Here is a 144,179-nt window from a genome sequence, read left to right as displayed (position 1 = left end):
AAGAACTGGCAGATGTGATTTCAGAACCACTGGCAGTCATCTTTGAGAATTCCTGGAGAACAGGTGAAGTCCCGGCAGACTGGAGGAGGGCAAATGTTGTCCCTATTTTCAAAAAGGGGAAAAGAGAGGACCCAAATAATTACCGCCCAGTCAGTCTGAAATCAATACCAGGGAAGATTCTGGAGCAGATCATTAAGCAAACAGTCTGTGAGCACCTAGAAAGGAATGCTGTGATCACCAATAGTCAGCATGGATTTCTGAAAAATAAGTCATGTCAGACGAACCTGATCTTGTTTTTTGACAGAATTACAAGCCTGGTAGATGAAGGGAACGCAGTGGATGTAGCCTACCTTGATTTCAGCAAGGCATTTGACAAGGTGCCCCATGATATTCTTGTAAAGAAGCTGGTAAAATGCGGTCTTGACTATGCTACCACTCAGTGGATTTGTAACTGGCTGACTGATCGAACCCAAAGGGTGCTCATCAATGGTTCCTCTTCATCCTGGAGAAGAGTGACTAGTGGGGTGCCACAGGGTTCTGTCTTGGGCCCGGTCTTATTCAACATCTTTATCAACGACTTGGATGATGGACTCAAGGGCATCCTGATCAAATTTGCAGATGACACCAAACTGGGAGGGGTGGCTAACACCCCAGAGGACAGGATCACACTTCAAAACGACCTTGACAGATTAGAGAACTGGGCCAAAACAAACAAGATGAATTTTAACAGGGAGAAATGTAAAGTATTGCACTTGGGCAAAAAAAATGAGAGGCACAAATACAAGATGGGTGACACCTGGCTTGAGAGCAGTACATGTGAAAAGGATCTAGGAGTCTTGGTTGACCACAAACTTGACATGAGCCAACAGTGTGACGCAGCAGCTAAAAAAGCCAATGCAATTCTGGGCTGCATCAATAGGAGTATAGCATCTAGATCAAGGGAAGTAATAGTGCCACTGTATTCTGCTCTGGTCAGACCTCACCTGGAGTACTGTGTCCAGTTCTGGGCACCACAGTTCAAGAAGGACACTGACAAACTGGAACGTGTCCAGAGGAGGGCAACCAAAATGGTCAAAGGCCTGGAAACGATGCCTTATGAGGAACGGCTAAGGGAGCTGGGCATGTTTAGCCTGGAGAAGAGGAGGTTAAGGGGTGATATGATAGCCATGTTCAAATATATAAAAGGATGTCACATAGAGGAGGGAGAAAGGTTGTTTTCTGCTGCTCCAGAGAAGCGGACACGGAGCAATGGATCCAAACTACAAGAAAGAAGATTCCACCTAAACATTAGGAAGAACTTCCTGACAGTAAGAGCTGTTCGACAGTGGAATTTGCTGCCAAGGAGTGTGGTGGAGTCTCCTTCTTTGGAGGTCTTTAAGCAGAGGCTTGACAACCATATGTCAGGAGTGCTCTGATGGTGTTTCCTGCTTGGCAGGGGGTTGGACTCGATGGCCCTTGTGGTCTCTTCCAACTCTATGATTCTATGATTCTATGATTCTATATTATGAGCACCCAAGGAAGGTAGCAGACATGTCCCTTATACCAGGATTAATCAAGGATCCTGATGCTGTTTTGGCAGGCCTACTGTACAATCAAAGTGGCCTCTTTGCAGCCCCACCTTCTGAAATGAATGACACCCCCTACCGATACATCCGATACACCAGAACCACAAAAGGCCTATGTTTTTGTTGTCATTCCACTGGAGTATGGAATTTCAAATGGAAGTATTGGCCCCAAGTTAAGTACCACATTGACAAAGGATGGCTGGGAAACTATACCCAATGCACTGATAAATTTTGGCTTTGGGGTTCCTACAATGCCTCCTACCAGGGCAATACTACCTGTTCAGATTTGTACCCATACTTTCCTCAGTATTCGGTTAATTTCACTGGACAAGGATCCATATGTTCTGGCTGGATGATTAAGGATCCTAACCTTTGGTTTCTATATGATGGATTGGCAACAAATTTCCACCCAGGAAATTTCCAGTGTGTGGGCGTGGGCGCGTTCACCTTTCCGGTTACGGTGGAGGTCAATCACCAGGTACCCTACCTTGGAAGCAGACGGAAAAGGGCAGCCCTAGGCGAGCACTGTGAAGATGAAATTTTTCTGTCAAATTCTGTGGGGAGCGTAGGGGGAGGATTTATAGGATTTCTCTCAATGGGTATATACCCAGGAGTAGTTTCTGAGCAAAATCGAGTGGCGCTCTTTGCTCTTACATGCAGGCTGGAGAAAACTATCAATGCTACCACTCGTGTCTTGCGCTCCCTACAGGCAGAGGTTGAGGATTTGAACCAATTGACGATGACCCATAGATTAGTTTTGGACTAATCCTTGCACGCTCGGGCGGTTTTTGCAAAATTGTCCCAAAAGGTCAATGCCAGGTTAAATTCCATGACCTTAACAAGACAATCGAGGATGAACTGCAAAAGCTACAGTCTCTTGTAGGTGACAACATACCCACTCAAAATCCCTGGGAAAAGATGTGGTCGTGGATCCCAGGAGAGGGGTGGGTACATAGCCTTCTGACTGCCTTAGCCATAGGAGGATTTATTTTTCTGTTGCTTCTTTCTGTAATCCCTTGCTGTCTGTCCTTGCTTAGGGGAATGATAGCCCGCAATATTAAGCATCTTACTGACCCCCAGATTCTGGCAATATATCGAGCTCTGCCCCCGGTGCCAGAGGAGCCAGAGGAAGACCAGGAAGACAATGGTTACGAGTGAATGCGTCGGGAACCAGTTCCGGTGCAGGAACAGGTCCCCTTGCAGGAAACAGTGGTTTATTCTGACGTCCAGAGTGGTGTTCAAGCTCAGGAGTCAGATGAATCTTCTCTCTGAGCTTGAAAAGGGGGGAATGAGGTAAGGAAAGAAGGGCTACCCTTATGCTATTCATATAATCAGTTATCAGTAATCAGTATATTCATATATGCTCACATATAATCAGGGCTTACAGTATTTTTATAATCCATTTTGAATCAAAGGAAAGCTTTTGCCTTAGCTAATTGCAAACTGCTTGGAACAGCAATTTAGAACCGACCTTTCCCCTAGAAAACATCCTTGTACCCTGAACAAGGGGAAGACATGAATCAGAGACACTGGTACAAAATCCCCTCAAATACAGGCTAAATTAATCCACAGAACAGGAAGAGCTAAACCACAAAAACTCCAAAACTCCCTGTTCTGTCAGAACTAGGGGAAAGGTTAGACAGCGCATCATTGCAGGCAATGGAAAGCAGAAGTAGAACTCTGCGCTTGACCAGGAGCCGTGAGCATGGCAAGAAGCACGCTAACTGGTTAATTTTCGCTGGCGATTCGTGACTGTCTCATGATTGTCTCATGATCTGTGATTTGCTGTGATTTGCTCAGGTATAAAGACCTCAGGATTTCTGTCTCTTGGGGTCCCAGTTCTTTGGAAGAGATTCCACTGGGTCCTTATTGCTCAGCAATAAAACCTCACCTTCTTTTTCTCCAAAGCTGTGTCTGCCTGATCCTTGTTCACTCTAAGTGGGTACCGACTATACTTTCACATGCTTCAGTAAGGATGAAGGCCCTTGCCAGGAGTTATGTGTGGTGGCCGGGGATCGACGGAGAGATAGAGGCCTGGGTCAAACACTGCTAGGCCTGCCAAGAATCCCGCCCAGATCCCCCAAGGGCCCCAGTCCAGTCCTGGGAGTCCCCCCGAGCACCATGGTCACGCCTGCATGTGGACTTTGCTGGCCCCTTTCAGGGGAAAACATTCTTCATAGTGGTGGACTCCTACACCAAATGGCTGGAAGCCGCACTGGTACCGTCCACTTCCACGTCTGCAGCCATCCGGGTACTACGCAGGCTGTTTGCAACCCACGGGCTCCCTGACACTCTCGTCTCAGACAACGGGACTGCATTTACGTCAGGAGAATTCCAAACCTTCACAGCGCAGAACGCCATCCGCCACATCCGTTCGGCGCCATTCCACCCTGCCACCAATGGCCAAGCAGAACGCATGGTGCGGACCACCAAGGACACCCTTTGCCGCATGACGCAAGGGGATTGGGAGTACCGCCTTGCCACATTCCTTCTAGCACAGCACAGCACCCCTAGCTCAATGACTGGCCGGAGCCCCGCTGAACTACTAATGGGTCGGCGCCTTGCAATCAGATTGGACCGCCTTCACCCCAATAGAGCTCAGGATGAGGTAGTGGTGGGGGAAGGCAGTATTGAGAGAGTCAGAACTTACAGGGTTAAGAAGTTCTGAGTGACGCCTCACATTCTTAGAGGTGTGTTTAGAACACTGGGAGTGGTCAGTATCTCTGAGAGAGAGAGAGAGAGAGACACGCAGTGTGAGTCTAGCCGCACACGAGATGAGTGCGCTGTCACCAGGATTAACGATCTGTTGATCTGTACGAGATTAAAGCTACTTGTAAGATAAGGAAGACACCGAGCGTCTGCCTGATTTATTGCTGCACACAAGGCAACCAAGACTCTTGCTTCTGACGCTGTGCTAATCTCTGCTAACTGGAGCTGAAAGCCCGGAGGGAGCAAAGACACGCGCAGCGGAAACGTGTGGGCTCCAAATGGGGCAAGGAAGCTGCCAGAAAAGTTCACCCAAAGGCAGGAACCCCCGGACCTTCGAGGCCCAGGACCCAGTGTATGCAAAGAATTTTGGGGCAGGCCCAGAATGGGTACCCGCCACAGTCACCAGGGTCACTGGCCCCGTGTCCTACAAGGTGCTAACGGATGGGGGGCAGTGCTGGCGCCGCCACTGTGACCAGATACGGCGACGATTCCTGGGAGAAAACCAGGAGGAGGACAGGTCAGAGGAGTCCCAAGGGAACAGTGGGGCAGTGAGGCCCATAGAGCAGGAGGGGCCAGCAGGAGAGGCAGAATCAGTAAATACAGAGAGGACCCGCGAGGCCGAAAGGACACCGGAACCAGAACCACGACTGAGCGAGCTGGTTGCGCTAGACCAAACGGCCCCATCACAGCCAGCATCCTTGGAACACGAGCCAGAACCTGAACCCCGGACAAGGGAACACCCCAGGCCGCAACGCACACGTAGGCCGCCAGCGTTCCTTGAGGACTATGAATGCGACCTCCCGGGCAGGACTGGAACTTAGAGGGGAGGGGTGTTATGTACTGAGTTGAATAGGATCCAAACTGCAGCAGTCTGATTGGTCCTAGAACAATAGGATTCAGAATGCAGCAGTCTGATTGGTCCTAGAACAATGCAGCAGTATGATTGGTTGGCAGGAACCACCCAATCATGCTCCAGATAGAAATGAATCCACAACCTGATTGGCTTACAGTAGAATTCCGGAATTAGCCAATCATGTGCAGCCCATTGTGTAAATAATGTATATAAAGCAGATACTTTGAGGGGACTTTCATTCATTCCTCCTCACCACTATGAGCTGAATAAAGAGCATGAAATCACTTTGCGACTCTGAGTATATTTCAGGATCACTTCTTTCAAAATGGTCTGGGTAGAGCAGGCACCCATCTCCAAGCGCCTGATTATTAGCACAGAGCCAAAGCCAACTATTATTCCGGATTTCATAGAATCACAGAGCTGGAAGGGACCACGAGGGTCATTTAATCCAACCCGCTGCGATGCAGGAATATTTTGCCCAAGGTGGAACTCGAACCCACAACCCTAAGATTAAGAGTCTTGGACTCTCCCAACTGAGCTATCCCAGGGGATTTAGACACGCATACAAAAACACCCAACATAGACTCTCTCTCTGTGTGTGTTGGGCTTCCTTAGAAGAAGCCCGTAGCCAAGGAAGATACCGGTATTTAGACCGGAAAAGGGTAAAAGGTGGATCCAGCTGATTTTAAACAGATCCTCATGAATTCATATGATTTTTTCATTCAAATTAAATAAAACCACCATGATACTGTAGACCATGTCTTACTCTGTAGGCAGAATCAAAAAAATCATGCATCCACTGTTTCGTGGGGCCACAGGGGTGCAAAAGCATGGTTAAGAAACAAGGATCCTCATGGATCCTCATGATTTTTGCACTAGATCAGCCCAAAGTCACCATCAGATCAAACATCATGGCCATGGGCACAGCATGCACCACAAAAATCACAGATCCACGGTTTCCTGGCAACACCGTGGCCCAAAAACTTGGCTTTGAAGCACGGATCCTCATGGATCCTAACGCTTTTTGCATTGGGCCAACCCAAACTCACCGTCAAATCACACATCATAGCCAGGGGCACAGCCTGCACTACAGAAAACTTGGATCCATGGCTTCCTGGCAACGCCATGGCCCAAAAACGTGGTTCTGAAGCACGGATCCTCATGGATCACCATTCTTTTTGCATTGGGGAACCCCAAATTCACCCTTTATTCAAATATCTTGCACATAACCACAGATCTGACCACAAACATCATGGATCTACTGCTTCGTGGCCCTGGCCAGATGCTACCCTGGATATATTGGCCAATTTTTAGGTCCGTGTACTGGGATGGAGGAAACGGAGTCGGCTGAATTTCTATCCATTGAAGAGGCTGCATCCTAATGTTTTAATGTTGTATTTTAATCTTGTTTTTTAAATTGTATTTTAATCAACTTGTTTTTATTATTGGTTGTTAGCCGCCCTGAGCCCGGTCTTGGCTGGGGAGGGCGGGGTATAAATAATTATTATTATTATTATTATTATTAAAGATGGGGGTCCAATGGCTGGGCCGGAATGATTTTGGTTCAGTTTGCCAGCTCCCAGCTCTTCATGGGGCGCAATAGTCACCTGTAGCCGCCATCAGGTGTGATCCTGGATGCTTCTGTCTCTATGGAGGCATTGGTCACAAATGTAGCCAAACAGGCGTTTTTTAATCTATGTCAGGTTAGGTGATTGGTACCGTATCTGTCCCTTTCCAACCTAGCCATGGTGATCCATGCAGCAGTCACCTGCAGACTAGACTACTTTAACTTGCTCTACGCCTGAGCCGGGGAGGGCAGGGTATAAATGTGTGCGTGTGTGAGAGAGAGAGAAAGAGAGAGAGATGCAGGGCTACCCTTGAGACTGCTCCAGAAACTCCAAATGGTCTAGAATGCAGATGCATGAGTTCTTACTTGGACTTTGTGGAGAGCCCACATTCAGCTGGTTGTTCATCAGCTGGATTGGCTCCAGGTGGAGTATCAAGTCAGGTTCAAGGTTTTGGTGCTAACCTTTAAAGCCCTAAACAGTCTGTGACCTCCCAATACACCCCCCATGAGTGTGACGCTCATCTAACAGCAACCTACTGGTGGTCCCTGGCCCAAAACATATCCGGCTGTCCTCAAGAAGAGCCAGAGCCTTTTTGGTGGAACGCTTTGTCTAATGAAACCAGGGCTCAGTGCAATCTATCTCAGTTCTCTCACTTGTCATGGTGAGTGGGCTTGCACATTCCTATGACCCTTGTGAGTGAAGCCGTCGGGAATCTCGTACTCCCAGCAGGGTCACCCAAGGCGGTAAGGTCAAAGAAAATGAAATATGCTCAGAGTCCTGTAGTGATTTCATGCACTTTATTGCAGCTTGTAAAACAGTGACTGAATTTCCCCCCAAACCTCAGGCGTTTATATACATTGTTTACACAATGAGTCCCGTCTGATTGGCTGATTCTGCTTCCCTCCTGGAGGCTGATTGGTCTTTTCCTGCAAGCCAATCAGTTCTTGCATTCTAGGATCCTACTTGCCTATTGTTCTAGGATCCAAGCTTAGTACATAACAGGGAAGGAGCTAGACAAAGAATGATCCAAGAAGTCCTCAACGGCAGAACAGGCGGATGATAACAAGCGGTGTGTTACAACGGCTGTGAAGGCGGATGAATGCTGCAGCAGATAGGAATCTACCAGTTTGTCGTGACTACCTCATGCCATCGGAACAGAGCCCTACTGCGAAGACTGTGCATTGGTCAGCGTGCACTGATCTTCACACATAAAACAAATTCACGTACAGGCGTCTTCCAAAAACCCAACCCAACCCCCCAACGGCGATCAACAAATGGCTACAGGAGCAGGAATGTGAAATCTGGAAGCCCCTAGTTATGAATCGACACATGGGCGGTGGATACAGATTCAGTCGTTCTGACTCAAGGAACGAGGCAGTTGAGCAGCTCGGCAGCTGTATCCATGACTGAGCAGCCCTTTTTAGGATCCACTCTCCTCACCCCGAAAAGGGGGAGGGGCTGGAAATGGTGCCCTAAACATAGTCTGCCTCCCCTTTTCCCTGACTGGATTACCGGGCCCAGTGGGGTCACCACCCAGGGGTCGTAAAAGACAATTGAACTTTGGAACATGGAATATATGGACTTTGTCAGATAACACAGACAGTGAGCATCCTGAACGCAGAACTGCCATCATTGCAAGAGAGCTGTGACGTTTTAACATCACAATTGCAGCGCTTCAAGACTCTCGAAGAGCAGGCGAGGGACAACTGAAGGAAGAAAAAGGAGGCTACACAGTCTTCTGGAAAGGTCTATCTGAACAAGAACATCAAATACATGGGGTAGGCTTCGCTATAAAAAATGACCTTGTGAAGCTCCTGTCAGAAGTCCCTACTGGCATTAATGAGCGGCTCTCAACCCTTCGAATAAAGCTCACCCAAAACCAACAGGCTACTATTATAAGCGCTTATGCACCAACACTGGATGCCAATGAAGACATTTAAGAAAAATTTTACTCTCAGTTGGATACCGTCCTATCAGAGACGCCTAAGAAAGATAAAATTATCCTCCTGGGTGATTTTAATGCAAGAGTTGGGGGAGATTTCAATCTGTGGCCTAGGACTATTGGGAAAGAAAAAGTTGGCAACAGCAACCAGAACGGAATCTTGCTCTTGACAATATGTGCAGCGCCAACCTTGTTATTACCAACACACTCTTTTGACAGAAAAATAAATTTAAAATTTCATGGAGGCATCCTCGGTCAAACCATCGGCACCTCTTACACTATGTTATTGTCCGTGCTAAAGATCAACGTGATGTGCTCCTTACCAGAACAATGATGAGCGTCGACGACTGCTAGACAGATCACCAACTAATACGCGCCATGATGGCTATCAAGATTATACCTCAACGCAGGCTTCAGGGAAGAAAACCAAGGCGCAAAATGAACACTCAAGCCCTTCAAGATCCCATTAAGCGGGATTGCTTCCAAACGACTCTTAAGGACCATCTGCTTTCAGAATTCCCTGATAACATCACCATATTGTCAGAAGAGCATTGTTTAATGTTTGGACAAGATATAAAGATTTATTTGAAAATAAAACCCCAAGGTGGTTATCACCGATGGAAGCGAAGGCTCAGAAAAAGCTCAATATGGAGGCCAAATGGCGAAAATATTGGGAGATTTTGGAACAAGAAGGTGACAAATTGAAATTGCAGAGTTTTGAGAAACTAAAAGATAAAGTGCGAGACTGGCTTCATTATTTTCAGATAATGGAGGCCTATAATTTGGACAAGAAAATTGGCTTCCAGGTGGAAAAATCCAAACTAGAAGCAGAACTGTTAGAACCCAAAACTAAGATACTATCAAGAATGTATAACTTGCTGTTGAAATGGAATACTCAGGATGAAACGGTGAAATCTGCTATGATTAAATGGGCACAAGATGTTGGACATAACATTATGTTTGCTGACTGGGAACAGTTGTGGACCACAGGTATGAAATTTACGGCATGTAATGCCTTAAGAGAAAATATTATGAAAATGATATATAGGTGGTACATGACCCCAGTCAAGCTTGCAAAAATTTACCATTTGCCCGATAATAAATGTTGGAAATGTAAAGAAAATGAAGGTACATTTTTTCACCTTTGGTGGACGTGCCCTAGGATTAAGGCTTTCTGGGAAATGATTTATAATGAATTGAAAAAGGTATTTAAATATACCTTTGTGAAGAAACCAGAGGCCTTTCTCTTGGGCATGGTCGGCCAATTGGTGTTAAAAAAGGATAGAACTTTCTTTATGTATGCTACAACAGCAGCAAGAATACTCATCGCAAAGTATTGGAAGACGCAAGATTTACCCACTCTGGAAGAATGGCAGACGAAGTTGATTGACTTTATGGGATTGGCAGAAATGACGGGCAGAATCCGAGACCAGGGAGAAGAGTCGGCAGAAGAAGAATGGAAGAAATTCAAGGATTACTTACAAAAACACTGCAATATTAATGAATGTTGAGTGATGTTGGATTGAAATTAAGTGGTTTCTAGCTGTAATGGTACAAAAGAATATGAAAAAATGGTTCTTTTTTCTTTGTATATAAGTAAAAGTTTAAGTTACACTAATTTAAGAAGATGGACAGAAAATAAGGGTTTTTTTAGCTGTAATGCTATGAGATAAGGATTTGCTGGATAAACAATTTGAACTGGAATACAAGAAGGGGAGGCATGAGGAGGTCAGGGAAATATGTTATTGAAAAATAAGTTATGAACTTTATGTGTTTTTATTATTTTTTCTTTTTAATTTTTTTTTCTTTGTTTGTATAAAATGGAAAATTCTAATAAATATCTTATATATATAAAAAAAAAACAGAATTCCCTGATGTGATGGGATGTTGAGCTGCTTGTGCGTAAAGTTCCTAGTCCCTCAGTGTTTGGCTAAGTCCACAAACCACTGTCTGTAACGGAGCTCCATAAGCATGGCTCCGTCAGTCGCTGGCAGAATCCGACAGTGGGCGTTTACGGAATTTCTTCCAGCATAACAGCTCCTTAACGGAAACACGTCTTCTGGACTCTCTATGTGACAATTTCCGGCGAGGAGTGGGTGTCCCTATAGGAGGTCCTGAAACCTCCTCGCTGTTCTCGCTGGAATTGTCTCTGAGCCATTCTTCTGACTCGCTTTCCCTTGGAGCTCTTTCTCGCCCCCTGCTGGTTCCCTCCTCCACTGATAAGTCTCTCTCAACCTCTGGGAGCCCTTGCACCCCCAGTTCTTCCGATGACAGTTCCCTGACATCCACCTGCCCTCCAGGGCCCCCTCCACCCCCTCCCCTCCCTTCCTCTGCTGGAGGCGAGGGAGCAAAACCCCTGAAAGAACTTCCCTCATCTTCCGAAGTCTCGAACATTTTCCTCCACCGGTTGCTGTTTCGGGTTTCTAAGTACTCATCCTCCTCGGAATCTATTCCTTCTTCCCACTCTGACCCCGTGAATCCTTCCAATTCCTCCTCCTCGTCGGTGGTGCCAAAGTACTCCCTCCGGAACCTTGCTACTGACTGAGGTTTCCTGGGGAACCTTTGATGGAACGCTTCGATCAAGACCTTGTCATTGACTTCCTCTGCCGTTACCCAGGTGTTTTCTGACTCCGGTTCCCCTTCCCACGCTACCAAATACTCCACCTGATTACCCTTCCACCTGGAGTCGAGGATTTCCGCCACATGGTTGCTGCTTTCCCTCTTTTCTAAGACTGGTCCCTGTGGGGAAACCCCTTCTTTTCCCCCCCTATACGGTGACAGTAATGACCTGTGGAATACTGGGTGCAGTTTCATGTGGTTCGGTAACCGGAGTCTGAAAGCTACGGGGTTAACCTGTTGAATGACCTCAAATGGTCCCAATCTTTTGGGTCTCAATTTCTTGCAACCCCCCTTGAACGGCAGTCCTTGGGTGGACAGCCACACCTGATCCCCCACCCTTATGGTTTCACCTTCCCTTCTGTTCTTGTCTGCCTGCTTCTTATATTGTTCTTTGGCCCTTTCTAAGTTGAGTTGGAGTTGACGATGGATCGCTTCCATTTCTTCTACAAAAAGTTCTGCGGCTGGGACGCTCCATCTCTCCCCTCCTCCCCCTGGAAATGCCCTGGGGTGGCACCCATAATTAGCCAAAAAGGGGCTCATCGCGGTGGACACATTCTCCGCATTATTGTAGGCAAATTCCGCCAGCGCCAACCTTTCCACCCAATCGTTCTCTCTGTCATTGACATAACACCTCAGATATTGTTGGAGGATACCGTTTGCTCTTTCCGCCTGCCCGTTGGTTTCTGGGTGCCGGGCAGTCGAAAAATTGACCTCCACGTGCAGTAAGCTCATGAGCTTCCTCCAGAACCTGGACGTGAATTGTTTGTCCCGGTCTGAGACCACCCTCAAGGGGGCGCCATGCAGTCTAAAAATATGTTCTACAAACAATTTAGCTGTCTCTTCCGCCGTGACTGCATGTGAGCAAGCTACAAAGTGGCCCATCTTAGTTAACAGGTCTACTACTACCAGTATGGCGGTTTTCCCCTTGGATTTCGGCAGATCAGTCATAAAATCTATCGATACCGCCTCCCATGGCCTCTCTGGTGTGGGCAACGGTTCTAACAACCCTGCCGGCGCCCGCCTTTCTCCCTTGGCTCGCTGGCATTGGTCACACCCTCTTACATACTCCCTTACATCTTCCCTCACCCTGGGCCACCAAAATTCCCTGGTAACCAACCACATGGTTTTGTGTTGCCCAAAATGCCCTGCTGTAGGGCTGTCGTGCATCTGTTTGAGTACTCTCCCTCTCAATTCCCCTTCGGGTATATATAGTGCCCCTTTGTAATACAATGCCCCGTTTCTTTCTTCAAAACCTCCGGAGTTTTCTCCCTCCCTCCTTAGACCTTGGAGCTTATTCTGGGCGTATTCATCATTCTGCGTCTCCTCTACCAGTTCCCTTTGCCCCACCAACGCCGCCCCACACACCCAGCGGTCCTCTGGGATGATATGTCTCTCTTCGGGTGCTCCCTCCCCCTCCAAATACTCTGGTTTGCGTGAGAGAGCGTCCGCCCTGATGTTTTCTGGGCCTGGCACATAGCAAATTTCAAAATAAAATTTGGAGAACTCCTGTGCCCATCTCACTTGCCGTTGGTTGAGCACTCGTGCCGTTCTCCAGTACTCTAAATTCTTGTGGTCCGTGCATACTTGCACCTTGTGTTGTGCACCAATTAGTAAGTGTCTCCATTTCCGGAACGCTTCGTGAATGGCGAGTAGTTCTCGGTCATATACCGTGTAGTTCTTCTCGGATTTGTTTAACTTCCGCGAGAAGAAGGCACACGGTCTCCACTCCGACTTATCCTTCCCCGGCTGAAGAAGCACCGCCCCCACCGCCCGGTCTGATGCGTCAGTTTCCACTCTCATGGGTTTTTGTACATCCACGTGCAGGAGCTGTTCTTCCGAAGCGAAGGCCTTTTTCAATTCTTCGAATGCTTGCTCTGCTTCTGCCGTCCAAACAAATTTCTTCTTGCTGCTGAGACAGTCCGTGATGGGAGCCGTTAAATGGGCAAAGTTCTTGATGAACTTCCGATAAAAGTTCCCAAACCCTAAGAATCTTTGCACATCTTTTTTCGTTTTCGGTGTCTTCCATTCCAGTACCGCCTGGACCTTGCCTGGATCCATGGCTAATCCCTTGTCTGACAAGCGGTACCCCAGGAATTCCACCTCCTTGGTGTGAAACTGACACTTCTCTAATTTCACCCACAGTTGGTTTGCTTGCAGTCGGCTCAACACTTCTCTGACGTCCTTTACATGCTGCTCCTCATTCTCTGAATAGACTAATACGTCATCTAGGAAGGCCACACAATTCTTGTAGAGCAGAGGCGCCAGGACGTGGTTCATGAACGATTGAAAACATGCTGAGCCTGCTTGTAATCCAAAGGGCATAACGAGATATTCGAAAGCCCCTAGGGGGGTGAACATCGTTGTCTTCCATTCATCCCCCTTCCTTATCCGTATCAGGTTGTATGCCCCCCTTAGGTCCAGTTTAGTGAAAATTTTTCCCTTCCTCACCCGAGTCAAAATGTCATCAATCCTGGGCATGGGAAAAGCCACTGGTTCCGACACTGCATTTATGCTCCGGAAGTCCACTACAAGTCTAGGTTTATCCGTGTTTTTTTTGTCCACAAAAAACACTGGGCTGCCCCCCACCGCTCTGGACTCTCTGATGAAACCTCTCTTCAGGTTTTTGTCAATAAACTCCCTCAACTCCTGCATTTCCCTGTCTGACATGGCATACAGCTTGCCCACAGGGAGCTGGGCTCCAGGGACTAGATTGATCTGGCAGTCAAAGGGTCTATGCGGTGGTAGTTTGTCTGCTTCCCTTTCGCTGAAGACATTGCTCAGGTCAGCGTATTGTTTGGGCACCTTTCCTTTGTCCGTTACTTCTGTTCCTGCTAGAAAGGCCTTTGCCCCTTCTGGAGCCTTGCCCTCTTTACAATGTTCTAGGCAATGTGCTGACCCAAAGGAGACCACTCTCTGATGCCAACCCACTAGCGGATCATGCAACGCTAGCCAGCTCATCCCCAAAATAATGGGAGCCCCTCCCAAGGTGGCCACATTGAACACTATTCTTTCGGTGTGCCTGGCTACCCTCATTACCATTGGGACGGTCTGTAAGCTGACTTCTCCTCCCAACAGCTCTCTCCCATCGATCGTGGTCACCTGCAAGGGGTTGCTTAAAGGGATTGTCTGTATCTGGTGTTCTGCTGCAAACTCCTTGCTCATAAAATTACAGGAGCTGCCTGAGTCCAATAGCGCCCTTATCTTTAAGGGATGTCCGTTTGGCAGCTCTAGCAACACCTCTATCACTAGGGCTGGTCTCGGAGGTTCCGGCGTGGGCACTTTTACTGCTCCTTGGCCTGACTGCTGTGCCCTGATGGTGGCAGTCAGGCGCTGGCTTTTACTTGGTCCTGCCCTTCCTCCTCCTTCCCCCCAACAGCTCCTGCCATCCCTTGCCATTCCTTTCTTTGTGGACAGACTCTGGCAAAATGACCTGGCTGCTGGCAGAGATAACATTTCTTGGGGCTCTTCCCCTCCTTCTTCCGCCCTTCACTGGGATTTGAAACTGCCCGCGCGCGCGCTGTTCCAACTTCCATCGGCTCTGCGGGCGGGAAAGTTGGCTCCGGAATCTCTGGAATGCGGAAATCCCTCCAATGCTCCCCTTTCCCTTCCCGCTTCTCCAAGGCTCTAGCCTCCTGGCGTGCTCCAATGGTCAGCGCTGATTTGGTCAGCTGGTCCATAGACTCCGCCCTGGGCGCCCGGGAAAGTTCGTCTTTCACAGCCGAAGAAAGTCCCTCTTCGAAAAGCATTTGAATGGGTTCCGCTGACAGATCCCACCCCAATTTGTGTATCAACATAGTAAACTCAGTCCAGTACTCACGGACAGATCGGCTCCCCTGTTTACAAGCCATCAACTGTCTGCGCACCACTCCCTGTTCAATGTCGCTGGAAAACATCAGGTCCATGGCGCGAAAAAACTTCCGTGCGTCTTTCAAGACTTCATTATGCCCTGCCATCAGGGGTCTAACCCAGTCTCTCGCCCCTCCTTCGAGATGGCTAACCACAAACGCCACTCGCGATTCCTCGTCGGGAAAGTCATCAAACTGCAGATTAAGAGCATACTGCATCTCTGTCCTAAAGGCTTGATAGTTCCTGGGATCCCCCCCAAACTTCTGCACCAATCCTGGCATCTTTCTTGCTTGTGGGGGGGCCTTTGCCTTTTCTGCATCCTGAGCCCTCCTCTCATCGAGCCTCGCCATTTGCAGCGCTAGCTGGACCTCCAACACCCGGTACCTTTCTTCCAGGCTTGGACCGGCTCCAGCTCCTCCTGCATCTCCGGTTCCGGCTGGGTTGCTCATGATGCCTTCTCTGCACAAGCTGCTTTCAGGGACTGTCGGATTGCTGTGATGGGATGTTGAGCTGCTTGTGCGTAAAGTTCCTAGTCCCTCAGTGTTTGGCTAAGTCCACAAACCACTGTCTGTAACGGAGCGCCATAAGCATGGCTCCGTCAGTCGCTGGCAGAATCCGACAGTGGGCGTTTACGGAATTTCTTCCAGCATAACAGCTCCTTAACGGAAACACGTCTTCTGGACTCTCTACGTGACAATTTCCGGCGAGGAGTGGGTGTCCCTATAGGAGGTCCTGAAACCTCCTCGCTGTTCTCGCTGGAATTGTCTCTGAGCCATTCTTCTGACTCGCTTTCCCTTGGAGCTCTTTCTCGCCCCCTGCTGGTTCCCTCCTCCGCTGATAAGTCTCTCTCAACCTCTGGGAGCCCTTGCACCCCCAGTTCTTCCGATGACAGTTCCCTGACACCTGATAACATCGAGGAACACTGGACCAAGCTAAAAACATCCATTATTGCAATCTGTGAAGAAACTATTGGATACCAAACCAAGAAACACCAGGACTGGTTTGATGAGAATGACAGTGAGATTGAACGCATGATTGACAAGAAAAGGAAGGCATTTCAGATCTGCCAAAGAGAAAGAAACTGTGCCACTAAGAAAAAAAACCTATGCCAATGCTAAGAACCAGAGAACTAAAACAAACCTGGTGGATAAAAAAAGCTCAAGAGATCCAGCACTTAGCCGACACTCATGATGCACAGAGTTTCTTTAAAGCCACAAAGACCATCTATGGACCAGTAAATCATGGCATATGCCCCCTACGCTCAGCAGATGGTACCACACTTCTAAAAGATAAAGAAGCTATTGCACTGTGCTGGAAAGGGCACTACCAACATCTCCTTAACCGCAACTCCCCCATAGCTGCTGAGGTCCTCTCACAAATCCCGCAAAAACAAATTAGAGATGAGCTTGCAGTATCTCCACATCTGGGAGAGTTGTGCACAGCTATTAACCAAGTGAAAAACAACAAAACCAGTGGACCTGATGGGATACCTGCTGAAATCTTCAAAGTGGGTGGAATTGAACTTACACAACAACTTCACAAGCTCATCAAAAAAATATGGGAGAGAGAAGCGATCCCAGCAGACTTCAGGGATGCCAAAATTATCAATCTCTTTTTTAAAAGGTGACAGAACTGATTGCGGAAACTATCGAGGCATCTCTCTATTAGCTGTGGCTGGCAAAATTCTTGCAAGGATCTTAGCAAACCGTCTCTTAACATTATCCGAGGTGACCATTCCTGAATCCCAAAATGGTTTTCAGCCTTCTAGGGGGACAGCGGACATGATTTTCACAGCTCAACAACTTCAGGAAAAATGCAGAGAGCAAAACCAACCTTGGTACTCACACCATGCCGCCAGTTCTAGTGGTGCATCCAGCACCTCAGGGGCTCCCCTTGCTTGCTTATGAGAAGAACTGGCTCTGCATTCCATACAAAATGTTGTTGTGCCTGCTGTTTGCTACAGAGACTGAAGATTCCTTCCCCCAGGTTTTGGCCCTGCTCAAGAACCAGTTAAGCACTTCCATGCCCCATTCATTTAAACTGCTGAATAAACTTGGCCCTTCCATGAATCCCATTGAAATCTATAACATTATTCGGTTGTGTCTCAGCATATTTATGGGAAATGTCACTATTACAAAGAGTTTGGAAGAAGAGTTTGGACTTGATATTCCGCCTTTCACTCCCCTTAAGGAGTCTCAAAGCAGCTAACAATCTCCTTCCCCTTCCTTCCCCACAACAGACACCCTGTGAGGAGCTGCATGTGGAGGAGTGGGGAAGCAAACCCAGCTCACCAGATTACGAGTCCACCGCTCTTAACCACTACACCACACTGGCTCAAAGACTAATAGATGACAGCTATACATAACCTTTAGCTTAAAAAATAGCAACAATATCTATCTAATGGAACAGTGCAGTGTACTAGCTAGTGTCATAGAATCATAAAATCATAGCGCTGGAAGAGACCGCAAGGGCCATCTAGTCCAACCCCCTGCCATGCTGGAACAAACAAGCAAAGCACCCCTGACAGATGGCCAGCCAGCCTCCACTTAAAAATCTCCAAAGAAGGAGACTCCACTACTCTCCAAGGTGGCATATTCCACTGTCCAACAGCCCTTACTGACAGAAAGTTCTTCTTAATGTTTAGGTGGAATCTCTTTTCCCATAGTTTGAATCCATTATTCTGCATCCTAGTCTCTAGAACAGCAGAAAACAAGCTTGCTCCCTCTTCAACATGACATCCCTTCAAATATTTAAACATGGCTATCATGTCACTCCTTAATCTTCTCTTCTCTAGATTAAACAAATCCAGCTCCCTAAGTCTCTCCTCACAGGGCTTGGATTCCAGACCTTTTACATTTTGGTCACCCAAATCTGGACATGCTCCAGCTTGACAATATCCTTCTTCAACTGTGGTGCCCAGAACTGGATACAGTATTTCAGGTGTGGTCTGACCAACCAGAATAGCGTGGTAGCATTTCTTCGCTTGATCTAGACACTATTCTCTATTGATCTAGTCGCATTGGCATTCTTAGCTGCCACATCACACTGTTGACTCATGTTCAGCTTGTGGTTGACTAAGACTCCCAGATCCCTTTCACAAGTACTGTTGTCAAGCCAAGTGTCCCCCACCTGTGCATTTCATTTTTTTTACCCAGGTGTAGTACCTTACATTTCTCCCTATTGAACTCCATATTGTTGGTTTTGGCCCAGCTCTCTAAGCTATTCAGGTCATTTTGAATTCTGACCCTGTCCTCTGGGGTATTAGCAACCCCTCCCAGTTTGGTGTCATTTGCAAATTTGATTAGCATGCCTTCTATTCCATCATCCAAATCATTTATAAAAATATTGAATAGCACCAGGCCCAGGACAGAACCTTGTGGAACCCCAATAGTCATTTTTTTCCACCATGAAGATGAACCACTGATGAGCACTCTTTGAGTTCGGCCCATCAACCAATTACAAATCCACCTAACAGTAGCTTTGTCTAGCCCACATTTTACTAGCTTTTTTGCAATAATATCATAGGGGACCTTTTCAAAGGCCTTACTGAAGTCAAAGTAAGCTGGTAAAAGGGAAAGTAAGCTGGTACAATATAATAATAATAATAATAATAATAATAATAATAATAATAATAATTATTATTATTATTATTTATTATTTATACCCCGCACATCTGGCTGGGCCTCCCCAGCCACTCTGGGCGGCTTCCATAGAAACCAAAAATACACTAAAATATCACACGTTAAAAACTTCCCTGAACTTCCCTTAAGATGTCTTCTGAATGTCAGGTAGTTGTTTATCGCTTTGACACTGCTGGAAGGGCGTTCCACAGGGCGGGCGCCACTACCGAGAAGGCCCTCTGCCTGGTTCCCTGTAGCTTTGCTTCTCACAATGAGGGAACCGCCAAAAGGCCCTCGGCGCTGGACCTCAGCGTCCGGGCAGAACGATGGGGGTGGAGACGCTCCTTCAGGTATACTGGACCGAGGTAGTTTAGGGCTTTAAAGGTCAGCATCAACACTTTGAATTGTGCTCGGAAACGTACTGGGAGCCAATGTAGGTCTTTCAAGACCGGTGTTATATGGTCTCGGCGGCTGCCCCCAGTCACCAGTCTAGCTGCCGCATTCTGGATTAGTTGTAGTTTCCGAGTCACCTTCAAAGGTAGCCCCACGGGACCGGATGGACTGACTTCCAGATACTATAGATCCTTGAAGGATTGGATAGTGCAACCTCTGAAGGAAGTCTGCAATGAGATTTTGGAAGGGAAAAAGGCACCAGAATCGTGGAAAGAGGCCTACATTACACTTATACCGAAAACAGAGACTGAAAAGACTCAACTTAAAAACTACCGTCCCATATCCTTATTAAATGTGGATTACAAAATCTTTGCTGACATTTTAGCCAAGAGATTGAAAAGAGTATTGATTGAAGAGATACATAAGGACCAAGCGGGCTTTCTGCCGGGAAGACACATATCTGACAATTTGAGGAATGTAATTGACATTTTGGAAAAGCTAGATGTGGATATAAATACTAAAGCTGTTCTGATATTTGTGGACGCGGAGAAAGCCTTTGACAACATTTCTTGGAGTTTTATGAAGAAGAATCTACAGGGTATGGGGGTAGGCCAAGGTTTTGAAAACGGTATAGGTGCAATATACTCTGAACAAAAGGCCAAATTAATTGTAAATAATGTGGTTACGGAACAATTTAAGATTGAAAAAGGGACACGACAAGGATGCCCAATTTCCCCTTTACTTTTTATATCGGTCCTGGAGGTTTTGCTGAATATGATTAGAAGGGACCGGTTGGTTAAAGGTATACAGGTCGGAGCCAGACAGTATAAACTGAGAGCTTTTGCAGATGATCTAGTTTTGACGTTACAGGAGCCAGAATCTAGTACTAAAAGAGTTTTAGAACTAATTCAAGAATTTGGTCAGGTGGCAGGATTTAAATTGAATAAGACCAAAACTAAGGTTTTAGAGAAAAATATGACATTGTTTGAAAAAGAGAAATTTCAGAATGAAACAGGTCTGTCTGTGGTGAGGAAGGTGAAATATCTGGGGATTAATATGACATCTAAAAATGGGAACTTATTTAAAAATAATTATGAGAAATGCTGGTCAGAAGTGAAAAAAGATCTTGAAACATGGTCAAATTTGAAGCTTTCCTTGATGGGTCGAATAGCAGCTATAAAGATGAATGTATTGCCTAAAATGTTGTTTTTGTTTCAAACATTACAAATTGTGGACAAGATGGAATGTTTTAAGAAGTGGCAGAAAGATATTTCTAAATTTGTCTGGCAGGGCAAGAAGCCTAGGATAAAATATAAGAATTTGACTGACGCAAAAGAAAGGGGTGGCTTCGCCCTGCCAGACTTCAGACTCTATTATGAGTCAGCAGCATTCTGCTGGTTGAAAGACTGGCTGCTTCTTGAAAACACAGACATTTTGGATTTAGAAGGTTTTAACAATGTGTTTGGATGGCATGCATATTTGTGGTATGACAAGGTTAAAGCTCATAAAGCGTTTAGGAATCACATTGTTAGGAGATCTCTGTTTAATGTTTGGACTAGATATAAGGATTTACTGGAAAACAAAACCCCAAGGTGGTTGTCACCAATGGAAGCGAAAGCTCAGAAAAAACTCAATATGGAGGCCAGTTGGCCAAAATATTGGGAAATTTTGGAGCAAGAAGGAGATAGACTGAAATTGCAGAGTTTTGAGAAATTAAAAAACAAAGTCCGAGACTGGTTACATTATTTTCAGATAAGGGAGGCATACAATTTGGACAGGAAAATTGGCTTCCAGGTGGAAAAGTCTAAATTAGAAACAGAAGTGCTAGAACCTAAAACTAAGATTATGTCAAAAATGTATAACTTGCTGCTGAAATGGAATACACAGGATGAAACGGTTAAGTCAGCTATGATTAAATGGGCACAAGATCTTGGACATAACATCATGTTTGCTGATTGGGAACAGTTATGGACCACAGGTATGAAATTCACGGCATGTAATGCCTTAAGAGAGAATATTATGAAAATGATATACAGGTGGTACATAACCCCAGTCAAGCTTGCAAAAATATATCATTTGCCCGATAATAAATGCTGGAAATGTAAGGAAGTGGAAGGTACATTTTTTCACCTATGGTGGACGTGCCCAAAGATCAAGGCCTTTTGGGAAATGATTTATAATGAAATGAAAAAGATATTCAAGTATACTTTCCTGAAAAAACCAGAGGCTTTTCTCTTGGGTATAGTCGGCCATTTGGTGCCAAAGAAGGACAGAATTTTTTTTATGTATGCTACAACGGCAGCAAGAATACTTATTGCAAAGCACTGGAAGACTCAAGATTTACCCACTCTGGAAGAATGGCAGATGAAGTTGATTGACTGTATGGGACTGGCAGAAATGACCGGCAGAATCCGCGACCAGGGAGAGAAGTCAGCAGAAGAAGATTGGAAGAAATTTAAGGAATATCTACAGAAATATTATAAAATTAATGAACTTTGAAAAGATGTTGGTTTGAACTTTGGTGGTCTCCAGCTGTCATGATAAAGACAATGGGGATCATAATTGTTTCTGTTACTAAATTTAAAAAAAAAAAAAAAGTTGAGTGGAAAATAAGGTGATATTTTAAAAGGAATGTTAAGAGATTAGGATTTGCTGAATTAACAAATTGAACTAGAGAACAAGAAGGGGAGGTATGAGGAAGTCAAAGAAACATGTGACTGAAAATTGTTATTGAAACTGAATTGTTTTTAATATTTTTTTTATTCTTTTTCTTTTTGTCTTTATATAAAATTGGAAAATTAATAAATATTCATTTAAAAAAAAAAAACAAAGGTAGCCCCACGTAGAGTGCATTGCAGTAGTCCAAGCGGGAGATAACCAGAGCATGCACCACTCTGGCGAGACAGTCAGCAGGCAGATAGGGTCTCAGCCTACGTACCATATGGAGCTGGTAAACAGCTGCCCTGGACACAGATTTGACCTGTGCCTCCATGGACAGCTGTGAGTCCAAAATGACTCCCAGGCTGCGCACTTTGGATAAATCAAACCCCTGCGTCCAGTCACGCTTCCATTGCGCAGCTCTGTTCAGAAGCTGACCTGGCAGGGGAGCAGAGTCGCAGCGGTCCTGTCCGTGTGAGATGAGGGATAAATCAAGTCCAGAGACAGTTCGGTTCTTATCTCTAGAAGCGTTTATTTACAAGCCATAAATCAGTCTCCTCCATCGGAACTTGGAGGCATTCTCAGCCGTGCTTCCAAAAGCACACACTCGCAGCTTCTGCTGCTCAGCGAGAAGTGAAAGGAAGTCTGGAAGTCGTCACACACTGTGAGTCACTGCTCTGCGACAAGCTCCTCCTTCTACTCCCCCTCCTCCCCCTAGATACAGGACACTTCGGAGTTCTGACCCTGTCAGTTCCAAACTCCACACCCCCTCTTGTCCTGGATCTGGGGACAATAGCCAACAATGCTTTCCCCATACACAGACCCTCACAGAACTCCTCGTGCTTCTGGAAGGTCAATGGTTTTGTGAAACCATCAGCGAGGTTCTTTGTTGAGGGACAGTATTTCAGAGCAACTAGCCCCTCATGAACGCTCTGACATACATTTCGGAAGCGTATGTCCAAATGTTTGGTCCTCGCTTTGAATTGCCCTGTCTCAGCTAATTTAAGGCATGGTTGATTGTCCTCATGCACCACAACGGGCTGACAATCCTCTTCACAGATTTCCTCGACCAAATACACATAGAACTCCAGTTCTCTGCAAACCTCTGATAGCGCACTGAATTCAGCTTCAGTAGATGAAAGCGCTATGAGACTTTGCTTTCGGGACCTCCACCCAATCACTGAGTCCCCAAACTTCACCACTAGGCCTGACACTGATTTGCGGTCCTCAAGGTTAGCCCAATCCGAATCCACCCAGGCAGTCAGCTTGACATCACCCTCAGCTGACATCTTGAGGCAAAAGTCTTTGGTATCTTGCAGGTAACGTAGCACCCGCTTAACACCATTCCAGGCCTGCACACTAGGACTTGAAGCTTCTCTACTGAGCAGATTGACAGCAAACGCTATGTCTGGTCTGCTCCACTGTGACAGATACAACAGACTACCCAGAGCTGACTGAAAGAGTTCAGTGTTTTCGAACACTACGCGTTCTACTTGCTGACACTCCTTCACGTACCCAGTCTCCATGGGTGATCTGGCACCTGCACAATCAGACATCCTGAACTTCTCAAGCAACTGCTCAATCTTACCTTTCTGGCGAAGCAAAAAGCTTCCATCACTTGCTCTTGTGATTTCCACGCCTAGATAGGACTTGACATCTCCAAGTTGCTTCAGCTTGAACCGCTTACCAAGCTCCTTAGCAAACTTCTCCACCTGTTCACTTGTCCTTGTCATCAACAAAATGTCATCGACAAACACCTGTGCCACTTGCTGTTGCAAGCCTGAATCTCTAATGTAAAGACAACTGTCTGCAAGAGATCTCTTAAAACCTAGCTTTTCTAAGGCTTCATGTAGGCACATATTCCAATTCCTGGCAGATTGGCGCAATCCATAGATGGATTTGTGCAACCGCCACACAACGCCTGGCTCACTGACTTCGAATCCTGGAGGAGGACGCATGTACAACTCCTCCTGGAGATCTGAGTTCAGGTAGGCGACATCTACATCAAAATGGTTCACCTTCCAACCTCTCTGTGCTGCTATTGCCAAAAGCATTCTCAAAGTCTCCGCCCTTGAAGTCGGCGAATAGACCTCTGTGAAGTGGACTCCGCGTCTCTGCGTAAATCCACGCGCCACTAACCTCGCTTTGTACTGTGGCTCTCCTGCTTCTGTGGGTTTAAGACGGTAAACCCATCTGCAGCCAACAGCTTGCTGGTTAGCCGGCAGCTGTGTGAGTGAGAACACTCCAAGAGACTCCATTGAATTCATCTCCTTCTGCATCGCCTCATGCCATTTGCTGGCTTCTTCCCGAGGCAGCTTCTGAACATCTTCAAAGGATTCAGGTTCACACCTAGCCACACCAACCCAGACACTTGTGGCTTCATACCTTTCAGGTGGCTTCCCTTTGGTTGATCTTGCTGACCTCCTCAGCGTGAATTCTGGAACTGCGCCTGATTCACCTGGATCAACCCCCCTATCCTCTATGTCAGCATCATCCCCCTCTGACCTGCTGCGCCGTTTAGGGCGAACAGCTGGTTCTGCTGGCGAGGATGATTCACTCCTTGGCTCAGACTTGACAGAGACCTGCGGAGGGGTCCTGGGACTCCCTTTTGGAGAGATACGGAGCCTCTCCCTTGGAGATCCCGGCTCTGGACTCTGTGGCTGTGGACTGTGCTCATCAGCAACAGGTTCAGCCTCACCCTCTTCCTCTTCCTCATCTGATTCTACCAGAACATCCGGATTTCCGTGAAGCCGCTTCCACCCACTCTGCTCGCAAAACTCAGCACTGCCGCTAATAAGCAGCTTGGACTGGTTGCCAGCAGGGTATGCGAAGCGCCACGCCTTTGAACCCGGCTCATAGCCTACAAAGATCATTTTCCTGGATCTTGGCTCACCTTTTCTGCGCATGGCCTTTGGAATCAGAACCCAAGCTGTAGACCCAAACGTGCGCAGAAAATGTACTTTGGGCTTTTTCCGATGCAGCAGAAAATATGGTGTGTCTCCTACACTGGAATTGAACACTCTATTCTGCAGGAAACATGCTGTCCTATAACTCTCAGCCCAAAAGCGCTGTGGCAGACCTGAGTCTGCCAGCATAGCATTCGCTGACTCCTGTAGCGTGCGAAACTTCCTCTCTGCAACCCCATTCTGTTGCGGAGAGTGGGGGGCCGTCAGTCGATGACTGATACCCTTCTGCCTGAAGAACGATTGCAGCGCAGAACCTGTAAACTCCCCCCCACGATCGGACTGAAAGGAAACTACTTTGGTAGAGAACCGTAGCTCTACTGCTGTGATCCAATCCCTGATCAGTGCAGCTGCCTCTGACTTCTGTTTCAGCGCAAACAGCCACGCATGTTTTGTAAAATCATCAACCAAAACCAAAACCCACTTAGAACCAGCTAACGAAGGTGTCGGCATGGGTCCCGACAAATCTGCATGCACAAGTTCAAAGGGTTTACTGGTTTTCCTCTCAGACCTGGGGTATGAGCATGTTGTGACCTTTGATTGCTTACAGGCTTGACAATCTAGGTATTTGTCACATGCTTTGAACCTGCACCCAATGGTGTTGTCTGTGGCCTTCCTCACATACGACCACCCTACGTGCCCAAACCTCCGGTGCCATAAGTGTATGCAATCATGGTGTGGTGGGACATTTGCACACTGCCCTTGGGCATCGTCAATGGACTCTCCACTAGCCCCATTTTCCACCAGCCCCATTTTCCCACCAGCCCCATCTTCAATGGGCATCTCGACCAGAAAGAGCGTGCCTCTTCTCTGGACACTGTGAATCTTCTTCCCATTCCTGTAGAAGGAACACACATTGTTAGAAAACAAAACATCAAACCCAGCAGCCATAAGGGCTGGCACACTTAAAAGAGAGTGAGCAAGCTCTGGTACCACAAAAGCTTCTACCCAATGATCTAAAAAAGAGCAATAAAGAAGCCCAGTTTCAGTCAGTGGTCTTTGAGACCCATCTGCTAAAGTAACATAGCGTCCAGTTTTAACTGTCTTGCAGTTCCTCAACAGCCCTCTAGAGGTCACAAGACAATGCGACGCTCCGGAATCCACAACGAGAGATAAAGAGTGTCTCTGGTTGTTTTCCACAGATGCCATGCCGTTGCTCACGTTCCCATCGGTTGCCATGGCCACAGCCTCTCCCCGGCTAAGGCTCTTGTCTTTTCTCAGAGACGCAAGCGCAGCTGTGAGGTGATAAGACGCCTTGTCTTTGTTTTTCTCCTGGCCTGCTGCTTTCCCACGTCTTTGCTGGGAACCGGCCCTGGGAACCTGCTTTGTTGACATTCCACGCTTCCATTGCGCAGCTCTGTTCAGAAGCTGACCTGGCAGGGGAGCAGAGTCGCAGCGGTCCTGTCCGTGTGAGATGAGGGATAAATCAAGTCCAGAGACAGTTCGGTTCTTATCTCTAGAAGCGTTTATTTACAAGCCATAAATCAGTCTCCTCCATCGGAACTTGGAGGCATTCTCAGCCGTGCTTCCAAAAGCACACACTCGCAGCTTCTGCTGCTCAGCGAGAAGTGAAAGGAAGTCTGGAAGTCGTCACACACTGTGAGTCACTGCTCTGCGACAAGCTCCTCCTTCTACTCCCCCTCCTCCCCCTAGATACAGGACACTTCGGAGTTCTGACCCTGTCAGTTCCAAACTCCTGGTCCTTCAGGGGCACAGTTACCCCATTCAGGACCAGGGAATCCTCGACACCTGCCCGCCTCCTGTCCCCCAAAAACAGTACTTCTGTCTTGTCAGGATTCAACCTCAATCTGTTAGCCGCCATCCATCCTCCAACCGCCTCCAGACACTCACACACGACCTTCACCGCCTTCACTGGTTCTGATTTAAAAGAGAGGTAGAGCTGGGTATCATCCGCATACTGATAAACGCCAAGCCCAAACCTCCTGATGATCTCTCCCAGCGGCTGCATGTAAATGTTGAAAAGCATGGGGGAGAGGACAGAACCCTGAGGCACCCCACAAGTGAGAGCCCAGGGGTCTGAACACTCATCCCCCACCACCACTTTCTGAACACGGCCCAGGAGGAAGGAGCAGAACCACTGTATGACAGTGCCCCCAGCTCCTAGCCCCTCAAGACGGTCCAGAAGGATGTTATGGTCGATGGTATCAAACGCCGCTGAGAGATCCAGCAGAACTAGGAAACAGCTCTCACCTTTGTCCCTAACCCGCCGGAGATCATCAACCAGTGCGACCAAGGCAGTTTCAGTCCCATGATGAGGCCTGAATCCCGGCTGGAAGGGATCCAAATGGTCCGCTTCTTCCAGGCATGCCTGGAGTTGTTCAGCAACCACTTGCTCAGTCACCTTGCCCAAGAATGGAAGATTTGAGACTGGGCGATAGTTGGCCATCGTGGCCGCATCTAAAGATGGTTTTTTAAGAAGCGGTTTAAAAACCGCCTCTTTCAGCGGGTCTGGGAAGGCTGTCGGTTTGCAAGCCCCCTCCATAGAGGCTGGCCCCTCTCACTGTCCTCGGAGCTTGCTTACTGGTAACCTCCTCTGGCTGATATCCAGACAGACCAGGGAGATTTTGATAGGCGACATTTTCCCAAGAGTGGGTAAAATGCACAACCCCTCCCTCCTGCTTCCGCAGGGGAAAGAAAATAAGTCAGAAATCTATTTACATGGTGTTTATTTCTGACATTACAGCACTAGAGAAAAACACGTCCTTTCAATTCAGTTCTTCCAGCAAGTCTGACAAACTTCCTGAACATGCGCACACGGAAGGTTTCAAGTTACACTCTTCACACAGACTTATCCAGCCTGTGAACGTCCTGGGAAATTCTTCTTTCCCACAGATAGGCACATCATGTGATGTCAACAATCTGGCTGTCTGCAGCTTTGATGTTTCCATATACTGACAAAGGCTCCCTCACGGAGGGAAGCATTCACCACCCCACCCACGAAGCCCATCGCTCAGTCCTTCCCGGCTAGCTTTTATAAGCCAGGATGGGCAAGGATCCAGGAGACAGGTGGTTGGTTTCACTCGTCCAAGCAGCCTGTCCACATCCTCGGAGGTAACAGATTGGAATTGATCCCACTCAACTTGACTAGACAAAACTCTAGCACTCTCCCACCCCGGCCCTGCTCCCACGGTGGAGTCTACTTCTTCCCGAATCTGAGCGATTTTATCTGCAAAAAACTTTGCAAAATCATTGCAGGAGAACATGTGGCCCGTACTGGGCCCCGATGTTGCAGGTGGTTCCACTAAATTGTGAACCACCTGAAAAAGTCTCCTGCTGCTGTTTTCTGCAGATGCAATAGAGGCGGTGAAGAAATTCTTCTTCGCCGTCGCTATCACCACTTGGTAGGCTCGACGTTGAGCTCTAACCTGTGTCCAGTCAGATTCGGAATGAGTTATCCGCCACCGGCACTCTAGCCGTCTCAACGATTGTTTCATTGCCCTCAGATCCGTGGAAAACCACAGGGCTGTCCGGGCTCCATGCAATCGGAGAGGGCGCTTCGGAGCCAAACAGTCAATAGCCCTGGTTAACTCCACATTCCAGCGGGCCACCAGGGAATCAGCTGAAAGGCCATCAACATGGGATAAAGCATCCCCTACCACTCTCTGGAAACCATTTGGATCCATTAAGTGGTGGGGGCGGACCATCCGAATTGGTCCCACCTCCCTGCAGAGGGGATGGGTTGCAGAGAAGTCCAGTTGCACCAGGAAGTGATCTAACCATGGCACTTCTTTCGTTTCGCTTTTACTTAGTGTCAGATCACCAACATCCATAGAGGTAAACACCAGGTCCAAGGCATGTCTGCGGCTATGGGTTGGGCCAGACTTATTCAGGGACAGCCCCATGGAGGCCATGCTTTCCACGAAGTCCCGAGCGGCCCCTTGTAAGGTCGTGTCGGCATGGATGTTAAAATCCCCTAGGACGACCAAGCTAGGTGTCTCCAGGAGAACATCCGCCATGACCTGAAGCAGCTCGGGCAGGGAATCCTTGGTGCAGCGGGGAGGTCGGTACACCAAAAGGAATCCTGTACTGCCCCTATTGCCCAACTTCCAGAACATGCACTCGGAAAACTGGGTCTTCCCAATAGGACGCCTGGTGCAAACTAATGACTTCCTAAAAATAACTGCAACCCCCCCTCCCTGCCCACATGACCTGGGTTGCTGTGCGTAAGAGAAACCTGGTGGACAAGCAGCGGCAAGGACAGGCCCATCTGCTTCATCCAACCAAGTCTCTGTTACACATGCCAGGTCAAGTCCTCCATCCATGATCAAGTCATGGATGGCAGTGGTCTTGTGAATCATTGACCTGGCATTGCACAGCAGCACCTTCAGGTCATGTGGGTATCCCTTGCTGATTCTAGTATCCATCCGGTCAGGACCAGACCCAGAGGCAGGAATAGTCCTCAGACAACGACTAAACCTGCCTCCTCTGTAATGACATGGTCTAGTCTTAGCGTAACTCCTCCTGCTACCCGTGATCACTGAGATCGGTTGTCCCAGTGCACCCCCCCCCCCCGTGGAACATGCCCCAGCTGGGGCCCACTCCCCGGCAGCCCTGACCCCTCCCCTTAAGAACGAAATAACACCTTAAACAAACAAACAAACAAAAACAATAAAACAATACAAACACAAAACTGTAAAAATTACAAAAACATCAAAATCAAAAAAATTCCCCAAGCCCAACCAAACATCCATCCCACCCCACCCCCCACATACAAAAAATTCAAAAGAAATTTTAAAAAACATTTTAAAAACACTCTGTGCCCCATCAGCAGTAACAGCAACTGTCCTAGTGAGGCCTGTCAGGCCCCGCCCTGGGCCAGGTGGTAAGTGGCAAGAGCAGGGCCCTCAGGCACTCACACAGGGGAGTCCTCCTGGACAACAGAGCACAGCAGTCATTGTGAGGCTTCAGGCCCCGCCCTGGGCTAGGTGGTAAGTGGCAGGAAGGAGCAGGGCCCTCAGGCACTCACACAGGGGAGTCCTCCTGGGCAGCAGGCAGCAAGCAGCAAGCAGTCCTTGTGAGGCTTCAGGCCCCGCCCCAGGCCAGGTGGTAAGTGGCAAGAGCAGGGCCCTCAGGCACTCACGCAGGGGAGTCCTCCTGGGCAGCAGGCAGCAAGCAGTCCTTGTGAGGCTTCAGGCCCCGCCCCAGGCCAGGTGGTAAGTGGCAGGAAGGAGCAGGGCCCTCAGACACTCACAAGGGAAAGCAGGGGACGTGGGTGGTGCTGTGGGTAAAACCTAAGTGCCTAGGACTTGCTGATCGCATGGTCGGCGGTTCGAATCCCCGCGGCGGGGTGAGCTCCCGTCGTTCGGTCCCAGCTCCTGCCCACCTAGCAGTTCGAAAGCACCCTTAAGTTCAAGTAGATAAATAGGTACCGCTTTATAGTGGGAAGGTAAACGGCGTTTCCATGTGCTGCGCTGGTGCTGGCTCGCCAGAGCAGCTTCGTCATGCTGGCCACGTGACCCAGAAGTGTCTCCGGACAGCGCTGGCCCCCGGCCTCTTAAGTGAGATGGGCGCACAACCCTAGAGTCGGACACGACTGGCCCGTACGGGCAGGGGTACCTTTACCTTTTACCTTTTTACAAGGGAAAGCAGGATTGTAATTACCGTAAAAATTACTGATCACTTTGGATCAGCAGTCTCAACCTAACCCACTATGTGGGGAGAGCCACGTGTTCCTTTGGAAGGCAGGTGGAATACAGTGTGATATACTGACAGCTATTTTAAAAGATGTAACTGTAACTTAAAATCCAGTATCAGAAAAAAAAGAAAAAAAGATGGTCCATGTGTGGATAGTCAAGTCTGCATGATGGGGCCATCTCCAGTGACCATGTGGCCTGATATAAGAGGATTCTAAAATCAGTCCTGAAAGTAGACTGATTGAGAATGACACATGCATAGCTTTTGCTCTTCCGTTAACAGGGTGATCTGAAGCAAATTCTTGCCTCCCTTAGGGCTTAGCAATATTTCCTACAGCATTCTTGTTGAAGGGCATTGGAGAGTTAGGTGAGGGTCACTTTTCTGTTTTTCCATCAAGCCCCCAGACAAGAATGCTACAGCATCAGCCCCAAACACTCAGTCTCATACCAAAAAATACTCAACGGAGTTAGGGCTGAGGGTAGGGGAAGTACAATCATCATCTTTCCAGTCCTCTAGAAGCTGACCCTTTTGGTCATTTTGGTCATGGAGCCAAATATCTGTTCCCAAGTTTAAAGAGTCTAAACAAGTAAAGAACAAGCTTGCCCTTCACATGCAAAAGCCCTGAAATTCAGCCCATTGTAGTGGATGGGAAAGAAACAGATAATCCGAAAGAAATTAGAAAAGGGCTCGTAGATTTCTATAGACACTTATATAAAAGAACTGAGAAAAGTGATATTAGAAAAATAAAAGAATTCCTGAGGAAAAAGGATATGCAAAAAATCCCGACTGATAAAAAAGACAGACTGAACGACCCAATTGAAATAGAGGAGATCAAAGAAGCTATAAAAGAATTGAAAAGTGGGAAGACACCGGGACCGGATGGATTCACTGCAAGATACTATAAAGAAATGAAGCACATCCTTTCTGTGCCGATGAAAGAAGTTATGAATAGTATATTAAAGAAGGGAGAATTACCTGAAACTTGGAAGAAAGCATATATTACATTTATTCCGAAGCAAGATTCTGATTTAATGCAAGTAAAGAATTATCGGCCAATTTCGTTGTTGAATAATGATTATAAATTATTTGCAAGCGTATTAGCGAGCAGGATGAAAAAAATACTGAAAGAAATTATACATAAAGATCAGGCAGGTTTTCTTCCTGGCAGACAGATGAAAGATAACATAAGGAACATAGTTAATATTATTGAATATCTGACAGCCAGGAATGAAAAACAAGCAATGTTAATTTTTGTGGATGCTGAAAAGGCCTTTGATAATATATCTTGGAAATTTATGCTTAAAAATTTGGAATTGATGGATATGGGTCAATCCTTCCTTAATGGTTTAAGAGCTATATATACTGAGCAGAAAGCAAAATTGATTGTAAATAATATAACAACAGACAATATTGTAATTACTAAAGGCACAAGACAAGTATGCCCCCTTTCTCCACTATTATTCATATCGGTACTGGAAGTACTTCTAAGGTTGATAAGGAAGAATGAGCTGATAAAGGGGGTTACAGTCGGTCGGAATGAAAAGCCTCTGCTGATGACTTGGTATTAACAATTGAGGAACCATCAATAAGTATTAAGGAAGTAATAGATGAGATAGAACAGTTCGGTCAAGTGGCAGGTTTTAAATTGAATAAAAGGAAGACTAAGATATTGGTTAAAAATACGGAACAGGAACTGGTTAAAACATTGCAACAACAGATAGGTATAGAAGTGGTTAAAAAAATTAAATATTTTGGAATTTGGTTAACTCCCAAAAATATTGATCTGTTTCAAAATAATTATACACCAATGTGGAATAGTGTGAAAAGAGACTTAGAGGTATGGGGAAGGTTGAAATTGTCATTTTGGGGAAGGATATTAGCATTAAAGATGAACGTGCTACCAAAGATGTTATTTCTGTTTCAGACAATTCCAATAATCAAAGGGGCAGCAATATTTAAAGAGTGGCAGAAGATAATTTCAAGATATATCTGGCAGGGTAAGAAGCCAAGAATACAATATAAGCTATTAACAGACGCTAAAGAAAGAGGAGGCTTCGCCCTGCCAGACTTTAAATTATATTATGAAGCGTTGTGCCTCTGTTGGTTGAAGGAGTGGATGAAATTGGAAAATACAGAACTGTTGGATTTAGAAGGTCATGACAATAGATTTGGTTGGCACGCATATTTATGGTATGACAAGAAAAAGGTCCATAAAGGATTTGGAAACCACATATTTCGAAGATCTCTTATTGAAATCTGGGATAGGTATAAAAACCTATTGGAACCAAAAACACCGCATTGGTTGTCTCCATTAGAAATGATGTGTGTAAAAAAGGTCAATATGAGTGGGAAGTGGATAACATATGGGGAATTAGCAATTAAAGGAGGAGGAAAATGGAAATTGAAACCATACGAAGAAGTGAAAGAGTATGTTAATGATTGGTTACATTATTATCAGGTGAATGAAGTGCTTAAACAAGATATCAAAGAAAATGGTTTCTGTGAATAAGAATCGAGGTTTCAACAAGAAATATTGAATAATGATTTTAAAATTCTGTCAAAAATGTATAAATTACTGCTTGAATGGCACTTGAAAGATGAGGAGGTAAAATCAGTTATGATTCATTGGGCAAAAGACTTAGGATATAATATTCAGTTAAGTGATTGGGTCAAAAGCATTTCTTTTAGGTATTGTTGGAAATGATATAAACAGGAAAGATTGTAAGCTGTTTTTATATGCAGTAACAGCAGCAAGAATATTATTGGCCCAAAAATGGAAGCAAGAACTACCAACATTAGAAGAATGGAGGATGAAATTGATGGACTACGCAGAATTAGACAAGCTAACAGGAAGGATCCGAGACCAGCGGGACCAGAGGTTTACCGAAGACTGGACTAAATTTACTGAGTATCAGAAAAGTATTTGTGATGTTCAGATTACATTTGTAGGACTACAAGAAGTTCTGTGAGGAGTAATTTAAGAAATATTGTAAAAATGGAAAGGGAGAAATGATTTGTTAGAAAAGGTAAAGGCAATATTAAGTTAAGAATTGCAGGAGAAATAATCAAGACGGAAGGCTATCAGAGATGCTGAAGGAAGTCCAAACAAGGACATATGTATAATAATTTGTGTGGTATGTCTTAAAAAATTTTGTATGCTAAAAATTAATTAAAAATATTACAAAAAAAAAAAGAAATTCAGCCCATTGGGCAACTGATCATGGGGCTGGGAGGAGGGAGGTAAGGACTAGCACCTTCTCTGCCCTCCACCTCCAACAGCTACACCTGAAAGTTTCATGATGGTGTTCGATTTGAGAAGCTGAATGTTTATAAAGGCACTTAGCCAATTTCTGCCATGGAAACTCTGAACAGAAACACTCTGCAGTTTCAGTCCCCAAAAGAAACTGCTCTATGGTCTGTGTGTTGGGAAATGGGAACAGATATTGCTCATCACCAACCTTCCCTCCGCCAATCAGTATCACTATGAGGCTGAACTGAACAGCTTGCTCCAGAGTTTTAAGAGATACGTTTCTGTGGTGTAGTGGTTAAGAGCGGTGGACTCTAATCTGGTGAGCTGGGTTCGCTTCCCCGCTCCTCCACATGCAGGCTGCTGGGTGACCTTGGGCCAGTCACACTTCTCTCTGAACTCTCTCAGCCCCACCTACCTCACAAGGTGTCTGTTGTGGGAGTGGAAGGGAAAGGAGATTTTTAGCCACTTTGAGACTCCTTCAAGTAGAGAAAAGCAGGATATAAAAACCAACTCCATGAATAAGAATTCTATGGAAAAGGACCATCCCTGCCATGATGATGAAAACTATATGTTTGGATTTTGCTGTATTATACCAACCTGTGGAATATGACAGTTCGCAGTTTCAAAATCTATTTGGCCACAGTGGATTGACAATCTGGACACACAAAAACCTCTGGAAGATCTTTTGAATCAATGCCTATGCGAAAGCAGTGGTACCAGCCCTTGCAGTCTCCTTCACAGTAAACCATAGTTAGGTCACTACTGGGCCTCCTGCACCCTTCCTTCAAAAAACATAGTGACCAGCAGCCTTCAAACAAGGAAGGTAAAATATCTGAGCAATAGGTTAGTGTATCCTTCCGAGACTTCCGGTCAGCGCCAGCGATTAATGGCGGACTTTCCCCCGAGCTCCGGGGGAAGTCTGCTCTGCGGGTTTGGGTCCTGCTGCCACGGCGAAGCGGGGACCCTTAAAAATCACAGGCGCGGAAGCCTGTGAACAAGGAGACCCGGCGGGCACCTTTTGTGCCCCCCAAAACCGCAAAGGAGCCTTTTTAAAGGCTTCAGAGCAGCAGCGGGTGAGCGGCGCGGTGCTGAGGGTCGTTTACAAAGCCTGCTGAGTGAAGCCGCATCGCCATGATCGGAGAGTGCTGATTTATTCCCAAGAATTTGGACTTAAAAGCAACTATTCGTGAGTAGGATTAACGGATTTAATTTGAAACGAAATTAACAAGAATTTTGGCACTAGCACGGGAAAGGTACAAAAAGGAAGTCTGCCTTCCCGTTGTGTAGACAATCTAAAGCAAAGAGACTGTAAGCTGTAACTTAAGAGTGAATATTTTCTTGGAATTAGCAATCTATCGTTTGGAAGAGTATTTCTCCCCACCGTTTGACAGGAGCGGAGGGGGGTGGAAATTGAACTTTTTATGCCTGTAAGAAAGGAACGAATTTAAAAAGAACATCCGCTGCCTTGATCTCTGGAGTCGGACTGCCTTGACAGGGAAACTGAATGGTGGACTGTCAGCACATTGGGATTGTTTTTAGCAGTAACTTTGTGTAAAGATACAGTGTCTTTGAATGGACTTCTACATAAAATAGCATTGAAGATAAATTGGAAACTGTGGCTAATTGGAGAAAAGGGGTTTTTTAAAGAGACATTGGTTATAAAATTACAAAGTGAAGTTGGAACCTTTCCCCCTAGTGGAGACTTTGTTGCTACAATAACAACTAAGCCACTAGAAGTGAGAGCCAGTGGAAATTTCCTTTCTAAAACAAAAGTACAAGAGTAGGACGTGACCTTGGCTCCGAATGAGAGTGTTATGGATAAAGAAAAGGGGAAATCTGAAGAAAGAAGCTTAAGATCAGGTAGACAATACAAGACTGATATTTCCCACCAGCGGAGAGCTTCAACATCCGGAGGCACGGGTGCAGCTGCTGCCTCTCAAACAAAAGTAAGAGCTATGTCAACAGAAGATGCTCTGGCACAGGCACTTGGCAAAATTAATGTATCTTTGGAATACTTAACGAAGCAGGGAACAGAGACAAGTAAACAAGTTGCGGAAACTAATAAACAAGTGGCTGAGGTCTCAGCAAAAATTGACCTGAACACGAAAAGTATTGAGGAATTGGGAAAGAAGGTAAATTCTAATACAGAGACTATTGTAAGACTTTTGGAGGACTCGGCTACAACTCGAAAGATTGCTGAGGAAGCAAAGGAAATTGCCGTTGCTACCCAGGAGAGGATACCACCGGTCATCAAGAAATTGGAGGATCATGATCTGACTTTGTCTATGATTGAATTGCAAAGAAAAGAGAGAAACTTAAGGATCAGATCAGTTCCGGAAAGTGAGAAAGATAACTTGGCGGACTTCCTGACAAAAGAATTTTTGGACTTTTGGCAACAGGGCCTGGAGAAGGATGAATTCAAGATAGTGAGTGCATTTAGGCTTGGAACAAGACGAAAGGAAGAACAAGGCAAGAGACTGTTTGATAACATTAAGAACAAAAGAAGAAAGGGATAAAATTTTGAATTTGCACTACCAAAAAACCTTGGAGATTGAAAATCCCTATGTGGAGATCTTCAAAGATATCCCGAAGCATATTCTGGATGTAAGAACCTACTACAGAGATCTGGTTGTTTTACTGAAAAAAAACAAGATATTCTTCAGGTGGGAATTCCCACAAGGCCTATCTTTTAAATACAAAGGAAGGAAGACAAGAATAAAAACACTGAGTGATAAAGACAAATTCTTGAGAGACCACGAAGAGGATCTACAGAAGGAGGTGGAATCTGGGCAGGAACTGACGCCATTGGGAAAAGGAACACTGGACATATCAGACATATCAAACTTGTCATTCGGGTTGAAACCACCGACAGAGGAAGAACAACTACTTGGAGCAGCAGGAGTAAGTAAATAGTCTCATCATGGCTCTGCAACTTCTAAGTTGGAATTGTAATGGTTTGAATATGCCTCGAAAGAGGAAAGCTGTTTTTCATATATTGAAGAAAGAACAATTGGACTTGATTTGTTTACAAGAAACACATGTGATGAGGTTACACAGGAAAATATTGGTGAATAAAAGATTGGGACAAGAATTTATTTCATCTGACAAAGTCAAAAAAAGAGGAGTCGTGATATATGCAAAGGAAAAATTGCTACCGAAATTAATTTTTAAAGATGAACAAGGAAGATTCCTGGCAATTGAAATTCAAGTCCAAGGAGAGAAATTTTTGGCTGTAGGAATTTATGCACCGAATGAGGGGAAATCTGAATTCTTCAAGAAGTTGCATGAGACTTTGTTGGACTATCTGGACTATAATTTAATTTTGATGGGAGACATGAATGGAGTAGTATCTACAAATATGGACAAAGCACAAAGACAGGTACTTACTAAGGATGGAAGACTACCAAAAACTTTTTTTGAAATGACTGACAATATGGACCTGATTGACATTTGGAGAACAAAGAACCCTCTTGAAAGAGAGGGAACTTTCTTTTCTGAAGCCAAAATGACATGGACCAGAATCGACCAAATTTGGGTTACTAGAGGAATGGCATCAAAGATAAAGAAAGTGGAAATCTGTCCAAAAACTTGCTCCGACCACAACGCAGTAAGAATGGAGATGAAGCAAATAACAACTGGCTCCTTCAGAAGGAGGATGAATGACACTTTATTTAGAGATGAAGCAGTGTATAAAAAGGCCCAAAAAACATTGAGAGACTATTTTGAAATAAACATGAATACCAATGTTGAAAAAAGAGTAATCTGGGATGCAAGTAAAGCCGTTATGCGAGGATTCCTGATACAACAAAATGCAATAAAAAAGAGAAGCCAAAATGAGAAAAAAGACAAGATTTTGGAGAAGATAAAAGAAGGGGAAAGGAAACTAAGATCAAAACCAAAGTCCAAAGAGATTTTGAGAGAAATCAAATTATACTAAACACAATATATGGAACTGATGAATCAAGAAATAGAATGGAAAATTAAACAAATGAGACAAAAGACATTTGAATCAGCAGACAAATGTGGTAAACTATTGGCTTGGCAAATGAGGAAAAGACAAAAATTAAATACGGTTACAAATTTAGAAGTGGAAGGAAAGAACATATATAAGCCAAATGAGATTAGAAATTGCTTCCAGAGATATTTTAAGCAATTATACACACAAGGGCCGCAGAAAGAGATGGACATAGACAAATTTCTTAAGACTTATGGATTACAAAAAAATTCTTACGAAAGTAAAATAGGTTTGAATCAGAAAATAACTGAACAGGAAATAGAAGGTGCCATTCAAAACATGCAACTGGGCAAGTCCCCGGGACCGGACGGGCTTACTTCCAGATACTATAAAATGTTGAAGGAGTGGCTACTACAACCTATGAAGGAAGTTTGCAATGAAATTTTGGAGGGGAAAAGGGCACCAGAAACGTGGAAAGAAGCTTATATTACACTTATACCGAAGACTGAGACTGAAAAGAATCAACTTAAGAACTACCGCCCTATCTCGTTACTAAATGTGGATTATAAAATCTTTGCTGATATCTTGGCTAAGAGATTGAAAAAAGTTTTGATGGAGGAGATTCATAGGGACCAAGCGGGCTTTCTCCCGAGAAGACATATGTCAGACAATGTAAGGAATATAATTGACATTTTGGAAAAGCTAGAAGTGAACATAAATACTAAAGCAGTTTTGATATTTGTGGACGTGGAGAAAGCCTTTGACAATATTTCTTGGAGTTTTATGAAGAAGAATCTCCAGGGGATGGGGGTAGGCCAAGGACTTGAAAACGGTATAGGTGCAATATACTCAGAGCAGAAAGCAAAGTTAATTGTAAATAATGTGGTTACGGAAGAGTTTAAGATAGAAAAAGGGACACGTCAGGGGTGCCCAATCTCCCCATTACTTTTTATATCAGTCCTGGAGGTTTTGCTGAATATGATCAGAAGGGATCAGTTGGTTAAAGGGATACAGGTCGGAGCTAAACAATACAAATTGAGAGCATTTGCAGATGATTTGGTACTTACGTTACAAGAGCCAGAATCTAGTACCAAAAGGGTTTTAGAACTAATTCAAGATTTTGGCCAAGTTGCAGGATTTAAATTGAACAAATCTAAAACTAAGGTATTGGAGAAAAATTTAACACCTATGGAAAGGGAGAGGTTTCAGAATGAGACAGGTTTAACTGTGGTTAAGAAAGTGAAATATTTGGGGATTAATATGACAGCTAAAAATGTGAATTTATTTAAAGATAATTATGAAAAATGCTGGACAGAGGTAAAAAAAGATTTAGAAATTTGGTCAAAATTGAAGCTTTCCTTGTTGGGTCGAATAGCTGCTATAAAGATGAATGTATTGCCTAGAATGTTATTTTTGTTCCAAACATTGCAAATTGTTGATAAGATGGACTGTTTCAAGAAGTGGCAGAAAAATATTTCTAAATTTGTCTGGCAGGGCAAGAAGCCCAGGATAAAATTTAAGATATTAACTGATGTAAAAGAAAGGGGGGGATTTGCCCTGCCAGATTTTAAACTTTATTATGAATCAGCGGCTTTCTGCTGGTTGAAAGACTGGCTACTTCTGGAGAACACAGATATTTTGGATCTAGAAGGGTTCAATAATACTTTTGGGTGGCATGCATATTTGTGGTACGACAAGGTTAAAGCTCATAAAGCTTTTAAAAACCATATTGTCAGGAAAGCATTGTACAATGTCTGGATTAGGTATAAAGACTTGCTGGAGAACAAAACTCCCAGGTGGTTGTCCCCAATGGAGGCAAAGGCCGTGAAAAAACTTAATATGGAGTCTAAATGGCCGAAATATTGGGAAATTTTGGAACAAGAAGGGGATATAATGAAATTGCAGAGTTATGAGAAATTGAAAGATAAAGTGCGAGACTGGCTCCATTATTATCAAATAATGGAGGTTTTTAAGTTAGACAGGAAAATTGGTTTCCAGGTGGAAAAATCAAAACTGGAGACAGAATTGTTAGAATCCAAAACTAAGAACTTGTCAGAAATGTATAACTTGCTGTTGGAATGGAATACACAGGATGAAATAGTTAAATCAGCTATGATCAAGTGGGCACAAGATATTGGTCATAACATTATGTTTGAGGACTGGGAACGGTTGTGGACCACAGGTATAAAATTTACGGCATGTAATGCCTTAAAAGAAAATATTATGAAAATGATTTATAGGTGGTACATGACTCCAGTCAAGCTCGCAAAAATTTACCACTTGTCTGATAATAAGTGTTGGAAATGTAAAGAGATTGAAGGTACATTCTTTCACCTTTGGTGGACATGCCCAAGGATCAAGGCTTTCTGGGAAATGATCTATAATGAAATGAAAAAGGTATTTAAATATACCTTCCTGAAGAAACCAGAGGCCTTTCTCCTGGGAATGGTCGGCCAATTGGTGTCAAAGAAGGACAGAACATTTTTTATGTATGCTACAACAGCAGCAAGAATACTCATCGCAAAGTATTGGAAGACAGAAGATCTACCCACCGTGGAAGAATGGCAGATGAAGGTTATAGACTATATGGGACTGGCAGAAATGACCGGCAGAATCCGAGACCAGGGAAAAGAGACGGCGGAAGAAGATTGGAAGAAATTTAAGGACTATCTTAAGAAACATTGTAAAATTATTGAATGTTAGAACGATGTTGATTCAGAAATTAAGTGGTTATAAGCTGTAATGATTATGTGATCAAGAAAAGAAAGGTTAAAAATTATACAGAAATTAGGGGAAGGATTTGCTGAATTGAATTAATTAGAGATTGGAATACAGAAAGGGGAGGTATGAGGAGGTCGGGAAAGTAAGTTTTATGAATATAAGGGATTGAAATTATACTTGTTGTTGTATGTGTTTTGTATGCTTTGTATGTATTTTTACTGTCTTTGTTTTTTGTTTTGTTTTTTCTATTTTATATAAACTTTTAAAACTTCAATAAATATTTTATAAAAAAAAAATAGGTTAGTGTATCCTTCCATGCCTCTGGGCATGATCTAGACACAGTAATGTGACTCTCTTTCAAGATTTGTCTCTTCTTGGGAGGTTTTCCCACTGTACTGTATTATTTCTCTTGCAATCCAGGGTCTAATGGCAGCCATAGCCTTTTGTATGAACTGTAATTGTGCAGCAGAAGCAATCAGATGGGCAATGGTACATGTGAAAGGACCGTAGTCACTGGAATTACCTTGCCTGGGTATATCAGCTGGTGCAAAAAATGACCAGTCTGCAAAACTAGGGATATTTTGAATCCATCTCATACAGACATGCTAAGAAGGATGTTATTGCATCAATCACAGAGTGGTTCAATCCATATTTGAAATCTAGGTAGAGCATGGTCTTCCTTTTAAAAATGCAAAAAGCGTGAGGATCCATGAGGATCCGTGCTTCAAAACCACGTTTTTGGGCCATGGAGTGGCCAGGAAGCCGTGGATCCGTGATTTTTATGGTGCAGGCTGTGCCCCTGGCCATGATATGTGATCTAATGGTGACTTTGGGCTGATCTAGTGCAAAAATCTAGTGCAAGAAGATCTAGTGCAAAAATCTAGTGCAAGAAGATCAAACCTCTCCATTCTGAAGGAACAAAAAATTTTTTTCCTTCCAGTAGCACCTTAAAGACCAACTAAGTTAGTTCTTGGTATGAGCTCTCGTGTGCATGCACACTTCTTCAGATACACTGAAACAGAAGTTGCCAGATCCTTCTATATAGTGAGAAGGTGGGGAGGGGTATTACTCAGAAGGGTGGTGGGAATGGGTGGTTGGCAGATAGCTGTGAAAGCCTGTTGACGACTCTTAACGACTGCAATAGGTCTTACAGGAAAAAGCAAGGGGTGAGAAGGTGAAAAATGGCTTTGTCATGTATAATGAGATAAGAATCCAATGTCTTTGTTCAGACCAGGTCTCTCCATGGTTCTGAAGGAAATCAGCCCTGAGTGCTCACTGGAAGGACAGATCGTGAAGCTGAGGCTCCAATACTTTGGCCACCTCATGAGAAGAGAAGACTCCCTGGAAAAGACCCTGATGTTGGGAAAGATGGAGGGCACAAGGAGAAGGGGACGACAGAGGACGAGATGGTTGGATAGTGTCTTCGAAGCTACAAACATGAGTCTGAACAAACTGCGGGAGGCAGTGGAAGACAGGAGTGCCTGGCGTGCTCTGGTCCATGGGGTCACGAAGAGTCGGACACGACTAAACGGCTAAACAACAACAACAAGTGCAAAAATCATGAGGATCCATGAGGATATGTGCTTCAAAACCACGTTTTTGGGCCATGGAGTGGCCAGAAAGCCATGGATCCTAGTTTTTTTGTCATGCAGGATGTGCCCCTGGCTATGACATGTGATTTGACGTTAAGTTTGGGTTGGCCCAATGCAAAAAGCGTGAGGATCCATGAGGATCCGTGCTTCAAAACCACGTTCTTGGGCCATGGAGTGGCCAGGAAGCCGTGGATCCGTGATTTTTATGGTGCAGGCTGTGCCCCTGGCCATGATATGTGATCTAATGGTGACTTCGGGCTGATCTAGTGCAGAAATCATGAGGATCCATCAGGATCCGGTTTTTTTAACCATGTTTTTGCGCCATTGCGGCACCACGAAACAGTGGATGCGTGATTTTTTTGGTTCTGCCTACAGACTAAGATGTGGTCTAGAGTATCATGGTGTTTTTATTTTGTTTCAATATAAAAATCATATGAATTCATGAGGATCCATGGCTCGGATCCATGTTTTTGTGGTGCTGCAGCGCGGCAAAGTGTTGGATCCATGTTTTTTATAGTCCAGTCTGTAGGCGTGCCTTCCAGGTGTGATTTGACACTGGATTTGTTGGAGTTATTTTTTAAAAAGTGGAGGATCCATGAGGATCCGTGTAGATCTGCCTTTAACCCAGACCCCTCACAGGACTAGGTAAAGGGGCCCCTGACCATTAGGTCCAGTCGTGGCCGACTCTGGGGTTGTGGCACTCATCTCGCTTTATTAGCCGAGGGAGCCGGCGTACAGCTTCTGGGTCATGTGGCCAGCATGACTAAGCCGCTTCTGGCAAACCAGAGCAGCGCACAGAAACGCCATTTATCTTCCCGCCGGAGCAGTACCTATTTATCTACTTGCACTTTGACGTGCTTTCAAACTGCTAGGTTGGCAGGAGCAGTGACCGAGCAACAGGAGCTCACCCCGTCACGGGGATTCGAACTGCCGACCTTCTGATTGGCAAGTCCTAGGCTTTGTGGTTTAACACACAGTGCCACCCGCGTCCCATAGCTCACAGGACTAGTGGTACAATAAAATACAATACAATAAAATGGCAGCAAACGTCAGTATAACGCACGAGGCTACAACAAAGGAAGTGAGGGAAGGTATTGAGGACTGGCAATTTATTGCAGTTTATTCAGCTCATAACAATCGCCCCCTCTTTGGTGGTTTATTTTCTTATAACACTAGTAAATTAAGCGCGAGAGCCCGTGCGGCAGAGTTTGAGCAGAACAGCAAATATCAAGCCTTTGGAAACAAACTTGGTCCCATTATTTTAGGACAGGGACGTCCAACTCCCAGTAGACTGTGATCTACCCACAGTGTAAAAAAACTGGCAGTGATCTACCCATTGTCGTTGGATGGATCAAAGTTGTGGAGCTTTTTTGGGGAAGCCAAGGTGGTTGAGCTTTGTTTTAGGGAGGAAATGAATGTATGGAATGGAATATTTGAATGAATGGAACGGAATGAGCATTGTGAGATACACAGAGCATAATCAAAAGTTGATTATATAAAACACAGTGGAGGGTCCTGAATCCACAGTCCGACAGTGGAACTTAATCTGATGGCCCACTTTTTGGTTAGGAACCAAAAGTGGCTGAGCTTTTTTAGGAAAGCCAAAGTTGTTGAGCTTTTCTTTAGGGAACCAAAGTTGTTGAGCTTTTCTTTGGAAAGGCAAAGTTCTTGAGTTTTTTTGGGGGGAGGGGGGAGTATATCACTGAGGGGCCAGAGATCTACCAGTAGATTGTGATCTACCTGTTGGACGTGCCTGTTTTAGGAAATGGGGGGGGGGTGCTGCTCTTATCCTAAGGCTTAGAAAGAACCCACAGCTCACACTAAAAGAAGCCGAAGAGTCACGGAGTATAGAGAGCAGATTTTAAAATTCTTTGTCAAATATTTAGACAGAGGCCTCTGTAAACAGGATTAACCCCCCCCCCCCAATTTTGGTATTTCTGCCAAAGTTTCCCCCATAAATTCCAACCCGATTTCTTCTTCCCCATCCTTGGTGGTGCCAAACCCTTTTGCAAAACAGGAAGCTGCTGCTGTCAGAAGTTGCCATATTTGGTTGCAGTCTCCCAACTTGGTCTGAAGTGTGCAAGTTCCTTCACTTTTAAGGTGATGTGTGAAGGTTTTCAGCCCTGCGAATGCAGAAAGCAAAAGATAACAAACCTGCAAGTCCAAAACCTTCCAGCTTTGCTCACTGTCTCGGCTTGTTCTCGCAGCCGCTGGGAGAGATCACCAGGGGGTTTGGGGCAGGGCGTTCATCAGTATAAGGGTGATACCCTCTTTTTCAAATCGGAACCAGTGAAGGCGGTGAAGGTCCGGTGCCTGGAGGTGGTTGGGGGATGGATGGCGGCTAATGGGTTGAGGTTGAATCCTGACAAGACGGGAAAATAAAACTCCCAGGTGGTTATCACCAAAGGAAGCTAAGGAAGTGAAAAAATTAAATATGGAATCTAAATGGCCAAAATATTGGGAAATTACAGAGTATGAGGAGGGAAAATTGAAATTGCAGAGTTATGAGAAATTGAAGTTTAAAGTAAGAGACTGGCTTCATTACTACCAGATAAATGAAGTTTTTAAACAGGACAGGAAAATTGGCTTTCAGGTGGAGAGGTCGAAATTAGAAACAGAGCTTTTGGAACCCAGTACTAAGAATTTGTCAAGAATGTATAACTTGCTGTTGAAATGGAATACACAGGAGGAGACGGTTAAATCAGCTATGATTAAATGGGCACAAGACATTGGACATGATATTATGTTTGCTGACTGGGAACAGTTATGGACCACCGGTATAAAGTTCACGGCATGTAATGCCTTAAGAGAGAACATTATGAAAATGATATATAGGTGGTACATGACCCCAGTCAAGCTGGCAAAAATTTATCATACGCCCAATAACAAATGTTGGAAATGTAAGGAAACTGAAGGCACCTTTTACCACCTTTGGTGGACGTGCCCTAGGATTAAGGTCTTCTGGGAAATGATTTATAATGAAATGAAAAAGGTGCTTAAATGCACATTTGTGAAGAAACCAGAGGCCTTTCTCCTGGGCATGGTGGGCCAATTGGTGTCAAAGAAAGATAGGACGTTTTTTATGTACGCTACAACAGCAGCAAGAGTTCTTTTAGCAAAGTACTGGAAGACACAAGAACTACCCACGCTGGAAGAATGGCAGACAAAGGTGATAGACTACATGGGTCTGGCTGAGATGACGGGCAGAATCCGCGACCAAGGGAAAGAGACGGTGGAAGAAGATTGGAAGAAATTTAAAGTTTACCTTAAGAACTGTTGCAAAATTAATGAGTGTTAAAATGTCATGGGTAAGGCAAAATAGAATTGCAGGGACAAACAATTGGATATGAGAAAAAGGATATTAAAAAAAAGTGTTATAAGAAATTGAAAATTAGGGGTTGCTGGAAAGATTTAAAACAGGGATGCAGAAAAGGGAGGTATGGGGAAGTCGCTGAAAGAAGGTTTAAAGAAAAAAAGGTTAAGAAATTATACGTGTTTATATGTTTGTTTGTTTATGTATTGTTTTGTATTGTCCTTTAATATGTTGAAAAACCAATAAAAATCTATATATATAAAAAATGAATCCTGACAAGACGGAAATCGTGTTTTGAGTGCGCAGGTGAGGAGCACTCCCTGATCCTAAATGGGGCAACTGTGCCCCTGAAGGACCAGCTGTGCAGCCTGGTGATCATTTTGGACCCATGGAGGCGCAGGTCCATTCTGTGTCCAGGGCAGCTCCATTTGGGACGCAGGATGAGACCCTCCCTGCCCAGAGCGTGCTTGCTCTGGTTATCTCCCGCTTGGACTACTGCCATGCGCTCTACGTGGGGCTACCTTTGAAGATGACCTGGAAACTACAACTAATCCAGAATGCGGCAGCCAGACTGGGGACTGGGAGGGGCCACCGAGACCACATAACACTTGAAAGACCTGCATTGGTTCCCAGTACTTTTTCAAGCACAATTCAGAGTGTCGGTGCTGACCTTGAAAGCCCTAAACGGCCTCAGCCCAGTAGACCTGAAGGAGCGTCTCCACCCCGGACGCTGGGGTCCCTCTCCCAAGGGCCTTCTGGCGGTTCCCTCCCTGCAAGAAGCCAAGCTACAGGGAACCAGGCAGAGGACCTTCTTGGTGGTGTCACCTGACCTGTGGAATGCCCTCCTGTCAGATGTCAAGGAAATAAACAACTATCTGGCTTTTAGAAGACATCTGAAGGCAGCCCTGTTTAGGGAAGCTTTTAATATTTGATGAATTATTTGCAGGGGTGGCCAACTCCCAAGAGACTGCGATCTACTCACAGAGTTAAAAACTGGCAGTGATCAAAGTTGTTGAGCTTTTTTTGGGAAGAGGAGAGCCCCATTTCGGGGGATTCAGGTCTAAGTTGTTGAGCTTCTTTGGGGGGAGCCAGTGATCTACCACAGACGCCCAGTGATCTACCGGTAGATCACTATCTGCCTGTTGGGTTTCCAGAGGGCTCTGATCTGGCAACATCCTGATCCCTCTCGACCCTTTGTGGTAGAGACCGACACCTCCAGCACAGCACTCGGTGCCGTCTTGTCCCAGCAGCACGGACCTGATGCGCCACTGTTACCCTGCACCTTCTATTCCCGCCAGCTCCTTCCGGCAGAGCATAACTATACCGTGTGGGAGCGGGAACTGCTGGCCATCAAGGTGGCCCTTGAGGTCTGGCGCCATCATCTTGAGGGGGCATGACACCCGGTGGAGGTGAGTGTTAGGATATTTCCGTTCCACCTTAAAAGGGAGCAGGCTTTGTGAGTCACAGAGTTTGTGTATTTCCTGTTCACAGGATGTTTATGTTTTCTATTGCTTTCGTTTCTCTCTCTTTGCCTGAACACGCAAGCAGGCAGTCATGTTTTTCTTTGTTCTGATCAACGCTGAATAAACTTGGAAAAATGCTCTCCTGCTGTGCATCTTTCGCTGTGTGAATTCTGCTGATAGAGTGTGCATCAGCCCAGGAATGTGGCAATCTATTTCTGGAGCTCGTGTCGCTAATTGCTGATACTGCGTGTCTACGGGAGATCGATGGACGTCCGGAGACGACGTGGAGTCATGATGGACTTTATCTCCCTGGCAGTATCCCAACAGTGAGAACCGACCATCGGAACCTGGAGTACCTCCAGACCACCCGCAAGTTGAATCAAAGGCAGATCCGGTGGGCGCTGTTCTTCTCCCGGTTTCAGTTCCGGATCCGCTACATCCCTAGCTCCCAAAATCAGAAGGCAGATGCCCTGTCCCAGAAACCCGAAGACATCGCAGACACGGTACAGCTAGCAGTACCAACAACGATTTTACCACCAGCCGCATTCCTGGCCACTCAGGAGGCTGAGCCACTGCAGGCTCGGGTGCGGGAACAGCAGCGGGTCGATGCTTGGGCCCAAGAACGACTCCGGGAACTGGCCGAAGGGTCATGCCCTCAGTACACCAGGTCTTACACCAGGGCCTACTGCTGCACCACGGTCGCCCTGTACATCCCACCAGGGCCACTGCGGGCTGAGGTTCTCCAGATGACCCATGATGCCCCAGCAACGGGACACTTCGGGCGGTATCGGACCACCCATCTGGTAAGCCGGGAGTTTTGGTGGTCCCGCCTGAAGGCTGATGTGGCTCGCTACGTCGCTGGTTGTGACGTCTGCTGGTGGGCCAAGGGTCCTACCGGGCGACCCCCCAGCCTACTTCAGCTGTTACCAGTCCCACCACGTCCTTGGCACACGGTCTCGCTGGACTTTGTGGTGGACATACCCCCGTCTCGTGGCTGTACCTGCCTCCTGGTTTTCACAGACCATTTCACTAAGATGGTGCACTGTGCCCCCTGCCCATCTGTACCCACGGCTAAAGAAACTGCTCAGCTATACATTCAGCACATCTTCCACCTGCATGGCCTTCCCGAGCATGTGGTTTCCGACCGGGGCGTCCAGTTCACATCCCGCTTCTGGGGAGCGTTGCATCAGGCCCTCGGGATAGAGGTCTGTCTATCGTCAGCCTACCACCCGCAGACCGATGGTCAGACGGAATGGGCAAACACGGTGCTGGAGCAGTATCTCCGGTGTTACTGCAGCTTCCAGCAGGACAACTGGGTCGACCACCTAGTGTTGGCAGAGTTCGCTTACAACCACACGGTGAACGCCTCCACCCAGCAGACCCCGTTCAAGGCCAATTACAGTTACCACCTGCGGTTATTCCCAGATGTGCTGCCGGTATCCGCAGTCCCTGCGGTGACAGAGTGACTTCAGGAGCTCCAGTCTCAGCAACAACTATTGATGGAGCAACTGTGCCAGGCCAAGGAGGCATACAAGGTCCAGGCCGACCGCCACCGCCAGATGGGGCCGGAACTCCACGTCGGTGACCTGGTATGGCTCTCCACTTGCCACCTCCACCCCTCTCGGCCTTCGCAGAAGCTGGACACCCGCTTCACCGGCCCGTTTCCTATCTTGGAGCAGGTCTCGCCTGTGGCATTCCGTCTCCGGTTACCCCCAACCCTGAAGGTTCATCCGCTTTTCCACAGGTCCCTTCTGAGTCTGGTGGCCCTGCCCGATGAGTTCCACCCAAACCGTCCCTGACCACAGCCAGTTTTGGTTAAGGGGGAGCCCGAGTACGAGGTGGAACGCATTCTGGACTCACGATACCGCAGGGGAAAGCTTCAGTATCTCATAGACTGGAAGGGGTATGGACCTGAGGACTGTTCCTGGGAACCAGCAGCCAATATCCACGCGCCTGCCTGCCTCCGTGATTTCCATGCGGCGTACCCCAGCAAGCCGGGTCCGGACCCTCGATTGAGGGGGGGGGCTGGGAGGGGGGGATGGTGTGATGGCCTGGGAATCTGATTCAGAGGCTGAACCGGAGGAGTCCTCAGGAGCAGACACCAGATGAATCCACTCTGGCTCCGGGGGTGATTGAGGACCCATTGCCTGCAGGTGCTCCTCTCCCAGCCCTGTCAGGGGAAGGTGAGGCGGCCTTTGGGTCCAGTAACCCTCCAGTCTCTCCTGAGCTGCAGAGGCTCAGGGCACAGAGGCGGAGGGAACTAAGTTCTATCAGGAGGAGTGGTCGCCTTAAGGCCAGGAGAGGCGAGTCACCTGTGGGCCGGGACTGCCCTAGGCCCCAGAGGAGATAAAGGCCAGTCAGCCCAGTCCCAGGTTGTGGGAGCAACATCACTGGTAACCTGTTTCGGCCAGTGCCCAGACCTGTTTTTCCGGAGTTCCCGACCACGCCTGGCTTCTTGCTTTGGACCCTGCTTCGCCCTTGGTGGACAGTCTCCAGACCCTCAACCCAGGACCGGACTCAGACCACGCCTCATGGTAACCCCCCCCCCCGGACCAGCACAGCCACCCAGAGTGGCTGGGGAAACCGTTTCCTGTTCTTTCCTGTTGCAACCGTTTGATAAAGATCAGGCTTCCTAGCTGCTTTGCTTCTCAATATTCTCTGCTTGGTGTTAGAAATGAAATAATGGCCCCCAAGTCTTAATGCCTTGAGAGTCTTAAAAAGAAAATAATCTTGGACAATCTTGGTAAAATCAGAAGATTTTATTAATACATTTGCAAATGAGTGCTTGCTGTAGCATGGGATGCCAACCAGCAGCACGAATCAGAAAGATTACGCACAAATTTTAAATCCTCATAGCCCCTTTTTCCCATTCCTTCACAGAGAAGGCATGGAAAAATCCCAGCTGGGAATGTTATTTGTAGCTGCAGCTAGTCTCCTGTCCATGGGACTGGAGCGATGAGCTCTTTCAGTCCAGATCTTTTATAGCCTGTAGTCACTCTCCCTCCTGCTTCACAGAGTAATCATGGAAAACTCTTATTGGTCAAAAGATAAGCCATATATGATGTGGGAAGCCCCAATTGGTCAAAAATAAGACGTCTATGACGTAGGAGCAATTAAAACAACCGTTCTGATATATGACACAAGATGCACATGCTTGCAAGTATACAGTGCTAGTTTCTCACATGGCTTCCATCATTCCTTTAGATCTTTTGTCAAGAGATTACACACTTCTCTAGTTGACAGCTTCCCAGCTTTCTTGGGTCACACTGACCTGACCCTGAGCTAGCATGTGAGGACTTCATTTTTTTTTAATAAGATTTTTATTAAGATTTTTACATTACAAAACATAAAAACAAACAGAAAAAGAAAAAAAAAAGTCTTTCCATCACATTATTTTTCATTTACTTGTTTCTTGGACCTCCTCATACCTCTCTTTTTTGTATTCCAGTTCAATTTATTAGCTCAGCAATTTGTTTCCCTCTTTATTCTACCCAAATCTTTATTCTTAAATTATTGTGATCTTGAAATTTTACTTTTATAAACCCATTTTTTTTCATATTCTTTTAACCCATTACAGCTAGAAACCTCTTAATTTTAATCCAACATTATTCTAAAGTTCATTAATTTTACAATATCTCTGTAAATAATCTTAAAATTTCTTCCAATCTTCTTCCACTGACTCTTCCCCCTGATCTCGGATCCTGCCGGTCATTTCCGCCAATTCCATATAGTCCATCACCTTCATCTGACATTCTTCCAAAGTGGGTAGATCTTGTGTCTTCCAATATTTTGCAATAAGTATTCTTGCTGCTGTTGTGGCATACATAAAGAAAGTTCTATCCTTCTTTAACACCGATTGGTCAACTATGCCCAGAAGAAAGGCCTCTGGTTTCTTCAAGAAGGTATATTTAAATACCTTTTTCAGTTCATTATATATCGTCTCCCAGAAAGCCTTAATCCTTGGGCACGTCCACCAAAGGTGAAAGAATGTGCCTTCATTTTCTTTACATTTCCAACATTTATTATCAGATAAATGATAAATTTTCGCAAGCTTGACCGGGGTCATGTACCACCTATAAATCATTTTCATAATATTCTCTCTTAAGGCATTACATGCCGTGAATTTCATACCGGTGGTCCACAATTGTTCCCAGTCAGCAAACATTATGTCATGTCCAACATCTTGTGCCCATTTAATCATTGCAGATTTAACCGTTTCATCCTGTGTATTCCATTTTAACAGCAAGTTATACATTCTTGAAAGTATCTTAGTTTTGGGATCTAGCAGTTCTGTTTCTAATTTTGATTTTTCCACCTGGAAGCCAATTTTCTTATCCAGATTATATGCCTCCATTATCTGATAATAATGGAGCCAATCTCACACTTTATTCTTTAGTTTCTCAAAACTCTGCAATTTTAATCTATCTCCATCTTGTTCCAAAATTTCCCAATATTTCGGCCATTTAGCCTCCATATTGAGCTTTTTCTGAGCTTTCGCTTCCATCGGTGACAACCACCTTGGGGTTTTATTTTCCAATAGATCTTTGTACCTTATCCAAACATTAAACAATGCTTTCCTAACAATATGGTTTTTAAATGCTTTATGCGCTTTGACCTTATCATACCACAGATATGCATGCCATCCAAATACATTATTGAAACCTTCCAAATCCAAAATGTCTGTGTTTTCAAGAAGTAGCCATTCTTTCAACCAGCAGAAAGCTGCTGATTCATAATAAAGTTTAAGGTCCGGCAGGGCAAATCCGCCTCTTTCCTTTGCATCCGTTAATATTTTAAATTTTATTCTAGGCTTCTTGCCCTGCCAGACAAATCTTGAGATATCTCTCTGCCACTTCTTGAAGCAATCCATCTTGTCCACAATTTGCAATGCCTGAAACAAAAACAGCATTCTCGGCAATACATTCATTTTTATAGCTGCAATACGGCCCAGCAAAGAAAGTTTCAAATTTGACCATATTTCTAGATCTTTTTTCACTTTGCCCCAACATTTTTCATAGTTATCTTTAAATAAATTCCCATTTTTTGCTGTCATATTGATCCCCAGGTATTTAACTTTCTTGACCACTGTTAAACCTGTCATATTCTGAAACCTCTCTCTCTCGGTTTGTGTTAAATTTTTCTCTAAAACCTTGGTTTTTGACTTGTTCAGTTTAAACCCCACGACCTGACCAAATTCTTGAATCAGTTCTAAAACCCTTTTAGCACTAGATTCTGGCTGCATGTGAGGACTTCAATCGCTTTGTTATATTTCAGCTACACTTCAGTTGGGAGCTTGCCAAGATTCTTAGCTGATCTGCCTCGGTTAGCTTCTAGCTTGCAAGTCTCCCTATTTGGAGTTTCCCTTATTTAAATGTGTTCCATGCTCAGCATTAGCCCTTGGGAATTCTTTTATTCCTTCGGTATATTTCAGCTTTATTTAAAACTAACTTACAGCAAAAACTTACAAGCTCTCGAAGCAGTTCTTGAGCTATAGCTATTTTTAGCTGCCCCTCATTAGCAAGCTCTGGCTGGTAACGGTTTGATTCCTATCTCCCGTCAAGGTTTCTACAGGAATGCAGCTGTTCGTTGGCTCACATTAGCCTTACAAGCAGTTTTCAGGGTTTTTACTTAGCTGCATTGATTATTCTATACTCAGCTTCAAAACATTATCTAGCCTACATTATACATATACCTTTTTAATTGTTATTAACTTTAAAATATAATGCTATCTACGGTTAGCTGTAAATATGTTCTATAAAGCACTGCTAAAAATCTCAGAAGAGGTATCAAATGAGAGTCACTAGGTGTTGTTCTCCACCCATATTTTAACTTTGTTTCTTCTGAAGAACATAGCTGGTGTACAGGTGAAACTCAGAAAATTAGAGTATCATGGAAAAGTTAATTTATTTCAGTAATTCAACTTAAAAGATGAAACTAATATATGAGATAGACTCATGACATGCAAAGTGAGATATGTCAAGCCTTTATTTGTTATAATTGTGATATTATGGCACACAGCTGATGAAAACCCCAAATTAACAATCTCAGAAAATTAGAATATTAAATCAAATCAGCAAAACAAGGACTGCAAATAGAGCAATATTGGACCTCTGAGAAGTAGAAGCATGCATATGTACTCAGTACTTGGTTTGGACCCCTTTTGCATCAATTACTGCTTCAATGCGGCGTGGCATGGATGCAATCAGCCTGTGGCACTGCTGAGGTGTTATGGAAGACCAGGATGCTTCAATAGCAGCCTTCAGCTCTTCTGCATTGCTCGGCCTCATGCCTCTCATCTTTCTCTTGGCAATGCCCCATAGATTCTCTATGGGGTTCAGGTCAGGCGAATTTGCTGGCCAATCAAGCACAGTAATCCCATGGGCACTGAAACAGGTTTTGGTACTTTTGGCAGTGTGGGCAGGTGCCAATTCCTGCTGGAAAATGAAGTCAGCATCCCCATAAAGCTCGTCTACAGAAGGAAACATGAAGTTCTTCAAAATCTCCTGGTAGACTGCTGCGTTGACCCTGGACTTAATGAAGCACAGTGGACCAACACCAGCTGATGGCATGGATCCCCAAATCAACACTTCACACTGGACTTCCAGCATCTGGCATTGTGTGCCTCCCCATTCTTCCTCCAGACTCTGGGTCCTTGGTTTCCAAATGAGATGCAAAAGTTGCTCTCATCAGAAAAGAGGACTTGGAACCACTGAGCAACAGCCCAGTTCTTTTTTTTCCCCTTTAGCCCAGGCAAGATGCTTCTGACGTCGTTTCTTGTTCAGGAGCAGCTTGACAAGAGGAATACGACATTTGAAGCCCAGCTCCAGGATCCTTCTGTGTGTGGTGGCTCTTGATGCACTAACTCCAGCCTCAGTCCACTCCTTATGAAAGTCCCCAACACGTTTGAATGGTCTTTTCCTGACAATCCTCTCCAGGCTGTGGTCATCCCTGCTGCTTGTGCACTTTTTTCTTCCACACTTTCCCCTTCTGCATAACTTTCCATTAATGTGCTTCGATACAGCACTTTGGGAACATCCAACCTCTTCTGCAATTACCGTTTGAGGCTTTCCCTCCTTATGGAGGGTCTCAGTGATGGCTTTCTGCACAACTGTCAGGTCAGCAGCCTTCCCCATGATTGTGCTTCCTACTGAACCCATTGCAGGTGTTATGGATTGAATAGCTACTGCACCTTTTCACAATATTCTAATTTTCTGAGATTGTTAATTTGGGGTTTTTATCAGCTGTACCCCATAATCGTCACAATTATAACAAATAAAGGCTTGACATATCTCGCTTTGTATGTCATGAGTCTATCTCATATATTAGTTTCACCTTTTAAGTTGAATTACTGAAATAAATGAACTTTTCCACGATATTCTAATTTTTCGAGTTTCACCTGTATATCCTGGCTTACTCTGGGTCAGCTTGACCAAATGAACTCCTAATGAACTGCTTATTTTAACAAGCAGAGGAGTACTTAAAAGGAAACTGCCAAGCTCTTGTCTTCAAACAATTGGCTGCCTGCCAACCTGCTCTCCTGTGCTGCTTTGGATAGCCCATTCTTCTCTGAAACTTGCTAACAGGCTAAATGCATTTAGAAAGAAGGAAGGAAATTCTCCATTTGTTTCCAGACTTTGAGCACATTTGTAGACAAACAAACAAACAAACAAACAAACAGTTAATTGCCTTTCTACATTATTTGGGGTTTAGAATATGTCTATGGGAGCATTCTAGTGCAATCTCCCTATAAACATGAATATATAAAAATGTGAAGAGGCGACAATATATGTTTCTGACAGTTGGCCTCTTGGATACCCCATAAGGGGAAAGGAGCAGATTTTGTTTACAACAATAGCAAAGGTGGTGCCGCCACTGAGAAGGCCTTGCTGTGTATAGTAGCCCCACTGGGCTATGCTCATTTCCTTTATGGGGTATCCAAGAGCCTGTCTAGAGTCCTTAAGTGGGTTCCCTATCAGTCGGAGAAAATAACAGAGGCTGACCAGAGAATATTGAGAAGCAGAGTGGCTAGTAAACCTGATCTTTATTGAACGGTTGCAACAGGGTCCTCACTCCCCACATGCAGGAGGGAGGAGGAACCCAGAACATGGGTGTGCAAGCTCTTATATAGACTTTTGAAATTGCCCACCCTGTAGCCCAAGGACCACTCCCCAATACATCATACATACATCACAGAAGAGGCGGTCTCCAGCAGAAAACCTGTTTACCAGGGTACCTGTTAATGGTCACTGATTGCTTTTACCGGGGCAGCCTGGCCATTCTTTTGTGATGACAAATCCTTAATTCCCCAAGTCCAGGTCCCAGGCTCACCCTATTCACATCTTAAATGTGCCCTTAAGGCGGGATTCATGAGCACAGAGACAGTGGGGAGGTTTTCCCCATTGCCTCCCTTCTTGCAGAGAAACATTTGAGATCAACTGGGGAGAGTCCAAATGGTTTCAGGACGGTCTTCCCATGTTGTTTCAGACACGTGGTTTATATCTTTATGTATGTGTTTGCCTTGTACATTTATGAACATTGAATTTATATCTTGGAGACCTTCAGTTCTTATAACACTCTTAAGGAAGTAGACAATCCCATGTCTGACGCTGAGGAGGAGCTTTCTAAGCAAGCGTCTAGAGTGAAAGTTGTTGCCTTCTTCCAAACATGCTTTGCAGCGAAGTGGACAAAACCCTCCCATTTTGTGTCCCTCCATTTCCAACATTTCCAAATAAGGCTCTTTCTCCCTGCGGCTTCTTCTCCAGTGACTAATATACTGGAAACCTCTTCCGAGGCCCCATGCTTATACTTTGTTGCTGTTTGGAAAAGCCAGCCAAGTTTCCACTTGTCTCTGTTTTATTACGCTTGCCAGGAACTGATATACACAACACTATCAAACCTACAGCTATGTAAATCCAACTAAAAAGCCCAACAGATTCTTATGCAGAAAGAAACTACCGTATTTTTCACTCTATAAGACACACCTTTTCCCTCCTAAAAAGTAAGGGGAAATGTGTGTGCGTCTTATGGAGCGAATGCAGGCGGGAGGCTCTGCTCAGCGCTCCCTTTAAAGAGCCATGTGGAGTGTGTGTGGCCCTTCTCCCTCCTCAGGGAAAAGTGCCCAAGAGCCACACACACACTCTGCGCGCTCTTTAAAGGGAGCGCGGCTCTTGGGGGAGCCTTAGCCGCGCGCAGCCTCTCCCGGGCAGGGGATGAAGGCTCCCCTTGCCCGGGAGAAGCTGCGCGCGGCTATCCCATAAGCCAGGACAGCAAGCGGGATCGCTGTGCAGCAATCCCGCTTGCTGTCCTGGCTTCTGAGATTGAGAATATTTTTTTTCTTGTTTTCCTCCTCCAAAAACTAGGTGCTTCTTGTGGTCTGGTGCTTCTTTGCATCCCTCAGGTTTAAATACAGAAATAGATTATAATTTTTTTATGAGTTATCATTAATATCTTGATATACAATTGATAACCTTGAAAATCTACGTTGAATATGGTGGTTTCAAAGGGGTCACTTTAAGAGATAAAAAAACTTTGCTGTAGATTGCTGCCACCTGTAACTAGAATTAACACTATGTCTCTCTATAAAAGTAAACATGGGATTACTGGTTGTTTACTGCAGAATCCGCCATGACACTTGTTCCATGTCTCTGATACACAAAATATGGTATGTAGATCCATTGTTCAATATGCATGTTATATGTTTTATTTCCTAATTTGTTAAAAAAAAACTACAGGCAGCCCTGTATAATCCTTTTGCAGGAAACTTGGTCTCTTAAACTTTTAGATATTCCTAATTTTATTACTTATAATTTACCTGCCACTAAAATGTCAAGAAAAGGACGTCCCAAAGCCAGTTTCATCTGTGGTATTAAACAGTCTTGTAATCTTAAAATTAATTACATTAGAAATATTGGACAGTATGCACAATTGTTATCATTTTCCAATGTTCACAAGGAAATTCTTCTTTTAAATATATATTTCCCTCCCATAGAGTCGGAAGCTAGACCAGATTATTGTTGGAATATAGTCTCTGAAGAGCTGTAAATTTCCAAATATCACAGTAAATTTCCAAATATCCCCCTGATTGTAATGGGGGACACCAATGCGCGAACTGGATTAGATAACACAGCTCTCTAAACTCTAGCCGAAGATGCTCCACTTCCGTTGTGAATAGGGAGGAATTCAAGGGACGTTACTATTAATAAAGCGGGAGGAAAACTCTTACACTTGGTTTTAGAATTTAATCTTGCATTTTTGAATGGCTCAATACGGCCTGATATTCCAGGAGATTTTACCTTCTGCTCCAAAAGGGGCAGGAGTGTAATCGACTATTCCTTAGTTTCCTTAGAAATGATAGATGAAGTTGCCTCTTTTACAGTAGTACCCCGCTCTGAGAGTGACCACTTTGCAATAGTTTTAGAGATGTACAGAAACTCTAGAAATAATGACCCTTGTTGTCCTATTAGTACCGATAAGACTATTTATGCCAAAAGAATTTATATAAGTGATAAAAATAGGGAGGATCTATTGGCAGTATTTGAAAATAACCCAGTTATTCTCGAACCTTTGGCTAACTAAAATCTGATGCCTTTGGCAGACATTGATTATTATTATCATACTATTCAGGAATTATTTTATTCCTTTTTAAATCTCCCATTCAGCAACAAACCTTCAAATAAGTATAATTGGTTTGATATCGAATGTATCAACCATAAGAAAGGACTTAGAACCTGTCTAAAAGAAGCCTCTATCACTCACTCCCAAGGACCTATTTTGAAATGAAAAACGCTTTTAAGAACATGCTCCTGGAAAAAAATAATCCGTGTTTTCACAAGCAAAATGGTCCAAAATTGTTACTGCATTAGAAATTAAAGATACCAAAACCTTTTGGTCACTCTTTTCAATAAAAGCTACCACTGATTTTCCTAATATAAGTGATGAAGCTTGGATTATGCATTTTACTGCTGTTTTTTATGATTCCCAAGTTTTTAAGATGGAAAATTTTAAATCTTCTTCAGCAATAACCACACAATTTCAAATTACTGTTGAGGAGATGAAAAACATAATTCTTTCGTTTAAGCAAGGAAAATCCCCTGTTATGGACGGCATCTCAATAGATCTGCTGAGATTAAATGTGGAATGGTGGGCCACTAATCTTGTCCCGCTCTTTAATTCTATCTATCACTTAGGCCTTGTACCTAAATCGTGGAATAACTCAATAGTGGTGCTGATTTTTAAAAAAGGTGATAGGAATTGCCAAGAGAATTACAGGCCTATTAGTTTGTTACCATGCATAAGTAAAATCTATGCCAAATTCCTGCTTATTAAACTGGAAGAATGGATCCACTTACAGATAGGTAGCCGTGTTGGTCTGCCATAGTAAAAACAAAAAATTTTTTTTCCTTCCAGTAGCACCTTAAAGACCAACTAAGTTAGTTCTTGTTTTTTTTTTGTTTTGGAAGAATGGATGCTTACAAAAGGTCTACCTGGTAAGGAACAAGCTGGTTTCAAGGCAGGTTCTTCAACTCTTGACCAGTGTCTAGTGTTAAGTCATCTTGTGGACAAATATGTCCTGAGAAACAAACGAAGAGACTTCCGGTCAGCGCCAGCAACTGTAATGGCGGATTTCCTCCGATCTCCGGAGGAAATCTGCTTCGTGGAGCCAGGGTTCTACCGCTACGGCGAAGCGGGGACCCGAAAAAAATCATAGGCGGGGAAGCCTGTGAACTGAAGGCTCGGCGGGCTCCATTTGCGTCCCCCCCCCCCCGCTGCAAAGGAGCCTTTTTAAAGGCTCCGGAACATACCGGGGGTGAGCGGCGCGGAGCTGAGAGCTGTCTACCCGTCTCCGCGAAGCGAAGCCGCATGCCATGGTTGGAGAGCGCTGACTTCTTCCTTTGAAATTTGGACTAAAAGTAACAACCCGTGAGTATTACGGAAACTGGATATTAAAAATCCCCCTTTTTGATTCGGCACAAGCGGGGAAGGCGCAAAGAGGAAGTCCGTCTCCCCCTCTTGTAAACATTTTAAAGCAAGGACTAGATAACTAAGGTTGAAAAGAACATCTTCTTCGTGAGAAGTCAAAAGTAACTAATTTCACGTTTTGGCAGTATAAGTGAATGTGCTGGAGGATAAGAGTTAATTCTGAAAGTGGATTGTTACCCCTCCCCCAGGACCCGGGAGCGATCCGCGAGGGAGCCTGTTGGAGAGATTTAAAAGACTTTGACAGCTGTCAAACTAGCTGTCAAAGCTGAGAGGGGAAAAAAAAGAGAGAGAACTTTGTTTCTATTGCCTCGGCTGGTCATATTTGTTACATTTAGGTAACAAATTGTCGAAAATCAAGGAAAATAAAGGACTTTTGGATTTACAACTGGAAGGAATACTAAGTAACCAGTACTCCCCTAGAGGGGGCTCTGGGACATTACAGAATGGCTGTAAGTGGAAAAATACAGACGGCACTTGAGAAGATCTTTCGTAGCCTGGGATAACTTCAAGAACAAAGCACTGTTTTGGCTATAAATGTTACAATATTGAATGAAAAAGCAAACAAACCTGCGGAAATTGGAAGGGACTTGACTCAAGTCTCTGTACCAGAACAAAAAGACTGTGCCCTTGAACTAAAAACTCTTGCAGCTGAACAAGAAAAGGAATTTGAGAAATTTGAAGAAGCTACACATGACAATTTAGAGGGAAAGGAAGGAGGAGCTATAATGCAGCAGAGGATTAAAGAAAGAAACAAAAAACAAGATTTGGATTACAATCATAAATATGGAGACCTGGCAGGCCAAAGGCCTGTAAAGATGGATTTAAAGGAAAAGACAAATCTGATCAAAGTGGAAGCAGGAGTCTCTGGGACATTTGGACTTAAAAGAAGTAAAAAACAAGATTTGGATTACAATTTTAAATATGGAGGCCTGGCAGGAAGAAGTATGGACCTTATGGGGACACAGCTTCTCCGAGATTTGGCGTTTAACATAAAGGACTATCAAAAAAACCGGCAGAGAGGAAAGGAGAGAGACTTAAGGGCCTCGGATGTGAGATCACCAGGCTGATACCAGATGGATTGATGGACATTGGTTGGAGATTGAAACCGGGAAAAGCGGGGAGTGGGGTTTTGGGTATCCAAAGGCGGTACAAATATATTCTTTTTTTTTCTTTCTTGTAAATAATTTGTTTTGCTATTCTAGATTAAAATGGGGAAATCGTGAAATGGAATTGGGGTTGACTTTAGAAAAAGGTATTAAGAATAAGATTTGATGTATCAAGATTGAGATTTATGTTAAAATTGGTTAAACAAAAAGGATTTAAATATAATAAGGTAAAATTTGGGGATAGGAACTTGTTGAATTAAAAATTGAATTGGAATACAAGAAGGGGAGATGTGGGGAAGTCAAGGAAAAATGTTATTGAAAGGTATATGTTTGTTTTTGGTTTTTTTCCTTTTTTGTGTGTGGTTTGTCTTTCTTTAATTTTTTTTGAAAACTTCAATAAATATTTTATAAAAAAAGAGAAACAAACGAAGACTTTTTGTGGCATTTGTAGTTTTAAAAAGTGCCTTTGATTTGGTCGATCCTAATAAACTGTGGACCAAATTAGAACACCTCGGTATTGACCCATACCTGCTTGCTGTTGTTGTTTAGTCGTTTAGTCGTGTCCGACTCTTCGTGACCCCATGGACCAGAGCACGCCAGGCACTTCTGTCTTCTACTGCCTCCCGCAGTTTAGTCAAACTCATGCTGGTAGCCTCGAGAACACTATCCAACCATCTCGTCCTCTGTCGTCCCCTTCTCCTTGTGCCCTCCATCTTTCCCAACATCAGGGTCTTTTCCAGGGAGTCTTCTCTTCTCATGAGGTGGCCAAAGTATTGGAGCCTCAGCTGTCCTTCCAGTGAGCACTCAGGGCTGATTTCCTTCAGAATGGATAGGTTTGATCTTCTTGCAGTCCATGGGACTCTCAAAAGTCTCCTCCAGTACCATAATTCAAAAGCATCAATTCTTCGGCGATCAGCCTTCTTTATGGTCCAGCTCTCACTTCCATACATCACTACTGGGAAAACTATAGCTTTTACTATACGGACCTTTGTTGGCAAGGTGATGTCTCTACTTTTTAAGATGCTGTCTAGGTTTGTCATTGCTTTTCTCCCAAGAAGCAGGCGTCTCTTAATTTCGTGGCTGCTGTCACCATCTGCAGTGATCATGGAGCCCAAGAAAGTAAAATCTCTCACTGCCTCCATTTCTTCCCCTTCTATTTGCCAGGAGGTGATGGGACCAGTGGCCATGATCTTCGTTTTTTTGATGTTCAGCTTCAGACCATATTTTGCGCTCTCCTCTTTCACCCTCATTAAAAGGTTCTTTAATTCCTCCTCACTTTCTGCCATCAAGGTTGTGTCATCCGCATATCTGAGGTTGTTGATATTTCTTCCGGCAATCTTAATTCCGGCTAGGGATTCATCCAAGCCAGCTTTTCGCATGATGAATTCTGCATATAAGTTAAATAAGCAGGGAGACAATATACGGCCTTGTCGTACTCCTTTCCCAATTTTGAACCAATCAGTTGTTCCATATCCAGTCCTAACTGTAGCTTCTTGTCCCACATAAAGATTTCTCAGGAGACAGATGAGGTGATCAGGCACTCCCATTTCTTTAAGAACTTGCCATAGTTTGCTGTGGTCGACACAGTCAAAGGCTTTTGCATAGTCAATGAAGCAGAAGTAGATGTCTTTCTGGAATTCTCTAGCTTTCTCCATAATCCAGCGCATGTTTGCAATTTGGTCTCTGGTTCCTCTGCCCCTTCGAAATCCAGCTTGCACTTCTGGGAGTTCTCGGTCCACATACTGCTTGAGCCTTCCTTGTAGAATTTTAAGCATAACCTTGCTGGTGTGTGAAATGAGTGCAATTGTGCGGTAGTTGGAGCATTCTTTGGCACTGCCCTTCTTTGGGATTGGGATGTAGACTGATTTTCTCCAATCCTCTGGCCACTGCTGAGTTTTCCAAATTTGCTGGCATATTGAGTGTAGCACCTTAACAGCATCATCTTTTAAAATTTTAAATAGTTCAGCTGGAATATCATCACTTCCACTGGCCTTGTTATTTGCAGTGCTTTCTAAGGCCCATTTGACTTCACTCTCCAGGATGTGTGGCTCAAGGTCAGCAACCACACTACCTGGGGTGTATGAGACATCTGTATATTTCTGGTATAATTCCTCTGTGTATTCTTGCCACCTCTTCTTGATGTCTTCTGCTTCTGTTAGGTCCTTACCACTTTTGTTCTTTATTATGGTAATCTTTGTACGAAATGTTCCTTTCATATCTCCAATTTTCTTGAACAGATCTCTGGTTTTCCCAATTCTATTGTTTTCCTCTATTTCTTTGCATTGCTCGTTTAAGAAGGCCCTCTTGTCTCTCCTTGCTATTTTTTGGAAATCTGCATTCAATTTCCTGTATCTTTCACTATCTCCCCCGCATTTGGCTTGCCTTCTCTCTCCCGCTATTTGTAAGGCCTCGTTGGACAGCCAATTTGCTTTCTTGCATTTCCTTTTCACTGGGATGGTTTTCGTTGCTGCCTCCTGTATAATGTTGCGAGCCTCCATCCATAGTTCTTCAGGCACTCTGTCCAGCAAATCTAAATCCTTAAACCTGTTCCTCACTTCCACTGTGTATTCATAAGGGATTTGATTTAGATTGTATCTTACCGGCCCAGTGGTTTTTCCGACTTTCTTCAGTTTAAGCTTGAATTTTGCTATAAGAAGCTGATGATCTGAGCCACAGTCAGCTCCAGGTCTTGTTTTTGCTGACTGTATAGAGCTTCTCCATCTTTGGCTGCAGAGAATATAATCAATCTGATTTTGATGCTGCCCATCTGGTGATGTCCATGTGTAGAGTCGTCTCTTGTGTAGTTGGTAAAGCGTGTTTGTGATGACCAGCTTGTTCTCTTGACAGAACTCTATTAGCCTTTGCCCTGCTTCGTTTTGATCTCCAAGGCCAAACTTGCCAGTTGTTCCTTTTATCTCTTGATTCCCTACTTTAGCATTCCAATCCCCTAAAATGAGAAGAACATCCTTCTTTGGTGTCACTTCTATAAGGTGTTGTAAGTCTTCATAGAATTGGTCAATTTCAGTAGTTGGTGCATAAACTTGGATTACTGTGATGTTAAAAGGTCTGCCTTGGATTCGTATCGAGATCATTCTATCATTTTTGAGATTCAATTTATTTATTTACGGCTATTAGCCCATAAAATATGTACAAACATAAAAACACAGGGACATAAAAACAGATATATCCGACATTGAAGGGTGGGTCATTGAGCAGAGCCAAGTGACAGCTTGGGGCCAGGAGAGCTCCAAGGGACGGATCACAGAAAAGGAAAACTGAAGACGAACTCCGACATGCACTCTCATCATAACAGTCCAATTAGTTTTGATGTTGTTGTTGTTTTTTGGTGGTTTTTGAGTGTGAGATAACCACATTCAGAAATCTCGCCACCTGCAGAGTTACAGAAGGATCTGTATCCTGCAAAAGCAGTGCGGCGTGTGACTCAACAGGCCTGCCAACCAAGCGCAGTAAAGCAGGACCCAGGAATTTAGCCCTGGCTATGCTATGTAGGGGACAGTTGAACATTATATGTGAAAGAGATTCAACAGTTTCCCCGTCACACACGCATAGCGGAGACACCAAACTCTTGGAAAATCTGTGGTTCAGCAGGTTTGATGGAAAGACATTGAACCTTGCACGAATAAATGCACGTCGGTGTGGTACTGATGAAAGAGATGACATGTATGATGGAAGGCCAAGTGGTGGGGTTATTCCGTGATACCTGGGGGAGCAGACACCCCCACCCCTGGCGAGGTTGTGTTGATTTTCAATGTCCGCTAATCTTTGCTCAATAAGGCTTTTGGCTGAGCGTAAGTTCATCTTTAAGGAGTCCGCTGGGGAAATTCCGATGCTCAGAAGTTTGGCATGGATTTTTCCCACCCACGGATTGACAAAGACGTCCCGCCAGAGGCACTGAAAAAGGTAATGGTCGGGAAGCCTGTGCCAGCTGGACAGCCAATAGCCAAAGACTCGCTTCCAGATGACAGTCTCCAATGATGCAATCCTTAACTCCAGACGTATGGCTGCGTTGCTCACACACATGGGGAGTTTCAGAAGGCGACGGAGAAACTGATTCTGCAATGTCCCCAGTGATGTTAAATTGGACCCTGGGGCCCAGAGCGGGGCAGCATAACAGAGGGTGGAAACCACTTTTGCGTGGTATACCTTCAATGCAGAAGGGATGTGAGAGGCTCCGTCGGCCATAAGAAATTGGAGTAGAGTATAAAGTATTGTTTTCCCTTTGTTTAGTAAATACTGTATCTGTGGCTTCCAGCTTAGATTGTAATGAAAAAAGACTCCCAGGTATTTAAATTTGAAAACCTGTTCTAATTGGACTCCATCTAACTTCCAGCTGTAAGTTTTCCGAGACCTGGTAAAGACCAGGACTTTAGATTTCCCATGATTAATTGTCAGATGGTTAAGTTTGCAATAAGCCGCAAAAATCTTTAGAGCTCTGCATAAACCAACTCTAGAGTAGGAAAGGATCGCTGCATCATCGGCATATAGGAGCAAAGGGCAGCGAAAATCAGCTAGGCGGGGGGCATGAATGTTGGCTTGAGACTCGTTCAGAAAGAGCTTCATATCGCTAATAAACAGGTTGAAGAGGAGTGGGGCCAAAATGCAGCCTTGGCGCACACCTCTATTTATTGGGACCTCGTTGGATAGGTTTCCCGCCGGTGTGAGTCTCACTCTAGCCGACGACCCATGGTGTAATTGGGTTATAAGCCATAACAGCCTTCTATCTATGCCCCATCTCTCTAATTTCTTCCATAGGCAATTTCTCGGGATACTGTCGAAGGCAGCCTTTAGGTCTATAAAAGCGACACATAGGCGCCCCCGACTCGGGGCAGAATATTTTCTGGCAAGATGATACATGATTACCATATGGTCAGAGGTTGAGTAATTGTTCCTAAAGCCCGCTTGCTCATGGCCAATCAAATTTGAGTCGTTTGCCCAATGGGACAGCTTGGACAGCAAAAATTTTGCATAGATTTTCCCGATGATAGACAAAAGGCTGAAGTTCCGATAGTTCTCCGGGTCAGCAGGGGGACCCTTTTTATGGACTGGCACGATCACGGCCTCCTTCCATGACCTAGGGATAAGCCCCGTAGAATTAATTGCATCAAACACTTTGGCCAGAATTTCAGCCCACCACCTCGGTTGCGCAACAATAGCCTCAGCAGGGACTAGATCCGGCCCGGGGGCTTTGCCCGTTTTCAGATCTAATATCAAGTCCATTATCAGGTCTGGGTCAGTGGAGGGCCACAAAGGTAGATGGTCGGCTCGGAGTTCCGTGGATGAGTTGGATTCCTCTGCCAAGGAGAAATATTTACTCAAGAATTGTTCCCATGTGGGCGCGGGGATAATCGTCAGTGGGTACTTCCTTCCTCTTTTGTTTATCAGAGCCCAAAATTCCTGTGGTCTGCGGGATCTCGGGGCCGCAATCAAGGCTCGCCAACGTTTTTGATACCACTCGCGTTTGGCCAGCTTTAAAGTCTGTTTGTATGCTCTTTTGGCTTGTAAATAGGAAGATGGTAGAGCCTGAGCATTAGAGTTTTTGTATTCATTATAGATGGAACGAAGAAGGGATCTTGCTTGTTTGCAAGAGGTGTTAAACCATGGGGCCCCAGCACTGCAATGCGCCACTTTCGCCTTTTGAGGAGGTGATGTAAAAAAAGTGGTAAGGTTTGTTATAAGAAGGTTAAAAAGTTTCAAAACCGAATTGGAATCTTGTAAATCAGTAGTTATATGAGGTAAGTAGGCGTTGATTTCCCTATGGAAGAAAACCTGGTATTTTTGGGCCACAGCCTCCGACCATTTGATCCCTCTTATTTTGATCGATGATGAGGTTTCCAGAAGGACTGAGTGTTTATTGTCATTCTGGCACCGGAACAATGACAGAGTGGTCACTATTGGGAGGTGATCACTGAAATGTTGGTTTTCAACTTGGAAGGAAAGTACATTAACGGCCAGATTTGCGGAGATCAAGAGGTAATCGATAACACTGTTAGATGTTAGTCCCAGGTGAGTGAACTCCCCCGGTATATCGGGGGGGAAGGTGCCGTTCAAAAATACTAGATTCAGGCGAATGGCCATTTGGTAGAGGGTCACTCCTGCTTTGTTTACTCTGTTGTCCTTTGAAGTTCTAATTCTGGCATGTTCCAAGTCAAAATTGTCCAAACATGGGGGAGTCCACCATTTGGACTTGGTTAGTAAGTCCCAATTTGTGGCAATACGAGCATTAAAGTCTCCCCCAATTAAGGAGTACGAGTTAGGGCATTTAGTATGACATGACAGTAGGTGATTTTCAAATGATTCCCATCTCCAATCAAGATCAGGCGCTGAGCCTTCGGGGGGGAGATAAACATTAGTAATTAGTAATGAGGACTTCCCTTCTGTGATCAGTCCAGATAGAGCAAAAGGCGGGGAAGCCCGTACCAGAGTGAATTTGGCGCGAAGTTGGAGTGAAATCCCAATCAAAAGGCCCCCTTTGGGGCGACCACCTTTCAAAGAAGGGGAGGCCGGAAGTGTTAGAAGATCAAAGCCGTCTATGGTAATCTCTTCCTCATCCCATGTTTCTTGGAATAGAATGATTTTAAATGAATTTATGTACTTCCTGAATTCGGGGTCTGATTTTTTGGTTCTCCAACCAGCAATGTTCCAGCTAAGTATTGATAATGTCGAGTCCTTGTGCTGTCCCGGTAATTGTCACTTTGAGTTGTTTAATGGGTTCTTGGAGGTAGAACGAGGACCCATAAGGAAATCGGTAATTTTAGTTTGTGCAGATAAGGTCTTCTTCTGTGTTAATTGTATCGATGATTTGGTAACATTAACAGGCAGGAAGGGCTTTGCCGGGAAGGAAGAATTAGGCAAAGTTGGTGAGGTCGGATGCTGTTCATTGAGGTGAGTAGTAACAAGTCTTTGATGGGCTACACTAGTAGATCCGTCAGAATTATCAGTCTTAACCAGGGTAGCGCTAAGAGGTGTTCCAGCCATCACTTGTAGTTGCTGCGCAGATGGAGAGGAATTATCACGCAGATGTATTAAAGGACATGAACGTGAGGATGGTGCATGCATAGTCATTTCCTGGTGATCTTCAGGCAGGGTAGATTCTAGCTCAGGCATTGAGGCAAAGGAGTCATCAACTTCCATATTTTGATTGGGCATAAGGTCTGAGACGGGAGTATTGAGTTTATCGACTTCCTCCACGGTAGAATGGTGCTGTTGATCAACAGGTGACTGCTGATTCAGATCAGTAGGGGGTAACAAGGTAACAGGTTGAGAAATTATCAGGGCATTTGATGGAGACACCATGTGGGATGTGGAGCGCCTGCTCTCCTCTCTCATCGGTATAGAGGGGTCCCCTTGCGATAGAAGTCTTTGTTTGAGTAGATCCAATCTATCGAGAATAGCCTGCTGTTCTTCTGAAGGGAGTTTTCCATAAGAGGAGATAAGATTTCTCTCTTCAGGGATATTCCAATCTCCGCTTGCAATTGGATCATTCCTCAACGTAACTAGATGGGCACTTGGGGTCGCAGGTGGAACAGGGGATACCCGGCTAGGTGTTTTTCCCGTTATTATAGGAACAGAAGAAGGAAACGAGCGTTCATTGCCAGTTAAGATGTTGGCAAAAAGAGGTTTAACACTCGTGTCCTTAAAGACTCTTGTTGTTACAATCTCCCAGGGTGCCAGCCGATCTTTTTGTCTTGCAAGAAGATGTGGGATCCTTGCAGACTGGAAGGAGAGCATAAATTTCCTTGGCCAGGGCGTGGCATTTAGGGGTGCTACAGATATAAGATCTATCTGGAAAAAAGGAATATTTAACAAATCACGAAGGTACCCTTTAGCCATCCTCAGGTTATTCCACCTAAGACTGGGGGCGTCACGGGAAAAAATGGATAAACATATTTTGTTAGGTTGAAAAATCAAAGATTGCTTATTCCTTTGGAGCAGTGGCAGCCTGCATCTTAGGCCCTTAAGGAGAGATTTCTGATCAAGTTGTCTCTTTAAGGCACTTACAAGCTGCACAGGAGATTGATGCAAATTAGATAGCTCAGTTGAGGAAGGTAGATGAGCCAGAAGGGCCCGTGAAAGTTTGTTCAATGACAAAGAAATCCCCTCCAATTCCTTGAAAATGAAGCTTAAAGTCCTGATTACCAGTTGTATTTGATCAGGTACTAAATCATGGGCAGTTTGCCCTAATGCTTCCCGTTTCAGTGACGGAGGGGTAATTAAGGTGTCAGGGAGGAGGGCTTCCCTATGGCTTCCATCCCCCGCTGAATCAGCTAGCTTTTCCAACTCTCCTTGATCATACAGAGGCCAGAAGCGGTTGTATGTTTCGACCGCAGAAACAATTACTTGCTCCGTTTTGCTGTTATTGTTAGTAGATGGTGGGGGAGATTCAAGCTTTGACTGCTTTGCTCTTGGAGGTGAACAACCTTTTTCAGCACATCTTGGTCGCTTGCCATGACCCATTTGTCGCTGTCTCACTGACTACGGAGGTTCAAAGTAGAGGTAAACGGAGACAAAAGAGAACTTATCTTTTATGGCCGCAACTCCTCTGCTACTCCTCCTCCACTGCTCAGCATAACCCAATCTTCAAGGCGGCGTTACTAATCAGCAGAAGGTTTGAATATCCTTGTTGATACGTATATTGGCCAACCACAGAAGTAAAACGATTAAAACTTCTAACAGAGGTAAAATGATTTAAAAGTCTAATAAAAACAGCTAAAAAGACGGCTGTAAAAGGCTATAAAAGGCTATAAAAGGTTTGTAATCCGGAGGGTTCATGAAGGAGAAGTTGTTACAGCCGCCATCTTCGGGCGTCTCCTCGGTGCAACTCATTTTTGAGATTGCATCCCAGTACAGCTTTCGCCACTCTTTTGTTGACTATGAGGGCCACTCCATTTCTTTTACTGGTTTCTTGCCCACAGTAGTAGATATGATGGTCATCCAAACTGAATTAGCCCATTCCCGTCCATTTTAGTTCACTGATGCCCAGGATGTCAATATTTATTCTTGCCATCTCATTTTTGACCACATCCAACTTACCGAGGTTCATGGTTCTTACATTCCAGGTTCCTATGCAATATTTTTCTTTACAGCATTGGACTTTCCTTTCGCTTCCAGGCATATCCGCAACTGAGCGTCCTTTCAGATTTGGCCCAGCCGCTTCATCAGCTCTGAATCTACTTGTACTTGTCCTCCACTCTTCCTCAGTAGCATGTTGGACGCCTTCCGACCTGAGGGGCTCATCTTCCAGCGTCATAACTTTTATATGCCTGTTGTCTTTGTCCATGGAGTTTTCTTGGCAGGGATACTGGAGTGGCTTGCCGGTTCCTGCTCCAGGTGGATCACGTTTGGTCCAAACTCTCCACTATGACCTGTTCATCTTGGGTGCCCTGCTCGGCATAGTTCATAGCTTCTCTGAGTTTATTCAAGCCCCTTCGCCACGGCAAGGCAGTGATCCATGAAGGGGCCATACCTGCTTACATTGATTCAAAGTTTACACTCCAATAACCAAATATATGTTAAAGTTTCAAAAGATGGTAGACTTGTAGGCCCAATTCTGAATAACCGAGGAGTTAGGCAAGGCCCCTACCCTATTTAATCTCTTTTTATCTGACCTTACATTATTTCTTCAAAATGTAACCACTCATATTCCTTATTTAAATAATATCCCAGTTTTTTTATTACTTTGTGCAGATGGTGCGGTAATTATCTCACTTTCTTCTTTGGGTTTAAAAAAAATATTTAAGAGCTTCTCAAACTTTTGCTCTCTTAATAACATCAAAATTAACTATGATAAGATAAAAATTATGCAATTTACAAAGAGAGGGAACCCCAAAAAATGGATAATCAATGGACATCTAATACAAGAAGTTAAGCATTTCAATTATCTGGGAATTGTATTTAAAAATAACATGAATTGGAACACACATATCTGTGCTACAATAGCTAAGGCTAAAGTGACAGCTCACCATATTAAATCTTATTTTTTTTCTCATGTAGGAAATAGATATATTTGTTGGTCCGGTACGTTTCCACAGCAAAGAATTCCTGGACTTGTAGCAGAGCCTCACAGCGAATGCTTCTTGTGTGAGTGAGTTTGCAGAAGAGAGAGTCCACAAGCTGTTGTTCTTCTAAACCAACAGCTTTATTTACATCAGACAGATAAAATAACAAACAGACCATCAGAGACAGCCAGCATGGCTTCTGCGTCTTTCGGCAGAAAAGTGAAAGTAACTCACAGACAAAGAACTCAGCTTTCCGGGATGTAGAGAAAGCTCCTCCCCAGATGCAGGACACACAGAGATGTTAACACAGTAAACTCCAAACCTCACAATATTCCAGCTGTATTGCAAGTGATTGATATGAAACTTTGTGCCCAGCTTTTATATGGCACCCCAGTGTGGATTTCAGGTGACCTTAAGAAGTTGGATAAATTTCATGCATCCCTTCTGAGGTCATTATTAAGGTAAAGGGACCCCTGACCATTAGGTCCAGTCGTGGCCGACACTCGGGTTGCGGCGCTCATCTCGCTTTATTGGCCGAGGGAGCCGGCGTACAGCTTCCAGGTCATGTGGCCAGCATGACTAAGCCGCTTCTGGCGAACCAGAGCAGCACACGGAAACGCCGTTTACCTTCCCTCCGGAGCGGTACCTATTTACTTGCACTTTGACATGCTTTCGAACTGCTAGGTTGGCAGGAGCAGGGACCGAGCAACAGGAGCTCACTCCGTCGCAAGAATTCGAACCGCCGACCTTCTGATCGGCAAGTCCTAGGCTCTGTGGTTTAACCCACAGCGCCACCCGCAACCCCTAAGGTTATTATTAGGACTTGTAATTTCTGTTAAATATGAATCAATATGTTGTGAGTTGGGAATACTTCCTTTATCAGTAAGAGTATGGCTGAGAACCTTGAAATATTGGATCTTCCTGCATTATAGAGCTCTATCTCCTAACTCTCTCCTTTACGACCTCTTAAGTGATAATGTAATTTACAATTTAGCATTGATTTGTAGGAGAAAATTGAACTCAATAAGGCTTCATCTAATTGACTTTGAAAATTCTGACCCCAAAGATACTTGGGAAATTATCAGGAAGAATCTTACAGGAAAAAGTGTTCTCTCCACTCTTGAGGTTGCAAAGCACAGCACTTGCTCTTCTCTCTATTTAAATCTCCCTTTGTGTAGAGATTTTCAAAAGGGTTACATGACAAATCTGAAGAATCATGAACTGTGCAGGCTGTTTATGCTAGCCAGATTTAATATGTTTCCCTCAATGATAGTAAGAGGAAGATATTTAGTCTGAAGATTTATTGCTCAAAGAGAAAAGGTCCGGCAGGCTTCTGCTGCGCAGCACGCATTCCAAAGCTCTGAGCAAAGCAGAGTCCCATAGCAGAATTATTTACAGCAGAATCTAGCCATTATCCAGCAACGCACGGAACATCGCACAAACGTGTCTGTCTCTCCACCCCACAATAGGCAGGACGCACACTCTGAGCTGTTTAACCCTGTAAGCTCAGGTTCTCCTCACATTTAGCTCTCCCAGAAGCAGAGCGCCTCTGCAAATGTGGTAGGCAGGAACCTGATACTTTGGAGCATATTTTCTTTTCTTGTAATTTTGGCATTTATGCCAGAAGACAATTGTTAGAGGACTTACAACTTAACAGGCTCGGTTCTATGCCGCCAAAGGTTCAGGACCTGCTCTCAGACAAGAATTATCAAATTACTTTAATAGTGGCTAAATTTTTGAGTGCTGTCCATGTGGAAAGACTGGGCCATTACAGAGAGATTTAGTGGTTCTTGATGTGGCAGTGTTATACTGTATTATTTATGCAAATTGATTTTCATTGGAGTTAAAGATCTGACTGGGACAAACCTTGTTATGCTGAATTCGTATTTTCCACAATTTGTATACGGTGTTTGTTTGATAATGTGTGGTTTGCTATGCCTAATAAAGGACTGATTGAAAAAAAATAGATCCATTGTTCAATATTGCGTCTTATATGTTTCATTTCCTAATTTGTTAAAAAAAACCCTACATTATTATGTATATTTGTATTATTTAGAGTATGCATGGCTGACGAAGCCCAGCAGGGAGAAACAAGGTATTATTCCAGGAATCCTTGTCTTAAGTTCTTTCATCTGATACCTGCATACAGCAATTGCATACAACAACTATACTTTGCAAAGGCATATGTGGAACATTACAAAGAACAAGTTCATTTTCTGCAAGTACTGCTTCTTAAAGTTGTCACATCTGACACTTGTATTTGTAAAGACATACGTGAAACACAAAAAAGCTTCTATTTGCCTAAGAGAGAATATTATGAAAATGATATACAGGTGGTACATGACACCAGTCAAGCTTGCAAAAATATATCATTTGCCCGATAATAAATGTTGGAAGTGTAAAGAAAATGAAGGTACATTCTTTCACCTTTGGTGGACGTGCCCAAAGATTAAGGCTTTCTGGGAGATGATATATAATGAAATGAAAAAGGTATTTAAATATACATTTCTTAAGAAGCCAGAGGCCTTTCTCTTGGGCATAGTCGGCCAATTGGTACTGTGATGGGATGTTGAGCTGCTTGTGCGTAAAGTTCCTAATCCCTCAGTGTTTGGCTAAGTCCACAAACCACTGTCTGTAACGGAGCCCCATAAACATGGCTCCGTCGGTCGCTGGCAGAATCCGACAGTGGGCGTTTACGGAATTTCTTCCAGCATAACAGCTCCTTAACGGAAACACGTCTTCTGGACTCTCTACGTGACAATTTCCGGCGAGGAGTGGGTGTCCCTATAGGAGGTCCTGAAACCTCCTCGCTGTTCTCGCTGGAATTGTCTCTGAGTCCTCCTTCCGACTCACTATCCCTTGGAACTTCCTCTCCCCCCCTGCTGGTTCCCTCATCAGCTGACAAGTCTCTGCCAGCCTCTGTGAGCCTCTTCCTCTCCAGTTCTCCCGATGGCAGTTCCCTGACATCCACCTCCCCTCCAGGGCCCCCTTCACCCCCTCCTTTCCCCTCCTCTGCGGGAGGCGAGGGAGCAAAACCCCTGAAAGAACTTCCCTCATCTTCCGAAGTCTCGAACATTTTCCTCCACCGGTTGCTGTTTCGGGTTTCTAAGTACTCATCCTCATCGGAATCTACTCCTTCTTCCAACTCAGACCCCGTGAATCCTTCCAATTCCTCCTCCTCGTCGGTGGTGCCAAAGTACTCCCTCCGGAACCTCGCTACTGACTGAGGTTTCCTGGGGAACCTTTGATGGAACGCTTCAATCAAGACCTCGTCATTGACTTCCTCTGCCGTTACCCAGGTGTTTTCTGACTCCGGTTCCCCTTCCCACGCTACCAAATACTCCACCTGATGACCCTTCCACCTGGAGTCGAGGATTTCCGCCACATGGTTGCTGCTTTCCCTCTCTTCTAAGACTGGTCCCCGTGGGAAAACCCCTTCATTTCCCCCCCTATACGGTGACAGCAATGACCTGTGGAATACTGGTTGCAGTTTCATGTGGTTCGGTAACCGGAGTCTGAAAGCCACTGGGTTAACCTGTTGAATGACCTCAAATGGTCCCAATCTTTTGGGTCTCAATTTCTTACAACCCCCCTTGAACGGCAATCCTTGGGTTGACAGCCACACCTGATCCCCCACCCTTATGGTTTCACCTTCCCTTCTGTTCTTGTCTGCCTGCTTCTTATATTGTTCCTTGGCCCTTTCTAAGTTGAGTTGGAGTTGACGATGGATCGCTTCCATTTCTTCTACAAACTGTTCGGCGGCTGGGACGCTCCATCTCTCCCCTCCTCCCCCTGGAAATGCCCTGGGGTGGCACCCATAATTAGCCAAAAAGGGGCTCATCCCGGTGGACACATTCTCCGCATTATTGTAGGCAAATTCCGCCAGCGCCAACTTTTCCACCCAATCGTTCTCTCTGTCATTGACATAACACCTCAGGTATTGTTGGAGGATACCGTTTGCTCTTTCCGCCTGCCCGTTGGTTTCTGGGTGCCGGGCAGTCGAAAAATTGACCTCCACGTGCAGTAAGCTCATGAGCTTCCTCCAGAACCTGGACGTGAATTGTTTTCCCCGGTCTGAGATCAACCTCAAGGGGGCGCCATGCAGTCTAAAAATATGTTCTACAAACAATTTAGCTGTCTCTTCCGCCGTGACTGCATGTGAGCACGCTACAAAGTGGCCCATCTTAGTTAACAGGTCTACTACGACCAGTATGGCGGTTTTCCCCTTGGATTTCGGCAGATCAGTCATAAAATCTATCGATACCGCCTCCCATGGCCTTTCTGGTGTGGGCAACGGTTCTAATAACCCCGCCGGCGCCCGCCTTTCTCCCTTGGCTCGCTGGCATTGGTCACACCCTCTTACATACTCCCTTACATCTTCCCTCACCCTGGGCCACCAAAATTCCCTAGTAACCAACCACATGGTTTTGTGTTGCCCAAAATGCCCTACTGTGTGGTTGTCGTGCAGCTGTTTGAGTACTCTCCCTCTCAATTCCCCTTCGGGTATATATAGTGCCCCTTTGTAATACAATGCCCCGTTTCTTTCTTCAAAACCTCCGGAGTTTTCTCCCTCCCTCCTTAGACCTCGGAGCTTATTCTGGGCGTATTCATCATTCTGCGTCTCCTCTACCAGTTCCCTTTGCCCCACCAACGCCGCCCCACACACCCAGCGGTCCTCTGGGATGATATGTCTCTCTTCGGGTGCTCCCTCCCCCTCCAAATACTCTGGTTTGCGTGAGAGAGCGTCCGCCCTGACGTTTTCTGGGCCTGGCACATAGCAAATTTCAAAATAAAATTTGGAGAACTCCTGTGCCCATCTCACTTGCCGTTGGTTGAGCACTCGTGCCGTTCTCCAGTACTCTAAATTCTTGTGGTCTGTGCATACTTGCACCTTGTGTTGTGCACCAATTAGTAAGTGTCTCCATTTCCGGAACGCTTCGTCAATGGCGAGTAGTTCTCGGTCATATACCGTGTAGTTCCTCTCGGATTTGTTTAACTTCCGCGAGAAGAAGGCACACGGTCTCCACTCCGACTTATCCTTCCCCGGCTGAAGAAGCACCGCCCCCACCGCCCGGTCTGATGCGTCAGTTTCCACTCTCATGGATTTTTGTAAATCCACATGCAGGAGCTGTTCTTCCGAAGCGAAGGCCCTTTTCAATTCTTCGAATGCTTGCTCCGCTTCCGCCGTCCAAACAAACTTCTTCTTGCTGCTGAGACAGTCCGTGATGGGAGCCGTTAAGTGGGCAAAGTTCTTGATGAACTTCTGATAAAAGTTCCCAAACCCTAAGAATCTTTGCACATCTTTTTTCGTTTTCGGTGTCTTCCATTCCAGTACCGCCTGGACCTTGCCTGGATCCATGGCTAATCCCTTGTCTGACAAGCGGTACCCCAGGAATTCCACCTCCTTGGTGTGAAACTGACACTTCTCTAATTTCACCCACAGTTGGTTTGCTTGCAGTCGGCTCAACACTTCTCTGACGTCCTTTACATGCTGCTCCTCATTCTCTGAATAGACTAATACGTCATCTAGGAAGGCCACACAATTCTTGTAGAGCAGAGGTCCCAGGACGTGGTTCATGAACGATTGAAAACATGCTGAGCCTGCTTGTAATCCAAAAGGCATAACGACATATTCGAAAGCCCCTAGAGGGGTGAACATTGTTGTCTTCCATTCATCCCCCTCCCTTATCCGTATCAGGTTGTATGCCCCCCTCAGGTCCAGTTTAGTAAAAATCTTTCCCTTCCTCACCCTGGTCAAAATGTCATCAATCCTGGGCATAGGGAAAGCCACTGGTTCCGACACGGCATTTAGGGTCCGGTAGTCCACGACCAATCTCGGTTTATCCGTGTTTTTTTTGTCCACAAAAAACACTGGGCTGCCCCCCACCGCTCTGGACTCTCTGATGAAACCTCTCTTCAGGTTTTTGTCAATAAACTCCCTCAACTCCTGCATTTCCCTGTCTGACATGGCATACAGCTTGGCCACAGGGAGCTGGGCTCCAGGGACTAGATTGATCTGGCAGTCAAAGGGTCTATGCGGTGGTAGTTTGTCTGCTTCCCTTTCGCTGAAGACATGGCTCAGGTCAGCGTATTGTTTGGGAACCTTTCTTTTGTCCGTTACTTGTGTTCCTGCTAGAAAGGCTCTTGCCCCTTCTGGAGCCTTGCCTTCTTTGCAATGTTCTAGGCAATGTGCTGACCCAAAGGAGACCACTCTCTGATGCCAACCCACTAGCGGATCATGCAACGCTAGCCAGCTCATCCCCAAAATAATGGGAGCCCCTCCCAAGGTGGCCACATTGAACACTATTCTTTCGGTGTGCCTGGCTACCCTCATTACCATTGGGACGGTCTGTAAGCTGACTTCTCCTCCCAACAGCTCTCTCCCATCGATCGTGGTCACCTGCAAGGGGTTGCTTAAAGGGATAGTCTGTATCTGGTGTTCTGCTGCAAACTCCTTGCTCATAAAATTACAGGAGCTGCCTGAGTCCAATAGCGCCCTTATCTTTAAGGGATGTCCGTTTGGCAGCTCTAGCAACACCTCTATCACTAGGGCTGGTCTCGGAGGTTCCGGCGTGGGCACTTTTACTGCTCCTTGGCCTGACTGCTGTGCCCTGATGGTGGCAGTCAGGCGCTGGTTTTTACTTGGTCCTGCCCTTCCTCCTCCTTCCCCCCAACAGCTCCTGCCATCCCTTGCCATTCCTTTCTTTGTGGACAGACCCTGGCAAAATGACCTGGCTGCTGGCAGAGATAACATTTCTTGGGGCTCTTCCCCTCCTTCTTCCGCCCTTCACTGGGATTTGAAACTGCCCGCGCGCGCGCTGTTCCAACTTCCATCGGCTCTGCGGGCGGGAAAGTTGGCTCCGGAATCTCTGGAATGCGGAAATCCCTCCAACGCTCCCCTTTCCCTTCCCGCTTCTCCAAGGCTCTAGCCTCCTGGCGTGCTCCAATGGTCAGCGCTGATTTGGTCAGCTGGTCCATAGACTCCGCCCTGGGCGCCCGGGAAAGTTCATCTTTCACAGCCGAAGAAAGTCCCTCTTCAAAAAGCATTTGAATGGGTTCCGCTGACAGATCCCACCCCAATTTGTGTATCAGCATAGTAAACTCAGTCCAGTACTCACGGACAGATCGGCTCCCCTGTTTACAAGCCATCAACTGTCTGCGCACCACTCCCTGTTCAATCTCGCTGGAAAACATCAGGTCCATGGCGCGAAAAAACTTCCGTGCGTCTTTCAAGACTTCATCATGCCTTGCCATCAGGGGTCTAACCCAGTCTCTCGCCCCTCCTTCGAGATGGCTAACCACAAACCCCACTCGCGATTCCTCGTCGGGAAAGTCATCAAACTGCAGATTAAGAGCATACTGCATCTCTGTCCTAAAGGCTTGATAGTTCCTGGGATCCCCCCCAAACTTCTGCACCAATCCTGGCATCTTTCTTCCTTGTGGGGGGGCCTTTGCCCTTTCTGCATCCTGAGCCCTCCTCTCATCGAGCCTCGCCGTTTGCAGCGCTAGCTGGACCTCCAACATCCGGTACCTTTCTTCCAGGCTTGGACCGGCTCCAGCTCCTCCTGCAGCTCCGGTTCTGGCTGGGTTGCTCATGATGCTTTCTCTGCACAAGCTGCTTTCAGAGACTGTCGGATTGCTGTGATGGGATGTTGAGCTGCTTGTGCGTAAAGTTCCTAATCCCTCAGTGTTTGGCTAAGTCCACAAACCACTGTCTGTAACGGAGCCCCATAAACATGGCTCCGTCAGTCGCTGGCAGAATCCGACAGTGGGCGTTTACGGAATTTCTTCCAGCATAAAAGCTCCTTAACGGAAACACGTCTTCTGGACTCTCTACGTGACAATTTCCGGCGAGGAGTGGGTGTCCCTATAGGAGGTCCTGAAACCTCCTCGCTGTTCTCGCTGGAATTGTCTCTGAGTCCTCCTTCCGACTCACTATCCCTTGGAACTTCCTCTCTCCCCCTGCTGGTTCCCTCATCAGCTGACAAGTCTCTGCCAGCCTCTGTGAGCCTCTTCCTCTCCAGTTCTCCCGATGGCAGTTCCCTGACAGGTACCAAAGAAGGATAGGATTTTCTTTATGTACGCAACAACAGCAGCAAGAATACTTATCGCAAAGTATTGGAAGACACAAGAGCTACCCACCCTGGAAGAGTGGCAGATGAAGCTGATGGACTATATGGAATTGGCGGAAATGACTGGCAGAATCCGAGACCTGGGAGAAGAGTTGGTGGAAGAAGACTGGAAGAAATTTAAAGACTATCTTCAGAAATACTGTAAAATTAATGAATGTTAAAATTATGTTTGGATTGGCAATAAGTGGTAATTAGCAACAAAAGTTAACAAGAATATGTAAAAAACGTATTGATAAATGGACGAAAATATTGAGTTATAATATGTTATGACACAAAGTTAAGATAAATGAAAAAGGGCAAGAATTTGCTGAACTGATTATGTAAATGGGAGTACAAAGGGGGGAGGTGTGAGGAGGTCAAGGAAACAAGCATATGAATTTAAAGATATAAAAAAAATGGATTTGTTTCTTCTTCTTTTTTTAACTTCTTCTCTAATTAGTTGTTTTTCGTATGAATTTTTGTATTTTTTGTGTTTTCTTTTTTCATTGTTTATCTCTTTTTGTGGTTTTTTTTATTCTGTAAATCTCTACTTTTTCTGTAAAACCCCAATAAATATTTATAAAAAAAACAAAAAACAAAAAAGCTTCTATTTGGACATTACGTACGTATATAAGAACTGATCTATTTGTATTTCCTGTTAAAAATGTTGGTCTTTAATTGCTTTAATTAATTTGATAATGTGAAAAGAGGTGTGTTTATATGATGTATAAATAATTCATATAGTTAAACACAGCCAGGAACTGATATACACCCGAATAAATTTGCTTTATTTCCTGTTGGGCAGCAGCCGCAGACACATTGCAGGCTCAGAAGTCTATCCCAGCCGATGTCAAGCAATGTGGCCTTTTCTGAAAGTGAGCCTCCATGGTTTTACTTGCGCTCCTTGCCTCGATTTTCGAGGTGCCTTGTCTCCTTGCCTTAGTCTGCCGCCTGGTTTCTGATACACTTTCCAACATTGCCCCAAAGCAATTACTTTGGCAATACCACCAACTGCCCCAAACAGAGGGTTGTGATGAGTTAATCTCACACCTTTAAGCTTGAAAGGGGGGGTGGCCCAAAGGGCCAAAATAAATGTGTTAATGTGTACCTCTGGAAATCCTTCAGTGCGCTTCTAATAGGGAAGTTATGGTAACCTGTTGCTTTATGAAACTGAGGATTTTGCAAGTCATAGAATCATAGAATCATAGAGTTGGAAGAGACCACAAGGGCCATCGAGTCCAACCCCCTGCCAAGCAGGAAACACCATCAGAGCACTCCTGACATATGGTTGTCAAGCCTCTGCTTAAAGACCTCAAAAGAAGGAGACTCCACCACACTCCTTGGCAGCAAATTCCACTGTTTAACAGCTCTTACTGTCAGGAAGTTCTTCCTAATGTTTAGGTGGAATCTTCTTTCTTGTAGTTTGGATCCATTGCTCCGTGTCCGCTTCTCTGGAGCAGCAGAAAACAACCTTTCTCCCTCCTCTATGTGACATCCTTTTATATATTTGAACATGGCTATCATATCACCCCTTAACCTCCTCTTCTCCAGGCTAAACATGCCCAGCTCCCTTAGCCGTTCCTCATAAGGCATTGTTTCCAGGCCTTTGACCATTTTGGTTGCCCTCCTCTGGACACGTTCCAGTTTCTCAGTGTCCTTCTTGAACTGTGGTGCCCAGAACTGGACACAGTACTCCAGGTGAGGTCTGACCAGAGCAGAATACAGTGGCACCTTTTCACATGTACTGCTCTCAAGCCAGGTGTCACCCATCTTGTATTTGTGCCTCTCATTTTTTTTGCCCAAGTGCAATACTGTACATTTCTCCCTGTTAAAATCCATCTTGTTTGTTTTGGCCCAGTTCTCTAATCTGTCAAGGTCGTTTTGAAGTGTGATCCTGTCCTCTGGGGTGTTAGCCACCCCTCCCAGTTTGGTGTCATCTGCAAATTTGATCAGGATGCCCTTGAGTCCATCATCCAAGTCGTTGATAAAGATGTTGAATAAGACCGGGCCCAAGACAGAACCCTGTGGCACCCCACTAGTCACTCTTCTCCAGGATGAAGAGGAACCATTGATGAGCACCCTTTGGGTTCGGTCAGTCAGCCAGTTAGAAATCCACTGAGTGGTAGCATAGTCAAGACCGCATTTTACCAGCTTCTTTACAAGAATATCATGGGGCACCTTGTCAAATGCCTTGCTGAAATCAAGGTAGGCTACATCCACTGCGTTCCCTTCATCTACCAGGCTTGTAATTCTGTCAAAAAACGAGATCAGGTTCGTCTGACATGACTTATTTTTCAGAAATCCATGTTGACTATTGGTGATCACAGCATTCCTTTCTAGGTGCTCACATACTGTTTGCTTAATGATCTGCTCCAGAATCTTCCCTGGTATTGATGTCAGATTGACTGGGCAGTAATTATTTGGGTCCTCTCTTTTCCCCTTTTTGAAAATAGGGACAACATTTGCCCTCCTCCAGTCTGCCGGGACTTCGCCTGTTCTCCAGGAATTCTCAAAGATGACTGCCAGTGGTTCTGAAATCACATCTGCCAGTTCTTTTAATACTCTTGGATGCAGTTCATCTGGCCCTGGAGACTTGAATACATCTAGACTAGCCAAGTATTCTTGTACTATCTCCTTAGTTATTCTGGGCTGTGTTTCCTCTGCTGAATCATTTGCTCCAAATTCTTCAGGTCGGGCATTGTTTTCTTTATCGGAGAAGACTGAGGCAAAGAAGGCATTGAGGAGTTCAGCCCTTTCTGTGTCCCCTGTTTGCATTTCACCATCTTCTCCTCTGAGTGACCCCACTGTTTCTTTGTTCTTCCTTTTGCTACGAACATACCCATAAAAGCCTTTTTTGTTGCTTTTAACCTCTCTAGCAAGCCTGAGTTCATTCTGTGCTTTAGCTTTTCTGACTTTGTGTCTACACGTGCTGGCTATTTGTTTGAATTCCTCTTTGGTGGTTTCCCCCTTTTCCATTTTTTGTACACATCCTTTTTTAATCTTAACTCAGTTAAAAGTTCTTTAGATAGCCACCCTGGCTTCTTTAGGCACCTTCCATGTTTCCGTCTCATTGGTATTGCCTGAAGTTGTGCTTTTACTATCTCCCTCTTAACAAACTCCCAGCCATCATGAACTCCCTTTCCTTTTAGTATTACTGTCCATGGGATCTCACCCAGCACTTCCCTAAGTTTTATGAAGTCGGCTTTCTTAAAGTCAAGAAATTGAGTCCTAGTATGCTTAGCTGCTCCTTTCCGCTGTATAGTAAACTTCAGAAGAGAATGATCACTCGCGCCTAATGATCCTTCCACTTCTACCCCACTAACCAGTCGCCCCCCGCCATTGGGGCAGGAATACAGTCGTACCTCCGCTTATGTATCCCTCTGGATACGTAAACTTCGGGATGCGAACACGGCAAACCCGGAAGTATTTTTACGGGTTTCGCCGCACACAAATGTGCAGAAGTGCTAAACTGTGCCTTGCGCATGCGCAGAAGCGGTCTTCTGGTTGTGACTTCCTTGGAATGCGGCCAGACCTCCAGAATGGAACCCTTTCGCAACTGGAGGTACCACTGTACAGCTAATTTAGGGTTACCAGACGTCCTTGTTTCCTGGGGACAATTCCTGGATTTGCGAATAAGTCCCCGGACAAATTCCATCCCTGGAATGTCCCCAGATGTCATCTAATGTCCCCAGGAAATGCAGCTGCAGCAGTCTCAGAAGCCTGGAGCAGTTGGCTCTGGCTGGCTTCAGGAGCTGCTCGGAAGTCCCCATATGATGGTGGTGCAAGGGCTCTAAGATGAAGCTTCTGGGCTGCCTCCACCTTCCCTGACCCCAGCAACTAAGCTGTGAAGGGAGGCTTCACACTGCCTATCAGAGTTTGCATGCAAGCAGGAGGGGGCAGGGATCTCTCAGTTAGGCAACGGGAAGCCTCCCTTCCCAGCTGAGGGATCCCCACCCCCTCCTGCTTGCACGCAAGTAGGGACAGGATTGTGGCTGCTCCGATGGGAAGGGAGACATCATGCTGCCCGAGCCTCACGGCTGCTGCCACTCTCGACCCTCCTTCTCCACCTTCCATGCCTGACCCACCGTGCACCACTTCCCCACCACCACTGAAGAACCAACAACTCAGGGGCTGCCTAGGCTCATGGAGAAAGGAGATGGAAGCCTCGGAGGAAGCGGAAACATGGCGGTTGAGGTCAAGGCGGCAGCCACCCCTTTGCTACCTCCATCACTGCAGCATCAACGTCCAGAATGTGTAGTATTTATTTACTTATTTACTTGTTTAATTAAAGTGTCCCCGGATTCATTGGGGAAAAAAAAAAGGTAACCTTAATTGTGAATCACAAAGATGCAGCTCAAATCTAGCACATAAGTCGCTACATGGTGCAAATGGCGACACGTAACACAGGTTCCCGACATGCACACTAACACAATGTAACAGCACACGGCGGGAATCCAAGCTTAGTCGACAGCAATGGGTGAGCATCAAACGTGAATCGGCACAAAGGGCCAGTCCTTATTGCGCATGTGTATTAAACATAAAATGAGGTGATGATGTGCACCAGGCATAGGCAAACTCAGCCCTCCGGACGTTTTGGGACTACAACTCCCATCATCCCTAACTAACAGGACCAGTGATCAGGAGTGATGGGAACTGTAGTCCCAAAACATCTGGAGGGCCAAGTTTGGCCATGCCTGATCTAGGGCACAATGATCTTTGTTTCTTTGTTTCTTTTTTTGAAAAAAAAAATTAACAATTTCAACATAGCAAATTATCCAAACAAATCATCTTCCTTGTTCCCCCTCATTTCCCCCCCACCTCCCCAACAAACCCTCCCTCCCTCCCTCCCCTCTACCACTTCCCTCAGCTCCTCTCTGATTTCTTATCCAATGTTAACTTCTGCATATTATAAAACTGTATACATCCTTATATTATCTATCTTCTATGTTATCCCTCAATAAATTTGTGTATGTTTATTCAAAACCTGCCAGGGATTCCAATTCATTTTGGGGTTTTTTTTAGATAATTTGTAAAAGGTTCCCATTCTTCTTTGAAGTCACAGTTGTCATTGTCTTGTAGTTTGCATGTCAATTTCGCCAGTTCTGCATAGTTCATCAATTTCTCTTGCCACTGTTCTTTTGTCGGGGTTTCCTCATTCTTCCATCCTTGTGCAATCAAGACTCTTGCCGCTGTTGTAGTATATATACCGGTAAATAAATTCTTTATTTTCCTTGGCAGGTCTTTTCCTACAATTCCTAACAAAAATGCTTCTGGTTTTTTTTACAAATGTTAATTTAAACATTTTCTTCAACTCATTATATATCATTTCCCCAAAAAAAATTTATTTCTCTGCGTTCCCGCCACGTATGGTAAAAAGTCCCTTCTTTTTCTTTACACTTCCAACATACGTTAGACCCGGTTTTGTACATTCTTGGAATCTGTACTGGTGTTATATACCATCTATACATCATTTTCATATAATTTTCTTTCAAAAGAGAACAATCTGTAAATTTCAAATCTGTTCTCCACAATTTTTCCCAATCCTCAAATTGTATATTATGTCCTATATCTTGTGCCCATTTGATCATGACCGATTTCACCTCCTCGTCTTTTGTTTCCCATTCTAGCAGAATGCTATATGCACCCTTCAGCAACTTCACTTTCCCTTCTATCACTTCCTTTTGAAATCTAGTAGTATAACTAAATCCTTTCTTGTTGTCTTCTTTGTATATCTCGTGTAATTGCCTGTAATGTAACCAACTCTGAAAAAGATCTTTTATTTCCTACTCTTTTATCTTCCATTTTCCTTCTTGGTCCTTTAGTAAATCACTGTATGCAAGGCATTTTCCTTTTTTACCAAGTGGCTTGAGCAGCAAAACTTCAAGTGGTGAGAGCCACCAAGGTGTCTTCTGTTCTATTAAACCTTTATATCTTATTGGTGTTTCGCAACTTTCTGACTTGTTGCAGGACCTTAGCCAGACCTTAGCAGAATATACGCAGAGTTCACGAAAGCAATTGGTTGCAGGCAGGATGGGCAAAGCAGGAACCAGTAACTTCTTCCTTATAGGTGTTTATTATCTATAACTCTAGGGAGAGTATTTTTTGGATCTTCCACTGTAATCACCAAATCATCAGCATATACTTTCAATTTAAACTCACGTTTCCCAGTTTTTATCCCAGTAATCTCTTGATCTGCTCTTATATTTCTGGCAAGTACTTCCAGCACCAGAATGAACAACAGCGGTGATAATGGACAACCTTGTCTGGTTCCTTTTTGTATCTTGCACTCATCCGTTATCACCTGATTTACAATTAATTTTGCTTTTTGTTCTGAATAAATTGCTTGTATTCCTTTTAAAAATTTAGACCCACATTTTACTTCTTCAAATAACTTTGTCATAAATTTCCAAGAGACATTGTCAAAAGCTTTTTTGGCATCTATAAACATCATTGCTGCTTTCTTTTCATTTTTAACCTCCAGGTACTCTATTACATTCAAGATGTTTCTTATATTATCCTTCATTTGTTTATCTGGAAGGAAACCTGCTTGATCCTGGTGTATATACTCATTTAATATTTTTTTCAATCTATTAGCTAAAATGTTTGCAAATAATTTATAATCATTGTTTAACAATGAGATAGTAATAATATAATAATAATAATAAATTTTATTTATATCCCGCCCTCCCCAGCCGAAGCCGGGCTCAGGGCGGCTAACAACAATCAAATAATCCAACATTATAAAAACATCTCATTCTAAAAATTAATTAAAATCAAATTGATGGCAACCGTTAAGCAAAATTCTGTGCAGATTGCCAGAGGAGGGAGTCAGGCTGTGCCCTGACCGAAGGCCTGGTGGAACAGCTCTGTCTTGCAGGCCCTGCGGAAAGATGTCAGGTCCCGCAGGGCCCTAGTCTCTTGTGACAGAGTGTTCCACCAGATTGGAGCCGCAGCCGAGAAAGCCCTGGCTCTAGTTGAGGCCAGCCTAACCTCTCTGAGGCCTGGGACCTTCAAGATGTTTTTATTTGCAGACCGTAAGTTCCTCTGTGGGACATACCAGGAGAGGCGGTCCCGTAGGTACAAGGGTCCTAGGCCGTATAGGGCTTTAAAGGTTAAAACCAGCACCTTAAACCTGATCCTGTACTCCACCGGCAGCCAGTGCAGCTGGTATAGTAGCGGATGAATGTGATCTCGCAGCGAAAACCCCATAAGGAGTCTCGCCGCGGCATTCTGCACCCGCTGGGGTTTCTGGGTCAGTCTCAAGGGCAGCCCCACGTAGAGCGAGTTACAATAATCCAGTCTGGAGGTGACCGTCGCGTGGATCACAGTGGCTAGGTCAGGGCGAGAGAGATAAGGAGCCAACTGCTTAGCTGGGCGGAGATGAAAAAATGCCGCCTTTGTTATAGCTCTAATCTGCGCCTCCATAGAGAGGGAGGTATCGAAGATTACACCCAAACTCTTAACGGACGGTGCTGGCACTAATTGCGCCCCCGCAAGAGATGGGAGTTGCCCCCTTAATCCCATATCGTCCCGTCCCAGCCAGAGGACCTCTGTCTTCGAAAGATTTAACTTCAACCGGCTCCCACGTAACCATCCAGCCACAGCTTCTAGACATCTGGTCAGTGTGTCTGGGGCCGAGTCAGGATGGCCATCCATTAACAGATAGAGTTGGGTGTCATGGGCATACTGATGGCAACCCAACCCAAAACTCCGGACAAGCTGGGCGAGGGGGCGCATAAAGATGTTAAAAAGCATCGGGGAGAGTATCGCACCCTGAGGCACTCCACACGCCAAGGAGTGGCACGATGACAATTCCCCCCCAAGCGCCACCCTCTGTCCCCGGCCAGAGAGAAACGAGCGCAGCCACTGAAGGACTGTGCCCTGGATCCCCACGTCGGCAAGGCGGTGGTCCAGGAGTTCGTGATCGACCATGTCGAAGGCTGCTGACAGGTCTAGAAGAATCAGCAGCCCCGACCTGCCTCGATCCAGCTGCCTGCGGAGATCATCTGTTAGGGTGACCAGAGCCGTCTCGGTCCCATGACCAGCGTGGAAACCGGACTGGAATGGATCCAGAGCCGATGTTTCATCCAGAAACCTGCCAAGCTGTTCAGCAACCGCTCTCTCAATCACCTTACCCAGGAATGGAAGATTCGAAACCGGGCGGTAATTGGATAGATCTAAGGGATCTAATGATGTTTTCTTTAAGAGCGGGCGCACCACTGCCTCCTTCAGTTCCCCTGGGAATATCCCGGTGCCAAGGGACAAATTGATGATATCCCCCAGGGGGGCCCGCACCTCGTCTGGACATGCTCTAATCAGCCAAGACGGGCACGGGTCGAGAGGACAGGTGGTGGGCTTTCCAGCTCGGAGGAGTCTGTCCACATTGGCAGGGGATATCCGGTCAAAGTGGTCCAATACTGGACCCGAGGACAGTCGAGGGGCCTCCAGTTCCTTTATTGTATCCAAATTGGCAGGGAGGTCATGGCGGAGCAACAGGACCTTCTCCGCAAAAAAGCTCGCAAATGCCTCACAGCTGTGTGTCAAATTGTTATTTAAATTTGGCTGTCCTTCAAGGGACGTTAAAGACCTAATTATACTAAATAATTGCGCCGGGCGAGAGCTAGCGGATGCAATGGAGGCCGAGAAGTAAGACTTCTTAGTGGCCTTCACTGCCATCTCATAGGTTTTCATAAAAGCCCTATAAGATGTTCTTGAGGCTCCATCATGGGCACCCCGCCATACTCGCTATAGCCGTCTGAGGTCCCGCTTCATTTTCCGAAGCTCCTCAGTAAACCAGGGAGCCCGGTTTCTGCGGGGTCGCAGAGGGCGCTTAGGTGCGATCTCATCGATGGCTGCCAGGAGCTGGATATTCCAGCCCTCAACAAGCTCAGTCAATGAGTCGCCAGGGGGAGCAAGGTCCCGCAAGGCTTGGCGGAATCTATCAGGGTCCATCAGCCTCTGCGGGCGAGCCCAAATCGGCTCGCCACCTAAGCAGGGTGGGGGTGGAAAGTCAATCCTGGCTTTCAGAGCGTAGTGATCAGACCATGGCACCTTCATCAAAGGAGACATGATCACATCTATACCTACGCCAAAGATCAAATCCAGCGTGTGGCCTGCTTGATGTGTGGGGCCCAAAACAAACTGGGAGAGCCCTAGTGTCGCCATGGAAGACACCAGGTCCAGAGCCTGTGAGGAGGGAGTGGCATCAGCATGAATGTTGAAGTCCCCCAATACCAATAGGTTAGGGAACTCCAAGGCCCAGCCGGCCACCGCCTCCAGCAGGCCTGACAGGGTGGCTGCTGGTGCACTAGGTGGCCGGTACACCAGCCAGACAGCCAAGCTCACCTCAGAGCCCCACACTAGGCCAACACATTCAATGCCGGGGATCGATGGCGATGGTAGAGCCCTGAAAGAAGAATCTTCCTTGATTAATAATACCACCCCTCCCCCCCCCAGCCCACAGTCCGTGACTGGTGGAGGACGGAGAAACCCGGGGGCGCCATCTCTCGTAAGGTAACAGTTTCCCCTTCGCGCACCCAGGTCTCCGTCACACAAGCCAGGTCGACCCCCTGCGAGGTAAAGAAATCTTGCAGGGTGGTGGTTTTGTTGCCTATAGACCTGGCATTGCACAACACCAGTGACGGAGGTGAGTAATCCTTGCTCACCCTACCCTCGTCCCTCGGGATGGGGCGCAGATTGGAAGGGGTACGAGCATATCCGTATCTCGATCCCCTTCGCCTATAACATCTGCCCCCACCGCCATACCTCCCTCGCCCCTCCACGGTAGCAATCCCAAGCCTCATACAAGCCTCCATTTACAAAATAGAAAAACAAAACAAACCAAAAACAATTATACCAAAACAAAACCAATCCCCACCCCACTCAATATCCAACCCCAAACCAAAATAAAATGGAACAAAATAAAAATACATAAATAAAAACCACTGTTCACGGTGGTACAACCAAGTAAAAAGTAAAAACACCTTTAAAACACTTTAAAATATGTAAAAACATTTTTAACATTTGCTGCAGCAGCACCAGTGTCCTTAAAGCTGTGGCAGTGGTGAGTGTGGGCCCCGCCCCATAGGCCTGGTGGAATTAGGCTGAGGAGGGAGCGGCCTTCCCCAACACTCACGGTGCAGCAGCAGCGGTGTCCCAGTGCCTCAATGAAGCCTCTTAAAGCTGTGGCGGAGGTGAGTCTGGGCCTCGCCCCCTAGGCCAGGTGGAATTAGCCTGAGGAGGGAGTGGCCTTCCCCAACACTCATGGTGCAGCAGCAGCAGCCTATAATTTTTAAATTGCAGCAAATCTGAATCTTGTTTTGGAATTACTGTAATATAAGCCTCTTTCCATGTCTCTGGAATTTCACCTGTGTTTAAAATCTCATTCATAACATCTTTCAATGGATTTACCAATTGTTCACTTAATTTTTTTGTAATACTTTGCCATTAATCCATCTGGACCAGGAGACTTGCCATTTTTTGTCCGTTTTATTCCCTCTAACAGTTCTTGGACTGTTTTTTGAGTATTTAGAATCATCATTTGTCCCTCTTTTATTTGTGGTAAATTAATACCTTTAATATATTCTTCTATTTAAAATTTTTTCTCCTTCCCTTTCCTATACAAATCTGAAAAATATTTTACAAAAGCTGCTCTTATTTCCTTCATCTTATCTGTGATCTTTCCATTTATATTACTTTTATTAATGGAGTTCCTCTGCTCATTTTTCTTTAACTGCCATGCTAGCAGTTTTCCTGGTTTATTGGCATGCTCAAAATATTTTTGTTTCATTCTTTTTATTTCCCAACTAATTTCCTCATTAAATATCATTGAATATTGAGTTTGTAATGTTTTAATTGCCTGTTTGACTGACTATTTGTTTTCTTTGACAGTTGTTTCTCCTTATCCGCAATTTCCTCTAAAATCTCCCTTTTCCTTTTTTCTTTCAATTTCCTTTTAAATGAATTTTGTTGTATAAAGAGTCCTCTCACCACAGCCTTACTTGCATCCCAGACCGTCTGCAATTTTGTCTGTCCTTGAATGTTTATTTCAAAATAATCACTCAAGGCCTTTTTAGCTTTTTCCATAAATTTTTGATCATCTAGTAAATCTTCATTCAATCTCCATCTAAATGAAATTTGACTTTCTTTTTGTATTTCCATTGTCAAGGAATTGTGATCTGAAAATATCCTGGGATTGATCTCAATTTTTTAAACTCGTGGTTCCAACTCTTTAGATATCCACAGAGAGTCTATTCTTGAACTGCTGTCATAAACATGGCTGTAATAGGTGAACTCCCTATCAAACAAATGTCTTGTTCTCCATATATCTATCAAATTCAAGTTTTGAGCCAAATCAAAGAAAGTCTTTGGTAGTCTGCCTTCTTTCATCTCTTTTTTCCTGGCTGATCTATCTTTTTCAAATGAAGGAACTCCATTTAAATCTCCCATTAAAATCATCTTTTGATCTGCAAATTCAAATAGTTCTGTTTCCAATTTTTTAAAGAAAGCTGCTTTTTTGTCATTAGGTGCATAGATTCCTACCAAAATCACCTTCTCTCCCTGAAGTTTTATTTGTATTATTAAGATCCTTCCTTTCTCATCTTTCTGAATCAATTTGGGTTCTAGTGCAGGATTAATGTAAAAAAATACTCCTCTCTTTTTTGCTTTATCTGCCAAGATGAAGTCCAAACCTATTTTTTTATTAATTAAAACCTTTTTGCGTTTTTTTGCAATGTGTGTCTCCTGAAGACAAATTATATCCAACTTCTGTTTTAAAATTACACGCTGAATCCTGTTGCGTTTAGCTTTGCAATTCAAGCCATTCACATTCCAGCTCAATATTTTAAGATTGGCCATTGTCAGAGTCCATTACAATATCTATTTTTCCACCTGTTGCTCCTTCCAGTGACAGCTGCTCCAAGGCAGCTCTTTGTTCTGCTACTGGGTCTGTTCTTGTGTCATGTCCAGAATCTAAGTCTCTCTTGTGTTTTTCAAAAAATTCTCTAGCCTGATGTTCTGTTGTCAACCTGTATCTCTTTTTCATGAATGTAAAGGATATCCTTTCTGGATACTCCCATTTGTACCTGATACCTACTCTCCTCAATGCTGTTGCTAAAAATCGATATTTAACCCTCCTAAGTCTCAGTTTTAATGGAATCTGCCTAAAGATATCCACTTTCTGTCCAGCAACCATGAGATTGTCCTCAAAACTCTTTTGAAGGATCACATCCTTCATTCTTTTAGAAACTAATGTTAATAGAACATCTCCTGGCTGCTTTCTCAGTCTACTTTCTCTCGTTTTTATTCTGAAACAGCTCTCCAACAATCCTTCCAACCAGTCTTTCCTTTCTCCCATCCACTCTGAAATTGTCTGTGTAACATGTTTCTAAATTCTGTTCTGTGTCTGATTCTGGTAGGCCTCTTATTTGTATCGTCCTATCCCTTTCCCTTAGCTCCAAGAGGAGGACTTGGTCCTCTAACTCACTTTGTTTTTCCTGGACTCCTCCCAATGTCCCCATCACCTCCCCTTTATTTTCTAACTTATTGACCTTCTCACCCAATTTTCCAAATTGTTCTGTCTATAATCTATTTGAGTTTTCAATGTCCCTATGTACTTGTTCTGTCAGCATTTTTTTCCATTTCTCCATGTCTGTGTGAACTTGTTGGGCAAAGTTTTTCATTGACTGGGCCATCTCTTTCCTAAATTCCAAAAACTGCTGTGTAAGAAAGTATGTATGCTCTTTCCCTGCTTTCTCAGCTTTCTCAACTGTCTCCTCCTGCACATTTGCCTGTCTTTTTTCCATGCTAGCCTTTCTAGTCACAGCTCCTTCCTGTTTACCCGCCATCTCTGTTTCAACGGTTTCCCACACTTATTTTTGGCTGTTCAAGGTCACACCTGCACTCCTTGACTCAGCCTAGAAGTGAGTATTTTCCCCCTCCCAGACTGAACCTCAGAGTTTCTCTTTCCCTTTCTCCAACCTTCCCCCTCCCTCAGTACAGCAAACCAAGGAAAAGACAAAGAAAGAAAGAAAAGAAAGAAAGAAAGACTTAAAATATGCAATCAGATCTGTAAAATACAGAAATTAGCAATTTCACTTCGAGGCCTCAAAAAAAGGCCAAGAAGCAGCACATTTCCAGGTCCATGCTATTAATAAAAAAAAATTAAAAGGAAGTCCAGCTTTATATACCGTATTTTTCGCTCTATAACACGCACCCGACCATAACACGCACGTAGTTTTTAGAGAAGGAAAACAAGAAAAAAAAATATTCTAAACGAAACAGTGGATGTATGATTTTTGTGGTTCATGCTGTGGCCACAGACATGTGATCTGACAGTGAGTTTGGAGTAGCCCAATGCAAAAATCCTGAGGATCCATGTGGATCCATGCTTTGTAACCATGTTTTTGCACCACTGTGACAGTGGGTGCATGATTTTTTTGGTGCAAGATGTAGCCATGGACATGCTATGTGATCTGATGGTGAATTTGGGGTGACCCAGTGCAAAAATCCTGAGGATCCATGTGGATCCATGCTTTGTAACCACGTTTTAAGTGGGGAGGGAAGGAAAAGCACTCAAGGGACAAGGAGCATGCATGGGGTGTGTGGAGAAGGATGCTGCTAATAATGAAGAAGAGGGGTATAAGGGGAGAAGGCTCTTCTCCTCTCCCACTTTGCTTCTTTAAAGCAAGCAGGCTCTGCTTTTCTTCCTCCTCCCTGCTCATCCCCGCTTAGTGAGCTGAAAAACTTTGCTGCTATGTAGCGAGCTGAGTGGGGAGGAGAGAGGGACAGAGAGCCTGCTTGCTTTAAAGGAAGCAACCGGACAGGAGCCGCTTACACTTGTGTAAGTGGCTCCTCTCCTTTGCCGCTTTGCTCCTTTAAAGAAGCAGGCTCTCTGTCCCTCTCTCCTCCCCACTCAGCGGCTCTTCTTCCGCTTTGCTGTTTCAAAGCGAGCCACGGAGGAGGGAAGGAAGGGGAACCATGGATCCTCTGCTCACGACTGCAGCAGATCCCCACCACCACCCGTAGGCATTCCCTCCATAACACGCACAGACATTTCCCCTTACTTTCTAGGAGGAAAAAAGTGAGTGTTATGGTGCAAAAAATACGGTATATATAAACAAAATTATACTTGTCTTTATTCTTGTGTCTTCTCCAACCAGTAGTGATGGATAAAGGTTCCAAAGTATCTGTCCAAGCTAATCATCCATATCCACATCCATATGAAATATGAAACACTTTCTTGACTTTTGTAATCCAAATTTTTCAACTTTCTGGTTTAATACATAAGTCCCAAATATGCTGGAGAGATCCAGTCCTTCTTGGCAGGTAATTATTTGTGGCCTCTGGTCTCAGTGGGCACCAAAATTAATTCTGAAGCTATTCCAGGCTCTCCTTCTGCTTTAGGGATTCCCCCCCCCCAAATAATTGAGAGTTCTCCTGCTTAGCCCCGCTTTTGTGCCTCCAAGTTCCAGGGTCTGAGGTGCTATTTCACAACCAAAACATCTTTTCCCCCCTTCTTGCCTTATACTCTGCCAAGATTATCCAACTGTTAAGTTTTCTCCAGCTGTCAATATATATCTTCTTTTTCTCTCCAAAGGACAGCTTGACACAATTGTTTCTGACATATATCCAAAAGAAGGAAACAGTTCCCGAAGTCAGAGTCAAATTGTTACTAAGTCTCAATGGCTGTAGGTCATTTCTCCCATTCACAAAAACGTCCCTGCAGAGCCAATCCACAGAAATCAGAAGCTGACTTCCTTTTTTGCTTCCGTTTCGCCAAATTAAATTTTTCAGCCTAATTTCTTTCTTTTAATCATTTATTTGGCTTTTACCTCTAATTGGAAGATCTGCTGCTTCTGGTGACGGAGTGTGGCTTTGACAATAGAGTGCATTGGAGCCGTGAGCGGACTCAAGCCCCTTCCCTTTTCCCCGCGCACAAAACGGCAGCCAGGGCGAGTTCGTGGGGATGAGTTTCCTCGATTCTGCTGGACCCCTGGGGTCCCCACTCTTCCGGGGGGTGTTTTTGGGGGTGCGCCGAGCCCTGGCGATCACTCTCAGGCTCTATTTGCCTGAACCGTGTCGTCTCTTAAGCAGACGACACGGAGCTCACTGCCATAACCTCTGCAGTGGACTGGAAGTCCATGATCTTTGTTTCTTATAACCTCCCAAAGTGGAAGCAAAAGATCAACTGATCAAACCCTTCCTGGCAAATTTGCTGGGAAAATCGGAAGTCTCCCATATTAAATATCTTCTGGAAGACAGGTCAAATGATATTTCACTGGCCGTGGCAAAGTTTCTTTGGGAGATGATCTTTGTTTCTTATAACCAGGGCTGTCTTGAGCACATGCGCTGCCGGGGTGCAAAGATCTACCCAACGTCCCCAAATTTAGTTTTGTTGTTTAGTCATTTAGTCGTGTCCGACTCTTTGTGACCCTGTGGACCAGAGCATGCCAGGCACTCCTGTCTTCCACTCCCTCCCGCAGTTTGGTCAAACTCATGTTCGTAGCTTCGAGAACACTGTCCAACCATCTCATCCTCTGCCGTCCCCTTCTCCTTCCACCCTCCATCTTGCTCAGCATCAGGGTCTTTTCCAGGGAGTCTTCTCTTCTCATGAGGTGGCCAAAGTATTGGAGCCTCAGCTTCAGGATCTGTCCTTCCAGGGAGCACTCAGGGCTGATTTCCTTCAGAATGAATCGGTTTGATCTTCTCACAGTCCATAGGACTCTCAAGAATCTCCTCCAGCACCAGAATTCAAAAACATCAATTATCCAACGATCAGCCTTCTTTGTGGTCCAGCTCTCACTTCTCACTGGGAAAACCATAGCTTTAACTTAGGGGTCAGCAAACTTTTTCAGCAGGGGGCCGGTCCACTGTCCCTCAGACCTTGTGGGGGGCCAGTCTATATTTTGAAAAAGAAAAAAAATGAACAAATTCCTATGCCCCAGAAATAACCCAGAGATGCATTTTAAATAAAAGCACACATTCTACTCATGTAAAAACACACTGATTCCCGGACCCTTCTCAGGTCAGATTGAGAAGGTGATTGGGCCGGATCTGGCCCCCGGGCCTTAGTTTGCCTACCCATGCTTTAACTATACGGACCTTTGTCTGTGCTTTTTAAGATGCTGTCTAGGTTTGTTATTTAGTTTTTAGGGGGGGGCAAACTCAAAATTGTTGAGCTTTTTGGGGAGAGGGAGGGAAATCGCTCGCCTGTAACAACAGCTTTTGCTTTCCTGACTCGCCGGGAATATTTGCCGCCACGGAATAACAGAACGGCGACCGGGCCAGGGTGGGGACTTTCGCTCCCTTGCTTTTCACTGCCGCCGATCGAGAGGGACCAGCACAGTGGCACCTCCACTTGCAGGCAGGATCTGTTCCAGAGCTCTGGCCGGATCCCGAGGTTTCCGAAACCGGAGGCGCCTGTTATGCACACGCGCGGGGGGGCAAAGCCCAGAAATATCCTTCCGGGTTTGCCATGCACGTATCCCGAAGAATACATAACAAGAGGGGCATGTAAGTAGAGGTACCGCTGTATACAGTAGGTATACATTGGGCGCCCCCCAGAATCTGGCGTCTGGGTGCCTCACATCCCCTTGTACCCCCGGGTCAAGACGGCCCTGAGTGTAACGCTCAAAACGGAGCACGTTCGGCTACCGGGAAAAGTTTGCAAACCGGAACACTTCCTTCAAGGTTTGCAGTGTTTGGCTTCCAAGTTGTTTGAGTCCCAAGGCATTTGAGAACCAAGGTCACGCCGTATAGTAGCATTTAAAAGGCACTTTGCTCCTTGTTTTCCGAAGGAGCATTTGCACACACGCAGTCTGCCTCTCGATGTGAAAAATTCCTCAAAGCTTCAGTCATTTCCCCTTTGTGCAGTTATCTAAACTGTGTGCACACACAGCGAGGAGATCATTTTGAATTACGACAATGGAAAACAACCAGAAAGCCACCTGGGGCTGGAATTGTGAGCCATATACAGGATCCAGATTAGTTTTCGCAGAGTGTTGGCTAACTTGATGTGAAGGGCCACCACACCTTCTCCTGCTGGATTTCGCCAAACTTAATTCTAGAATCATGACCTTTCCTTGTTTTAGCTTGCGTTGCCTGCGACCTGGAGCGGACTGTGCATTAACAGGACAGCTTTGGGGTGAAGAGTATTGTTTCTAGGACAGTTCCCTAGGAGGAACTGTTTTATTGCTGTTGTTTCGTCATTTAGTCGTGTCCGATTCTTACAATATTACAATATCCAGCTCAAAGGGCTAGCAATTATTTCCAACGGCTAGTTTGTTTTCATTTAAAACATTTCTAAACCAGAGGACAGGCCACCCTTAGCGTGATCTCCAGATCCTTATCCTCGATCCAGAATTTTAAGCACTGAGGTTCAGACCCACTTGGAATTTTCTATATAACAGGGGTGATCAAATCCTCATAGAAAAGACATCGTAGCAAGACATGAGAGATGGTTTCCGCCTCCGTCAGGCCGCAGGGGCAGACTGGCTCCGCATACGGTTTACCCACATATCTGCCCTGCAATAAGGCAGATGGCAGCATGTTGAATCTAGCGAGGGTGAATGAATGTCTATATTTACATACAGGGCCGTCTTAAGAGTATGCGGCGCTGGGGTGCAAAGATCCGCCCGGCGCCCCTAGGTTGCTCAAAGTTGTTGACCTTCTTTTTAGGAAATAGTTGTTTACCTTTAGAATGCTTGCGGGATGCAGGGACTCACAACGCCAACCAACAGGGCTGCCAATGCTCCACGCACAGGGGCATACAAAGGTAGGTGCGGGTTCCATGCTGGGGGGGGGATGTCTGGCGGCACAGTTGCCACGCTGTCCGCCCGCTGCCCCCCCCCCCCAGCTGCATGGCGGTTAACTGTTTTGGCTGTGCGTGCAGTGCCCGGAGCGCCATGTAACATTGTAGGCACTGCATGACGCATCCTGTTGTGTGCGCTGAGCTGTGGGTTCCTGAAATGCCCAAGCAGATGCTGCCTTGCGAGAGCTAACTGTAACTTCCTCATTCTTAGACCCAGTGGATGCTACATGTTTTTTCCTCAATCTGCAAAGCTTCTAGCAAAACAGTTCAAACTGGCTCTTTGCACAGGCGCAGGTTTTAGTTCGCACCTGTCCTCACTGTTCCAAAATGCCTCAGTCATTTCCTCATGCAGTTGTGGCAAATGGATGTGACGTTTGTAACACATTTTAAGCCCCAATTCTGTGGTTCTCGTCACCGTAGATACCTTCTCTGGTTTGATCTGGGCTACCGCCAGTGATCCGAAGCTGCAGCGAAGGGGAATTCAACAGGTCAAGCCATTGTGAAACCTGCCAATCGCTCCCTGGAAGGCACCTTTTGGAAACATTAGGAAATGGGGAGAACTGCAGGACCCTAGGTGAAATCCAGTGTAAATTAAACATTTTGTTGTTTTCAATTAACCATCTTGCTTCTAATTCAGATCAGCTTGCACCAGCAGACAGGCATTTCTGCAAATCCAAGGACCTCGAGCTTAACAACCTATTTTGTCAACAGCTACCGGATCTGCAGTGGCATGGCCCTGATCACTTGGGGGCAGGGCTATGTGTTGAATGGTCTCTTTAAATTTGAAGGTCCGTTATTGTTCCACAAGATGTGTATTTCTTTAAGGGCTAGAGCAAATAACGTGACCTAGTTTTACAGCTGTGAAGCAGTATAGCAGGTGCTGTTAAGTTTTGGAAATTAAGCTGTTGGGTATGGTATATAAAGAGCAGCATGTAGCTCTCTCAGTACCCTGGTGGATGGGTTGTGCTTATTGATATATTATAATTAATGTAAAAGGAGTTTTTGTTTTTGTTATTAAAACCTAGGAAAAGTTATTTTTGCATTCCTTGTAATGTGTGGTCTCCCCAGCACGCCTTCTGCAGCGCAACTAATCTGCAAATAGCCAACAACTTTGGTTATGGGCCCAGCTGCTGAGTGGATGACTTCCCACAGCTGACAGATGATAACTATAGTTTATGGTCGTTTCGGGTGGAGGCACTTTGACCTCTCGGGAAATGTGGACCTATGTAACTGATGACCCTCCTGATCCTGTGCTTGGTCAAAAGGAGATGCAAAAGCCAGGGCGATAATTAATTTGGAAGTCAGCGACCAGCAAGTAGTCTATATAAGGAATAAGAAAACTGCCAAAGAAATGTGGGACAGTCTTGCAGCAGTGCATATCAGAAAAGAGTTGGCATCTGCATTGACTTTTTTCAAGCAGCTGTACCAGACAAAGTTGCAGCCTGGTGGTGATTTGACAGCACACTTGAGATGTCTGGAGGTGATACGCAGCGAATTGATTCAAAGGGACATGGAGATACCTGATATTCAGTATGTATTTATCATTCTTTGTTCCCTTAATGAGGACTTTGATGGTGTAGCTAGCCAGATATCTGCCTAAAACAACATTCCATATATTTTTAAAATCTGTATCTGTTTTGCATAACAGAAAAAAGAAGAAAGAAGAAAACAAGAAGAAAGAAAGAAAATAGAAAAGAAGAGAAAAATGGAAAAAAAGAAAAAAGAAAAAAATCATCAGAAAAATAAATGTGACTTCCGATTAGACTCATTGTACAGTACTGTTGTTCCTATTATTGTTTTATGCACACTTTCAAATTACCATTTTATTTTCTCTGTCCTTATCAGTAGTAGGGTTAAGGGTGCCAACTCAACAGGAAAAAAGACGAGTTTTATCCAGTAATGGTTCTTCAGGATCCATATCTGAGTGCTTACAGGGATTTGACTGACCTCCAAGCGGGCAGCTATATTTGCCACGCAAGAAGGGATCCCCTAGAAGGGAGCAATAAAACTTGGTTTGAAAGCTTTCTAAGGGAACAAGGTTTTGAAAGCTGCAGATCTGGAAGCCATAAGTCCATTGTGATAGTACCTTTGCAGCAAAGACCCGGGAGGCTGCCATAATATATTTGCCACCTTTTCCATAAAAAAATCCTTATGATAGCTTTAGAGGATCTTAGGGTGTTGGCAATAGTGTTTTTAACCTGACCATTCCACGAACCGTTTCCCTGGAAAGTTATGCCCAGATATTTAAAGGCTTGTACCTGCTCAATGAGTCGATTGTCAATTACCCATATCTCATTTTTTTTTTTTTTGAAAACACCGTAACTTTAGATTTGTTTTTTTTTTTTTTTAATGTTAGGGAGGGTGGTTTACAAAAGTTTTCAAATAAAAACAAACTAGCCATTGCTAGCACTTTGAACTGGATTTTGCAACGAGCCAAAAGGCAGTGAAGGCATTTCAATGAACGGAACAAGATATTGCCGCGGGGTGGTGGAAGGTTGCACTCTGCATGTGATCAGAGGACATGTCAACTACAACTGCGGCAAGGATTTTACTCACCCAAAGATGGAAAAGTGATGAAATACCAACGAAAGGACAATGGCAAGAAAAACTGGTGGAATATGCTGAATATGCTGAAATAGCAAAATTAACTGAAAGACTTTGAGTCAAGTTTGGAAACCATTTATGTTGTATATACAGAATCAATCTAAAGAAATGGACTTGCTTGCTTCTATGTTAACAAACATAGAAATGATAGAAAGTCAGGATAGAACAACATTTCATTTAAGGATATATTACTGAAGTATAGTATTGTAAGCAGAACCATTTTTTTTTCCATGAAAAAAACCAGAAGGGGAAGTCATGGGGGGGGGGGAGAGGGGAAATTAATGTTATTATGTGTTAAGATATATCTGTGGAAAAGATAATAATGTAAAATGTAATAAAAATTATTTTAAAAGAGGAAAAGACGACAAAACCATGTTTTCAGGACTTCACAAGTTACAGCGCTGAGCCATTCACCAAAACACAGTTCGTTCATTTATTCATCTGCCTTCCTTCAAGCAGATGTTTCCCAGGATGGGTCGGGGGTGGGAGGTGATAATTCTGGCTGAGCCCTGGTTCAGATTAAACCCTGGATACTATTCCATTGCCTTCTTCAGATGAAGCCTCCAAAAGGTTTTATATGCATGTTGCTTCCCTTTTCTCAGCCTCCTGCTCCATCCCACTGGACCACCTTTGGCCTTTGGTGCAGGATCTGGGTCTGTGCTGCCTCAGGATCGTCCAGAGAAGTGTGTGCCCCCCCCCATGGGAATTGAAAGACAAGGAGGTAATGATTAGGCGGAGCCAGGATTTTGGGTACGCAATCCAGATGGATCAGTGAGAAAGGCTATGGAGACAAGATATCACTTTTACTGCCTGTTACACAATCAAGGAAAATCTAACAAAGATGTGGTACAAGTGGTACGTGACCCCTGCCAGATGAGCTAAAGCATATAAACTAAAATCAAACGCATGTTGGAGATGTAAGACGACAGAAGGAACAAGGTATCGTGTATGGGGGGATATGACAAAACCCAAAAGTTCTGGAATAATACCTATGAAGAATTAAAAGAGGTTCAAAACTACATTCAAGAAAAGGCCAGAAGCGTTCCTTCTAGGTATAGTGACAAAATGCATGCCCATCAATAAGAAAAAAATCCTCTTTGTGATGGCTGCCGCTAGGATTTTAGAGGCAAAAAACTGGAAGGGAGATATAGTCCCACCAGTGGCAGACTGCCAAGTAAAATTTTGTGAATTTATTGAATTGGCCCAAAGGACAGCAGCAATCGGACGACAACCAAATAAAAAACTCAGGAAATAATGGAAATGTGTAGAGGAGTCTATGGCAAAACATTGTTCCCAAAGAAACTGACTGATATGCTTAGGCTGATGATTGCAAAGTTAGGATCAAAGTTGGAGAAGATTTTATGGGTTTCTATGTGGGACAAGAAGCTACAGTTAGAACTGGATATGGAACAACTGATTGGTTCAAAATTGGGAAAGGAGTATGACAAGGCTGTATATTGTCTCCCTGCTTATTCAACTTATATGCAGAATACATCCTGTGAAAGGCTGGAATGGATGAATCCCAAACTGAAATTAAGATTGCCGGTAGAAATATCAACAACCTCAGATATGCAGATGACACAACCTTGATGGCAGAAAGTGAGGAGGAATTAAAGAACCTTTTAATGAGGGTGAAAGAGGAGACCGCAAAATATGGTCTGAAGCTCAACATCAAAAAAACAAAGATCATGGCTACTGGTCCCATCACCTCCTGGCAAATAGAAGGGGAAGAAATGGAGGCAGTGACAGATTTTACTTTCTTGGGCTCCGTGATCACGGCAGATGGTGACAGCAGTCACAAAATTAAAAGACGCCTGCTTCTTGGGAGAAAAGCAATGACAAACCTAGACAGCGTCTTAAAAAGCAGAGACATCACCTTGCCGACAAAGGTCCGTATAGTTAAAGCTATGGTTTTCCCAGTAGTGATGTATGGAAGTGAGAGCTGGACCATAAAGATGGCTGATTGCCGAAGAATTGATGCTTTTGAATTATGGTGCTGGAGGAGACTCTTGAGAGTCCCATGGACTGCAAGAAGATCAAACCTATCCATTCTGAAGGAAATCAGCCCTGAGTGCTCACTGGAAGGACAGATCCTGAAGCTGAGGCTCCAATACTATGGCCACCTCATGAGAAGAGAAGACTCCCTGGGAAAGACCCTGATATTGGGAAAGATGGAGGGCACAAGGAGAAGGGTACTGTAGCCTTATTAGACTATACTGATTGGTGGGCTCTGCGTTGCTCCCAAGGTACTGGCCGGTATTCTCGTGTCAGTGCTATAATCTGGGGTCGAATCATTCGTGACATCATTTTACACATCATATTTTGCAGGCATTGCATCAAGCAGGGTATACAGGAGCAGAAAAGAAGCAAGATTAGCAAGGGGCCTATTAACATCATTAAAAGTCCTCTAAGCCACCCAAGGTTCGGAAGCCACTCAGTCAACCAAGACATGTCCCATCCGTTCCAGGTTGGGACAGGAACATGGGCTCCTTTTCCTATTTCTGCTACCAGGTGTCGCATAGCTTCACCATGGTCAGAGATGTTAAAGCAACAGGCTCCTTCTGTCAAATTTAACGGGGCACAAAATCCGGTGGAACCCAAAATCGGGGCCATAACTAAGGACTCATTCCAAGGCACAGGGAGGAGGGGTATTCCTCTCAAAGCATCTGTAGGTCCCAGAGTGCAGACCGTGCAATTGGTTCGGTTTGCAGAATAGGCTACCATTTCTGCCATTTGCAGCCATTTATTGTACGTGTTGCGGGCACCCCATTCTCTCATTAGCTGCTGGGTTACCTTAAGTGGTGTGGGCGCGGTGATGGCCAGAAATAAGAAGAATACCATCCTGGCCAATACCATGGTCACCCGCAGTCCTATCTGCGGCATTTTTAGGTGGAGGGACCTATTACCTATTACCTGGGTTACCTCCCACAAAGCTATATACAAAGCTATATATTCAAAGGGAAAGAAACGAAAAGGATAGGAAAGGTCCTCTTCTAGTCCACGCTGGATTCTTCTGCCGTGCGTAGAGATGCCAGCTTCCGGGGGTGGCACCAGTAGGGCGGTCGTCTGGTGGGCGCCGAAAAATGGTGAGTCGAAGAGGTTGGTGTCGATCAGTCGTAGCAGTCCAATCTGATACTGCCTGGGGTTTGCTTCATCCTTCAAATCAGGCCTGCTGGAATATACTTCATCCATTACTTGTATGAAGTCATGTGTTGGAGGCCCATCTTCTCCCATAGGTGGTAGCGTAACCGGGTTAAGAGCCTCAGTAACTCGAAGCTGCAACCGCGGGTGCATGAGCAGTGCTTGGCACTTCATCTTTGCTTGGGATAGAAAAATAAGTTCCTTTCATGTCCAACAATGCTGGCACAGCATGAGGAGTGACACACGTGGTTTCCTGTCCAAAAGAGAATTTGTCAGCTTTTGTAATCAGAGTGGCAGCAGCCACTACTGTTTGCATGCAGGGAGGCAAACCTCAGTGGTGAGTATTGTATCCATAAGTTGGCTTACATCATCATAAGTAGGCATATAAGTTTTAAAACACACCTTAAAATAGTCTAATTATTTTAGCGGGAGGAGGATCCCAACTGCAAACATACGTGCTTGTAAACGGCACATGTCGCACAGTAAAGGTGCGTGGAGGCCAGTTGCCCTTGGCGTTGAGTGGCTCCAAGGGGTGATACACCTGGCGGAGCGGGGCCCCCAGATTGGGGCCTATGGTCTTATATACTGACATACCCCTTTGTACTGCCCTTTTGTCCACTTCACCTCCTTTTTCTAAGTCCTTCCTAAATTCTTTAATCCCAACATCATTTTCCTCCTCCTCCTCCTCTCTCTTTTATTCTTCTATTTTTTTTTGGACACTGACACAAAAAAGAAGAAGAGGAAGAGGAAGAGGAAGAAGAAGAGGAAGAAGAAGAGGAAGAGGAAGAGGAAGAGGAAGAAGAAGAGGAGGAAGAAGAGGAAGAAGAGGAAGAAGAGGAAGAAGAGGAAGAAGAGGAAGAAGAAGAGGAGTAGGAGTAGTAGGAGTAGTAGTAGTAGTAGTAGTAGTTTGGATTTGATATCCCGCCTTTCACTCCCTTTAAGGAGTCTCAAAGCGGCTAACATTCTCCTTTCCCTTCCTCCCCCACAACAAACACTCTGTGAGGTGAGTGGGGCTGAGAGACTTCAAAGAAGTGTGACTGGCCCAAGGTCACCCAGCAGCTGCATGTGGAGGAGCGGAGACGTGAACCCGGTTCCCCAGATTACGAGACTACCGTTCTTAACCACTACACCACACTGGTACGTTAACAAGGTAGCACAGGTGATAATCTGGCATCTGAAATCATTTACACAAACAGAAGCTTAAAACCACATAAGTATTTGTTTGAGCTATTGTTGTCATCACAGCAAGTGTAAAGTCAGAATATTCACTGCGAAAGGGAGTTTTGTTGGGCTGCACTTGAAAGTTGATTGACACACAGAAGGAGACAGAGTGCAACTCAACTTTTAACACCAACCTTTTGCATATTGATCCAATTTAAGCATATGCAGAGCAGATGGGGGGGGGTTGAGAAAGAGAGGTACCAAGACACCGTTTTTAGGGGAAAGGTTCCTGCTTGTTCCTTTTCATATTGTGAAACTAAATATCTGACCTAGAGCACTAGGAACAGGGCAGAAGATCTATTATTATTTTAAGAGCACAGATTTCAACTCTGAAATCAGTCAGAGCCGGATTTCGACTTCTCTAACACAGCTGTTAAAGTAACAACGGGGAGTTTGGCTGCATCCACAGCAGCAGTAGCCTGGTGTCCACCTGCACATGTCCCCAATCTTTCATACAATATGCACTGGGAGCAAGGAACTGCACAGCAAAATGATGCCAGCACATACAATAAGTTGCACCTGGCACCACAGCTGGGTGCAGGTGGACGTCAACTCAGGCCCAATACTTCGTGGCAGCCCCAAGTCCCGTATCATGTTTCTCTCTGCCCTAAGGGTAGATTGTCTTTGCATGTATATTTTTAAAGCTTTGCTTTTGAAACTGTAGACATTGTAAACACACAAATGTTGGGTAAGATCTACCCACTAGATCTCTTTTTTGAATGTTTAGCCGCAGACTACTCCTGAACCATTAGGGCCCAACCGACTGCTTTGGTAAAGATGTGGCAGAAGATTCTTTGCTCTCTGTCAGCGCCCTCGGCTGATGACCAAACACCCCCTGGTGCAGTTGGTACGTGGAGGGGGCCAAATTACTCCTCCCTCCTCTTCTTTTGGGGCTGGCAGGCTTACTGCTCCAATAACAGCCAGAGAAGGAAAAAACAATAAAGGCACACTTTTCCAAGAGAACATATGTCTTGGAGTTGCATATAATCCCCACCAGGTGTCAGCAGCTGGCAGATATTACTCAGAAATTTCAAAATTAATCCCCAGATAATTCAAACTTGAATTCAAATATAAACCTGAAAGTCTCTTGATACATTCATATAAAGGTTCATTTATACCTTACATACTTCAGATAGAAATAGTTCTGGGAAAAATGCAATTACAATCAGAACACAAAATTCTTCCTCTTCCAATTATTCACCATGGTTCAGTAGCATACCAGTGATGAGTTCATCGTATATACTTTCTCCATTTACCTTAATACATCAATTTGTGTGCAAACATTAAAAATCACTTTTCCTTCAAAGGAACCATACTCTTAGCTTTGAACCAAAAAGATTCCCTTCCCTACTGCTACTTTTCTAGAAATCTTGGCTGTTCTATTCCATGTAATATTAAGAACTACAGGCCTCCCCATACATTCTTGCATACCTACTTACTCAAGACCACAGTGCTAGTTCGTTTCTACACCCATTTTCCACCTTGATCCATGAATACAGACAGTGCTCAAGTAGTTTGAAGAAAATTATTTTGCAGAAGCGTTTTGACAGTAACATTGAACTTTGTTCAATATTGCCTTTCACCCAAGAGAAACCCAGAGGAATCACCTACTGGGTAACTGTATCAATAAGCATTGAGGTATTTGTCTATCAACATCTTGATTCTGCTGTCACACTAACGCATTTGACAACTTTGGAGGTTAAATCAACACAAAGAGCTTCAATATCTCCCTTTCTCATATAAGATGTCTGCGTTGGAAGTAGGCTTGTCTACCCTGAGTATATGTGTGTCTCAGAACAGGAAAATTTCAAAGCATTGAGCACTTTCCACAGCTTAATGTGAACAGGGAAATAAAAGTTATTTTGCCTAAGACCTCTCCTGGCATGTACACTCAGAAACCAAAAGAGCCATCTCAATTTTCAATTAATAGATGTCCAAGGAGTATCTTTCATGGGAGGGACATACTAAAAAGCACAAACAACATTCCAGGTCCCTACTCTTGCCGTTAATTTATGGATGGTTAGCTGTCCAGCCAGCCAAAAAAAGAGGGCTGCTCTATAATATATTATATTCTTAATTCAGAAGGACTTTCTTTCTTCCTGGACTTTTAAATAAAACCAGGAGAATGGCACTATTTTGCCTCTTTCCATGCAAACGTACGAAGTTTCGTGGTGAGAGATCAAGGCAACTGCACCTTTCAGCATTGCAACAGCTGTGGATTAATTCTTTAAAAGCTGTTTTAGTAAATGCAATTCAGCTTTTACTATATTTTGTAAATTCTCTCTCTCAATAATAGCATCTGAATATATTAATTTCATTAATACTAATCAGCATAAACACTCAACCGTCTTTAAAACCCGCTACCCAACTTTTCTTTTGTTCCTACATTCTCACTTCTCTCCTCTCTCTACCTCCCACCTTCTTTTCTACTTCCCTCTACCTTCTCCAGCCCTGACTACTTCAACACCTTCTGCATAACATTTGGGACACAATTGTTCATCCCTTCTACAAATAAAAATTATACGCATTTCAAAAAAAAATTAGAAGAAAGGTAGTGCGAAAATCAATTTTGGTATCAAATAGTGTGCTAATCCTGAGCTGAGATTTATAATAAATCTAACTTGCACACCCCTTTAAATTTTAAAAGGTACAAATTATAATTAAAGCACATAATGCCCCTCCGTTTCACGGGGATCTTTTGGAAACAGATTCATCATACAATCACAGTTAGCGAGATGCAATCTTGAAAAGACTCGTGAGGTACGCACACAACACAGGTCTACAGAACCACCTCTATGATAACAAAAAGAGGTCATATGCTTAAATGACCCAGGTACTCATGCTCTTGCTCTGGGGGTTGGTATGCTATGCAATATTTGCAATTTGTAATTTTCCTGAGTGTTCTCTGGCCCCATTTTCTGTGTTTAACACACACACCCTGCAAGGGGGACGATTTCATAGAATCATAGAATCATAGAGTTGGAAGAGACCACAAGGGCCATCGAGTCCAACCCCCTGCCAAGCAGGAAACACCATCAGAGCACTCCTGACATATGGTTGTCAAGCCTCTGCTTAAAGACCTCAAAAGAAGGAGACTCCACCACACTCCTTGGCAGCAAATTCCACTGTCGAACAGCTCTTACTGTCAGGAAGTTCTTCCTAATGTTTAGGTGGAATCTTCTTTCTTGTAGTTTGGATCCATTGCTCCGTGTCCGCTTCTCTGGAGCAGCAGAAAACAACCTTTCTCCCTCCTCTATGTGACATCCTTTTATATATTTGAACATGGCTATCATATCACCCCTTAACCTCCTCTTCTCCAGGCTAAACATGCCCAGCTCCCTTAGCCGTTCCTCATAAGGCATCGTTTCCAGGCCTTTGACCATTTTGGTTGCCCTCCTCTGGACATGTTCCAGTTTGTCAGTGTCCTTCTTGAACTGTGGTGCCCAGAACTGGACACAGTACTCCAGGTGAGGTCTGAGCAGAGCAGAATACAGTGGCACTATTACTTCCCTTGATCTAGATGCTATACTCCTATTGATGCAGCCCAGAATTGCATTGGCTTTTTTAGCTGCCGCGTCACACTGTTGGCTCATGTCAAGTTTGTGGTCAACCAAGACTCCTAGATCCTTTTCACATGTACTGCTCTCAAGCCAGGTGTCACCCATCTTGTATTTGTGCCTCTCATTTTTTTTGCCCAAGTGCAATACTGTACATTTCTCCCTGTTAAAATCCATCTTGTTTGTTTTGGCCCAGTTCTCTAATCTGTCAAGGTCGTTTTGAAGTGTGATCCTGTCCTCTGGGGTGTTAGCCACCCCTCCCAGTTTGGTGTCATCTGCAAATTTGATCAGGATGCCCTTGAGTCCATCATCCAAGTCGTTGATAAAGATGTTGAATAAGACCGGGCCCAAGACAGAACCCTGTGGCACCCCACTAGTCACTCTTCTCCAGGATGAAGAGGAACCATTGATGAGCACCCTTTGGGTTCGGTCAGTCAGCCAGTTAGAAATCCACTGAGTGGTAGCATAGTCAAGGCCGCATTTTACCAGCTTCTTTACAAGAATATCATGGGGCACCTTGTCAAATGCCTTGCTGAAATCAAGGTAGGCTACATCCACTGCGTTCCCTTCATCTACCAGGCTTGTAATTCTGTCAAAAAACGAGATCAGGTTCGTCTGACATGACTTATTTTTCAGAAATCCATGTTGACTATTGGTGATCACAGCATTCCTTTCTAGGTGCTCACAGACTGTTTGCTTAATGATCTGCTCCAGAATCTTCCCTGGTATTGATGTCAGATTGACTGGGCGGTAATTATTTGGGTCCTCTCTTTTCCCCTTTTTGAAAATAGGGACAACATTTGCCCTCCTCCAGTCTGCCGGGACTTCGCCTGTTCTCCAGGAATTCTCAAAGATGACTGCCAGTGGTTCTGAAATCACATCTGCCAGTTCTTTTAATACTCTTGGATGCAGTTCATCTGGCCCTGGAGACTTGAATACATCTAGACTAGCCAAGTATTCTTGTACTATCTCCTTAGTTATTCTGGGCTGTGTTTCCTCTGCTGAATCATTTGCTCCAAATTCTTCAGGTCGGGCATTGTTTTCTTTATCGGAGAAGACTGAGGCAAAGAAGGCATTGAGGAGTTCAGCCCTTTCTGTGTCCCCTGTTTGCATTTCACCATCTTCTCCTCTGAGTGACCCCACTGTTTCTTTGTTCTTCCTTTTGCTACGAACATACCCATAAAAGCCTTTTTTGTTGCTTTTAACCTCTCTAGCAAGCCTGAGTTCATTCTGTGCTTTAGCTTTTCTGACTTTGTGTCTACACGTGCTGGCTATTTGTTTGAATTCCTCTTTGGTGGTTTCCCCCCTTTTCCATTTTTTGTACACATCCTTTTTAAATCTTAACTCAGTTAAAAGTTCTTTAGATAGCCACCCTGGCTTCTTTAGGCACCTTCCATGTTTCCGTCTCATTGGTATTGCCTGAAGTTGTGCTTTTACTACCTCCCTCTTAACAAACTCCCAGCCATCATGAACTCCCTTTCCTTTTAGTATTACTGTCCATGGGATCTCACCCAGCACTTCCCTAAGTTTTATGAAGTCGGCTTTCTTAAAGTCGAGAAATTGTGTCCTAGTATGCTTGGCTGCTCCTTTCCGCTGTATAGTAAACTTCAGAAGAGCATGATCACTCGCGCCTAATGATCCTTCCACTTCTACCCCACTAACCAGGTCATCAACATTGGTTAGGACCAGATCTAAAATGGCTGTTCCTCTTGTTGCTTCTCCCACTTTCTGGACAATGAAGTTGTCTGCAAGGCCAGTGAGGAATCTGTTTGACCTTATGCTTATGATTTACTGCCTTGTCGCCCATAACCCGGCACACTATGACCACCTAGTATTATTTCTCACTCAGTCACCTTTCTCCGCGTCCTGTTAGTGGCCTAGACGGACTCGCATCGCTAGAAACCGCACTTCAAGGACCACACCTCGCTTCGTCAGTGGCTCTGAGCCCCTAATAATAATAATAATAATAAATTTTATTTATATCCCGCCCTCCCCAGCCGAAGCCGGGCTCAGGGCGGCTAACAACAATAAAACAGTACAAAAGTACAACACAACACAGCACTCTAAAATCATTCATTATAAAATTAATTCAAATCAAGCCACTGGCAACCATTGGGCCAGAGCGCTGCGAAGATTGCCGAGGGAGGGAGTCAGGCTGTACCCTGGCCAAAGGCCTGGTGGAACAGCTCTGTCTTGCAGGCCTTGCGGAAAGATGTCAAGTCCCGCAGGGCCCTAGTCTCTTGTGACAGAGTGTTCCACCAGATCGGAGCCACAGCCGAAAAAGCCCTGGCTCTAGTTGAGGCCAGCCTAACCTCTCTGTGGCCTGGGACCTTCAAGATGTTTTTATTTGAAGACCGTAAGTTTTGAGCTTCCGGGTTAGCGCCTTTGGTAATGGCGGAATTCCTCTGATGGGGTGGAATTTGCTCTGTGGAAATCAGGTCTGGCCGCCGCGGCGAAGGCGGAGACCCTTCAAAAATCACAGGCGGGTGAAGCCTGTGAACGTGGGATTCGGCGGGCACCTTTTGCGCCTCCCCTACTCGCGGGGAAACCCGGTTTCGGGGATCCGGAGCGAAGTGGGGTGAGCGGCGTGGTGCTTTGAATCGACTGCTTCTTCCACGGAGCGAAGCCGCATAGCCATTGCCGGAGAGCGCTGACTTTTTCCTGTTGACAATTTGATCCTAAAGCAACTACCCGTGAGTAGAGTGAATTGGAAGTTTTTAAAAAAGACTTAATTTGGCACCGAAACAGGGAGGCTCAAAACAGGAAGTCCGCCTCCCTCTTTTGTAAATAGATTGAAGCAAAGAGGCTGCAAGCTAAAGTCTTGGAAAGCCTATTGTAAAGGACTAAATTTCCAGCACTAAAAAATAGTAAACCCCCCCCCCCCTTGGAAGCAGGAGAAGAGGGGGGAAGTTTTGGATCGGATATGCCTGCAAGAGAGAGGGAAGGAAGTTAAAATACCACCGCTCAGAACCTGGAAACGGGCTGCCAATAAGACTGACGTACTTTGGAATGTTCATTGACTGTGAATAGAACGTTCGCTGACAGCTAGCTAAATAAGAGAGATACATTGTTTTAACTGTCCCCGTCTGATCTCAAAAAGGAGTAAAAGTAGCTGAAAACTGAAACTAACTTTATTGTTTGAACTGTGTCTTAAAAGGCGATATTATGGATTAATACAAATACAAATAGCAACTGTTTCCCCCTAGAGGAAGCTTCTGAAACTGTTACAAGAGTTGGATTGGGGGAATTTCCAGCTGTAAGATAAAACTGTGTGACTGTGGGACTGACCTTGAATTTCTTAAGTGTTATGGCAGATGGAAAAGAAAAAATAGATCCGTCAATTCCAGATAAAACAACAAGGTCTGGGAAGTCTTGGCAGCGAAGAGCCTCAACATCCGGCCCCCCTGCTTCATCTGCGGCTGTACTAACACATTCTAAACCAAGAGGAATGTTAACAGAAGAGGCTTTAGCGCTTGCATTGAGTAAGATAAATGAATCATTGGAACAGCTTAATAAGAAAGCAGACGCGACAAATGCAAAAGTGGATGCTGCAACTACTAAAATTGATTTAAATACAGAAAGTATAAATAGTTTGGGACAAAAGGTGAATACTAACACAGAAACCATTGAGAAATTGATACAGGAGTCTACTTCGATACGGCAGACCTCAGAGGAAGCCAAGGAAAAAGTTGCTGCTGTGGAAGGTAAGGTAACACAACTGGAAACAGAGAGAGTCCCAGCCTTACAGAGGCAACTCGAGGATCACAAGTTGACGCTTTCTATGATTGAGCTCAAGGAAAAACAGACGAATTTGAGGATCAGAGCTGTACCTGAACTGGAGAAGGATAGTTTGATAGACTTTCTCACGCAGGAATTTGCAGATTTTTGGGATTTGGATTTGGAACAAGAGGAATTTAGAATTGTGAGGGCCTTCAGACTTGGAAGAGGAGGGAAGAAAGAGAAGAACAGAATAAGAGACTGTTTGATTACCCTCTGAACTAAAGAAGAGAGAGATAGAATTTTGGGTTGGCATTACCAGAAGACTTTGGTAGTACAACAGTCAAGAGTGGAAATATTTAAAGATATCCCGAAACATCTTTTGGACCTTAGGTCCAATTATGGAGATTTGGTTGCCCTGCTGAGAAGGAATAAAATCATCTTCAGGTGGGAATTTCCCCAAGGTCTATCCTTCAGTTTCAAAGGAAGGAAAATAAAAATAAGATCAGTAGAAGATAAAGTAAAGTTTTTGAATAACTACAAAGAAGACCTGCAGAAGGAACTTGGAAAAGAGCCAAGAGCATTGGACAGAAGTTCACCAGACAGAGGATTAGAGCAAAGAGCATTGGACAGAAGATCAGTAAATAGAGGAATAGTGGACATAGCAGCATTATCCTTTGGACTGGACCGTACAGTTAATGTGACACCAACACCACCAACTGAAGAAGAGCAAGCATTGGGTGCAGTTGGAGGAAAAGCAGAGTAACTACATCATGACATTGCAAGTATTAAGTTGGAATGTGAATGGACTGAACTCCCCGGAAAAAAGGCGGAGAGTCTTTCATTTATTGAAAAAAGAACAATTGGATTTGATTTGTCTACAAGAAACACATGTGATAAGGCTACACAGGAAGATATTGAGTAATAAAAGATTGGGCCATGAATTTATCTCATCAGATAAAGTTAAAAAAAAGAGGAGTAGTTATTTATGCAAAGGAGAGCCTATCACCGAAATTTATATTTAAAGATGACCAAGGAAGATTTGTTTGACCAAGGAAGATTGAAATTCAATCACAAGGAGAGAAATTTTTGATAGTAGGCATCTACGCACCAAATGAAGGAAAATCGGAATTTTTTAAGAAGCTACATGAGACTCTGATGGACTATATGGATTACATGTTACGAAAAAGGAGCAATGCTGCAGCTAAGTGCTCCAGATGGCTGGAAAGCCAAACAGGATGTTGATATTATGGGACTGTACCGTGGGAACAAAGGGACAGTCTATTCTGTGCACTGAGCACCGGATGTTAGCTCGGAGTGTCACATGACCCTGTACTGGAAGTACATGGGAGGAGTTATTTCTCTCTCTGCTGTTGGTGTTAAGAGAGTGCAGACACGTTTTCTCTGTACTGCTGGAAAGACAGAAATAAAGGCATGTAAATACATTTCTGTCTGTCTCTCTCCCCTCCCTGGGAATGGCAGGGGAGGAGGGATGGTTGTGTTCTTCTCACGTTTGAGAAGGATCGCCGATAGAGATCTGGCCTTGTCTTGCCGGGAGTCGAGACGGGGGAGATCAACAAGGAATCCAAGCCGGGCACCTGGAGAGTGGCCAGTTCCTCTGACTAAGGCTTGAATTCCGACAACTGGTAGCAGAAGCCGGTGGTTATCTGATCCAGGGGAATCAGCATGAGAGGTGAGAGGTTGATGGATCGTGTGCCATCCTCTGCACCAAGGAAAGAAGATAACGTCTGCATTGCAGCCAGAAGCTGAACAGACGGCTGGACACCGAGAGGGGGTGTTTTCCAAGCAACGGAGCCCCAGAAGGTATGCTGAATTTTCGGGCTAAAAGTGTGAACGCAGATTGATTCATTCTCTGGTTCACAGGAGCTGCGTTTGGAAAAACAGCTCTGAGAGCAAAGGCTTGCATACCAGGCATTTTTGTGGTAGATAAGAAATCCTATCTGAAGAAAGGTATGCACAGTTGCTAGGCAACGACAGTCAGTACAGTCGAAAGTTACTGACACGTGGGGCTGGCTCAGTGAGAGCCTGGGAACTCAAAGCAGGCAGCTTGCGGATTGCCTGCCAGAGAGGCAGTAAACAACCCAGAAGAGACTTTTGGATTTTACTGGCTCGAGAGTGAGAGCTGAGACTTGGATTCAAAATGGATGCCAAGAAGGGGGAGGCTTACCTTACCCGCCTCCCCTGACTAATGACAATTATTCATCTTGGTCTGTAAAGATGAAGGCCCTGCTGCAGAATCAGAGGATTTTTGGGGTGATTGAGAACCCCATCCCTCAAGCACCAACGCGAGCTTGGAATTCACAGAATGTGAAAGCCAGGACGGCCATAATTCTGTGTGTCTCGGATGATCAACTTGTGCATATTCAGGATTTGGAATACGCGCAAGAGATTTGGGAGACGCTGCGTAGAACACATCAGAGGGATGCTGGTTCTTCAGCGTTGCTGTATTTTGAGAAGCTGACCAATCTGAGGCTTGCGCCTGATGGAGACATTCAAGCGCACCTGACGGAAATGAAATATCTGCGCCAACAGATGGTGGAACGCAATTTCCGTCTACAGGAGGAAGTGTTCTGCTTCATGATGATAAACAGCATAAATCGGACTTACAAAACGGTTGCCAGTGAGCTTGGTTCCCTTCCGGCGCAAGATTTGACCGCGGAGAGGGTGTGTGCCGTTGTTTTGAATGAACACGACCGCCTTGCTGCGCTGGAAGTGAAGGACAGGGGGAGGGAGGAACGGAGTTCTAATTCCCCCACTGATGTTGCTACTGGAGAGAACGTTGTCCGATGTTACAATTGTGGACAGGCTGGGCATCTTCAGCGGAACTGCAAGAAGCCACGCCAGCCAAAAGGAGCTAAGGGCCGCTCAGCAAAGCCTGAGGCAGCAGGCAAAGGTCATACCAAGTCTTCGGTGAAACCTGCAAAGGCCATGATGGCGAAAGGAACCACGCCAGATGTTGAAAACACGTTTGTGATCGACACGGGCTGTAATTTTCATATGTCCCCACACAGAGGGCTCTTTTCAGACAGCCAGACAACCAGAGAGGTACACTGGGGAAACCAGTGGCGAGGAGTTCCAAGGGTGGAACTGTAACAACAGGGGAGTGTTATGTGTATCCAAGCCGGGCACCTGGAGAGTGGCCAGTTCCTCTGACTAAGGCTTGAATTCCGACATTACAATATGATTTTGATGGGAGATATGAATGGAGTGGTGTCTACAAACATGGACAAGGCACAGAGACAGGTAGTCACTAAAGATGGTAGACTACCAAAAACCTTCTTTGACATGACTGAAAATATGGATTTAGTTGATATTTGGAGAATGAAGAACCCTCTGGGCAGAGAGGGAACCTTCTTTTCTGAGGCCAAAATGACATGGACAAGAATTGACCAAATTTGGGTAACTAGAGGACTGGTTCCGAAGATCAGTAAAGCGGAAATTTGTCCTAAAACTTGTTCTGACCACAATGCTGTGAAGATGGAAATGAAATTGACCCCAATTGGTTCCTTTAGATGGAGGATGAATGATACCTTGTTTAGGAACGAAGAAGTGACTAAGAAGGCCCAAAAAACTTTGAGAGACTATTTTGAGATAAATATGAATACCACTGTGGAAAAAAGAGTAATCTGGGACGCAAGTAAAGCGGTTATGAGAGGATTTTTGATACAAAAGAATGCAATCAAGAAGAGAACTCAAAATGAAAAAAAAGATAAAATCCTGGAGAAAATAAAGGAAGGAGAGAAGAAATTGAGAGCGAAACCAAAGTTGCAGGAGATCCTGAAAGAGATAAAGTTATATCAAGTACAATATATGAAAATGATGAATCAGGAAATAGAATGGAAGATTAAACAGATGAGACAAAAGACATTTGAATCAGCAAATAAGTGCGGAAAATTGTTGGCTTGGCAAATGAAAAAAAGACAAAAACTTAATACTATTACGAATTTGGAAGTGGAAGGAAAGAATATACAGAATCCAGTGGAGATCAGAAAGTGCTTCCAGAGGTACTTTAAACAACTATATACACAGGAGAAGCAGAAAGAAATGGACATTGATCGATTTTTGAAAATAAATGGACTACAGAAAATCTCTCAGGAAAATAAGCTAATGCTGAATTATAAAATAATGGAGCAGGAAGTAGAAGGGGCCATACAGAACATGCAATTAGGTAAATCTCCAGGACCGGATGGTTTGACTTCAAGATATTACAGATCTCTGAAAGAATGGTTAATACAACCTTTAAAGGAAGTCTGTAATGAAATACTGGAAGGGAAAAGGGCACCAGAGTCGTGGAAGGAAGCTTATATTACACTTATACCGAAAACAGAGACTGAAAAGACACAGCTTAAGAACTACCGCCCCATATCGCTGCTTAATGTGGATTACAAAATTTTTGCAGATATTTTGGCTAAAAGATTAAAAAAGGTGTTAGTAGAAGAAATTCATAAAGACCAAGCGGGCTTTCTCCCAGGCAGACATTTGTCTGATAATACAAGGAACATAATTAATATCTTAGAAAAACTACAAGTGAATATTAATACTAAAGCAGTTCTGATATTTGTGGACGCGGAGAAAGACTTTGACAATATTTCTTGGAGTTTTATGAAGAAGAATCTACAGGGGATGGGGCTAGGTCAAGGTTTTGGAAATGGTATAGGTGCAATTTACTCAGAACAAAAGGCTAAATTAATTGTGAATAATGTAGTGACAGAAGAATTTAAGATTGAGAAAGGAACACGACAAGGTTGCCCAATCTCTCCATTGCTTTTTATATCGGTCCTGGAGGTTCTGCTAAATATGATTAGAAGAGACCAATTGGTTAAAGGTATACAAGTGGGAGCTAAACAGTACAAACTGAAAGCATTTGCTGATGATTTGGTATTGACTTTACAGGAGCCAGAATCTAGTACTAAAAGAGTACTGGAACTGATTCAAGAATTTGGTCAGGTATAATAATAATAATAATAATAATTTATTATTTGTACCCCGCCCATCTGGCTGGGTTTCCCCAGCCACTCTGGGCGGCTTCCATAGAAACCAAAAATACACTAAAATATCACAGATTAAAAACTTCCCTGAACAGGGCTGCCTTAAGATGTCTTCTGAATGTCAGGTAGTTATTTATCGCTTTGACATCTGATGAGAGGGCGTTCCACAGGGCAGGCGCCACTACCGAGAAGGCCCTCTGCCTGGTTCCCTGTAGCTTTGCTTCTCGCAATGAGGGAACCGCCAGAAGGCCCTCGGCGCTGGACCTCAGCATCCGGGCAGAACGATGGGGGTGGAGACGCTCCTTCAGGTATACTGGGCCGAGGCCGTTTAGGGCTTTAAAGGTCAACACCAGCACTTTGAATTGTGCTCGGAAACGTACTGGGAGCCAATGTAGGTCTTTCAAGACCGGTGTTATGTGGTCTCGGCGGCCGCCCCCAGTCACCAGTCTAGCTGCCGCATTCTGGATTAGTTGTAGTTTCCGAGTCACCCTCAAAGGTAGCCCCACGTAGAGCGCATTGCAGTAGTCCAAGCGGGAGATAACCAGAGCATGCACCACTCTGGCGAGACAGTCCGCGGGCAGGTAGGGTCTCAGCCTGCGTACCAGGTGGAGTTGGTAGACAGCTGCCCTGGACACAGAATTGACCTGCGCCTCCATGGACAGCTGTGAGTCCAAAATGACTCCCAGGCTGCGCACCTGGTCCTTCAGGGGCACAGTTACCCTATTCAGGACCAGGGAGTCCTCCACACCAGCCCGCCCCCTGTCCCCCAAAAACAGTACTTCTGTCTTGTCAGGATTCAACCTCAATCCATTAGCCGCCATCCATCCTCCAACTGCCTCCAGGCACTCACACAGGACCTTCACCGCCTTCACTGGTTCTGATTTGAAAGAGAGGTAGAGCTGGGTATCATCTGCATATTGATGGACACCCAGTCCAAACCCCCTGATGATCTCTCCCAGTGGCTTCATATAGATGTTAAAAAGCATGGGGGAGAGGACGGAACCCTGAGGCACCCCACAAGTGAGGACCCAGGGGTCTGAACACTCATCCCCCACCACCACTTTCTGAACACGGCCCAGGAGGAAGGAGCGAAACCACTGCATAACAGTGCCCCCAGCTCCCAGCCCCTCTAGACGGTCCAGAAGGATGTTATGGTCGATTGTATCAAAGGCCGCTGAGAGATCCAGCAGAACCAGGAAACAACTCTCACCTTTGTCCCTAGCTCGCCGGAGATCATCAACCAGCGCGACCAAGGCAGTTTCAGTCCCATGATGAGGCCTGAATCCTGATTGGAAGGGATCCAAATGGTCCGCATCCTCCAGGCGTGCCTGGAGTTGTTCAGCAACCACGCGCTCAATCACCTTGCCCAAGAATGGAAGATTTGAGACTGGGCGATAGTTGGCCATACTGGCCGGGTCTAAAGATGGTTTTTTAAGAAGCGGTTTAATGACCGCCTCTTTCAGCGGATCTGGGAATGTTCCCTCACAGAGGGAAGCATTCACCACCCCGCAGAGCCCATCGCCCAGCCCTTCCCAGCTTGCTTTTATTAGCCAGGATGGGCAAGGATCAAGGAGACAGGTGGTTGGTTTCACGCGTCCAAGCAGCCTGTCCACATCCTCGGGGGTAACGGATTGAAATTGAGTTCAATTTAAGTTGAACAAGACAAAAACTAAGGTTTTAGAGAAAAACCTAACTGTGATTGAGAGAGATAAGTTTCAGAAGGAGACAGGATTAACATTGGTTAAGAAAGTGAAATATTTAGGGGTTAACATGACTGCTAAGAATGTGAATTTATTTAAGGATAACTATGAAAAATGCTGGATTGAAGTGAAAAAGGACTTAGAAATATGGTCAAATCTGAAGTTATCACTGTTAGGCCAAATTGCTGTGATAAAAATGAACGTATTGCCAAGGATGCTGTTTTTGTTTCAAACATTGCAAATCTTGGACAAAATGGACTGTTTCAAGAAGTGGCAGAGAGATATTTCCAGATTCGTCTGGCAGGGCAAGAAGCCTCGAATAAAATTTAAGATATTAACTGATGCTAAAGAAAGAGGTGGATTTGCCCTGCCAGACCTTAAACTTTATTATGAATCAGCCGCTTTTTGCTTGCTGAGAGAATGGCTGCTTCTTGAAAACACTGATGTGCTGGACTTAGAAGGTTTCAATAATGTATTTGGTTGGCATGCATATTTGTGGTACGACAAGGTTAAAGCACATAAAGCGTTTAAAAACCATATTGTCAGAAAAGCATTGTTTAATGTCTGGATAAGATATAAGGACTTGCTAGAAAATAAAACCCCAAGATGGTTGTCACCAACGGAAGCGAAGGCTCAGAAAAAACTCAATATGGAGGCCAAATGGCCGAAATATTGGGAAATTCTGGAACAAGAGGGAGACAGAATAAAACTGCAGAGCTTTGAAAAATTAAAAAATAGAGTGCGAGATTGGCTCCATTACTTCCAAATAATGGAGGCATATAATTTGGACAAAAAACTTGGCTTCCAGGTGGAAAAATCAAAATTGGAAACAGAATTGTTAGATCCCAAAATTAAGAATTTGTCAAGAATGTATAACTTGCTGTTGAAATGGAACACTCAGGATGAAACGGTGAAATCTGCTATGATTAAATGGGCACAAGATGTTGGTCACAACATCATGATGGCTGACTGGGAACAGTTATGGACCACAGGTATGAAGTTTACGGCATGTAATGCCTTAAGAGAGAATTTAATGAAAATGATTTACAGGTGGTACGTGACACCAGTCAAGCTTGCAAAAATTTATAATTTACCTGACAATAAATGTTGGAAATGTAATGAGACTGAAGGTACATTCTTTCACCTTTGGTGGATGTGCCCAAGGATTAAGACATTCTGGGAGATGATCTATAATGAAATGAAAAAGGTATTTAAATATACCTTCGTGAAGAAACCAGAGGCCTTTCTCCTGGGCATGGTCGGCCAATTGGTGCCAAAGAAGGATAGAACTTTCTTTATGTATGCAACAACAGCAGCAAGAATACTCATCGCAAAGTACTGGAAGACAAAAGATTTACCCACCCGGGAAGAATGGCAGATGAAGTTGATGGACTACATGGAACTGGCGGAAATGACTGGCAGAATCCGAGACCAGGGAGAAGAGTCGGTGGAAGAAGATTGGAAAAAAATTAAAGACTATTTACAGAAACACTGTAAAATTAATGACTGTTAGAAGGATGCTGGAATGAAGTTATATGGCTTTAGCAGAAATGTTATAAAGAATTAAGTAAAAATAGATTGTTAATGGGCCAAAGGGGAAAAAATAAGGTTAGATTGTGTTAAGATAAATTATAGGACAAAAACTGAGAAAGATGGAAAGGATTTGCTGAAATAGCTAACTGAACTAGAATACAAAAAAGGGAGGTGTGAGGAGGTCGTTGAAACACGTAAATGAAAGATAAGATATGGAAATATTGGATGTGTTTTTAAGTGTTTCTGTTTTTGTTTTTGTTTTGTTAAGATAAGCAGTGTTTTTTTTCTAGTATTGTATTGTATTGCTTTGTTTAACTCTTTTTCTTCTTTTTGTAATCTTTAAACTCTTAATAAATATTACTTTAAAAACAAACAAGGGAATCAAAGTGAAAAAAAAAAAGAAGACCATAAGTTTCTCTGTGGGACATACCAGGAGAGGCGGTCCCGTAGGTACGAGGGTCCTAGGCCGTATAGGGCTTTAAAGGTTAAAACCAGCACCTTAAACCTGATCCTGTACTCCACCAGGAGCCAGTGCAGCTGGTATAGCACCGGGTGAATGTGATCTCACAGCGAAGACCCTGTAAGGAGTCTCGCTGCAGCATTCTGCACCCGCTGGAATTTCTGGGTCAGTCTCAAGGGCAGCCCCACGTAGAGCAAGTTACAATAATCCAGTCTGGAGGTGACCGTCGCGTGGATCACAGTGGCTAGGTCAGGGCGAGAGAGGTAAGGAGCCAACTGCTTAGCTTGGCGGAGATGGAAAAATGCCGCCTTTGTTATAGCTGCAATCTGCGCCTCCATGGAAAGGGAGGTGTCGAAGATTACACCTAAACTCTTAACGGACGGTGCTGGCACTAATTGCACCCCCGCAAGAGATGGGAGTTGCCCCCCCCAATCCCATATCGTCCCGTCCCAGCCACAGGACCTCTGTCTTTGAAGGATTTAGCTTCAACCGGCTCCCACGTAACCATCCAGCCACAGCTTCCAAACATCTGGTCAGTGTGTCTGGGTCCGAGTCAGGATGGCCATCCATCAACAGACAGAGTTGGGTGTCATCAGCATACTGATGGCAACCCAGCCCAAAACTCCGGACAAGCTGGGCGAGGGGGCGCATAAAGATGTTGAAAAGCATCGGGGAGAGTATTGCACCCTGAGGTCCTCCACACACCAAGGAGTGGCATGATGACAATTCCCCCCCAAGCGCCACCCTCTGTCCCCGGCCAGAGAGAAACGAGCGCAGCCATTGAAGGACTGTGCCCTGGATCCCCACGTCGGCAAGGCGTCCAGGAGTTCGTGATCGACCATGTTGAAAGCTGCTGACAGATCTAGAAGAATCAGCAGCTCCGACCCGCCTCGATCCAGCTGTCTACGAAGATCATCTGTTAGGGTGACCAGAGCCGTCTCGGTCCCATGACCAGCGTGGAAACCGGACTGGAATGGATCCAGAGCCGATGTTTCATCCAGAAACCTGCCAAGCTGTTCAGCAACTGCTCTCTCAATCACCTTACCCAGGAACGGAAGATTTGAAACCGGGCGGTAATTGGATAGATCTAAAGGATCTTTTTTGTTTTTAATTTTTATTAGTTTCAATTCCTTATACCACATCAGACATTAAAACAACAAACGAGACATACAAGACACACACACAAAAAATAAAAAAATAAAAAATACATACAAAAATAGTACAAAAGAAAAAAGAAACATTACATAACATGAGACACCAACAGATTAACTTACAGTAACTAAATAACTAAATCACACAACATTAATTGACTTCCCTTCAGCTCGGCTTCGGAATGTGTTATAAAGATTTTTCCTATCTGCAGTTTTATTTCCTTAAAGCTCTTTACGTCACAAGCGTTATATCGAGCCTACTGTGATTTTTAGATTTTTTACCTCTGTTTCAATGTATGCCATAAATTTGTTCCATTCATTATTGAACTTTATACCTTTTTGGTTTCTTATTTTCTGTGTCATTTTTGCCAATTCTATATAATCAAATAATTTGGATTGCCACTCGTTTATAGTTGGGATTTTTGATGTCTTCCAATTTTGCGCTATTAGGATTCTAAAGGATAGATCTAATGATGTTTTCTTTAAGAGCGGGCGCACCACTGCCTCCTTCAGTTCCCCTGGGAATGTCCCCGTGCCAAGGGACAAATTGATGATATCCCCCAGGAGGGCCCGCACCTCGTCTGGACATGCTCTAATCAGCCAAGACGGGCACGGGTCAAGAGGACAGGTGGTGGGCTTTCCAGCTCAGAGGAGTCTGTCCACATCGGCTGGGGATATCCGGTCAAAGTGGTCCAATACTCCAATACTGGACCCAAGGACAGTCGAGGGGCCTCCAGTTCCTTTATTGTATCCAAATTGGCAGGGAGGTCATGGCGGAGCAACAAGACCTTCTCCTCAAGAAAGCTCGCAAATGCCTCACAGCTGTGTGTCAAATTTGACTGTCCCTCAAGGGACGTTAAAGACCTAAGTATACTAAATAATTGCACCGGGCGAGAGCTAGCAGATGCAATGGAGGCCGAGAAGTAAGACTTCTTAGCAGCCTTCACGCCATCTCGTAGGTTTTCATAAAAGCCCTATAAGATGTTCTTGAGGCTCCGTCACGGGCACCCCGCCATATTCGCTCTAGCTGTCTGAGGTCCCGCTTCATTTTCCGGAGCTCCTCGGTAAACCAGGGAGCCCGGTTTCTGCGGGGTCGCAGAGGGCGCTTAGGTGCGATCTCATCGATGGCTGCCAGGAGCTGGATATTCCAGCCCTCAACAAGCTCAGTCAATGAGTCGCCAGGGGGAGCAAGGTCCCGCAAGGCTTGACGGAATCTATCAGGGTCCATCAGCCTCTGCAGGCGAGCCCAAATCGGCTAACCACCTAAGCAGGGTGGGGGTGGAAAGTCAATCCTGGCTTTCAGAGTGTAGTGATCAGACCATGGCACCTTCATCGAAGGAGACATGATCACATCTATACCTACGCCAAAGATCAAATCCAGCGTGTGGCCTGCTTGATGTGTGGGGCCTGAAACAAACTGGGAGAGCCCTAGTGTCGTCATGGAAGACACCAGGTCCAGAGCCTGTGAGGAGGGAGTGGCATCAGCATGGATGTTGAAGTCCCCCAATACCAATAGGTTAGGGAACTCCAAGGCCCAGTCGGCCACCGCCTCCAGCAGGCCTGACAGGGTGGCTGCTGGTGCACTAGGTGGCCGGTACACCACCCAGACAGCCAAGCTCTCCTCGGAGCCCCACACTAGGCCAACACATTCAATGCCGGGGATCGATGGCGATGGTAGAGCCCTGAAAGGACAATCTTCCCGGATTAATAATGCCACCCCTCCCCCCCGGCCCACAGTCCACGACTGGTGGAGGACGGAGAAACCCAGGGGCGCCATCTCTCGTAAGGTAACTGTTTCCCCTTCGCGCACCCAGGTCTCCGTCACACAAGCCAGGTCGACCCCCTGCGAGGTAAAGAAATCTCGCAGGGTGGCGGTTTTGTTGCCTATAGACCTGGCATTACACAGCACCAGTGACGGTGGTGAGTATTCCTTGCTTACCCTACCCTCGTCCCTCGGGATGAGGCGCAGATTGGAAGGGGTATGAGCATATCCATGTCTCGATCCCCTTCGCCTATAACATCTGCCCCCACCGCCATACCTCCCTCACCCCTCCACGGTAGGATTCCCAAGCCTCATATTAGCCTCCATTGATTGCAATTAATGTTATTCTTTCGCAGCCTAAAACAATAAAACCTTAAAACAATAAAAAAACAACAGCCCAGAAAACAATAAAACAATACAAATAAAAACTGCAAAAATTACAAATCCATCAAAATCAAACAAATTCCCAAGCCCACCCAAACATCCATCCCACCCCTATATATAAAAAATCTAAAGGGAAAGGAAAATTTTAAAACATGTTAAAAAGAACTCTGCACCCCTCCGGGTCCTCCTGGGCAGTAGCAGCATCAGTGGCAACAACCGTCTTTGTGAGGCCCCACCCTGGGCCAGATAGTAAGTGGCAGGAGCAGTCCTTGTGAAGCCTGTCAGGCCCCGCCCTGGGCCAGGTGATGAGTAGCAAGAGCAGGGCCCTCAGGCACTCACACAGGGGAGTCCTCCTAGGCAGCAGAGCAGTCCTTTTGAGGCTTCAGGCCCCGCTCCAGGCCAAATGGTAAGTGGCAAGAACAGGGCCCTCAGGCACTCACACAGGGGAGTCCTCCTGGGCAGCAGAGCAGTCCTTTTGAGGCTTCAGGCCCCACCCCAGGCCAGGTGGTAAGTGGCAAGAGCAGGCCCCTCCGGCACTCACACAGGGGAGTCCTCCTGGGCAGCAGAGCAGTCCTTTTGAGGCTTCAGGCCCCACCCCAGGCCACGTGGTGAGTGGCAAGAGCAGGGCCCTCAGGCACTCACACAGGGAGCAGGGCCTAACATCTCATCCACTCAAAACATTCGCTGGAGTGTTCCCATACACACACAAATACACATACATACAAACCACATGCACCTCCCCCATCCCCAAAATTCCCTTTTACCAAAATCCTTTTACCAAACTGGTGTCACTCTACTGCTCCTACCGGACCCAGCGGCACTCTACTGCTCCTACTGGGTGGGGCTGATCAGACCCCTGGCTCCCACAAAACAAACTGTGGAGCTTACCTTTCCCCTGGGTACCCGTCCCATGCAGCCGTTGTCTCTTTCTCCCGTCTCTGCAGCGTCTCCACTCAGGGACGGGGTGGGGGCTCCTCCTAGAAATGGTAGGGTGAGCGCTTGGAGCCACCAACGCCGAACCGAGCTGTTCGCTTTGCGGTGACGCCTCAGTCCTTCGTCCCTCGTCCTCGGGGAACGCATTTCCCGGCCAACGCAGCAAGAAATGTAGCCTTATTAGACTTTACCGATTGGTGGGCTCTGCGTTGCTCCCGGACGGGAGGAAGGAAGTCAAATGACACCGAGGGTTGGTTTAGAGAAAGAGTTCTTTATTTCTGCTCTCCAGAGCAGCAGAAAGGCACTTGCGTGGTCAGTCCACAGCAAGTCCAAAGAAAGCCACTTCTGGGCTGGAGAGGAGGTGGGGTTGCGGGCCCACCCCCTCCCACACTCGTGGGGGCTGGCTCTTAGCCCCCGCGAGAGCGAGGGAATCCCTGGGCGTGTCTACGACCCGGCCCGCCAATCGGCGGGCCGGGGAGGCATGGCCTAGCCCATTTAAGGCCGGCGCGCCCGGGGACCGCCCTCTTTGCCCCGTTCCAGCTCCCCGGTTTTGCTTCGCTCCAGATCGTAGCGCATTTCGCCTGCCTCTTTTTGCCGACCAGCTGCTTGAGCCAAAATCACTACGGGACTTAGGTCTCGGAAGAGCTGAAATCACTGACCGCTTCTGGCTGGATTGTCGGCAGTAAGCGCAAGTGCGCGCGCTCAGTAGAGTGCCGGAGGTCGTGCATCGGTTGCGGAGGATTACCTTCCGACCCTTCCCGGACATTTAAGAGAGGAAAAGTCGCCTAAGGTCGAGCGCTGCGGAGCGGAAAGAATATTCTTAACTACGCTCGGAGATCAGCATCCCTACTTCCTCCCCGGACCGTGCTCTGAGAGTGGTATCCTTACTTCTTGCCCGTGGGACCGGGGGCCGGTAACATATCTGGGGGCTGCAGACGTTTGTTTGATAAGGATTTCTATTGTTGTGCCCGGTTGTGGGGCGGGTTTCCCTATCTGTTCAATTCCTTTCGGCCGAGGGTTCTGCCGATTGCTGTAAAAAGCGTGCGCGACCTCACCCCCCCCCCACTCACCACTCAGGTGGGGAGAGCCTGTAGAGGCGTTTGGAGCTTTGTGGTTACTTTCTTTAGGCTTTCCCCTTTTCTGGTTTGTGCATCCTGCTTGAGCTGTCCTGTTCGGTTCGGTCGCGTCTCCCTGCTTCCGCGGCAACCGTATCATCTAGGGGGTCACGTGGCGAAGCTTCGGTGGCCATCTTAACTGAGGTGCGCTCTGCCGGTTAACACTCGGCGCCATTCTTGTTGTGGGAGCACGTGGGGAAGCGCAGGCGGACATTTTGGATAAGGGCGCGTGGCTGGTAAGCGTCCGGCGCCATTTTCCTTAGCCCACGTGGGGGAAGCTCGGGCCGCCATCTTGAGTAAGGTACGGGTGGCTGGCAAATAGTTAGCTCAAAATTGACGGTTTAGAAGGGGTTCTGCTTTGGCACTTGCTGGGCAGGGGAGAAAAATTGCCAATTTTTTTTTTTTAAAAAAATAATTTTTATTAACAGGCCAATCACATCACATTATCCAAATCACATTAGTTCCAAATTATACAGCCAAATTTTAAATTTTGTTGGGGGTACCCATACATCAAGCTCCGAACGAGTCCAAAACTCCGAACGAGTCCAAACATCACTTATATTACTGCTTTAATTAAACAGTTCTATCCAGTTCAATCCAGATAGTCCTTTATTACTTTCTTCATCTTCTTGTTGTTATCGTATATTCCTTTCTTTGCGATCTCTGATAATTTTCACAAGCAGATTGCAAACAGGCATCCTCTGTGTGGGTTTTGTACTCTCCAAAGATCATATTGCTCAGGGACAGCCTCTGTTCAACGCTTCCATAAAAAAATTAATCTTCGGTCTGTCCTTTACTTTTCTCAGGCTTGCCAAATAAATCAGGAAGCTCTGTCAGGTCAAGATTGCGTTCCAACATTCCTTCTCTTTCCAATGGTCCTGATTCTCCTCCCCCTGTCCTTCTTTCTCCGGCAAGCCTGTCTTGGCGAGACACCATTTTTTAACTGCGTCATAAAAATTTTCCTCTTTCTCCCCATTCACCAATCCTCTCTCCTGTTATAATCGATCCCACACAGTTCTTGAATTCCTGCTTGTGATTAGTAAAAACGCAACGATCTTATTTCTATCTGGGGTGAAGGGTTATTAATATCACATCGTGCAAAGAAAAAAAAGTTTTTTCCTCCACCCCCCCTTCATTCCAAACATACAGTCTCTTAATGGTGATTCATCAGAAGATTTACTTATCCGTCCATCACTCCCGGTCACAGAGATCCATTAATCAGCAGTCTTATCTCTCGAACGTTACTTGATGTATGTGCTTCAGCTTCATTCCAATCGTATGTTTTCAATTATAATTCCGAGCTGAAGCTAACCAGCACGCGCTGATTGGAATCGGCGTCAGGAAGATCTGACTTCATCGAGGGCTCGTGCCAAGTGTTCGGCACCCCCATCTCTCGGATCAGGGGGTGCATTGTGAACACCGCTGGCAAGGCAGCCCCCCGTCTCCTTGGGGGGGTAGGAAGACTGCATACTTCCCATAGCAGCCCCTTAATTACCTCGTATGGGTCAGAGAGAAGTTATTGTTGGCCATCTTCCAACGCGCCACCTGGTGGCCCCCCGAAAAATCGCCAATTTTAATCCCGACTCAGTGGGCTATGTAACCCCCTCCAGCCGAGGTGTCGGGAGTCGCACTAGCTAGGGTACAGTGTTTCGGTGAGGCCCCCTTTTCTGCCCGGTGAGGCGCTGATCGGAAGACAAAAGGTGCATTGCAGGCAGCGGACAGGGTTCCTCGTTCCGCTAGCGGGCTTGGTTTAGAGGAAATACGTGCGGTTTACTTGCTGCTTGATAATTGGGGAAATTTCTCTTCACCAGACCTTTGAAAGCCTTTCTGGGGGGGGGGGCAAATAGGCTATCCCTGCTAGCCGTGCTGTTTCTACTTGCTCATTGTACAATTCAGCTTAAGGGTTGTTTCTCGGGAGTGATTAATTAAAGTAATAACTTACGCGCTATAGTGGGGGTCTCAAAGAGGCTCGCTTCTTCATAGTTATAAGGGACATACAAAGTAGCGTTCGTGGGAGTCAACTGCAGCATCACTAGGGGGTTTGGCTCTCCCCAGGCAACGGTTTCGCTACAGACAATTTATCTCAATTATATCTGAAGGCAATTTATTTGGTCACTGGTGCTTGGCACACTGAACCTCTGAGTCAGTTGTGAGTCGGTAGGCAGCCAAGGCGCACTGCTTAGGCATTGAGGCTGCATTAGTCCTGCTCTAATTCTGCGCGATTTTCGGTTTACTGTGGTTAACTCTTCTTCCTTCCTTGTGAGCTTCACTAATAACGCCTCAACAATACTTTGGTACAAAATCTTACCTTTAATTGCTCACCTTTTATACCTTGCTATACCCCTTATACATTTAAATAACTCTTACCTATAATATCTATTATCTGAAATAGACAGGTTCTTTAGCGGCTGGCTGCCAGTGTAGGAAATACTGAACTAGTTCTGCGGTTCTCCTCTATATCCAGTGTCGATATTGCTGTCACACCTACTAGCAGGCACGCTTTGCCTTCCTTCCTCTTTCCTCCTTGTTAGGGTGAAATAAAATAAATAAATAAATAAATAAAAACAAACAAACAAATAAATAATACAGAAAAAATAAAATTATAATAAATAATAAATAAATAAATAGAGGGGGGGAGACAGTGTGATCAATACTGAACTAGCTGTTGGGTGATTATTTTGAAGGTTTCTTTTCTTGTCTTTTGTAAGTAGGATGGCTTCCGGTGGAGATCAGCAGTCATCTTCCACAGGTAACAGGGGCGCCCAATTGCCAGCCATGCCATGTGACCCGCAAGCTTTTGCTCAATTTTTCACAGCTTTTGAAACCTTCTATAGGCACTGTAGGCCGAGGGTTCTCGCACTCCCACCTCCCGAAGCATCGCAGGATGTTATACCCGACACCCCTCTTGCCTGCCAGGCGCAAGCTGGCACATCAGCTTCTGCGTCTGACGACGCCCAACTCAAAAGCGCCTCTGCCGAACGCCCCCACACGCGCTCCCAATCACTGAGTTTGAAACCCACTTCAGGTTCCAGTAAGGGCAAGGCCCCCGCAAAGGGTACCAGTAAGGGTAAGGCTCAGGCAAAGGGTGCCAATAAGGGTAAGGCGCCGGCAAAAGGGGCCAACAACAATTCCACTTCACAGATCCTAGACATCCCTAGTGTTTTTCAGGAGCATTCCCCTCAGCACAGTTCAACTGAAGGTGGCTCGGGTTCCGGCTCAGAGGATGAGCAGCAGGTACCCCAAGCCGCCCCACCGGCAACCAGCGGGAACCTGGCCAACAGTGAGGTGCAAGGGGGCAAAAGAAAATCCAAAAAGAAACACACTTCGGCGAAGAAGAAAAGAAGTAAGCAGTCTGATACAGAAGACGACTCAGGTACGTCCTCCTCCGATTCCGATAGTGATGGTCCTATGGAGGGGTACTGGGGTTATGGTGAGGATAGTCATGGGCTTCCTTTATGGGCGCATGAAAGAAGAGCCAATTCACACCGTAAGACCTTTAATGGAACATTGGAATGGAAGGAGGGGGCGTTGGTGGAAGATGTTAAGATTTCCACCAACTTGTCTACGGATTTCATTTTAGGTAACCATTTGTCACAGAGAAAAAGGAATAGGATTCTCAATGGCGACTACGTAAATATATTTACCCTCCTACCTCCTACCAAATTAACGGGGAAAGGGGGCGCTCCTTTGGTAAGCGTAAATACAGGACGTCGAGGGCCGAGCGCACCTTTGACAACTGGTTAGACGGGTTCCAGGTTTTATGGGAGTAGTCTGCGTGGCTTATCCTAAACGGGCCATGGATCTGGTTGCTTATCTGGCTTACGTGAGGCGGGCTCATACGCTGGCTGGTGAGACTGCTGCATTAACATATGATGAGAATTTTCGTAGAAATGCTTCTCTACTACCCTCTACCCATTGGGACCTAAGGGACCGACCCAAATTACTGGGGCGAGGACATTGGCCCGTACATAGAAAAGAAGCACCAGGATGCAGTGAAGTCGGGTAAGGCAGAAGCAAAACAGCGCCGCCAGTGCTGGGAGTACAACAGGGGTGTCTGTTCCCGACCTACCTGTAAGTATCTCCATGAATGTGAGCAGTGCCTGGGCAACCACCCTGCCTCTGCATGCTTTAAAAACAGGCAGCAGCCCTTTCGGGGGGCAGGGGGTACTTCAACAACAATGCCAGGGGTGCCCCCGGATCCACTCACCAGGGAGCCAGTAACCGCCAGTAACATGTCCCTCGGACTTGCCTTCTCCCCCATCCGCCTCCAGCCCCTCAAAACCCTACTAGACCAATACCCAGATAAAAAAGCTGCAAAATACCTTTGGGATGGGTTCTCCTTGGGGTTTAGAATCCCGGTGGCATTTCCCCCCAACACCGGGGACCCCCAAAATCAAAAATACGTTAGGGAATGGCCTGAGATAGTTAGAAAAAAGATACAGAAAGAAATTAATGCAGGTAGGGTCGCAGGCCCCTTTTCCGAGCCCCCCCCCCCGGAGGGGATCCACCTATCCCCCCTGGGCATCGTACCAAAAAAGGCTCCAGGGGAGTTTCGCATGATCCACAACCTAAGGGGAGGCTTTACCTGGACGACTTTATTTTGGTCGCAGATAATAGACAACGATGCTCTGCCCTCTTGGAGGCATTCACTACCCTAGCGGGGGAGCTCGGAGTACCACTGGCTGCCGACAAAACGGAGGGTCCTGCCACGTCTCTAGTCTATCTGGGCATTGAGTTAGACACCGTTGCCCAAACTTCAAGGCTGCCCGAGGAAAAACTGGTCGCCCTTAAGGCATTGATACAGCAGCTCCTGCCCCTAAAGAAGGTTAACCTTAGGCAAATTCAATCATTGTTGGGTCACCTAAATTTCGCTTGTAGGGTGGTGGCGCCGGGACGGCCCTTTTGTGGCCACCTGGCCAGATTGTCAGCGGGTCTTAGGGCACCCCAGCATAGGGTGCGCCTCTCCAAAGAAGTTAAGTCTGATCTGGAAGTCTGGCTACGATTCCTCGACAGGTATAATGGTATATCCTTATGGCAAGATACCATGGCACTCAATGCTGACTTGCAAGTCCAATCAGACGCGGCAGGTTCTCTGGGATTTGGGGTTTATTTCAGGGGACAGTGGTGCGCTCAAAGGTGGCCTGCAGACTGGCTGGGCAAGCCCATTACTCGGGACCTTACATTCTTGGAATTTTTCCCTATTGTAGTGGCCGTACATTTATGGGCAGGACACTTCCGCAATCATAGGGTTTGTTTCAACACAGATAATCAGGCAGTAGTAGCGGTTCTTTCTAGACAGTCTGCGCGTTCCAACAGGGTGGGAAACTTGTTACGGTCCTTCGTCCTCTTGTGCCTTGAGCAGAATATATATTTTTCAGCCAAATTCATACCTGGCGTTAATAATGACATCGCGGATGCTCTGTCTCATTTTCAGACGGAGCGCTTCCGCTCATTAGCGCCGGACGCTCAACAGTCACCGCTGCCTTTCCCGGAGCATCTCTGGAGCCTTGGGAGCGAGAAGTGATGAAGGGAGTATTGGGTGCAGTTGCCCCTTCCACAATGAGATCCTATAAGAAAGCTTGAGCCGACTTCCTAAAGTTTCGCAACAGTATACCCAACGCAAGGCAGGATTCCATTCCTTCAACGAGGGAGGTCCTCCGCTACTTAGCTCACCTGAAGGAGCTGGGCAGGGCACCAAAGACTCTCAACATTCAGTCCGCGGGGATTTCATACTTTTGTAAAGCCTTTTTTGCTACCGATCTGTGCGCTGAATTTGTAGTACGTAAAGCTTTAGAGGGCTGACACAGGCTCCAGCCTCCTAGCACTGACAAGAGGAGGCCCATAACTTACGACATCCTGACCCAGATCCATAAGAGATTAAGAGCAATATGCTGGTCAAAATATGAAGCTCACCTATTCTCAGCCGCTTACTTCATAGCCTTCTTTGGTGCCCTCTGCATAGGGGAGGTAGTATGCGAGGGTGGGGTGGCCCACTGCCAGAGGGGCATCCTCTTAAGTGACCTGACCCTGTCCAGTACCGACCTAATTGTGCAAGTACGTAGCTCTAAGACGGACCAGCGGGGTAAGGGGGCCCTCCTTCGCTTACCAGCGGCACATGGGAGCAGACCATGCCTGGTTAGGGATACGAGGCGTTTCCTCTATCTAATACCCAACAGCCCCAGCCCTTTCTTAATTCACACGGATGGATCGCTCTTGGCCAGACACCAGTTTACTCGCATGATGCGCATGGCTTTGGCAGCATGCGGGCTGCCTGCAGCTGAATTTGCAGCTCACTCCTTTTGGATTGGAGCCGCTACCACAGCAGTACACCTTGGACTCTCTACCGAGAGGATAAAGGACTTGGGGTGGTGGAAATCTAATGCGTATAAAGCTTATGTTAGAAAGAATCTATGACTAGCCGCTGGGTTCCTGACCTGGGTTTTTCTGTCCATTTTCTTTCCAGATTACATGAGGGTGCGCATTTGGTTGGTGGGCCACAGCATTGTGCATTGGGCCAAGAATCGAGCCATGAGCACCGGTTTGGGGCAAAACTTGAACTTACCTTCAAATGTTGAGGTGGCATGGATTGCGCGAAGAGGGATGCGCTGGAACGAATTCAAGCCAGCCGTGATGGCGAAGGCCGCCTCTGAGGGCCCACCTGATGCCTTGGTTATCCAGTTGGGGGAGAACGACCTAGCATACCGCAAAGCTATAGACTTGAGATGGAACATCTTCGATGATTTTGCTGATTTGATGGTGGTTTATCCAAACATTGCCATCTTGTGGTCAATTTACAATTTATTTATTTACGGCTATTAGCCCATAAAATATGTACAAACATAAAAACACAGCGACATAAAAACAGATATATCCGACAACAGAAGGTGAACACCACGATGCAAGGGTGGGTCATTGAACAGAGCCAAGTGACAGCTTGGGGCCAGGAGAGCTCCAAGGGACGGATCACAGAAAAGGAAAACTGAAGACGAACTCCGACATGCACTCTCATCATAACAGTCCAATTAGTTTTGATGTTGTTGTTGTTTTTTGGTGGTTTTTGAGTGTGAGATAACCACATTCAGAAATCTCGCCACCTGCAGAGTTACAGAAGGATCTGTATCCTGCAAAAGCAGTGCGGCGTGTGACTCAACAGGCCTGCCAACCAAGCGCAGTAAAGCAGGACCCAGGAATTTAGCCCTGGCTATGCTATGTAGGGGACAGTTGAACATTATATGTGAAAGAGATTCAACAGTTTCCCCGTCACACACGCATAGCGGAGACACCAAACCCTTGGAAAATCTGTGGTTCAGCAGGTTTGATGGAAAGACATTGAACCTTGCACGAATAAATGCACGTCGGTGTGGTACTGATGAAAGAGATGACATGTATGATGGAAGGCCAAGTGGTGGGGTTATTCCGTGATACCTGGGGGAGCAGACACCCCCACCCCTGGCGAGGTTGTGTTGATTTTCAATGTCCGCTAATCTTTGCTCAATAAGGCTTTTGGCTGAGCGTAAGTTCATCTTTAAGGAGTCCGCTGGGGAAATTCCGATGCTCAGAAGTTTGGCATGGATTTTTCCTACCCACGGATTGACAAAGACGTCCCGCCAGAGGCACTGAAAAAGGTAATGGTCGGGAAGCCTATGCCAGCTGGACAGCCAATAGCCAAAGACTCGCTTCCAGATGACAGTCTCCAATGATGCAATCCTTAACTCCAGACGTATGGCTGCGTTGCTCACACACATGGGGAGTTTCAGAAGGCGACGGAGAAACTGATTCTGCAATGTCCCCAGTGATGTTAAATTGGACCCTGGGGCCCAGAGCGGGGCAGCATAACAGAGGGTGGAAACCACTTTTGCGTGGTATACCTTCAATGCAGAAGGGATGTGAGAGGCTCCGTCGGCCGCAAGAAATTGGAGTAGAGTATAAAGTATTGTTTTCCCTTTGTTTAGTAAATACTGTATCTGTGGCTTCCAGCTTAGATTGTAATGAAAAAAGACTCCCAGGTATTTAAATTTGAAAACCTGTTCTAATTGGACTCCATCTAACTTCCAGCTGTAAGTTTTCCGAGACCTGGAAAAGACCAGGACTTTAGATTTCCCATGATTAATTGTCAGATGGTTAAGTTTGCAATAAGCCGCAAAAATCTTTAGAGCTCTGCATAAACCAACTCTAGAGTAGGAAAGGATCGCTGCATCGTCGGCATATAGGAGCAAAGGGCAGCTGCCATCTTGTGGTCCTCGTTGCTTGAAAGGAGGACGTGGAGGGATAGATTGAGCCTAGTTGCAATCAATAGAGCAAGAAAAGTTTTGGAGCAGGCTGTGGCACATAGAGTGGCGGCTCGGGGGGGGGGTCATAGGCCACCCCGGCATCCAGTACAGATCTGATGGCGTGCATCTGTCTGATGCTGGAAATGACATTTGGTTGGGGGACAGCATAGCAGGGATTAGGAGTTGGTTACAGGTTTGAAGGTATTGGCGGCGAGCTTTGCTCGATTGGCGGTTAGGCATTGGCAGGGGTAATTGTTATGCAAATGAGAGGGGGGAGGAAGCGCCATCACCTTCACCCAATGAGAAAGGGTAGTCCGGTAAAGGACTCTGGGGGGCGTTGCCTTGTCCGAAACCTAGGGAGGTGAGGGCCTCCGGCATGCCCCCGAGCGGTGACACCCGTGGGATCCTAGTTGGCGTACTTCAACAGGACTCCCACAGCTGGTGGATAACCCTTCCCAGTGTTGGGATATGAGTACAACGCAGCTGCAAACAAGCAGCTCGATGTTTACATCACATGATGTGGCTAGTCCTGGGAAAGAATGTACCAGGCAGTTCACAGGGATTTGTTCTGTGTGTAATATGAGACCTTCCTGTTGCGTATGTGAAGGAAGTCTTAGTCAGTTGCTTGGAGGAGACTGAACTGAACAGACATGTTTTTGTACAGATGTAAAGTCAGAAATAAACCGTAGAAATGTAAAAGACTTTCTGACTATCTTCTTTCTCCTGCTGGTATGCAAGGGGAGGAGGGGGTGTGCATCTTCCACGCTGGGGGATGTCGCCTATCAAGACCTCTCTGGACTGCCGAGATGCCAGCCAGAATAGGTCACCAGAGACAAGCCCCGGGAGCCTGGAGAGGGGCCAGCCTCTCCCGAGGGGGCATGTAATCCAACAAGTGGTAGCACGCGGATGGCAGAGACTGTAAAGCACAGCTAAGGACGGCTGGAGCACCCGGTGAGGAGGGTTTTTTTTGCTGATTGCAACGTTCCACGGACCTCTGATTTATGGCTGCATTGTGAACGCGGATTGAACGGTTCTCCGGTTCACTGAAGAGCTGCTGTTTTTTGGATTAAAAACAGCCAGAGAGAGCCAAATTCCAAGCATTCCGGGGGAGCTGATAACACTGCCGTTGCCTGCCAAGAAATCGTGAGTACTTTTGGGCTGATTTATGGGCTCATAAAGCATCAAAGGCAAGAGGGAGGCAAGCCAGAGCTGAATAGAGGCTCAGAGGCTGAGAATAGCTGTTGGAATTCTCAGTGCAGCTTGCTGCTAACAGGCTGTTGGAAGGGATTTTCCAAGAGGACGCTTGCTGCCAAGGGCTTGCAGCTTGTAAACAGCTGACAGATTGTTGGATTTTTCAGCTTGTAGCTGAAAGCTGAAACTTGGAATCAAGATGGATGCCAAGCAAGGGGCGGGTTTGCCTTATCCACCCCCCTAACTAATGACAATTATTCCTCATGGTCTTTGAAAATGAAAGCCCTACTTCAGAGACAGAGAATATTTGGGGTGATTGAAAACCCCATCCCAGCAGCACCCACAAGGGCTTGGACTGAGCAGAATGTGAAGGCCAGGTCGGCTATCATCTTATGTGTTTCTGACCATCAACTTGTGCATATTGCATATTTGCAATTCGCGCGCGAGATTTGGCAAACGTTACAGCAAATTCATCAGAGAGATGCCGCTGGAACTGCGCTGCTGCATTTTGAGAAACTCACAAACATGAGACTGAAGCCTGATGGCAATGTGCAAGTGCATTTAACAGAGATGAAATTTCTACACCAGCAGATGGCGCAAAGAAATATACCTCTTCAGGAAGAAATATTCTGTTTTATGATTATTAACAGCTTGAACCGGACTTACAAAACAGTTGCAAGTCAGCTTGGTTCTCTACCTGCCGCGGATCTTACGGTGGAGAGAATTTGCTCCGTGGTTCTTAATGAGAGAGACCGCCTTGCTGCAATAGCTGTTGCTGATGGGGGGAGTGAAGCTCAGAGTTCAAGCACCCCCACTGTTATTGCTACAGAGGAGCAGGCTGTAGCTTTGAACGTTGTTCGTTGTTACAATTGTGGCCAGCTTGGGCATATTCAGAGGAACTGTAAAAAGCCACGTCAACAGAAAGGAGCCAAAGGGGGTTCTACAAAGCCTGAGGCTTCAGGCAAAGGTCGTGCCAAGTCGCAGGCAAGCCCAGCAAAGGCTTTGATGTCGCCAAAAGCCACATCATCGGTAGAAAACGTGTTTATTATCGACGCTGGAGCGACCGAGCACCTCACGTCACGCCGGGAATTGTTTTCTACGTTTGAGAAGCAACGCTTCACTGTGAAACAAGCCAACGGTCAGGAGATGGAAGCTACCGGAATTGGAACTGTTTATCTGGAGAGTCTGAACTTGACTATAAGTAATGTTTATTACCCCTTCATGGATCACTGCCTTGCCGTGGCGAAGGGGCTTGAAGAACTCAGAGAAGCTATGAACTATGCCGAGCAGGGCACCCAAGATGAACAGGTCATAGTGGAGAGTTTTGACCAAACGTGATCCACCTGGAGGAGGAACCGGCAAGCCACTCCAGTATCCCTGCCAAGAAAACTCCATGGACAAAGACAACAGGCATATAAAAGTTATGACGCTGGAAGATGAGCCCCTCAGGTCGGAAGGCGTCCAACATGCTACTGGGGAAGAGCGGAGGACAAGTACAAGTAGATCCAGAGCTGATGAAGCGGCTGGGCTAAAGCCGAAAGGACGTTCAGTTGCGGATATGCCTGGAAGCGAAAGGAAAGTCCAATGCTGTAAAGAAAAATATTGCATAGGAACCTGGAATGTAAGAACCATGAACCTGGGTAAGTTGGATGTGGTCAAAAATGAGATGGCAAGAATAAATATTGACATCCTGGGCATCAGTGAACTAAAATGGACAGGAATGGGCGAATTCAGTTCGGATGACCATCATATCTACTACTGTGGGCAAGAAACCCGGAAAAGAAATGGAGTGGCCCTCATAGTCAACAAAAGAGTGGCGAAAGCTGTACTGGGATGCAATCTCAAAAATGATAGAATGATCTCGATACGAATCCAAGGCAGACCTTTTAACATAACAGTAATCCAAGTTTATGCACCAACTACTGGTGCTGAAGAAACTGAAATTGACCAATTCTATGAAGACTTACAACACCTTATAGAAGCGACACCAAAGAAGGATGTTCTTCTCATTATAGGGGATTGGAATGCTAAAGTAGGGAATCAAGAGATAAAAGGAACAACGGGCAAGTTTGGCCTTGGAGAGCAAAATGAAGCAGGGCAAAGGCTAATAGAGTTCTGTCAAGAGAACAAGCTGGTCATCACAAACACGCTTTTCCAACAACACAAGAGACGACTCTACACGTGGACATCACCAGATGGGCAGCATCGAAATCAGATTGATTATATTCTCTGCTGCCAAAGATGGAGAAGCTCAATACAGTCAGCAAAAACAAGACCTGGAGCTGACTGTGGCTCGGATCATCAGCTTCTTATAGCAAAATTCAAGCTTAAACTGAAGAAAGTAGGAAAAACCACTGGGCCGGTAAGATACAATCTAAATCAAATCCCTTATGAATACACAGTGGAAGTAAGGAACAGGTTTAAGGATTTAGATTTGCTAGACAGAGTGCCTGAAGAACTATGGATGGAGGCTCGCAACATTATACAGGAGGCAGCAACGAAAACCATCCCAATGAAAAGGAAATGCAAGAAAGCAAAGTGGCTGTCCAATGAGGCCTTACAAATAGTGGGGGAGAGAAGGCAAGCAAAATGCGAGGGAGATAGAGAAAGATACAGGAAATTGAATGCAGATTTCCAAAAAATAGCAAGGAGAGACAAGAAGGCCTTCTTAAACGAGCAATGCAAAGAAATAGAGGAAAACAACAGAATGGGAAGAACCAGAGATCTGTTCAAGAAAATTGGAGATATGAAAGGAACATTTCGTTCAAAGATTGCCATAATAAAGGACAAAAGTGGTAAGGACCTAACAGAAGCAGAAGACATCAAGAAGAGGTGGCAAGAATACACAGAGGAATTATACCAGAAAGAAATGGATGCCTCGTACACCCCAGGTAGTGGGGTTGCTGACCTTGAGCCAGACATCCTGGAGAGTGAAGTCAAATGGGCCTTAGAAAGCACTGCAAATAACAAGGCCAGTGGAAGTGATGGTATTCCAGCTGAACTATTTAAAATTTTAAAAGATGATGCTGTTAAGGTGCTACACTCAATATGCCAGCAAGTTTGGAAAACTCAGCAGTGGCCAGAGGATTGGAGAAGATCAGTCTACATCCCAATTCCAAAGAAGGGCAGTGCTAAAGAATGCTCCAACTACTGCACAATTGCACTCATTTCACACGCTAGCAAGGTTATGCTTAAAATTCTACAAGGAAGGCTCAAGCAGTATGTGGACCGAGAACTCCCAGAAGTGCAAGCTGGATTTAGAAGAGGCAGAGGAACCAGAGACCAAATTGCAAACATGCGCTGGATTATGGAGAAAGCCAGAGAGTTCCAGAAAGACATCTACTTCTGCTTCATTGACTATGCAAAAGCCTTTGACTGTGTTGACCACAGCAAACTATGGCAAGTTCTTAAAGAAATGGGAGTGCCTGATCACCTCATCTGTCTCCTGAGAAATCTCTATGTGGGACAAGAAGCTACAGTTAGAACTGGATATGGAACAACTGATTGGTTCAAAATTGGGAAAGGAGTACGACAAGGCTGTATATTGTCTCCCTGGTTATTTAACTTATATGCAGAATTCATCATGCGAAAGGCTGGGCTGGATGAATCCCTAGCCGGAATTAAGATTGCTGGAAGAAATATCAACAACCTCAGATATGCAGATGACACAACCTTGATGGCAGAAAGTGAGGAGGAATTAAAGAACCTTTTATTGAGGGTAAAAGAGGAGAGTGCAAAATATGGTCTGAAGCTCAACATCAAAAAAACGAAGATCATGGCCACTGGTCCCATCACCTCCTGGCAAATAGAAGGAGAAGAAATGGAGGCAGTGAGAGATTTTACTTTCTTGGGTTCCATGATCACTGCAGATGGTGACAGCAGCCACGAAATTAAGAGACGCCTGCTTCTTGGGAGGAAAGCAATGACCAACCTAGACAGCATCTTAAAAAGCAGAGACATCACCTTGCCAACAAAGGTCCGTATAGTAAAAGCTATGGTATTCCCAGTAGTGATGTATGGAAGTGAGAGCTGGACCATAAAGAAGGCTGATCGTCGAAGAATTGATGCTTTTGAATTATGGTGCTGGAGGAGACTCTTGAGAGTCCCATGGACTGCAAGAAGATCAAACCTATCCATTCTTAAGGAAATCAGCCCTGAGTGCTCACTGGAAGGACAGATCGTGAAGCTGAGGCTCCAATACTTTGGCCACCTCATGAGAAGAGAAGACTCCCTGGAAAAGACCCTGATGTTGGGAAAGATGGAGGGCACAAGGAGAAGGGGACGACAGAGGACGAGATGGTTGGATAGTGTCTTCGAAGCTACAAACATGAGTCTGACTAAACTGCGGGAGGCAGTGGAAGACAGAAGTGCCTGGCGTGCTCTGGTCCATGGGGTCACGAAGAGTCGGACACGACTAAACGACTAAACAACAACAACAATGTTTATTATGTTCCGGACTTAAAGTTCAATTTGCTGAGTGTTTCTCAGATGACAAAGAAAGGACTGGTGTTGTCCTATGATAAGCAGAGTTGTAAAATATTTAAAGACGGAGAGCTGTATCTTTCTGCCAGAGAGAAAGATGGACTGTATCTATTGACTTTTGATGAGAATGATTACAAAATGTGCACTGCATGTGAATCTAAAATGCTTTCTCTTGCAGGTGTATCGAAAGAAGCCACGGGAAGAAAGACAACAAAGATTAACAGTGTTTTTCAGCGAGTGTATGCTGATGTAATTGGTCCTCTAGCACCATCTAGAGGCAATGCAAAATACTATCTTGTGTTTGTTGATCACTATTCTCAATATGTATGGCTATATGTATTGCAATCACCAAAAGAAACCTTAGCAAGGTTTAAAGAGTTTTGTGATAAGGTTAAGACTGTTCATGATGCTAATATTGATTATCTTTTCACAGATGAAAAGCCAATTTTTCTTTCACAGGATTTTCAGGATTTCCTGGAGAAACGAGGGATAGAGCATAAAGTTGCTGTCTCAGAAGCTTCATGGAACAAGAGTGTGTGTGTTAAGGTGAACAAAGAGTTGCAGAATGGAATGAGAGCACAATTGCTGAGTTCACATGTGGCACATGAGTTCTGGGCTGAATCTTTATTGTCTTTTTGTTACACATGGGTGAGAAAAGTTCCAAAAGGTATGGAAAGTTCTCCTTTTGAGAAGCTCTTCCACAGGAAACCTTCTGTAACACATTTTTAGGTTTTTGGATCTCACGTCCATACAGAAACTCCACAAGCGGTCAGAAATGCCAAAGGCATTTTTGTGGGTTATGAAAAGGGTCTCTACAGAGTAATTTTGTCTGAATCTGGTCAGGTGATTCTCACAAGTTTCTAGAGAGCACTCTGAGACAGGAGAGAGAGGTTCTCCACACATTTCCCACTGATGACAATGCAGATGAGTATTCTGATACTGAGAGTGACACATTGAGCTCAGAGAGTTCTGCTGACACAGTCATTGAGAGGGGTTCACACACAATGTCTAGTCCTCCACAGGTTAAGGCTGAACTAGAATTGACTGAACCACTGTTTACTGTTGGGAGTGGTTCTCCAAAAGGTCCAGAGGATGAACCAGTCAGCAAGGAAGATCTGCACCTCATTCGCAGGTCTGAGAGAGTAACAAAGGGCATAGCACCCAAGAGGTATTCTCAAGAGTTTGCTAACTCAGCTGTTGCATGTGTTACTATTGTTAACAACTCAAACCAAGTTAAAGGTGTGTCTAAGTCAGAGACAAAGACACAACTGGGAGTTGCAAAGCGTAACACTACCTTCCCTAGCCAAGGCAATGTAGAAGCACTCATTCCTTGGAAAACAGACAACCAGAGAGTTACACTGGTGAAACCAGTGGCGGGTAGTTCCAAAGGTGGAACTGAAACAACAGGGGATTGTTACGTGTATAACAACTGTTTGTTTTCTTCTCTGGATCAAGCTTTGTTCGCAGCTAACGTTGAATCATATGGGGGAGTATGTTGGGATATGAGTACAACACAGCTGCAAACAAGCAGCTCGATGTTTACATCACATGATGTGGCTAGTCCTGGGAAAGAATGTACCAGGCAGTTCACAGGGATTTGTTCTGTGTGTAATATGAGACCTTCCTGTTGCGTATGTGAAGGAAGTCTTAGTCAGTTGCTTGGAGGAGACTGAACTGAACAGACATGTTTTTGTACAGATGTAAAGTCAGAAATAAACCGTAGAAATGTAAAAGACTTTCTGACTATCTTCTTTCTCCTGCTGGTATGCAAGGGGAGAAGGGGGTGTGCATCTTCCACGCTGGGGGATGTCGCCTATCAAGACCCCTCTGGACTGCCGAGATGCCAGCCAGAGTAGGTCACCAGAGACAAGCCCCGGGAGCCTGGAGAGGGGCCAGCCTCTCCCGAGGGGGCATGTAATCCAACACCCGGTCTCCATGCCGGGTAGTCGATAGGAGCCAATGCCTAAGCCAATACCTTCCAATTGCTGTAATCAATAAAGTTGTGGCCTTTTTATGCCCATTAACCTTAAATAATGTGTCCGGTGTCTTCATTTCACATGGGGGAGGGGACTTGCCACGCAAATGAGAGATTTCATGCAGTATATATATCCTCCAGACACCCTCTTCCCCCCTTCCCCAGGAATCCAGGCACGTCAGCTTGTACACGCAGGTTGACATCACAGATGTTCCTGCTCCGGTACTCTTAACCATAAAAGGGTTTTCCTTCCTGTACTTCTGACCATAAAAAGATATTCCTGTTCCTATACTCTTATCTTGGAGCAAGAGGTCACCAACTCCAAGAACACACTCTGGCACTGTTCCTGGACTAGGTCTGTGCGTCAGAGTGTGGTAAGATAAGACCCAGACATGTCATCCCTACTCCACTGGAACAGCCAAGGTCATCCATTGCCGTGACTGATAAAGGAGAGAGCTTTGTTTATACAGCTGTGTTCTTGTTATGCATTTTGCTCAACAGCTCAAGTTAATGCATTTTAGAAATGCTCCCTTGGAGAAAGAAGAAAAGGGGGGTTTTGGGTCCCTTTCAAACTGACTACACAGAAACCCATTCCTTCAGTACGACAGAGGACGAGATGGTTGGACAGTGTTCTCAAAGCTACCAACATGAGTTTGACCAAACTGCGTGAGGCAGTGGAAGACAGGAGTGCCTAGCGTGCTCTGGTCCACGGGGTCACGAAGAGTCGGAAACCCTAAACAACAACAGCAAAATGTAAAGTAACCCCTTCATGGATCACTGCCTTGTTGTGGCAAAGGGGCTTGAATAACTCCAATAAGCTATGAGTTATGGCGTGCAGGGCCACCCAAGACGGACAGGTCATAGACTAAATGTGATCCACCTGGAGAAGGAACTGGCAAACCACTCCAGTATTTTGCCAAGAAAACTCCATGGACATAAAAAAAGGAGAAGCTTTGAGAAGAAAAGCGAAAGTTTCCAAGGCATGCTCTGGTTCATGGGGTCACAAAGGGTTGGACATGACTAAGATGACTAAACAACAGTGTAAAGTAGATTGCTTTAAAACAATATTAAAAGAATATTAAATTAACGAAATAATGCCGAGCACTATTTAGGGCAGTGGTGTCCAAACTTTTTTCAAAGAGAGACAGATTTGATTAAGTGAAGGGCCATGAGGGCTGGCCAAAGGGCCAACCAAAGTAAGTTGTTGACCTTTTTAGGATTGAAGTTTTTTTTAAAAAAAATTAATTTTATTTTTTACCAACAACCAAAACACAAACAGTGAAACCCCCAAGGTGGCTGATACATTGGGTATACATATTCAATACAGTGGTACCTTGGGTTACATACGCTTCAGGTTACATATGCTGCAGGTTACAGACTCCTCTAACCCAGAAATAGTACCTCGGGTTAAGAACTTTGTTTCAGGATGAGAACAGAAATCGCGCAGCAGCGGGAGGCCCCATTAGCTAAAGTGGTGCTTCAGGTTAAGAACGGTTTCAGGTTAAGAACGGACCTCCGGAACGAATTAAGTACGTAACCAGAGGTACCACTGTATGGTATTTGAGTATGGCAATATACTTATTCAATAATATACATACTCAATAAATCAACCATATGTACACTTCTATATACCTTAACACTCCTCCCTCCACAAGGTTTATTTAACTTTAAACATTTTAATTGCCCCAAATTGTTCAAACCTACCCAAATAATTCAATATCCTCTCTTTTTTTTTTATAAATTTTTTATTGGTTTTTCAACACATATTAAAGACAATACAACACAATACATAAACAGACAAACATATAAACACGTATAATTTCTTGACCTTTCTTTCCTAAAACCTTCTTTCAGCGACTTCCCCATACCTCCCCTTTCTGCATCCCTGTTTTAAATCATTCCAGCAACCCCTAATTTCAATTTCTTATAGCACTTTCTTTAAATCTTTTTTCTCATATCCAATTGTTTATCACTGCAATTCTATTTTGCATTACCCAAGACATTTTAACATTCATTAATTTTACAACAATTCTTAAGATAAACTTTAAATTTCTTCCAGTCTTCTTCCACCGTCTCTTTCCCTTGGTCACGGATTCTGCCAGTCATCTCCGCCAGTCCCATGTAGTCAATCACCTTGGTCTGCCATTCTTCCAGTGTGGGTAGTTCTTGTGTCTACTCTTGCTGCTGTTGTAGCATACATAAAAAACGTCCTATCTTTCCTTGACACCAATTGGCCTACCATGCCCAGGAGGAAGGCTTCTGGTTTCTTCACAAATGTGCATTTAAGCACCTTTTTCATTTCATTATAAATCATTTCCCAGAAAACCTTGATCCTTGGGCACGTCCACCAAAGGTGGTAGAAAGTACCTTCAGTTTCCTTACATTTCCAACATTTATTATTGGGCGTATGATAAATTTTTGCAAGCTTGACTGGGGTCATGTACCACCTATATATCATTTTCATAATGTTCTCTCTTAAGGCATTACATGCCGTGAACTTTATACCGGTGGTCCATAACTGTTCCCAGTCAGCAAACATAATGTTATGACCAATGTCTTGTGCCCATTTAATCATAGCTGATTTAACCGTCTCATCCTGTGTATTCCATTTCAACAGCAAGTTGTACATTCTTGACAAATTCTTAGTATTGGGTTCCAATAACTCTGTTTCTAATTTTGACCTCTCCACCTGGAAGCCAATTTTCCTGTCCAGTTTGAAAACTTCATTTATCTGATAGTAATGAAGCCAGTCTCTTACTTTTGACTTCAATTTCTCATAGCTCTGCAGTTTCACTTTTCCCTCCTCATGTTCTATAATTTCCCAATATTTTGGCCATTTGGGTTCCATATTAAGTTTTTTCACTTCCTTAGCTTCCATTGGTGACAACCACCTGGGGGTTTTATTTTCCAACAAATCTTTGTACCGAATCCAAACATTATATAATGCTTTCCTAACAATATGGTTTTTGAAACCTTGATGAGTTTTAACCTTGTCATACCATATATATGCATGCCAGCCAAATCTGTTATTGAACCCTTCCAAATCCAAAATGTCTGTGTTTTCAAGAAGCAGCCAACTTTTCAGCCAGCAGAAAGCCGCTGATTCATAATACAACTTTAAGTCCGGCAGGGCAAACCCCCCTCTTTCTTTTGCATCAGTTAATATCTTAAATTTTATTCTGGGCTTTTTGCCCTGCCAGACAAATCTAGATATATCTTTTTGCCACCTCTTGAAACAATCCATTTTGTCCAAAATCTGTAATGTTTGAAACAAAAACAACATTCTCGGCAAGACATTCATCTTAATAACAGCAATTCGGCCTAACAAGGAAAGTCTCAAATTTGACCATACTTCTAAATCTTTCTTAACTTCTGACCAACATTTCTCATAGTTATCTTTAAATAGGTTCACATTCTTAGATGTCAAATTAATCCCCAGGTATTTCACCTTCTTTACTACCGTTAAACCAGTTTCACTCTGAAACTTCTCTCTTTCAACCACTGTTAGATTTTTATCCAATACTTTCGTTTTCTGTTTGTTCAGCTTAAATCCTGCTACTTGACCAAATACTTGTATTAGTTCTAAAACTCTTTTCGTACTAGTGTCTGGCTCCTGTAATGTTAAAACTAGATCATCTGCAAATGCTCTCAGTTTATACTGTTTAGCTCCGACCTGAATCCCTTTAACCAGCTGGTCCTCTCTAATCATGTTTAATAAGACCTCCAGGACCGATATAAAAAGTAGTGGGGATATTGGGCATCCCTGTCGTGTCCCTTTCTCAATAGGAAATTCTTCTGTAACCACATTATTTACAATCAATTTTGCTTTTTGTTCAGAGTAAATTGCACTTATACCATTTTCAAAACCTTGGCCTACCCCCATCCCTTGGAGATTCTTTTTCATAAAATTCCAAGAAATATTGTCAAAGGCTTTCTCCGCATCCACAAATATTAAAACTGCCTTGGTATTAATATTAACTTCCAGTAACTCCATAATGTCTATTATGTTTCTCACATTGTCTGACAAGTGTCTTCCTGGGAGAAAGCCCGCTTGGTCTTTATGAATCTCCCCCACCAAAACTTTTTTCAGTCTTTTTGCCAAAATGTCTGCAAAAATTTTGTAATCCACATTAAGTAATGATATAGGGCGGTAGTTCTTAACCTGGTTCTTCTCAGTCTCTGACTTTGGTATAAGTGTAATATATGCTTCTTTCCACGATTCAGGTGCCTTCTTCCCCTCTAAGATTTCGTTACAGACCTCCTTCAAC

Source organism: Podarcis filfolensis (genome assembly GCF_964270895.1).
Source record: "Podarcis filfolensis genome assembly, chromosome: W".
NCBI classification, from domain to species: domain Eukaryota; kingdom Metazoa; phylum Chordata; class Lepidosauria; order Squamata; family Lacertidae; genus Podarcis; species Podarcis filfolensis.
Note: the sequence above shows the minus strand (reverse complement) of the source record.